At 42.7% G+C, this 144,179-nt stretch overlaps 6 protein-coding genes across 22 annotated transcripts in view; 4 read left to right on the plus strand and 2 right to left on the minus strand.

Annotated features, from left to right (window-relative positions):
• The first annotated feature begins 3,461 nt into the window (after positions 1-3,461).
• On the plus strand, positions 3,462-29,421 carry LOC306789198 (casein kinase I-like). Of its 4 annotated transcripts, XM_079285021.1 has the most exons (12): positions 3,462-3,568; positions 13,952-15,081; positions 15,344-15,413; positions 17,202-17,350; positions 17,451-17,685; positions 19,028-19,113; positions 19,219-19,303; positions 19,452-19,600; positions 23,460-23,540; positions 24,268-24,369; positions 26,118-26,224; positions 28,242-29,421. In XM_079285021.1, exons 2-12 carry the CDS (start codon positions 14,785-14,787, stop codon positions 28,294-28,296), a joined length of 1,416 nt encoding a protein of 471 aa, XP_079141147.1. In that variant the 5' UTR covers positions 3,462-3,568; positions 13,952-14,784; the 3' UTR covers positions 28,297-29,421. The 4 variants fall into 4 exon arrangements, with proteins under 4 accessions (XP_079141147.1, XP_079141148.1, XP_079141149.1 ...); XM_079285022.1 differs by lacking the exon at positions 24,268-24,369; XM_079285023.1 differs by lacking the exon at positions 3,462-3,568 and having other exon boundaries at positions 14,894-15,081; positions 19,455-19,600.
• A 1,169-nt stretch (positions 29,422-30,590) lies between these two features.
• LOC306788938 (major facilitator superfamily domain-containing protein 12-like) lies at positions 30,591-45,023 on the plus strand. Of its 2 annotated transcripts, XM_079284671.1 has the most exons (11): positions 30,591-31,331; positions 31,715-31,834; positions 37,224-37,434; positions 37,536-37,665; positions 39,806-40,003; positions 40,189-40,281; positions 40,400-40,492; positions 42,289-42,459; positions 42,548-42,642; positions 43,938-44,068; positions 44,173-45,023. In XM_079284671.1, exons 1-11 carry the CDS (start codon positions 31,184-31,186, stop codon positions 44,214-44,216), a joined length of 1,434 nt encoding a protein of 477 aa, XP_079140797.1. In that variant the 5' UTR covers positions 30,591-31,183; the 3' UTR covers positions 44,217-45,023. The 2 variants fall into 2 exon arrangements, with proteins under 2 accessions (XP_079140797.1, XP_079140798.1); XM_079284672.1 differs by lacking the exons at positions 30,591-31,331; positions 31,715-31,834 and adding an exon at positions 35,779-35,835.
• A 13,487-nt stretch (positions 45,024-58,510) lies between these two features.
• depdc5 (DEP domain containing 5, GATOR1 subcomplex subunit) lies at positions 58,511-100,051 on the minus strand. Of its 11 annotated transcripts, none has more exons than XM_079285496.1 (43): positions 99,797-100,051; positions 99,312-99,379; positions 99,126-99,213; positions 98,998-99,044; positions 98,042-98,127; positions 97,878-97,961; positions 97,742-97,791; positions 97,403-97,472; positions 96,295-96,373; positions 96,139-96,200; positions 95,978-96,047; positions 95,822-95,894; positions 95,392-95,495; positions 95,214-95,288; positions 94,511-94,645; positions 94,335-94,396; positions 94,183-94,256; positions 93,308-93,377; positions 93,163-93,199; positions 90,438-90,558; positions 89,410-89,618; positions 88,711-88,911; positions 87,927-88,062; positions 87,735-87,826; positions 87,403-87,462; positions 86,198-86,354; positions 85,181-85,341; positions 84,802-84,922; positions 82,187-82,354; positions 81,845-82,055; positions 81,007-81,143; positions 80,823-80,919; positions 80,514-80,576; positions 77,457-77,569; positions 77,130-77,210; positions 75,453-75,585; positions 67,334-67,433; positions 66,222-66,476; positions 64,692-64,861; positions 62,654-62,825; positions 62,510-62,570; positions 60,922-61,004; positions 58,511-60,838 (listed from the first exon to the last, which is right to left on the minus strand). In XM_079285496.1, exons 2-43 carry the CDS (start codon positions 99,367-99,369, stop codon positions 60,540-60,542), a joined length of 4,725 nt encoding a protein of 1,574 aa, XP_079141622.1. In that variant the 5' UTR covers positions 99,370-99,379; positions 99,797-100,051; the 3' UTR covers positions 58,511-60,539. The 11 variants fall into 11 exon arrangements, 10 of the variants coding, with proteins under 10 accessions (XP_079141622.1, XP_079141620.1, XP_079141621.1 ...); XM_079285494.1 differs by having other exon boundaries at positions 81,007-81,140; positions 86,198-86,381; XM_079285495.1 differs by having other exon boundaries at positions 66,222-66,461; positions 86,198-86,381.
• A 1,244-nt stretch (positions 100,052-101,295) lies between these two features.
• rab36 (RAB36, member RAS oncogene family) lies at positions 101,296-104,969 on the minus strand (the record flags this gene model as incomplete). The annotated part of the gene is made up of 10 exons (XM_079284705.1): positions 101,296-101,357; positions 101,454-101,567; positions 101,662-101,752; positions 101,838-101,919; positions 102,504-102,555; positions 102,679-102,743; positions 102,827-102,928; positions 103,270-103,344; positions 103,449-103,540; positions 104,892-104,969. The coding sequence occupies 10 exons, from the start codon at positions 104,967-104,969 to the stop codon at positions 101,296-101,298; spliced, it is 813 nt and encodes a 270-aa protein (XP_079140831.1).
• Positions 104,970-114,255: 9,286 nt separating this feature from the next.
• Positions 114,256-119,835, plus strand: LOC306788739 (phosducin-like; the record flags this gene model as incomplete). Its single annotated transcript, XM_079284356.1, has 5 exons — positions 114,256-114,304; positions 114,548-114,684; positions 115,994-116,213; positions 116,369-116,481; positions 119,647-119,835. 5 exons carry the CDS (start codon positions 114,256-114,258, stop codon positions 119,833-119,835), a joined length of 708 nt encoding a protein of 235 aa, XP_079140482.1.
• Positions 119,836-141,108: 21,273 nt separating this feature from the next.
• The window catches only part of LOC306789454 (kinesin-associated protein 3-like), a 26,490-nt gene continuing 23,419 nt past the window's right edge, over positions 141,109-144,179 (plus strand). For 2 of the 3 annotated variants that reach the window (XM_079285409.1, XM_079285410.1), the window contains exons 1-3: positions 141,109-141,247; positions 142,472-142,603; positions 143,080-143,237. In XM_079285409.1, coding sequence (XP_079141535.1) covers positions 141,219-141,247; positions 142,472-142,603; positions 143,080-143,237 — 319 coding nt within the window. In that variant the 5' untranslated portion in view covers positions 141,109-141,218. The remainder of the gene's footprint in view (positions 141,248-142,471; positions 142,604-143,079; positions 143,238-144,179) is intronic. The other variant, XM_079285411.1, reaches the window with a different exon arrangement.

Raw genomic sequence — 144,179 nt, forward strand, 5'->3', positions numbered from 1 at the left:
CTGCGTTGTCGACAGACCTATTGGCTCTGTAAGTGAACTTCAGGGGGTCCAGGAGTGGGTCAGTGAGGGTTTTTAGGTGGGACAGTACTCCCAGCTGTTAGGATAGCAGCTTGTGGAAGACTGATGATGTGGTGATCATTTAATTCGAGCCAAATTAAATGATACCAAATTGTTTTCCCTTTTTCTTCAGAACATTTTACTTCTAAATATCGTCGGGATTTAATGAAAATTTCAACAAATATTACAAAAATGTTTTTGAAGGAGATTACAAACTTTAGCTTTAAAGTCTTAGTCAGTAAAGCATAACTATGTGTTCTAAGTTTGTCAAGTTTGTCACAGGCTCCAGATCCTGAACAGGAAGCCGAATAGAAAATTATTAAATGGACATATCAATATTTGTCTGTATTTGAGATATATAATATGAGATAAAATATAATATTCTGCCATAGCTCACAGTTCAGAGAAGCCATATCCCTTCTGAGACACTGCACCACATGGCTGTGACCTGCTGTCACAGCGTGGGGTGCTGGATGTGGTCAGGGTGGACGTTGTCAGGTTATCTGCAGAGGGGACGTTTAATCATTAATTATAGAGCCACAAAGAGTTCAATATTAATAAATCGTGTAGCCTGCCAGACTGCAGACCCTGGATCCGCTGCAGTTTACCTGCAGAGCCAACAGGCCCGTAGACACACAGTCAACATGGCCCCTCACTTCATCCTGCAGCAGCTGCACTCAGCAGGAAATTGGATCCTGTTTGTGGACTTCAGCTCTGCCTTCAACAATCTCGACTCTGATGCATGCCAAGCTCTCAAGCTGCACGTGTCTCAGAGACTTCCTGTCCGACAGGAAGCAGCAGGTGAACCTGGGGAAACACACCTTTGACTCTTACCATCAGCACTGGTTTTTCTCAAGGCTGAGTCCTCTACCCTCTGCTCTTGTCCCTGGACACCAGCTGCACTTCCACTCACCAGTTCACAGACAACACAATCTTCATTGGACTAATCTTTGGTGGGGATGAGTGCACTTTTATTAAAAGGGACATTATGAAATAAAATGTGACATTATGAAAAGTTTTACATGATGTAAAAGTGTCATGGGGAAAATAACTTTAAACGGGTTATTTTCAAAAACAAATGTAAATAGAACAGTTCATAATAATTTCTTCAATAATATCACAAATTACTCATTTATATCTTTTACACGATGTGTTAATATGATTATGTTTTCATGTCTTTACCAAACATCACATGCAGTAAATGGTAGGCTTCTGTTACTATGTATTAAAATATGAATTTGTTTAAATTATATTGTATCTGTGAATTATACAATTACAATCCCGATAATTGAATGGTGAATTTGTAATTGACATACATTTACTGTTTATTCAGTTTCTTGTGTTTGTACAGTAAATATTAAGGTGACCACCAATAACAAACACACATAGAAACAACTAACAAGAGTCAATGGTTTTTATTAGTATGGCTGTTTCATCATTTTATGAATCACCAAATCAAAAACAAAATAGACACAATAATAAGTAATACTACCACGGATGATAACACTGATATGTTTTCATTTACAGTGACTAAAAAGCTCTCCTTCAGCCTGACTCCAGTACAGCAAACCCATCACCAGAAACAACACGTCCGAATCTTTTCTCATCCGATGTGTGTGTGTGTCTGTCACCTGCCTGACTGAGGACGTCTCTGGTCACACTGACATGTACCTATAAGTACTGACAGAAGCTGACACACATTGAAGGTAATGGTAAAAAATCCGCACATGAGCCGCAGTGTTGAAAAGTAGATGGTAGAAAGTACACCAAAACAAACAATAACGCTGATGTTAAAACAATAATAGGACATTTTTTGTTGTCTACCCAATCAAAAAAGACAAATGATACTTTGTAACAGAACTAGGCCCAACAACTTAATAACAATGCATATCATGTAGTTTATCATAGCTTTATTGTACTTTGTACTACCTCACATGTACAATAATGTGTATCCAACCACTCAATCTGATAATATTGTATTTTTAGCTTTTGTTGTTTTTTTGCAGTTTCTTTATCATATCGTTACTGTGTGACTATTTAATGTACTTGTTTCTTTGTTTCGTTTTCTACTGATGTCTCTTGTTGCACTATCCACTTTGCTGCTGTAATCCTGCAAATGTCCCCACTGTGGGACTAATAAAGGATTGTCTTATTTTATCTTATGGTGTTTTTAATGTCCATGGTAAACCCCCCATCATACCACTCCTATAACATATAATATTCCTAGGAGTTATCATGTTGACTTTATCATCTCTCATGACAGTTTAGTCAAACATTTACATCAATAACAATAAAGTAGCAAATGATGAGTTCAAAATGAACCTTCATTTGAATGAACCTAGCCTTCAATAATGTAGCTCATTTGGCTTCTGACTTACATAGCGCAGAAAATATGCAGTCCATAAACTGACACTTTTCAAAAAATTGCTCTGTATGAAACACATTTGAAATCAAACATTAAACGATGTAGTGACCTTGAGTCTAAATAGTGTTTGAGGGTGTTCACAACTTGTCTGGATTAACCTTTTAGGGGGCCACCATGCAATCATTCTTGGTGCTGGACCCCTAGTCCATCCTAGCCCTTATTATTTATTTTTATTTAAAGTCTCATCATATGCCGATCCAACCAGTAGTCCTAAACTGGCACATTGACGATTTGGAAAGAATATGCACCTCGTAAGCGCAGTAAAAATGTTTGTCTTAAAACTATTGTAGATTGTGACACAGTGCCCCTAAAAAAGATGCAGTGCATCAAAGTACAAACCACCAGCCTTGGGGCAGTTGCCCCCTTTGCCCGGTTACTAATCCAGCCTTGGTTCACATCGATATTAGGTGGCCAAGTCTTTACCCCGTGCCACTCCAAAAGAGCATGTGATTCACTTGCTTACGACCAATCTGAAGGCAAAACAAAACAAAAAACAAGCAAGAAGTGAAGGCAGCCTATAGGCCTGCAGAGCACAAGCACGGGGAATTTCAATCTGCTTGATGTTTGTGGGTAACAGACTTCAACAAGTCTAAAAGATTAGGAACCAAATGTTATTATTATTATTATTATTATCTTAATTCTTATTATTATGATCTTTATTATTATTATATTATATGATGAAATGTAAATAATGTACTGCTGTCCAGATTGCATCCAATAATAAAAAATTCAAAAAAAACTCTCTCACACACAGAAAATATGAAAAGTAAGAGCTGGTGAAAGTAAAAACAACTCTTCTCCACAAATCAAAGTGTGCGTGACCCCCTCTCACGTACACTCACACAGACGCACATCCGCGCACACAGATTTTCTGTCGATATTCTTCAAAGCAGTTTACGCTCGCCCCTGCCGTTTGCCGTGCCGTGCACATCCTCATCTACGCAAATTCCGCTATAGTCACTGGCGAGGCTTTTCAGCTGGTTAGCCAAACATCCACAGAAAAAGATATCAGGAAAACGAGACGAAGAAAATAAGAACAGTTTATTCCAAGCCAGACAAATAGCGACAGAAATAGAATCTCTTTAGGTACGTAATCTCTTTTTTCAACTTTGCACAAATGTATTTGTTGAATTAGCTTACGTTTGCTACGTTTATGAATGGCTATATGTATGGGCAATAATTCAGCGTTAGCCAACATTGGCTAGTTAGCGGGTTTGCTAACATGTTAGCCAACGTTTGTGTCTATTATCGGACTACGTCTCGTTACGACCACAGAGGCTAGTGGACGATAGCTGGGTAGCGAGTTGTTGATATGGTTCACAAGCTACCGCGTACACTGCTGCTCGTTACTATCGTCGTCGTTGTTTTATTCTCCGACATTACTTCGTTTCGTTTGCTATTGCATTCTCTCCATTCACTATTTCACGTTTGTTTCAATGAAGCTAAGGTTGTCAAGCTACACCGAGGCCAAACACTCACACTAACTACTGTGGCCTCAGCCTAACTTCCTGCGTTAACTAGCTCGATTGATTATTTGATGTGTAATAACGCCACATTGTTATATTTTCCACATAGGCTACCAGCCAACGTCGGGTAGCGATTGCAGACGTATAGTGAAAGGATCTGAGGAGGAAATGTGCTGCAGTCGTATCTGCTAACGTTAGCTCCATTAGCAAACTCCTGCTCCTTGGCTCAAATAGCTCATCCCTTTCACAGCTCTCTGTTCCACATTGAAACACATGAAATGGTGACAGCTTGACCAAAGCCGCGGTGTGCAGTCTCTCAGGTTGACTTGATATTCTCAGGTATCTAGAGCCATTCATAGAAACGAGTACGAGGTGGTGCAGCTAAGTGGATCATTGGAGTGTGGGTGGTGAGACCAGGCCATGTTGGTACAGCTAGATTGTGTTTCCTTTAAAAATCCATCAAGGACTCTGTGCTGTCTGGCGAGAACAGTTTGAAAATAACACATTGAATATTAGGATACACACATCAGTCCTAACTAACATGTACTCATGAGCTAGTTACACTGTAAGGGGCCATTGATGCATAAAATGGAAAACCTTCAACAGGAATATACATTACAAAAATTGTAATACCGTACTTAATACCAATGAATATAGGGCAATTTAGAGACGGCATTAAAAGTAGTCATTCAGTCACCATAGAGGAAAGGGTAGAGAGTCAATTGTGAATGGTCATAAAAAAACCGTAGAGAGTAAAGCTAGAATTGAGGCGAATTGTAAATACAGTAACCATAGACCTGCACATTTATGTCCCCCTTGTTACCATTCATTGCTGTGTGTATTTGCATTGTCAATCGATTACTGGATGAAACACACTTTTTGTGACATATGAACACAATTTATACACCAAGCAAATTGTGTATTTGGACTGATACAGAGGCTTTGCACAGATTTCTGATTTCAAGTCTCTAAATTGGAATATTTAAGAAACAGTTCATGTGAGTCAGATTTGTCTTTGTGGAGAAACTGTTGAATCTGTTGTCCCAGTTGCTTGGTAATTGGGCTCAGGTTTGTAGCCCATGGACATGCTGTGTAGTGGATACTATTGGGTGTGAGGCTGCATGCAGGTTAGTGGGAGGAGTAAACTACTTTGCTTTCACTGCTCAGCTTGATGTGGTCAGATAGGAACCAGAACATTGCTGACGAGGACTCTATGGGATACCAGGGTTAGTGTCTTGATATCAATGCCTAACAAATACTATTGTCATCACCAATACAGCTTCAATTTTTTTTTTAATTAAACAAGGAATATTTGCCAGTATAGTTACCAGTGAATATAAACTAATATGATAACAAGAGATGTAATCAGTAATATGCATTCTATATAACCCACAATGCTCCATCTCCAGTGTATAGTAGTTTTCAGAGAAGTTCGGCTATCCAAGGAGTCCTAAAAAGTCTTTAAAGTCTTAAAAAACCCTGAAAGCATATGTTAAGACATCAGTGTGAGGAAAGAGATGAAGTGCTCTGGTCAAAGATAAGTTTAAAGGCTTCCTGGTGGTATTTTATGTGTACTTTAAAATAAATAGTTTTTCATACCAAGCTATTTCATAACATTTCCCAATTAAATGCATGGTTTGATTTTAAAGGAGGCTATAGTAGAGAAATTCTAACTTTGGCAATAATTTGTCTAGAGAGTTTGTTGAAAGATGTAAATATCATATATCCGTATCATTTGCTCTGCTGAGAGAATGATTGGCTGCAATCTGCCGTCCCACACATCCACGACTTGTTCGCCTCCAAGACCCTGAGGGGGGCAAGAAAGATTGTATCCGACCCCTCTCACCTGGACATAGACTGTTTGAGTCGCTTCCCTCTGGCAGGAGGCTGCGGTCCATCAGGACCAAGACCTCACGCCATAAGAACAGTTTCTTTCCTTCTGCAGTTGGGCTCATCAACAAAGCCCAGGACCCCCTCTGACTCTGACACCCCCAGGACAATTTCCTACCATTACACACCCTTGCACATCCTTTCTATATTATTATACACTTTCTACTTTAATAATAAACTTGTTTTAATGGACTGTTATTTGTTTACCATATTTTATTGTAAATGTTAATATTTTTCTATTTTAAAATGATGTCTCATACTATTGCACTGAGTTTATTGTTATGCACCATTCACCAAGTCAAATTCCTTGTATGTGTAACATACTTGGCAATAAACAGGTCAGATTCTATCAGGCACAGGTGAAAGCGTAACATTTGTATCAGCTTAACAACCAGCTTTGGTACAGTAAGTCCATTTTGACTAAAGACAACTAGCTCAAAACAAAGGCCTCTGCCTTTTAGATTGTGTTCTTGTTTTAGCTGAGGCCAAAGATAGTGTGTGGGAGTGATGTTGCCTCTTGCTTTGAGCAGGCCTAACCCATTCTCTTATATGCCCTATACAGTAGCATTGCTTTTTGCTGTCAGTTGCTCAATCTGACAGAGGCCTCTGGGAGGGGAGAAAGCCAGTGTTTGACCTGCTGCAGTGGATGTAATTACAGGAATCCGACTGACTTCAGTCAGGGCACAATGCTGTTTGTTTTTATGGAACCTGATTTTAGCAAGTCTTACAAACCTGTTTGCTAAATTCCGAGCAAACAAATTTCCTTAATTGTTAAACTTAGCTGAGCAGCGTTCCCACATAATTAACGGATTCAAGTTCTCAGGTGTCAAGTCAGAGTTGCAGCTGCACATGAGGTGAAGTTTTTGTTGCACATAGCTCAGAAGTCTGCTTGAATCAATGTTTTCATAGAATGGAATCGCCATCAGCCTTTATGTTAACATGCATTTAGCAACTGTTATTACCTACAAATGTCCATTGTAGTGCACCTCTCGTAAAATCAGTTTGATGAATTCAGAACGTCAATATCTGAATAGACTGTCATAGTTGTTTGTAAGACCACAGTGGTACATTACATGCCGTATGCTGTAATTGTGGTATTCTGCAAAAATTCAGCCAACACAATAGAACCCCACCTAAAAGCATGGGTTCACATGGTCATGTTATTCCCCTTAATGACTTCAGAGGAGATGCTTTGACACACTGCACATTGTCCGCTATCTCAGACATTTCCTCCTCACTGTGTCCTCCATGCTATTATCACCAGTAAAGAAGTGGTCAAGAAACCCTTGGGCACTGAACTATTACTGTGAAGTTGAACGGCCTGAACTTGCCTCCATAAAAAGAAAATACAGATTCCCATTGACGGTCTGTTTTGTGATAAGAGGAGAGGCTGTCTGCCTCGACTCTTCTGACTCATGTAGATGCAATGAGGGGGTATCATGTAACTCCTAACAGATAACTTCTGGTTTCTGGTTTCAAAGCGAGTAACGGGAATAAATAAAAAAAGGGCGTCTCACAAAAGTTCAGCTCAAAACAGCTGAACAGTGCTGCGTCGCTCACGACCGGTTAGCACACGGTGCTATGGACATAACGCACAAATATACATATTCTAATAGTTCAAACTCATGTGTTTTTCAAAATAATGCATATTAGCATTTTTGGCCAATTGTGACAGCCCTAATGGACAAGCTGATGATTGTGTCACTTGAGATGCCCATACTCCAACAGTTCAAATCTGAAGGGCCAATGGATCTGTGTTGAGAATCAGCACAGATACCAAAATTGTAAAGAGAGAACGGATGACGAAGCTCGCAGTGACTGAAAGCAACAGGTGCACTAATATACCCGAAACAGAGGACACGTTACCTGATAACACTTTAGATTCAAATTTGGTAAAGTATCAGATAAAATACAAACTACAAAATGTTGTTTGGTTACTGTAATATAACTTATTCTTTCTTACCTTTTCATTATTGAACTGCATAGTATCTTAATTAGGGTTGGGTATCGTTTGGGTTTTTTCCGATACCGGTGCCTCAACGGTGCCTGAACCGATACTTTTTTCTTCAAATTGAACAATATATTAACTGTTAAAGTATACTATGAATATAAATAAATACAAAACACTTGGCTTCAAACTACAGCTTCAAACTTTTTAACTATGAACAATATGTTAACTGTTAACAGTTTACAGTATACTTAAATAAATATAAATACAAAACACACACACTCTGTACACACACTGCTGTTAATTCCGAACAAATTGTCCTGCAACAAAGTATTCTGAGGCTGAACAAATCCAACAGCAAAGCCATGATGTGAAGCTCAATAAGAGGTGAAGAATGCTTCACTTGTTACGGGGCAGCTGTGGCTCAGGGCTGGAGTGGCTCATCTGAATGTCCGTTAGTTTATATACCTGGTGGGCAGGTGGCACCTTGCATGGTAGCCTCTGTCATCAGTGTATGAATGTGTGTTTGAATGGGTGAATGATGGCATGAAGTGTCAAGAAATTTTACTGGTCGGCAGACTAGTCCATTAACCGCTGACCATTGATCTCCTCTAAAGCAGTGGTTCTCAACTGGTCTGGCTGCGGGACCCACCATCACCCCTTAATGACAAGCCGGGACCCACGACCCTAATTATATATATATATATATATGTATAATATTTGGGTATATCTATATTCAAGAAGTCTAGTAGTAGTAACGTCTCTGTGTAGTAAACAACTGTCAAATCAAATAAAGAAAGTACACATCAATTATATTTTAACAAATATTCTCATTTTTCAAATTTAACTGAATGGATTATAAATAATACATAGAAATACATCAATAAATGTTCTTCTCATTTCAAGTAAAATAACAGCTGGATTATAAAATAAATTATTTAACGAAATTCATTTTAGTAAAATAATTTTCACTGAATTGCCCTGCAGCTTTAAATTCAGTTCATTCAGGGTGAAGTGAAAAAGCCACAATATTATATTTTTCTCACCTTCTAAAAAGAGGAATTAGTGTTTGACTGGACAGACTCATATAGGTGAATTCTTCAGAGTCTAATGGTCTCTCTGGCCAGTTCTCTCTTTTGGAGATCGTCCTATGATTTGACTTTCACGACTCACACCTCAATAAATAGTCCTGCTCTGCTCATATATCCTCGTCTCTCCCCGTGTGTCACGGTGTGTGTACATCTCACTCAAGTCAGGAAACTTCATCACGTGATGTGATTCACAACGCATTGGTCGGTGTTTTTCCTGCACCGCTGAACAATTGCCGTAAATGCTGGAATAATTCCACTGCATAAAAAATGCCCTTCAAAATAAAATCACATTTTATTTTTAGATTTTTTTGTCAGGCAAAGGCCCCGCGACCCACTGAAAACGGGTCCGTGACCCACTTTTGGGTCGCGACCCACCAGTTGAGAATCACTGCTCTAAAGTTCATTTAGAAGGCAGAGAACAGGACCCAACCAATTGTAGATCAAATTCTTACTTTGAGTGGCAGTTAAGGATTCCATTTTTTCTGCAGCAATTACAGTTTCGGTAATCGCCCTGCAGTTATGTGTCATGTATATCCAGCACAAAAAGCTGCAGTTAAGAACCCGGCATGTGCATGTAATACTGACGTAATGTATCTGACTTGTTGACTCAAATAAGATATGTTTTTAGAAAGAATCGAAGTTGGGAAGTAGGGCTGGGCGGTATTCCCCTACGATATGAATTTTTCATACACCGTCATACCGGTGATACCGGTGCATAGCCGAAACAACTTCTGTTGCTCTTCAACAGGCAGCAAAATATATTGTTCACCGCTAGGAGTGCTACGGACGGAGCGAGTTGTCTTACCTGTATTGAGAGGGAACCCTAGTCATGGTTTACTTTATAACAACAATTATTATAACAACAATTAACAACCCACAACTAATGCTCTTTAACAGGGCAAACCACCACGACACAACAGTTTGTGACAGCTGAACAATTTGTAGCACTAATAATTGTACATTTATCAAATTTCTCCGCCGAACTGCATGCTGGGTAAAGCTTGCTAACAGTCTGCTAACCGCTGGGAGCTAACAGCTCTGTTACGCCAGTAACGTTACATTAAAGAACAGAAAAGAGCGATGCAGGATGAACAAAGACTGAACAACAACAGGTATTTAGGTCAGACACATATGCAACGCTGATTACAGTAATATGTGTGGTATTTGTTATGAATGTACGTTGATACATGGAGGGATTTAGGACCCAGGAGGTGAAGGAAACAGGAAGTGACGGAAGACACGCCACACAAACAGCTGTTCACCGCCGGTTGACCGGCCGTTCTTGTGTTAGTTTACGCCATTAATTAATTAATGCATTAAGCCAGTGGCGGGCTGTCCTATAATGACGTCAGCATTACATGCTGCTCAGTGTCCCTGTACAGGCTCTGCCGCAAGGTGCAGAGTGTGCTGTGATTGGTCAGTGGGCGAGCACGTGACTATCGTGAAACGAAACTTAACAGCCAGCAGAGGCTGATGGGTAGTGAATCACATCACGTGATGCAGCTCAGCCAATCAAATATAGACATTCTGACCAGAGTAAGCTGTACCAGACACCATGACAGAGGAGACTGAGACAAGGAACGACACTGCAGAGCAGTACGTTCAACTTTCAAGTTGTGAAAGTAAAGTCCTATGATAATCTCTTTGGGTTGCGGCTTGTCATTAAGGAATGACTGTGGATCCCACAGCCAGACCAGCTGAGAACATTATATTTTCCTGAATTTAGGCTTTTGCATTTTCTAAATGCTCTAGCATTATTCAAACGACTTATACATAGTTACAGCCTTAAAAACGAATAGAAGCTGTGGCGCCATAAGGTGGTATTTCAGCTGCAGTACAGCAGTGAAGGCCCAGGTATAAACTGCACGGCCCGTCACTGTATTAAGGCGGAATAAAATACTGTGATATACCGTGAAACCGGTAGAGTCTTAAAAAATACCGTGATATGGATTTTTGGTCATACCGCCCAGCCCTATTGGGAAGTTATATTCTACGTATAAAGCAAGAACATGCATGTCTCATCTTCTACCTGCATAGTTAGAGAGATCCAAATAAATGATAAACACATGCATTGCCGTTTACCAGCTAGTTATAGCATGGAGAGCAGCGAGAGGAAGACGAGGGTTTGAGCAGAGGAGAAGGGATTCATTGGACGTAAAAGGAAAATGGAGTGCAGAGGAAAAGCGGGAGGAGAGAAGGAAGGAATGAGAGAAGCTAGGATGAGTGTTATTATTAGAAGAGGAAATCAGAAACACGAGAGACCATGTCCTGTCCTCCTTGGCCTGGTTTTTAGGAGAGGTCAAAATGTTGTCACTTGGGTTCTCTTACAGATTTTTAAATACAAATACCGTCATACTAAAATGCAAAATGTTTGTTGAATGCAAGAAATATATTTAGTCAGGGAATCAGTTCACTCACAACTTGTTGACTCTGGTCTCCCCTAATATCCCTGAATTGCTTATTGCCTCCATGAAGTTTTAGCGCTTCTGCAATTTTAATTGCTGTACATTATCTGATGTAGACATCTATTTCTACACAATCTAAGGTCAGCACTTACAGTAAAATGTGATGTTGATACGAAGATCTGCGGCTTGCAGAATCAGAAACGTCTTTTAAATCCCTTCTTGAAGCTGTTTAAAAGGTGCTGTATGGATAAGGTTTACCCTTAGTATTACTATTAAAATGCATATGTCTGAATCTATTAAAAGATGTTTCCTCAAGTACAATGGGATTCCTTTCTAAGGGGTTCTGCACAACACCAGAATATTTAGGTAGTTTGTTTGGTATCTAACATATTTTCCTCTAAAAGGATTTGTTATGGTGTCCTTTTAAATAGGCTAGTTTACAGGCTATACAAGCCACTTGTCATTTTACCTTTTAAGCTGAAATACTTCAGAAAGCCCAACAATGATGGCTCTGTGTTGTCTCAATGTACTAGGGGTGTCACGAAAACTGATACTTTGGTACCAAGTGAAAATTCTGAAAGCCCGATGCTGGTACTGGTTCTTCTACAGTACGGCAGTACCGGCGTCAGGGTTTGAGTCATGGCTAACATCGCCCTGTCGTCCCGGGGACAATAGAACGTTTCCCTGATAAGTCAACATTGTGACTAACAGATCTGTGTTGTAATCAGTGGTGTCTAAAGTACCCAAAAGCCATACTTGAGTAAAAGTAAAGATACCTTACTGGAAAACTACTCTAGTAAAAGTCACCTATTAGAATACTACTTGAGTAAAAGTCTTAAAATATCTGATATTTATTGTACTTAAGTATCAAGAGTAATTTTTTGATATGAAATGTACTTTAAGTATTGAAAGTAAAAGTACAAGTAAATGCTGTTAATAAAAAAGCAAAGGGTCAGAATTTTGAGAATTATGAAGTTTATTCTTTTAAGTGCTGTGGCACCATGACCAAGGACATGGAGCTGTGGTAAAAATAATTGGGTTGGCTGTGATCCATCCAGGAGCAACAATGTTCAACATAATGTATTGTACATAAGTATACTTTTGCATCTACTATGAACTTATCATCATAATTCTCCGAAAAGCAATATGACACTATGAAGGAGTTGTAACAGTGCGTTTATAAGTATGCTCATTAGACTAGAGGATGTAGAGGACAAATGCATAATATTATGTTCAGCAAAACATATCCACTTGATGCATCAGGTCAGTGTTTAGAGAAAGGACACCTGCCTTGTAAACTATGGGCCTGATTTGAACACAATAGACAAAGGTTTTGCTCATGCTGAATCTGCAATTGGGCGACTGCTACCATCATAACTCCATCTGATCATCCACAACATGACTCAAATATCAAAACATGATCAACACTAAAGCAGCACCGAAAGTAACAACCCAGTCATTACTTGAAACTGAAAAATGTCCTGTTCATCTTCAAAAGAAGTTGGTTTTCAAAATTGCGAGAATTCAGTCTCGCTCTTCTTGGGCTGAAGACTAGTCCTGCGATGCTAAATAGCCTTTCACAGGCCGCTGAGGCAGGTAGACGTGTGTTCAGCGTCACACACAGCTTGCGCACAGCTGGGAAGGATTTCCCTAATGCTGCGCTCTTGCGGCTCCTGTCAATCCTATGGTGTGGTGGCTAGCTAACGTTAAGTTAGCTAACTAGAGCTGCAATGATTATAGCTAAGATGACTCAAATCAACAAAATCTCACAACTGTCAACACTTCCTCAGCTCACTAACTCGCTAGCGATCCACTGGTGTTGGTCTTCGTCACCACCGTAGTTTGTTGCGGGAGTAGCAGGTGCTTCCATTTCTGCTCCCGTCATGAAATCAGTCATCGTAGAGTGGAATTCTGCTCATGTAGTTGCTCGCTAGCTAGCATCCTGGGCATCACTGAGAGCACTTGTTTGCAATTGCGCATTAACGTGATTAACCAATGATTTAACTTGCAAGCTAGGACCACTGATTCACCAAACCTGCTTGCTTGCAGTCTGTGTTCCACCACAGTCCCCGACGCTGCTCTCATGATTCATTTTGTTTCTAAAGATAGATTTGATTTTGTAGCGAGTAACGAAGGTTTCAGGGGAAATGTATCGGAGTAAAAGTATCAGTTTTCTTTGCAAAATGTAGTGAAGTAAAAGTAAAAGTAGTAAAGTACAGATATCCAAAACAACGACTTAAGTACAGTAACGAAGTATTTCTACTTCGTTGCTATACACCACTGGTTGTAATCAGCAGAAGGAGAAACGATTAACGTTAGCTGTTAGCTGTTAGCTATTAGCAGCCAATGAGCATCACAGTGTTGCTTGGCCAAATAGCGGAGCTAACATACGGAGGTTGCATTGAGTTACATGATGATGCGTTCAAGCTCTTTTCAATATGAAATTGTACTGAGCAAAGGTAAATTATAACGTTATCATGATGTTATGTGTTGAAATGTAACAGTAGATTGTATGTTGTTTTTTCACCGTGGTATTGAATTGGGTATCAATAATTTACCTGGTATTGGTATCGACTACAAAATGTCTGGTGTCGTGATGTACAAAGTACTGTGCTACACATTAAGTATTCAAATATATCATCATTTCATGTTTTTTCTGTGTCTTTCAGGTGGTACGTTGAAACTTCGGCACTTTCCAAACACCTCGGGGCCAAAGCTTCACCTGGTGTTCTGACAGTGGACAAGTACAGAGGTCCAACATTTACACGATCACATGCTCTAAAGCCAACTAAGACTTATGGCAAGAAATCACACGCCTACAGTTTTTAGTCGTACCTAAATATCAGATGCAAGAAAGGGTAACCTCTGAAATACTTTTCTACCTCTGAACACTTTCTGCTGTTAAAGTCTGTTCTGAGGTTGGGTGCATGGGTGTTGTGTTGACAGCAGGCTGTTGTCATGGTGGACTGGTTTGTCTGAGCCTGAAGCTAGCGTGGCCTCCCAGTTTCATATAGCATGTTAGCATATGGCTAGCCGCGTATGGTGACTGATCAGGCTATTATACTCTTTCCCTCCATCACCATCTCTGGCCCCCTTCAAGGGGGTATAAACTAGTTGGTAGTGGTGCCCCCTCACCCCGTCATCTTTTCATTTCTCTTTCATTTAGTCATCTATCCACCCCACCCCAAAATCATCAGCTTTTGCTTTCTTTCACTCTCATCAGCACTCATCACTTTTTCTTGGTTCTAGCTTTTTCTAACTCGGCTCCAGTTCTTTTTGATAGCCACTTCTTTTCTTTGAATTCATCTCACATCTGTCCCACTTCAGCTTAAGGCCCCCCCCAGCTCAAGTTCATCTAAACCCTGCCCAGTTTAAGTTGCATTTTGGCCCAGCCTAGACCACCCTCACGTCTAACAGCAGAGCTGCTAGGCAATTGTTTTGGTAGTTGTTTTGGTTGCATGGAATCGGCTTAACCGTGGAGAGACCAGGCTACCACAAACTGATGGACTTTGATAAGCGAGGAGTAGGGGGAGGAGGTGGAGGAGGAGGAGGAGGAGGAGGTGGTGGTGGAGGAGGAGGAGGAGGAGGAGGTGGTGGAGGGAAGGCGGAGACAGAGGAGGGGAAAAGGATGCCTGGGAAGACGGGGAGTCGATCAGGTGGCCGGGGGGCCAGCTCCAACTCCGGGGTTCTGATGGTCGGACCAAACTTCCGCGTCGGAAAGAAGATCGGCTGTGGGAACTTTGGAGAGCTGCGACTTGGAAAGAACCTGTATACCAATGAATACGTGGCTATCAAACTGGTAAAATAGTTTGTACCTAGTTTATAGTATTGTAGGGCAACACACTTAATATGTTTAATAGTGAGAAGAACAATTATTAATCCATATTTCAGAATAAAATGATTCTCACTTGAAAGGGACAGAAAATTGTTTCATTCCATTATATTCTTAGAACTTAAAATTTAGGTTTGATTGCCCTGAAGAAAGGGTGTATTATGAATTGTATACTATGAATTGTGTGACAAAAGAATGATTCTAATTTAAACATTATCTTCTTTTGTAGGAGCCTATCAAGTCGCGGGCGCCACAGCTCCACCTAGAATATCGCTTCTACAAACAGCTGGGAAGTTCAGGTGAGGAGGTTTTCTACTGTGAGAATCAGCATTTTGATTAAAGCTTTGCATATGAGCAAATTTTATAATGAAGGTGGCTGTCCGTAGCATCAACACGAATGTCAACTAGCAAATAAGACTTTTTAAGTTGTGTTTTTTAGCATAATTCTCAAAGAGTAGCGTCATTTTTGTCTCTTCATTTTCTGCTTATTATAACCTGTTTTTGCCCAATTTGGAATCCCTGTTTCCCTATGCAATGCAGACTTTGGGAGGATGTCGGCAGCCATTTCCTATTTCACACTTTCTTTCCACTGTAACACGTGGGAGGTTCATGCTATCCCCCCATTGTGCCGACACAAACCAGTATGTTTTGTTCGTGCCGCAACAAACTTAAGACCACTGGATGGGTTTCCAACCTGACATATTTATTTCTTTGGAACTCATGACTAGGGCTGCACAATTAATCGAATTTTAATCGCGATCACGATTTTGGCTGCCATGATTAAATGAGCATGATCGTCTGCGATATTGACGTTTAAAATGCATGCTCTGCTACATATCAAATCAAGCTCTTCCTCAACTAATGGGAGGTGTCATGCGCGCACCCTGCAGACTCCGGTAGAAGTAGAGAGACAGACAACAACAGAGAGCAGACGGTCACGGGTGTCGTGTGAAAGCTAAATCAAATATCAGGAGCAGAAGGGGAGGAGCTAGCCCCTCGAAAAGGATCATCATTCGTTGTCTGGAAGTTTTTTGGATTTAGGGCAAGTGATGTTAACCAAGAACAAATCATATGCACAGAGTGCGTTCGAGTTGTGTCTGCGCCGCATAGCGATGCAGAGACGCGTACATTAGCTGGAATGTAGCACAACATGGAAGTGGAAGCAGTGCTCTGTTGATTTAATTTTGGGTAAAAAGTGTTGATACTATTTTATTTATATTTTTCTTCTACGAGATGCACTGTGATCAGGACCAGTCTGATGCAAAGAGTTGTACATTAGCCTGAATGTAGCACAACAATGGAAGTGGAAGCAGTGCTCTTGGTCATTTAAAAGTGAAAGTGCAATAAAAAGATGTTGTCCCTAAAATTAATGAATAATCGTGATAAATAATCGTGATCGCAATATTGATCAAAATAATCGCGATTATGATTTTGGCCATAATCGTGCATGACCTAGCTAGAAGAATTGCTACTTGATTGCTACTTGATAACCCTGGGTCTCTTGTGCACCACATAAAGTAGAATACAACAGAAATCTCCTATTTGGCGAGTCACGTCACGTGCGTGTCCACCTGGACTCAGGAATAAACAGATTAGATGTTGAAGGTCAAAGGTCAAGGTCACGTTCTGTACCATTCTTGTAATATCTTGAGTGCCTCAGGCGAATTTCTTCAAAGCTGGTGCAAACGTCCACCTGGACTCAAGGATTAACTGAGTAGATTTTGGTATTGATCACTGTGACCTCACAAAACAAAAACAAAATGATTCAGTTATGATATTTTGGACATACATGGATGTAAACTGGAACTTGACAGGTTGGCCGATGCATATACCCGTGAGGCGGTAATTTTAGTTTTATCGTGGAGGATGAATTTAGGAGTTTCGCAGCCTAAGAAAAGCTGCTCTGTGGTTTGGTGGTATGGCAGCACATCTGTATTTCTTGCCAGATGGTAACAGGGGTCGAGGCGGCTATTAACTTTTAATATCTTATGGACTCTGCGCAGGCACCTCCCCATACCGATATCATTGATCAATGTATGCCATTTATACATAAATGTGTTCTGACTTTCCTTTATCTGTTCATCCAGAGGGCGTACCACAGGTGTTTTACTTTGGACCATGTGGTAAATACAATGCTATGGTTCTGGAGCTACTGGGACCAAGCTTAGAAGATCTGTTCGACCTCTGTGACCGGACCTTCTCTCTAAAGACTGTACTTATGATAGCCATACAACTGGTAAACACATAACATTTTTTATTATTCTAAATCTCAAAAACACTTTTAGTTTCGTGTTGGATTTCTTAGCTCTGCATCTTCGCTCTGTCCTTTCCCTTAGATAACCCGTATGGAGTTTGTCCACACCAGAAGCCTGATCTATCGAGACGTGAAGCCTGAAAACTTCCTGGTGGGCCGACCTGGCTCCAAACGGCAACACACCATCCACATCATAGACTTTGGCCTGGCAAAAGAATACATAGACTCAGAGACCAAGAAACACATCCCATACAGAGAACACAAGAGTCTGACTGGAACTGCAAGATATATGAGCATCAATACACATCTGGGGAAAGGTGAGCTGCTCCGTCATGATGCATGTGCACACGTATACAACTCTTAACGCAATCACAGTAACATCAGCTTGTTCATTGATGTAACTTTAGCCGTGTTTGGCTTCTGCAGCAGCAGCGATCTACTGAAAGTAGTGTCACAAAGTTTGACCTAATTAATTTGCTTTTCAAGGCATTGTAGCCAACAGAGTGCAATGAGCGTCAATTCACCCATATGTATGTTCTTCTCTTTGTAAAATCCCGCCACCGACAACATGTTGATGCACGTCATGGCAAGTGGCAAGAAAGAGGCACATGGCAAAGGCCAAAGAGAGAAAATTATAAGGGCTGCAACGAATTTATTGTCATTATTGTAGAGTAATATGTCAATTACTGTTTGATTAATCTATAACATATTGGATAATTGTGAGAAACCCCCTCCATAATTGACCCTTTGCTAAATCCAGTCCCTTGAACGCAGACTGGCCAATCACAGCGTAGCATCGTCCAGCTCCGACCAGGGCCCAACATCTATCCCGCTCTGCTCCACAGACTCTCATCAGTGGTTTCAGATGTTCTTCATCTTCAGGCTGGTTTAGTGGGTTTGGAGCTCGTCGTGGTTAACGTGTGACCTCAAGGTCTGAGAAGTGAAGACAATGGAGAAGTGTCTGAAACTTGCATTTTTTCAAATGTCCATCAGGGGGCGACTCCTCTGGTTGTATAGAAGTCTGTGAGAAAATTACTCTACCTCTCTCTTGATTTATTACCTCAGTAAACATGAGTTTGTTGTTTCAAGTCTTCTTCAATACACCATGATATTAATTTAGTCACAAACCAATGGGTAACGTCATGACGACTACGTCCACTTACATTCTATGGACACAACGTGCTCAACTCACTATTAGACCTTAAAGACTAGGTGATGGATGTAGATATTAATAACAGGAAAGACTTTTTAATATTGTCTCACGGACATGGATTCATACACGCTCAAGAAGGGCATTTTGCATTTTTTTTTATCGTGGCTAGATAATTAGTTCACCGAGGTCTGTCAGTCATTTATTCAGTCAGTCATTTATTTAATAGAAAGGAAAGCCGCAAATCCTCAAATTTAAAGGGCCGAAACAGAAAATGTTTGACGCATTTGGTGAATAAACAGCTGAAAACATCAATAGATGGTCAAAATTGTAGGTTATTAATTTATTCTATGAAAAAAAGGGGGGGGGGGGTGTCAGAGCTGTCATGTTGTCATCCCACTTGAGTATGCAGGCCTGCTATGCACATACTTGGGCTTGACAGCTCCTTTCAATCAATCATGTTGTGATTGAGAATAATTTAAGCCTTTTGTTGTGCTTCTGTGTTTCAGAGCAAAGCAGGCGGGATGACCTGGAAGCTCTGGGCCACATGTTCATGTACTTCCTGCGAGGCAGCCTACCCTGGCAGGGACTCAAGGTGAGGAGGCCGTTGACCAACCGTCCAGTGTGTGAATCAGTTCAACCATCTTTGTTTCATTTCACCTTCATTACTGTTACGATTAAATGTCCCTTCCTTCACTAGGCTGACACTCTGAAAGAACGTTATCAGAAGATAGGAGACACGAAGAGAGACACACCCATAGAGGTCCTCTGTGAAAGCTTCCCAGGTTTGTACTCACACACACCTCCACAAAGAAAAAGTCTGCGTTTCTGTGCAAGTGTGATTTATGATCAGGTTAGCATATGTTGATCAAATCGTGTGTCTGTGTGTGAATGTGTGCGTGTGTGGGTTCGGTGCCTGTGCGTATGTAACAGAAGAGATGGCCACCTACCTGCGGTACGTGCGTCGGCTGGACTTCTTCGAGAAGCCAGATTACGACTATCTGAGGAAACTCTTCACGGACCTCTTTGACAGAAACGGATACATCTTCGACTACCAGTACGACTGGACTGGAAAGCCACTGGTGAGTGTGGTCTGGGTTTAGGGCCAGGGTCAGTGTTGAGAGGTCGGTTCAAACATTGAAGCATAATCATTTGGACAGTGGTGGGCCGTCAGGGCCAGCTAAGCCTTCTCTGCTGGCCTAAACAGAATCACAAAGTTAGAGCTATTTTATAATTTAATCATTTTTCACAAATACACTACATGTATAATAATTTTTTCCCCCCATTAGCTTATTTTCTCATTGCACAGCTCCTGTGTTCCTCTGTTGATCTGCTTCCAGCACAGCTTGCTTTAAGTAGAGCTCTCATCCAATCAGATTCAGCCTCTATGTCTCTATGTAGAACAGAGGCCTGAGGTCCTCTCGGTAGACTTTGCAGTTTAAGTGAATGGGGATATTGTTGATTGTCATAGTCTTCAACCAATCAGATCTTTAGTTTGACATGTTGGGCGTATTCTTTGACGTGCCAGTGGCACCGAGGTAGGCTGCTAAGTACGTCTGCATTAAGGTGCGCCGTGATTGGTCAGTGGGCCAGCGTGACTTTTTTCAAACAGAATGCTAGCTAGCAGAGCTCAGTGTTTAGTAAGAGCTCTGGTTGAAACATATGAAAGAGAAGTTATGACATTTTTAGAGTTTTGCTTGGTGTAGATTCTTTTTTTTTACCTAGCTGTGTTTTTTTAACACTCAATGGCTGAAAGAGGAGGAGAAACCGATTTTGGTGGCGGAGTTACTGACAAAGCCTTTCTCGCGGAGGACATTTCAGGAAAAGCGGGAAATCATAACAAAGGGACGGCCAACCCCGCAGCTAGCAGCCTTGACCCAGCTAGTAAAAGGATTTGTGCATCACTTTCAGTCCACCAACTACGAACGTTATTCCTGGCTGACGGCATCGGAAAAGAGTTGCAAATTGTATTGCTGGGAATGCCTTTTATTTGCGACTGAGCGTCTTGGTGTTTGGAGCCATGTTGGATTTGCTAACCTGGGTCGCCTTACCAAGGCTGCAACAAGACACAAAAGAACGGCAGGACACTTGCAAGCTACAGTGCTCTTGAAAACGTTTGGAGAGACTCGCGTGGATCTACAGATCAATGAACAAGTTCGCAGGGAAATGGAGCTCCACAACGAAAAAGTTAAGAAGAATAGGGAAATACTGAAAAGACTGATAGTGTGTCATCTTTTTGGGTAAACAGGAGCTCTCATTCAGAGGACACGATGAACGTAAGGAGTCCACAAATAAGGGAAACTATGTCGAGCTACTTTCCTTTGTGGCTGAGCACAACACAGACTTACACTACCACCTTTCCACGAACAAAGTGTTCACCGGGACATCAGGCAAAATACAGAACGACCTGATCAGTGCAATAGCTGAAGTGATGGGAGAGGAGATCAGACGTGAGATAAATCAAGCGCCCTTTGTCGCTGTTGTGGTGGACGAAGCGACTGACGTGAGTAATATAGAGCGCAGCTGGCACTGATGGTCCGTTATGTGACGGATACCGGTGTCAAGGAAAGGATTGTCAGATTTGACGACGTTACCGTGACATTGCTGATCTTCTCATCCGATTTGTGGAGGACCACGGTTGTCTGGACAAAGTCGTGGCTCAGTGTTTTGAAGGCGCAGCGGTCATGGCATCTGGACTTAATGGAGTGCAGGCTAAAGTTAAAAAGAAGGCTCCTCTGGCTTTATTTATACACTGCTATGCCCATCAGCTGAATTTAGTGCTGACTCAAGGAGTCTCAAAGCTGAGAGAATGTAAAATCTTTTTTTCACATCTCAACGGCCTCGCTGCGTATTTTTCCAGGTCCCCAAAGCTCACGCAGCTGCTCAACGACATCTGCCAGCGGCGTCTTCCTCGTGTGGCACCAACACGGTGGCAATCTGGACCAAGCCCATCTGGAGAACTTTGAGTTTTGTTTTTTGCTGTCCAGTTTCCATGGGATTTTTGAGTCTTCGGATGTGCTGTTTGGAGTACTACAGAACAATAAACTGGGCGTACAGTTCTGTCTGAAAAGAGTGGATGAGTTTTGTGACACTATTGAGAGAGAAAAGGGACGGTTTGCTGACATCTTTGAGTCCACTGTGCGTGAAACAGGTGCCCCAAGCGCACGGAGAGGCCAAGCAGAGGGAAACATTTGTGCACGGTACCAGAAACTCCACAGCGATATCTTGGACAACATTCTTGCCCGGGTACGAAATCGGTTCAAAGTTTCTCTCCCTCCTCGACCCCCAGCAGTTTCAGGCACATCAGAAGAAATTCCCGGATTCGGCCTTCTCCAGCCTAACGCAGAGTCATGGATCCCTGTTTGATGATCTGGCACGGCTTAAAACAGAACTGACTGTAATGTATGCCATGACTGGCTTTGAAGGAAAAAGCCCTGCTGATCTACTGGCTTTCCTTCAGCAGAAAGATCTGGTGGAGAGCATGCGTCAACATTACGCACTGGCATATTTGGCGGTGACGATCCCGATATCGACTGCCTCTGTCGAGCGGACATTTTGAGCCCTAAAACGGATCAAAACCTATTCCAGAAACGCAACTGGGGAGGCTCGGCTGTCATCACTGGGGTCTATGGCAATCGAGAAGGACCTCTTACTGGAACTGAAACGCAGGGATGTTCTGCACAACCTCGTCATTGAACTGTTTGGAAACAAAGACAGGAGGATGGACTTTGTCTGTAAATAGTGAGAAGCATTTGCTAAGTAAATTGCTTTTGTGTTTTTACATCTGCAGTAGCGTTGTGTTAAGTTGTCTAGAGTGTTTTTATTATATAGTTAATATCGTTCCCTCTGATGTGAATAATATTTGAATGGCCCGTGCTCCTGAGTGTGCGGTGTTTTAGTGCCGCAGTTTTGATGGATTGTTGTGTCATGCTTTGTTGTAAATAAATGTGACTGGTTCTTGTGAGTTTGCTCTTGTCATTGTGTTAATTACATTGATTTTACTACATGCATTCTCCGTTAATGACGCAGCATCCCGTCATGCGCGTATTCATGTTCTGCACTCTGCAGTTGAAGGTGTTGAGCTTCATGTAACATTTTATTTCACTTGTCAAATATTGCAGTGTTATGTGAATATGAGGTGTTTACACGAAACAAACAATAACCCGTAGCTGTGGTGGTTCAACTGTAGTAAGACAAGACAGTACAGACGGCCCAGGTAGAAAATTCACGGCCCGCCACTGCATTTGGAGCATCTACTGTGTAAAAAGGAACCGTTGAAGTAGTCACAGGGTGCATCCCAAGTCTCTTATTTGATACTTCCTCGTACCTTGTTTGAACCGGAAGTCGTTCGGGTGTGTCATCTTGAAGGCCGTCTGTCTCAAAGCTCTTCTTTCTGCTCTGAGGAGCAGCCTTTTAGTGACCGACACACCTCCTCACTGGATCAGTTATTGATTGGATGCTGCAGCTGCTATGATGGATCTGATGCATCTCAGCATCATACCACATTCAACTCAAGTGTATCACGTGACGCTTCAGAGAAAAGGAACGTCTCATCTCTCTAAAAACACATTTCCTCATTTCCTCCCTCCTCGCATGGTTTCCTTGCGTCTCTCCATGCACCGCAGATGGGAGGAACTAAGACACAAGTTTAAGAGACTTGTGATGCACCCAAGTTATTAATGTCTCTACTCCAGAAAGACACTTCCTCCTTTAAGCTCCTTTGTGAACTGTAATCTGAATGGACTCGAGTTGAGTGGCAAATAACGTGATCTTTGAGTTCAGCGGTGCAACATTCAGCGCCATCGCTCTCATGCCTCTAAGCTAGTTTTAAATGGCTGAATATGTAATCTATAAGATTAATAATGGTGAATAAGTCCACATAAAGAAGTGTCTTGTTTCCTTACTCTGATCCTATGTTGACCTGACTTCCTGTGTGTTTAGCCCACTCCTATTGGTCCGGTGGCCAGTGAGACGCCACTTCAGACGAGCAACCGAGAGAAAGTGCCGCAGACCAAAAACCAGGTACACACACTCACTCTGAACAAATTAGGAGACGGTCGTGTTGGTGTTTTCATTCACATACCGAGGATGAACCCACAAAGTCCTGAATCCTGATTCAGGGACAGCCCTAATATTATCCTTTTTGCTCAAATGTGTCGATGTTATGTGAGCACATAATTCTAACCCGTTCTGTAGCGGAACAAATGAGTTTCCCAATCAATATCTTTGCATATTCTACGGTGAGCGGTTTGTTGTGGTTATACCCCGCTTCTTCTACATTCACAAACACAAATGCATGTCAGTCCAGGTTCACAAAGGTTGCTCTGTGGGTCTGAGACAGGTGAGGTTGAGGAAACAGTGAAAATAGACCTCCTCCTTCCCCTTTTGCATGGGGCTTCCACTTGTGCACAGCCTTCTGTGCACTTCACTGTAATGCACACTTGAGTGCTCACCCGCCTGTTGCTCCTCCACCAAATACTGACTCTGAACTCACTATTTCTTTTCTCTTTCCTCATTCTTTTCTCTGCTCACCGTACTGCTCCTCTTTTCCATCGGCCCTGTCTTCTCACTCCTCCCTCGCCTCACTGCTTTTTCATTTTTTCTTTATTCCATCCCGTCTCCGCCCCTTTACATGGCGTGCCTCCTCTTCCATCTTATCTGTCCTTTTCACCTTTTCCCCTCCACCACCACCACCTCCTCCCTCCCTCCCTTCTCGTTCCTCCTGCGATCGGCTTCCTGTCTCCTCTAGTCTCCAGAGGGGAAAGGCAGTGAGTCGCAGCCCACTCCAGTGACCAATCGAGAGCTGCTGGGCTCCCATCTCACTGCTGATAGGCTGGGCGGGTCCGTCCAGGTACTGAGAGGAAGGGTTAGCTCTGCTGGCTTCTTGTCTGTCTGCCTACCTGTCTATCTGTCTGCCTGCATGACCTTCTCCGAGACGGAGCAGAGCCGACCTCTAGTCTGTTTCCTCAGAACCTCAGTCATCCCCTCTCGTGGGGCTATTGTAATAGAGACTCTAAATGAATGCATCCACCGTAGCGCATTTTGGGGATTTTTTTCAAACTAGCACCTCACATTGAAATGATGGAGACTCTACAAGGGACAGAAGGTTGTGTCTTGGCCTCTCTATTGACAGAACAGATACGTTGATAGTTATTGCTGAGATCATACGAGTTGGTGTATGAACTCTGTGTGTAACATAGGAGTTTGGTAAAGAAAGGTTCAGCTTGCATTTGGCTTTTTGTTCTGTTATATCTAGGCTTGTGCCGGGCACTCTAGACCCAGAACTCCAAATGTAGCTCAGTACCTGCCATTGCTCTTATTTGATTCTATGGTTTTCAGTTAGTGGTGACCTGTTATATCATCAAACCACGGTTCAGAGGGAAATGTGGTGAGTTGGTGTTTATTGAGAATTTGCAAATGACAGAATCCATGTCTAAACATATTGGGATTCAATGCATTCTGAGGCACTAGCTGACACAGTTTTCCTGTGTCAGCTGACGTTGGCTGCACACAGCTGTTTCCTTGTAGGCTTACTTTTCTAGAGGTAGTGTTCATGCCTCATATATGGTCTCTCGTCACTGACTATGTTAACATGCACAAAGTATTCTGTCTTTTTTGCCCTTATTCCGAAAATGACTAAATGACTACTAAGCTGTTAACATGGTTAAAGGAAATGAACTGTCCACTAATGTTCCTTATTCCATGCAGCCGTGCATAACCTTCTCTGATTAACAATCTCAATATGGAACAGTGGAACGACTGCCCTTTTGCTTCTTTGTATCAAAATCAGAAGTTTCCCAGCGGTGGCGGACGATTCGACCGTGTGAACACAGCCTCCCTCTGTCATTCCCTCAACTTGCATTTAGAATACGTCTGTGTTGCGATATTTGCGCAGATCTTAAAATGTTTCAGGTGATAACACATTAATAGTTATGAATAATAGATTTCTGCCAATAAATCCCCCTAAATCTACACATTGGCCATTTAAGCAGGGAGTGGGCAAACCTGATATTTTGGCAAAAACCAAAACACATTTCAGGAATGTCAGGTGCACTGAAGGGAAGGGAAATATTTAAAAGCATGCATGTGATGTCAGAACAGCTGTTCAGAGTGAAGTTAAAACATTTCAAGGCCAAAAAGTAGTTGTTGCTTTTTGTTATATGTCATAAAGCAGAGGTGTCGCTTTTTTTGCATGGCAACAAAATGAATGTTGACAATGCTTGTGTCTGTAGAGTTGTGACGCTTCCCTGGAGGTCACAGCTCTTATGGACTGTTAAGTCCACGTTAAGCCGGCTACATTTGAAAACAATCTTTTCCTTGTGTGAGGGTGCAGAGCCGGACACAGATGGACGTTTGACCAGCTGAGACTCGGCACAGTAACAGAAGTGAAGAAGAACATGTCTGCTTTTCTATTGTTTCGGTGCTACAAAAAACTTCTGAAAAAAGTGTAGAAGCATGTTGTTCTCACTCATGAGCAACGTTTTCAAATGTATCCGTCTTAGTGTGGACGTAGTACAAGTCTTTTTTAGTTTTGCCCCACCAAGATAGGACGCTGGTACGCCTGTACTCATCCCCCTCCCCTCCATTTGTCACCTCCAGGTGATGAGTTCCACCAATGGGGAGCTGAATACAGACGACCCCACTGCAGGACACTCCAACGCACCAATCACAGCCAATGCAGAGGTGGAGGTGGCTGACGATACCAAGTAAGGACACGCACACAGGGCGAGGCCAGTGTGGCTCAGGAGTAGAGCGGGTCGATCCCCGGCTCCACTAGTCCATGTCGATGTGTCCTTAGGCGAGACAAATGGCTCCCAGAGCTGTGCCTACGGTGTGTGATGGTGTGTAAGTGGTTAGTTAGTTCTGATGACAGCTTGCATGGTGGGCCCTGTCATCAGTGAATGAATGGGTGTGAATGGGTGAATGACAGTCGGAAGACTAGAAAGGTGCTACACAAGTCCATTTAACATTTATGCACACACAAGTTCTACTAGAATATATGTGTAGAGTATGTCAACACCTGCAACTCTTCTTTTATTCGTTTTGCCATTACAGGTAAAATATCATTTTGATTCAGACTAACTTATGCAGCAAAAACAAACCAGGTATTAACAACCCTAGGCAAATTTGCTCATGTGACCGGTAGCGTGACTTCCTGTGGCTTTCTACTCTCAAAAGCAGTGCTTCAGGAAGTGTTGACCTTGCACTAACAGGATGCTGACAGCGCAAGTCTCATTCTACAGAAGTGCTTATTATTAGTGCCGTGCTCGCTTCTCTGGAAATCGCGGCACTTCCACTTCTAATGCAAACCCGACATTACAGACAAAAGCTCTGCTTATTTGGTGGCGTGTGGGAGGAGTCTGATTACAACTGGAACCGAAACTACCATCACATTTTGATTTAAGTATTGCTAAAAAAGATTGGTGGATGGAAGTGATGAGACATCATATTTTTCCAACTCAGCCAGTTCAAGTAATTCAGTGACCACAGAAGAAGAAGAAAAGTGTCACTGCAGAAATTTGAGATAAGTAGAGATGAGACTGATCCGATCCTATATTGGTATCGGCTTCAGATACTGAGGTAATCGCTGAGGTTAACACTCCATATGAATATGTAATAATGGTGGAGATGTCCCTCTGTGTTACGGCTGATAAGAAGCTTGTTAGCTACGCTAGCGTCTTTAGCACGGAGGTCGAGTTTCCTCACAGTGACGCTGTTTTGGCTCTTTAACCAGAAGGTCTCAATAAGCGCTTCAGCACCCAGGCTACTGCTACAGGCTGCTGAAGTCTAGCTTGTTGTACCTGTACCGCTTTCCTACTCTACATGGTAACCATATCAACCTTTCACCACTTTTATTTCAACTGTTCACTTTTCTTAAACGTTATGAAGGAGTTGTCGGTTTGCCGTTGCACTCTTTAAAATGATCGTATTACTTTTGGAACTCATGCATAGAAATCTTCTCACCAGTTGTTGCTGTGCGTTGAGTGGTTCACGTTATTCAAAACATTAAAGGAGTTGCAATCCTACACTTGTTTGTCTGTGAATCCGACCTGACACTTCAAAGGAATAGCGTTGGAATATTTCTATATGTATTAGGTACTGCTCTGATATCAGAGGTATATCTGTATGGGCAGATATCCAGGTATCAGTGCATCTCTAGAAAGAACCCAAACGGTTCTAACTTTGGCTGTAAGGTTTGTGTTCATGTAACACCCCATCACCCACAGTATACAAAGCTAGTAACACTAGTGTACTTGTTAATGTTTTCATTCTGATCTTATTTTATAGTGTGTCTTATTTTCACTGCTGCACTTCTTTTGAAATGTTGTATTTTCCTTGATTTGATGCTCTAAGTGTGGGTACTGATTTGAATTTGGACACAAAGACTGGTGTGTGTGTCCTGAGATCCCCACAGTGCCACAGGGTCAGTGTTCAGATAAGAGCTGTGGTGAGGTTACACCCTCGGCAAGACAAAGAAGCTGGTTACCTCCGCTGAAGTTTTTTTTAATGTTCATTCCATCTCTACCTTCATTTATGTTTCAGCACTCTGTGCTGCATTTCTTGTATGAGAGGTGCTATACAAATAAAGTTGTATTGTCATCCTTATTGTTATTGATTGGCTTCATGAGAGGTCTTACTAGAGTTTCCACGTTTAATTCACAAAATTCATTGTTACTTCAAATGCATGATAACAAATGACAGACAGTTTGACGTGTGTTGCAGGTGCTGCTGTTTCTTCAAGAGGAGGAAGAGGAAAGCTCTCCAGAGACACAAATGAAAAGGAGAGAGGAGAGGGAAGCCCTGGTCTCTCTGTGGTTTCTCTCCGTCTCTTCCTCGAGCCCTCTTCATGTAACCCTCTCTTCCCCCCCCCCCCCTTCCCCCTCCCCCAGTCCCCCTCTGACCCTCCTACCCTGCTGTTGGACGTCCTGTAGTTTACCTTGAGTCGGCTGGACTGGCTGGGCCACCGGGCAGCAGGATATGTTTGCAAAGCTGATCTACTGGTTTCTACTGGTCTGGAATGACCGGACAGGCGGAGTGTCTGCTGTTCCACCTGGGAGCTTTAACTGTAGACCAGCTGCACCAGGAGTCTTCTTGTATTTATGGTCACAAACTGAACTGAAACTGGATCAACACAAACTGCTGGGGAGAAACAAGTGACCACAAATAAAAACAGTTGCTAGACTGTAAAAGGCAAGCTGATTGTCTGACAGACTGGATTCAGCAGGCTTATTGGCAGACTGGCTAGTTCTCTATTTTTGGGGGTTTTGGTTTATTTCTTCCTGATTGGCTGGTTCAGATGAGAGCGAAAAGTGTATTTCTGAGGAAATGCAGAAGAGAGGACAACAAAAAAGATTGGAAGCAATGAGACTGTCGGACCACACGTGCACACAAAACAAACACACACACACACACATATGTACAAACACGCTGCACACATTCTCGAGCTCATCATAAAGAGACTTCATGGACAAAAAGATGCAGCTCTCGCATATAGTCGATACAGTTTTTATTCTCTAGGGTCAAAGGAAGACACCGTGAGCGGCTTGGTCTATTTCCTTCAACAGACTGGGCTCAGTGTACTTCTCAGACACATTCACCCTCAGAGGAAAACCCTCACAACCACAAGAATCAAAAGTTAAAAAGATGTTTATGTGAAAGCAATGCTTTTTCCTGTTTTAATTTGTAACTAAAAAACTGTCTACAATTTGAATCCTGTGTTTTTTTTTTCTGTCTTTATGCGTTGGAACCGTTTGTGTTTTGTAGCTTGGAGTGTGTACCTCAAAATGTTTTTTTTTTTTTTTTAATAACTTGTAATTTTAATTTTCTGTTTTATTTTATCCTCTTTCTCTCTGGGTTGGAGGATGGAAAGTCGGATAACTCCATTAAAAAACAACCAAACAAAATAAAAGCTGATCTTTATTTAAGGGAATCGTGAATAATATTTGTTTCAGTGTTTGATACTTGTGCCTATGTTGGAGTACATCATTTAACTTGGTCTTAACAAAGGATACAGTATGATCATACAGGCGGGTCTGGAGAATCTTAACTGAAGGATAATTGTAAAGCTTTACCAGAGAAGTCTTGTCGGTCCCTTCGTGTTAGATTGCAGTTGCCCTGCTAAGGGCAAATTGCCACACCAGAAATAACTGGTGCAGGATAAAACCAGGTACAGATCTAGCTGGAGAGTGTCATGCTCAAAGTTGAAGTAATATTAAACTTAAGAAGTTTATTTACGACTATTAGTGAGTGCTTTACCCAAATACATAATGAAACATCAATTTATGAGAAAGCATGAAGGCCTTGAACTGACGGAAAAGGGCTAAGCAGGCTAAATAGAATACTAAGCGCCTACAGCCAGGATTGTGAGGCGCTACCAGTCACTGTAAAGAGAAGCACATTGTAAACTGGATTTTGATTCTCATTGGTCGTAGTCTTGTTCAGAACTCTGAAGTTTTCTGTCTACATCTCCAGTTTGTTGAACAATTCAATGAAATGAAGTGGCAATTCAGTCTGATGATCTGATGAAGGGTATTGGGGGTTGCTCTGCTAGCATGCACATGCTGATGTTACACAGATTCCCCTCTTAGTTTAGCGTGTCAAAATAACTCAAGTGCCCCTGAGCAAGGCACTGGATGTCAAACTGCTGAAAAGGAACTGGAACTGTGGGTGAACTTCTGCTTTGACATCTATGACATACCAATATGTAACATAATTTGACTAATACAAAATATGTAGACGAATAACATAGCAACTACTTTTATAATATTTCCTAATGGTGGCCAAATTGACAGTGATTTATAGTTTTGACACTTTTAATATGTAACATCTTTACGCAACGGCGAAAGTGACCTGGAGATGTCGCTCACACTTTTTCAATTTCCATACACGATCTTTGGCTGTCACGTGAGGAAGTTTAGCCCAGGGCTTCCGCTATTGGCTGAGCGGAGCAACAGGGGTTCCCTTTTGGTCAATTCCTCTGGATTGTCATGCTTTCGTCATCGTCATTGCCCGTTCCGCTTTGTTGTTTACATCTGTTTATGTTTGTGTCGCCAGATGTGCTTTACCAGTATAGCTAGTTAGCTAAAGGTTAATGGTGTTTTCCGGACCGAGGTGGATTTACATTTCCCGCTGCTGCCATTGAACGAAATGTACGAAGAAAAGGCGCACGAGGGGTTTAAATGTGGGGTCAACGTTAATGGGACCAACCTGACAGAAAGCTGAGGCACAACAGCTCTAATACGTGTAATTGTTCAAGCTAGTTAGGTGTCGAAATGTAAGGGGAGAAGTTCCGCGATGAAAGCCGCTTTTAGTCCTCTGGTGTGAATCGGTTTCGCTTCACATGTCTCCTCCTCAGACGCGCCTCCTGGCTTTGACACAGCTCTCCACTGTCACCTGATTACAAGGAAACCGAGATAGAGGGGAACGTCTTTGTGTCCTACCAAAGTATATATACCAAAGTAGAACCTGCTGAACGGACTGACACGATGAGGAGTGTGTGTAAAATGCTGGTGACATGTGAAAAGGGGAACTGAGAAATGGTCTGTAGTCATTCAGCTCTGTCGACCAACTTCAGCTAGTTTATTGAACTTGGTTTAGCCCTGTCAATGTAGCCGGTGAAGGCGGTGTTGAGCTTTTCCTCAGTGTTTCATCTCTCACGAGCCAGCATGCCGGACACGGAGAGGTCTCTGCCAGCTCTCAAGAGACTCAGCTATGCGGTGGGACACTTTCTGAACGACCTGTGTGCCTCCATGTGGTTCACATACCTACTGGTGTTCTACCACTCAGTCCTGGGATTCGGGAACACATATGCAGGTAGTCTGTCTGTCTATCCATATATATCTGTCTATCCATCTGTCTGTCTGCCTCTTTACATATTGTATCTGTATGTCATCACATTCTCAGTTATACATGTGTTGTATGTGATATTTATTGACATCTGGACAATGCATGTAGTCCTCTACAATAACCCATTAATACATCTTTTAGAAGAGACTCCACCGTTCAGTTTACGCTGGTGTTTTTAAAGGAAGGCTATGCATTCTTAGTTATTTTAAAGCCATTCCTTTATATGGATATTTGTACTGAATTAATACAGTGACTATTTAGTCTTGGCATACATTTTTCTTCTCTGTCTGTTGTCGCACGTTCATTTTTATTGTACATAACTGATTGGTGAATGTGTACCCGCGGTGCAGGTGTGTTGCTGCTGGTTGGCCAGGTAGCTGATGGCATCTGTACGCCTCTCATTGGCTATGAGTCAGACCGAACGCCTGGCTGTGGCAACTACGGCAAGAGGAAGACATGGCATTTAGTTGGTAAGTCAGATAGATATACAAACCCTTCAGCAGTAAAGTGTACATTCAGAGAATTTGTAATCCACATACAGCTGTTTTTCACATAGTACCTCCAAATAAACTTAAAGGTCCAAGGTAGGGAGACAACATAATATATTATACATTTTTATATTTATTGTTGGAATGCTGTTAAGCATTCCAACTATTGTTATCCTGTTTCTTTATTGTTGGAATGCTGTTAAGCATTCCAACTATTGTTCTTCGAATCTTTATTCAACTTCTTCTATTTCTTCCGTCGCACCGCTTCTCCTCCTTCATTTTTTAAGCTACAGAAACCGTTCAACTATTAAAATGTTCAGCTCTTTCACCAGAGGGGTGCTATGACTTTTCATATTTCTAACCTTTAAACTTTTTGAATTATTAAGCTTTTTATTTTCAATGGGATCTCTATGGAGAATATTTTCAAATGGCTTCAGGCACACAGGTGTTTGCGATTGAGCCAATTAGTGATGTTATAGACTCACAGACACACGCGCACATACACTCCTCTCCCTCTCTCTCTCGGTGTCTCTCATACAGTCATTCAGGTCTCAGGGATCTTTAGAGGTCTTTCCCCCCTCCTCCCCTCCCCCCCCCCCACACACACACACACACATACGCCATTTTAAAATAAAAGCCCCACAGAATGAATCCTAACTGAAATGCTTGTGATGAGCCTGTCATTTAATAACCGGTTTGTGTTTATCTAACATTATGATTCTGTCTCCTCTCCCCTTCTCCCCCACACCCCACACGCCATTTCAAAATAAAAGCCCCAGAGAGTGAATTCTAACTGAACTGCTTGTGATGAAGCCTGTCATTTAATAACCTCTGTTTACGTGTCAAACATGATGATTATGTCTCCTCTCCCCCTCCCTCCCCCACCCAGTCCCACCCTTTCAAAATAAAAGCCTCATGGATTAACTGTATTTAAACGTTTAGCTCAAAATTAGGCTAATAGTGAATGCTCTTACTAATACTGCGACAACTACTACTATTGCTAATATTTCTGGTGTTACTACTACTACTACTAATTCAACTTTTGCTGTTGCTACTATTCCTGCTACTGCTATTACTGCTACCATAAATAGTATTACTACCACTACTGCTATTACTACCACTACTATTATTACTTATACCACAACTGCTAATACTGCTATTCCTGCTACTACCAGTACTAATACTACTACAGCTATTAGTATGACTGCTACGAGTACTACTACTACTGCTACTTCAAAAACTGACTTTACTATTACTATTACTACTTATTATACTACTACTACTGTTCTATAAAATACTACGACCACTACTACAGCTATTACTACGACTACTGATACTACTACTTCTACTACTACTGCTACTACAAATATCACTCCTGCTACAACTAGTACTTATTGAAATGCTACTAATACTGATACTGCTAATAATACTTCTCCTACAACTACAACTTCTACTACTACTACAACAAATATCACTCCCGCTGGAATTCTTTTAAGCTACAGAAACCGTTCGAAGATCAAAATGTTCAGCTCTTTCAGGAGAGGGGTGATATAACTTCATATTTGTAATCTTTCAACTTTTTGAATTATTCAGCTTTTTGCAATTTTTTAAAAATTGGATATCTATTTTCAGCAATGTTTTTGAGATTCATTTCAGCTTTCAGCATTCCAACGCATTTTCAGCAGGAAATGCATTTTCTAGCTCTGTGTATTCCCTGAGTTTTTTTGTCGAAACTATTGATATTATTATTGATACTAGGGGTATGCGTATTCGTATTGAACCGTTCGGTATGAGGCTCACGGTTCGGTACGCATGACAAACCGAATACGTTTGAATAAAAAAAAAAATAAAAAAAGTAAAAAATTTAAAACCTTAATTTAACCAGGTAGTCCCATTGAGATTAAAAATCTCTTTTGCAAGATGTAAGTAACAATACAAGATGTAAGCAAGATGTAAGTAACAATACTACATCACATTAAGGAGCAGTTTTTGTTTTTTATGCTTATGTGTTGCTAAGAAGACACCCCAGAAGATGGGTCACTCAGGTATAGTTCCATCATTGTTCAAAGTCAAAGAATAACTTAATGATGTTAGTTGTAATGAATAAATATATTTTAAAATAAAGTACATTTCTCTGGCATTTATAGTTTTCTACTGTACCGAAACGTACCGAACCTTGGCTCCACTGTATCGAACCCAACCGTGAATTTTGTGAACCGTTACACCCCGAATTGATACATATTACATAATGCTCACATTTATGTAAGTAGTACTCAGTGAATGTTCTTCTTCTGTGCTGGTATCCTGCAGCGCAACAACACCAGCCCTGTGTATGTACATGCTCCCATAAAGGGTATTCATGTAACTTTGAATAAAAACTCCTGCATGGACGATGCTCTTATTGATCAAGTGCAGGTCAGATCATGTTTTACAAGACTCCGTAATGACAGATGTCACAGGACGGGGGGGGGGGGGGGGGTTATCCGTGCTTCACAGTGGAACGTCTTAAGAAGTGGAAGTATGTTAGTGACACACACACACACACATGGAAAGCTTCATCATAAACCTATACGAGGTCATATTGTGTTGAGCAGCTGGTCACAAGGTGTCTCCTACTTCAATGTAAAGTCCATTCACAGTGTGAGGTGCATAATTATGGAGCTTATTTCCTATCTTCTTTCAAGAGCATGTCATTAGATTTGAGAGCATGACACATTGATTTTGTAATGCTTTCCCTCAAAACACTGTCCTCACACTCTAATATCCCCTGCTTGTGCTTGGATTTGCTCTGCTTCTGCTCAAACTGTATGCGTCACTCGGATATATTGCCGCTTGCACAGATTTCCTGTGCTCGTGAAACGTCTGCTCTCAGATTTCTCCTCTGCTCTGATTTTTTTTGTGTAATAACCCTGTCAAAATGTCCCAACCAATAGAATGCCAGGTGTAGTGTTGACCAATGAAATGATCCCTGCCTCGTTGCGGGTGCGTTTGCTTAACTTCTTAGAGTGTCCCTGATGGGCAGAACCGGGTTCATCCACTTCCTCCCGCCGCGGCTCTATTATGTAGTCTACTGCCCATGCCAACCTGTTTTAATTTTGCCGTACACTGACAAGGATGCCCACAAAATGAAGGAGTAATGCTCTCAAATTAATACACCATGATCCTGAATAAAGGTAGGAAGACAGCTCCATACATACTGGACCATGATTGGCTTCAAACTAGTTACTAGTACTAGTACAGGTTACTGTATGAAGGACAATGTATGAAATGAACAGTGGTGGGCCGTTAGGGTCAGCAAGGCCGTCTCTGCTGGCCTAAACAGAATCACAAAGTTATAGCTATTTTATAATTTAATAATTTTTGTATTATAATTGATAAAAATATTTTTCAAATTATCTTATTTTCTCATTGCACAGCTCCTGTCTTCCTCAGTTGCTCTGCTTCCAGTGCAGCTTGTTTTAAGTAGATCTTTTATCCAATCAGATCTCACCTCTGTCTCTAGGTAGAACAGAGCCAGAGGCCTGCAGACTCACAAGTGAATCCATGTGCAGTTTAAGTGAATGGGGACGATATTGTTGATTGTCATAGTGTTCAACCAATCAGATCTTTAGTTTGACATATTGGGCGTATTCTTTGACGTGCCAGAGCTGCTAGATGGCCTACAAGTACGTCAGCATTAACACGCAGTTAACACTCTGTTTTCAGGTACAGCGCTTTAGCGTGTGCTGTGATTGGTCAGTGGGGGATCATGTGACTATTGGAAAACTATCGGAGTAGTAAGAGTTCGAATTGAAAGATATGGAAGAAATTATGACATTTTGCGTGGTGTAGATTATTTATTTATTTACCTCGCTTTGTTTTTTTTAACACTCGATGGCTGAAGGAGGAGAAATGGATTTGTGAGTTGGGATTTAACCGTGGGATTAAACTCTTTGTCAACAAAGAAAGGAGGATGGAGTTTGTCTTCAAGTGATCAGCATTTGGTAAGTCAACTGCGTTTATTTTTTTACATCTAATATCTGAATGGCCCTCGAGTGTGTAGCAGAATGCGTGTTCCGCTGCAGGTTTGCTGGATTGATTTGTCATGATCTGTTGTCATATGAATATATGTGACTGGTTCTTGTGAATTTGTTGTCATTGTGTTAATTATATCGATTTGGACTATATGAATTGTCATATGAATTGTCAGCATACCGTCATGCGCAGAGTTATTGTTTGTTAGCTTAGCCTCCTAGAACACACACGGTGGCCAAATCCCAATGTCCCCCCTTACGGACTCACAGACTTTGAGGCGCGCTCCCGCGAAGTCTGTGAGGGTTTAGGGATGTCCCACTGTCAAATCGTCAAGTGTTTGAGGGCTCTCTCGCAGACTTTTTGAGCCCTTTATGAACCCTTTGCATGGAGACGTAAACAAAGAGGACGGCTCACGTGTGTTCAGCCTGTCATAATAAATGTACTCAGAAACATTAAGGGTTAAAATGGAACAAAATATAAACATGAAATCAGAGGATATTTATTTATTTATTCATCAAATATTTCGTTTTGTCATTGAAGCTGTTTTGACAAAATGAGTAAATAGATTATATGAGTTACCTCTCATATAGTGAGGAAAGAGCCTGAAGACGTTCAAATCAGGGAGTACAAAGTATAAAATAAATACCCACAATTCATCATATTTTTTGTTGTTTTCATGGTAACTTAATAGATATTGATACTTGATATGTTGCAGCAAAGTGCTGTCCCGTTTTTGTTGTGGTTCTTTTTGTTCCGGGTTGAGAGGTCACAGCCTGTTGTCTCCTACGTGAGCGCAGTGGCTCCACCGAAAACATTATATTTCCCACAATTTAAGCTTCTGCATTTTCCAAATGCACTAGTATTATTCAAACGAATTGTTCGGTTCGTAAGCCTCGTACCGAACGGTTTAATACGAATACGTGATGTTACACCCCTAGAAACAAATAACCATAGCTGTGGTGCCATCATGAGGTTATTAGGTAGTGTTTTAGCTGCAGGACAGCACTGAAGGACCAGGTATAAAATGCACGGCCCGCCACTGGAAATTAATGACGAGTACTAGTACAGGCTACTGTATGAAGGACGACGTATGTGATCTTTCTGCTGTTTTTGCCTGTTCCTGAAAGCTGCCTTCTCTGGGGTATCACTACAACAATATGTTGAAAGGTAATCATGGAGTTTTTGCCCAATGACGCTCCAAAAAGCCCACTTCCTACCGCAGCTTTAAGCTTCAGTTAGTCACTTTCATGTGTGTGGATATGATTGAGGTCATCTGATAAGAGTTCACTTGAGTGAATAAGAAAAAGGATATGTGTGTTTTTACAGCTGAACATCTTTGTGTGTGTGTGTGTGTCAGGTACACTGAGCGTGATGCTGTCCTTTGCCTTCATCTTCAACCAGTGTCTGGGCTGTGGCTCCCTCACCCCTCAGTGGGTCAGTTTGACCTACTTCATCCCGTTCATCATCGTCTTTCAGTTCGGCTGGGCCGCCACCCAGATCTCCCACCTGTCTCTCATTCCAGAGCTGGTCACCTGTGAGCACGCTAGAGTCGAACTCACTGCATACAGGTGCGTTTTATATGCAAAGATAGTGCACCTAACGGTACACGTGGCAAGGTAAGGTATAGATCCTGAATATGCAGTGTGTGTGTGTGTGTGTGTGTGTGCAGGTATGCGTTCACAGTGATGGCCAACATCACAGTGTATGCAGTGGCTTACCTGCTGTTCCACGTCCAGGCCAGAGAGGATGACGACCCGCTCAGTGATATGCTCGGACCACAAGATATCCACGTCTTCAGGGTAAGGAGGAGTTCTACTCAACTGACACATGACACTTTACAGTGTTGAAGAGTGGGCAGGGCTACAGAAAACCCACTAGACATTGAGAGTGAAAGATACACTCTTACAAATAAAGGTGCTAACTAGAACCATATAGGGTTCGTCTGCTTGTCCCCATAGAAGTCTTCTTCCTGGTAGAACATTTTATAAAGATTCCATCTGGAGCACTTTCAGAGGGTTCTGCCTAGAACCCAACATAAAGGGTTATACATAGAACCGTGTGGGAAAGGTTCCACCCCAAACCCCCCTGTGAGAGGTTCTACAGATGGTGTGATGGTTTGACCCAGAACCTTCTGTGGGGTTGTATCCTGAACGTTTCCCCTTTCTAACAATAACTCACCAGGGGGTCCCTTTTCATATTCCAAAAGATTCATCTAGAATCCACTCAGGGGGTTCTACAGAGAACTCTTTGATATTTCAAGTTTGGAGTATGTTACCCATCCTCAGGATGAGTCATGAGCTCCAATTTTCAGTAAAGTCCAAACTCCTTTTCCTCAGCGTTGACTCTCTCACTGGTTCATATCTTCTAGACCTTTTGAAGGGGATAAGAGGACTTTGATGTCCATCCATCCAAGCTTCCTTCTTTCCGACCAGCTTGTAGTGCCGCCACCCCATATATAAAGCAGATGATGTGGTAGAACCCGTTCGATAAGCACGAGTAATGCAAAAAGGTGCCATTTATTACCTCCGCCAGTCTGTGAGTGAGTGTGCACCTCTGCGTCTGTCCATGTATAATGTTGTATTCTGCCGCAGAAAACTGGGTGGGTAGTTGTATCTGCATGCTGAAGGAAAACACTGCCTGTTTTATACTGCCTGCTGACTCCTCAAGCACTACTCTTAAAGGGACAGTGTGTAGGATTTGGTGTCATCCAACCATGTGGTTGTAGATTGCGACCAACAGAGTACCCCTCCACTTTCCGAGACTGTGGTTACTTTAGCGAGTGCGTGCAAAACTGTTGTAATGCTGTTCCCCTCGCTCAGAGGCCATCCTCACAGTAATAACACTTCTTTAGGAGCAGCGGGAGTCAGACGGCAGCTAACCCCACTTTTACTGCAGTTTTGTGTCGGAAAACTACGGTGGACCTCAAATAACGTGGCGGACTCTGTGAAGAGGACCCGCTCCCTATACAGATATTAACAATTCTTAGTTTCAGGTGATTATACACTAATGACATAGTTATTAATATGATATTCTATTTGTGTGAGGATCCCCTGAAGGGTTTACGTTGTACCCTTTAACCGGTCCCCGGCCTGTAGATAACAGCTGAGTGCATCGCTGCCTCTCAGCCGCTACTCTGTGCCCACACTTTGCTCACTTCTCGTGTTTTGGACGATGTGTTTGGCTAACGGAGCTAACAGTACACACACTGCTGAACTAAGATTGGTGAGCTAAAGAAGCGGGAGGAACAGTGCAGTGGAGGAGGAGAGCAGCGATGGAAGCTAAGCTAACCCAGCTAGGACCTAAGGCTTCTCCACGACCCAGCCTACTGCTGGCTGTCGGATGCCCGGTCGCACAAGAATCAGATAGATGAAAGCAGCGGGAAGTAGGTGACTGTTGAGCACACGTCTTCACAGAGACCTGGCTCCATTGTTCGTCCTGAATAAAGCTGCACTGCTCTGAGTAGTGCTCCGATACAACAACAGTGGGAGAGGGAGGGAGGGGGGGGGGGGGGCAACGTAAGACTGATAGTCGTTGGTGGCTCCTTATGGATGTCATACTGTAGTGTTCTAATCGAAGCTGAGTCTACGGTCCAGTGTTTTGAAACGGTTTGATTATTGATCAGGATGGAAGGCTGAGACGAGAGGGGATCCATCACTTCTTTGGTTTAGGTGACATGCAGGTGAATATGGTGATCCTTGTGTAACTGTGTTGTGATACCACATACTAATCAAACAATTTCCCTTCTAACTCCATCCAAGATAGTATTGTTGTCATGTGTTTTTTTATTTTACTTAACTTATTTTCACTGTACAATAGAGTCGTAGTATGTTTTATAAAACCTCACACACTTTGGGGGAAGTGAAGGAACAATGAAGAACAGCTGGCGATCGACTGGTTTAAATGAACCCATGACCATGTTGCCATGTTGTTTGATCACAGAATCTGGCCTTGATCGTGCTGGGCATCGGCGCTCTCTTCTCCCTCCTCTTCCACCTGGGAATCACCGAGAGGAGCCCTGGAGCAGATGGGGAGGCTGGAGGAGAGGAGGGGAGGAAGAGGATGGAGGAAGATGAGGAGGATAAGCCGAGGCCACTTCTGCAGTGGAAATGTTGGCTGCAGCAGCCTTCTTTTTATCAGGTGGGACGATTCTACAAACACAGCGGAGCCGGAGCTAAACTTCACCTGAAGCGGCTCTGTGTTCGGACTCTTGGCAATGATTCTCATTCCAGCAGCTTGACAGTCTGCGTTGTCTTTAATCAAATGTTTTCCACTGCCTGCAGCACACAGGCTGACAGACCTGTGTTACTGTGTGTCTCTTGTAGGTGGCCTTACTCTACATGTCCACCAGGTTAATGGTCAATCTGTCTCAGACGTACATCTCCATGTATCTCATCAACACTCTGGGGCTGCCCAAGGTAACCACAGTCGTCCTTTTTCATGTCTACACTATGCGTTCATAATGACATTCTGTATGACAGCGACCTGCACCAGTCTGTCCTCAGCGTTCCTTCCTTCTCTTTCTCCCGCCAACAGAAGTTCATCGCAACGATCCCACTAGTGATGTACCTGAGTGGCTTCCTGTCCTCCTTCATCATGAAGACTGTCAGTAGACTCATTGGAAAGTGTGTAAGTAGAACCTCACACCACAGCATGACTCCAGACTTCTGAATGGATTTACTTTTTGACCCTTTCTTTTTTTTCTTTTGAAACATACGTTTTTTTACACTTAAATTTAGTCTATCAGGCTATTTTCAACTTTAAAGGTAAAATATGTAACTTTTCTTCATTCAGATGTCTAAAAATGACTCGACTTATGTTATGTCATTTGTTCGCCTGTCATCATATCCCTGTTGTGCAGCGTTGTGGTCGTCTGCCATAAATTGACTGATCTAGCTTTAAGCCAACTCTACTCTCTTTCAGTGTCAATCAACACGTATTACCATCAACCCTTTGACACCCACTGACTGTTGTACTTCACAATCAAACCCTTCCTTCTCAGCGGCGTATCCCTGAGAGGTGGAGCGCGTAGCTGTGTCAGTAACATGGTTGTTATTCCTGGAACAGATTCAGATACAGATACTTACGATGTGTTGAAAACTTGTGGACAGAATTGTGGCAAATTACGTTCGCTGCTGTCAATCAAATCTGATCAAAACACAAACCGTCCTGATGAAGCAGGCTTTCACATGTACATTTTTACATTTAATCCTACAAAGAAATACTTAAAATCCAAAATCAGGGGCTTTAAATATGGAGTGAAAATAAGTAAGAGAGAGATTGTTAATAGCTCAATCCCTTCTTATATCAGATCATGTCCTATTGGCCTTATTGAAATTGTGAGGGTTTTTATTTACTTTTTCAGATTTTTATTTTTACACTTTGGGAGCATTTTTGGGGGACTTGCCATCCACGAAAACTCACCAAATTTTGCACACTGAAAATAGCCATCTGATAGAGGTTGCATATTTATTACTGCTGGGCAACGATTACAATTTTTAATCGTGATTAATCACATGATTCTTTTGCGATTATTCGCATTGTTATGGCAAAGTTTAACAATTAATTCAAAAGTAGTGTATTATGCACTTTTATTTTAAAAGTACTGCTCTATGAACAAAAGGTCTAACACTTGGTTTGTAAACACATAAGGTTATTTTTAACAGCAGTATTCCCTTTACACAGCAGCAGTTCTATCTCTTCACTAGCTGTGCTCAGTGTGTGACTGTATGTGAAACGATCCACTGCTGTGCAACAGGAACAACATGTTTCAGCAAAAATGTCTTCATGACAGTCAGAGCATGTGAATGCAGCTCTACTGTTCATCACTATAATGCTGTAACTCCGAGGTGATGATGGTGACCCAGCGATGTCCAGTAGTCTCCAGTGAGAGCAACAGCTGGTGCACGTTGTAACGCCGTCGCTTTCGTAGTCCTCTCCTTTTCATACAACTCGTGTATTCTTCTTGTGACGGTGCATCTTCAGGCTCATACGTGCCGTCATTCGTTGTGATCCTAAAGGTGCGTTCACACCAAACGTGCCGCGAACGCACCGTGAGAACGTTCCTCAGACCGACATCTTCCACAACACGAACCGGCTGCAGTCATCGGTGTGACATCATGCAGCTTCATTATTATACTCCACATTTACCTAAATTCAGCAACACCTTTCGCTGTTTTCTACATTCACCTTGAGACGCAAAATGATGAGAGAAAAACAAAACTTTTATTTTTATTATTCAAAGTAACACGGGGTGAGCAATTAATACATAACTGATCATTTTGGGGGGTGAGGTATCTGATTCTGAATCTACACTAATAAGAAGAGGAGGCGTTTAAGCCAGAGCTAAGTGTTGGCTCTCACTGGGGCTGGATTTGAACCAGCAACTCACCTGTCGCTGTGTGTCTCTCTCCTGATTGGTGCAGCTCACCTACTTCGTAGGCCTGCTGCTGATCATGGCATTCTCCTACTGGGTGCTTTTGGACGAGAAGATGGGCGAGCGGGTGTACGGGGCCGCTGTGCTGCTGGGGGCGGGGTCAGCCACCGTCCTGGTCATATCGCTCGCCATGACGGCCGAGCTCATCGCCAATCAGACGGTAAGATGTGTTTGTGTGTGTGTGTGTGTGTGTGTGAGAGAGAGAGTCCTTTCACATCATTCTCTATCTTTATCTTCTCTCTGTGCAGCAAAGCGGAGCCTTTGTGTACGGAGCCATGAGCTTCACTGATAAGCTGGCTAACGGAGCAGCCGTGATGATCATTCAGGCTCTGCACCCCTGCCAGTTAGTACACACTCACACACGCACATCTTATATGAACCTTTATTCTAGGACCTCCTCTTAAGTTCAATGACAAACTACTCTACACAACTACTAAAATGTCAAAGAATATTTATGGTTCGATAAGAAATCAAAAGGGAAATGTTAGAAAAAAACAGATCAAAAAGAGTACTGACATTTTGAATGAGCTCAGCTATATATATATATATATATATATATATATATTATATATATATATATATATATATATTATATATATATATTATATATATATTATATTACCTCATATAATGAAAGTGAGGCCCCATCCAGGCCACACGACAGACAGTTGTGTCTGCCCCATGGTCAGGAGGAGGTCTGAGGATCTCCGGGGATTCACATCTCCTTTTCCCCCAAAGTCTCTGAAAAGTCTCACATTACATATCGATCAGCTCAATGATTGGCGTTGACCTGTTGTTCGGATCTTAACACCTCAAGCAGCCACTTTCACACAACCCCCCCCACTCCAGCACATTCCTCAAAACCCCCCTCTTTCACTCAATGCATGACTCAAAACTTCCTTCAAATAAATATACTGTGACACATAATATCCATAATTAGGAGCGCTTTAAAACTTAAATTCCTCACAATTCTCCCCTTACTCACTTTTCAAAGTGAGTATATTAAACAGTTGTATCTATCAATGCATCATCTACTCATAACTGGTTGTCCTGTATATTTGTCTCACTAAGTGTCAATTAAAGTTGAGGCGTGTTTCGGGTCCTATGCACATGGCTCACACCGGCACCGCTCGTAGGTGAAAGCAATATGTGATTTATTGATCCAATTTCTCTCCTACAAGTTCGTGAAACAACTTCCTTTCTTCCTAAAGGTACGCCGATTACCTCAACATACTTTAAGGATCCACAGGTTATCCACGAATTGTTCCACAACATAATCCACACAGCACATTCCATATAACACGGTCGGAAAACTGTGCGGCTCCATCCTGCTCTAGATATTACTAACAACCGTAACTAACTGTCGCAAAGTGTCCTTAAAGTGACGGAAGTCTGTCACTTACTGGTATGTGTATTTCATACCATAACAAATGATAACACCATCCCTGTAACATTCAAAGTAGAAACAGATGTGATGAAAGTTAAACATGTAAATATTTAAATGCAAATTGAAGTTTTTTCAAGTAAATTCACGACTTAAATCTTGGACATTCTTCGTTTCGTTAGTTTGTTTTTACCGATATTGTCCTAACACGCTGTTGTACATCTCAGTCGAACACATTTTGTCGTCTCCCTCAGTACCGTAGTGTGCTGTCCAGCCTGTGTATGGTTCTATCATTACATCATGGTCATCGTAACGGGAGGCGTGGCAGTGGTCGCTGCTTTGGCGCTCTGCTCCATCCTTATCTGGCCAATCAGGATCAGACCACGTGAGTCTCTCTGCTGATGTATTGGAGCTGTAGCTGTTCCTAATGGCTTAGTTCTGGTTCACATCTTAGTTTTCCTGTGTGTGTGTGTGTGTGTGTGTGTCTAGGTGGTCTGCCACTCATCTCTGAGGATGAATCCACAGTCAACTAACAGCACCCTCCCCCAAATTTCCCTACAACTGACACCTCATCAGCACAACAGGGAAACAACTCTGGAGCGTTCAGCTGGAAGAACTCTCCCTTTAGTTTCTCTCTAAGATTCTTCTTCTTTGGTTTTAGAGGTACCAGGGTAACGCCTGACTGACTGGTGCACTTTGACCCTGATGATATTACAGGAGTAAACGGGGAATCCACAGGAGCTGAGAAGGGACATTTTACTTCTAGCCATTTTCAACATAGGTCGTTTTCCCAAAAAACGTTTTATCTCAGTCTGGTAATTAAAATAAATCTCTAAAAAGCTGAACTGGGATAACTTGTGCTTGTGCCTCATTGTGTTGGATCAGTCAGACTAGCACTTGTATTCGGGAGGCTTCTCACTCATGGATCAAATGTTTATGATGTGATATTATTTCTATTTCTATTCTTTTTCTTGGTACATTGTTTTACTTACTTACAGACCAAATGGAATATGGTTTTAAAGAATATTTTTATAATCAAAAGAAACTTGAATAGCAGAATTGTATTCGATATAAAATCACTTTAAAAGGGATAAACTCTAAAATATGTGTATTCATATAATATAATGTGAGGGAATTCTACTGGTAAATGATCCGAACTGGCACTGGTGTTGAAGTCTTGTTCGACCGATGGTGCCAAAGCGCTCTGTGACCTGCGTGATAATCAGTCATCTCAGCGATAACTTTATGTTTTTATTTCCTTTTTATGTCTTTGTTGCTGCTGTGACTTCTCTGATTCGCTGGTGTTTTGTGAAGAGATGCTCATTAAACAGATTTCATGAGGTGCAGCAGGAAATGTGTCCGTGTTTGACTTGAATTCCTAATTGTTAGTCGTTTACTGAGCTTTAGAGGAAAGTGAAGCACCTAATAACCACATGGTCGTATCGTGAGAAAAAAAAATGAACTAGAATTCCGCCTGGTGTGCCTCAGACAATGTCGGGCCGTGCATTTGATACCTGGGCCTTCAGTGCTGTCCTACAGTTGAACTACCTCATTATGACGCTACAGGTTATTTGTTTCTAGGGCTGTAACAATACACGTATTCATATTAAACTGTTTGGTACGAGGTTTACGAACCGAACAATACGTTTGAATAATACTAGTGCATTTGGAAAATACAGAACCTTAAATATTATGTTTTTTCGGTGGACTTCGCTCAACCTGGCAACCAGTAAGAGACACTCTGACCCTGGTGAGGCAGTTAATTTACCAAAGCTGCTGTTCACTTAAAGACAAAGTCCGTCCTCCTTTCTTCGATTACAAAGAGTTCAATGACGAGGTTGCAGGGTCCCCAATTGGTGGACCACGGTCCGGTTCCGGACCCAGATGCAGTTGTATCCGGACCCGGACAGCGGAACCGAAAGACAATTTGGAATTAAACATATTAGGCAGTGAGTTGGACTTTAACCGGTGCAGTTTATTCAGCCGTTACGGTACTTGTTCAGCGGTGCAGGAAACACACCGACCAATGCGTTGTAAATCACATGTCACGTGATGCAGCTCAGCCAAACAAATATGGGTATTCTGACAATTTTCCTGACTCGAGCGAGGTTTACACACACCGTGACACACTGGGGAGAGATGAGGAAATAGAAAGAAGAGCAGGAATATTGCACTAATCGAAGAAGTTATCTCACATGATGTTGTTCAGAGAGAATATAATTTATAAGCAATTATGAACAGACTATGTTAATTCTTCCCACAGGCAGTTATATGCATATGTTCAGAAACCGTAACTATTGATAAAAGCGGCAAATGAAGCGCACTACGAGGCAAAGCACACCTCCTTTGAACAAACGTACCCACTCACATCTGAAATGAAGACACAGAAAATAAACATAAGAGCCCAAAATGATCAGAATCCTAACACATGAATTCACTGTCCAACAATGATGTTACCAGCGACGATAGAGCTGAAACAAGTGTTAATAACCACAGATAAAGCCCATGCTCACTGATTTATCTTGTTAGAAGATGAGAATAATATATCGTGGCTTTTTTTATTGACATCACTTCACACCTGAATGAACTGAATTTAAAGCTGCAGTGAAATACATTTTTCTAAAATGAAGTACTTTATTTTAAGATGCACATTTTTGAAAAGCTTTCTGTTGTCAGTTATTCTTTAATCCAGCTCTTATTTTACTTGAAATGAGGAGAACATGTATTTATGTATTTATATGTATTATTTATACATCCAGTTAAATTTGAAAACTGAGAATAATAATTGTTAAAATATAATTGATGTGTACTTTCTTTATTTGAGCCTCAGGTTAGCATAGATTGAAGATTGAAGACTTTTCTGTTTGTGTAGGAGAAAATCTGCATTATAACTGAACTGAACTGGACTTGAACTAAAAACAAGTTACGTAACGTGTTATTGTGAATTCGAAGGAGATATCGGGAAATTGTTCTGTCTCTGTTAGCTTTCGGGAAATGCCTCCCTCAGACAGATAGTGTGATTAATCTCTCAAAAGGACGAAAACAACACCATACATAGAGTTGTTCTCTGTAAAAACGAAATGGAACCCTCCCCGATGAGAAGCCCAGATGTGTCCTGTTTGGATTGAACAGACAGGTTTGACTGATGAACCACAGCTGAAAAAGGCGTGTGTCAGGTTTATAAAAGAGTTGGTCAGACAGTTAGATTTGGAATCTGTCTCCATATGCCACCTCGCATGTTCGACTGTGCATTAAACGATTCCCGCTGGATTGCAAACTCCGATTCGTCCTGACTCCATCCTCATTTACGCTTCCACATAATTGGCGCCTCAACGTGGTTCGGGTCGAGACCTTCGACATCTCCTCTACGCCAGCCAACCGACAATCACGCTTCAGGCGCCGACAGGTGAGATCTTCATATCTCACCATAGTATATTTCTGTACAGCGTGATTCTCGCTTGAGTGATAGAGAGGGAGTGTTTGGGGTCCCCTCGACAGGATCCGCGCTGTTTAGCGGGAGGAGGAGAGAGGCGGATTGGTGTGTGCTGGAAAAATGCAAAAAAAAGATGTTGATATGATTCAATTTGATCTCCAGCTGTAAAAAGAGAGCTCTCTCGTGTGCAGGCGTACGCAGCATTCTGTTGGCGTGACGCCTGGTTGTGGCCAAGATAAACTCAAATGCGGAGCGCTCCGTGATCTCTCAAGCTCAAGAGACTTTTTGTACGCTGATGACAAAGCGACTGGGTGCTATTGATAAAGCAATTTCTGCAAATAAGTGTAAGGCACTCCTGTGTGAGTTCCAGTGTGAGATACGTAGGTCTGGAAACATATCCTTTCTCGAGAAGGAAGAGACGAAAAGACTGGCTTAGATTTAAATAATAATCCTATAATGTGGGTCTGTCACGAGTGAGCGCTGTTTAAGGCAGGACACTGCGCTGACGAGACTCAGAAATTTTGTGCAGAAATCTAAATGAGCAGGAAAAGTAATATCTAACTAGACAATAAGATTAATAGTACGGTTTGAAAAGGTGTGCACACGACTGTAACTTATTGACATTACTGATAAAGTAATACTATAAAGGAGTGATTCATAGACGAATAAAGGGAAGAGACAACACTCCCTGTTAAACCCCCAAGAAGATAAAACAATATGAGCCTCTGGTGAAATAAAGAGGACATTTGTAAACTGTGAAACAGCCCAACAATAAGAATCTCTCCTTAACAAAGCCTTGAGTACAAGCAATACTGTTAAAAAACTCCCACATAGTCAAAGTCTGACATTAGAAAGAGAAATAAAAATACCTGGACAAAAAACGGACTGACAGACTGTGACCGCTGACTTTTGATGTGATAAACACCTGGGTGGCTTTGCATGTATATGAAATATTGGCTTTGTATGTTTTTTTGGCATGCTCTCCCAGTGATAACGCTTTTGCAAATGTTCAATCGAGCCTCTGTGAAACCCCTCATAAGAAATATACATCATTGGATAAGTGCGTATAGCAAATAAGTGAGTTGTGATTTTGGCAGTTTCTTTGTGAGTTTATTAATTTGTTCTAGTACAAAGAGAATCTTGGCAGTACACAAGCGTCTAAACATTGTAGTTAAATTTGTCACTTAAAGCGTATAAAGTTTATAGTATTAGTGTCATAGTGTTGTGTAGTTGTATAGATTAAGGCTATTCCTCTCTATTCTTCCTTTTTTCTCTCTGTGTCGAAAATAGCCCTCCCTTTCTCGCTCCGTTTGCTGTGTCTTGGCAGGACTGCCAAACAGTTTGGCTCCGTAGTGATAGCCTTGGCCGAACGCCCAGAAATTGTTGAGTGAGAGCCTTGGCCAAACGCCCAGAAATTGTTGAGTGACACAGGCTGCAAGAGGAGAAGTAACTGTATGATACAAACATTGATCAGAGTATGTGTCTAAATAACCTAAAGTAAAGAATCTTAATATTCTACAGTATCGAACAATAATATTTCGAGTTAATAAAAGCAATCTTATTATTTGTCACAATAAACATTACAAGTGTAACCGGTATAAATGTATCAGTAGCATAATCATTTAAACCAGAACTAGTTTTGACTTCTTGATTTGAAATTTTGCGAGGTTGTGAGTTTAAATAAAATAAACTAAACATGAGTGTGACACCAGTAGCTCTCGTGGCGATCAAAAACTTAGAGCATGCAAAGGATGTCCAGAGACTTTCAGAGAAATGGGCAAAACGCACTAAAGGACTCGATCCATCTTGGCCTAAAGAGGGCACATTTGATGTGGGTTTGTGTGAGGATATGGAACTGAGAATCAAGGATTACAAACCAAAAGATAAAAGCAAGAAACGTTTGACGAAAAGAGAACTAGAACTAGAAACAATTAAATTGTTTAAAGTTGAAGGTCATCGCTACAGGAAAAATGTAAGAGACGGGTTCGTTGAACTGAAAGAAAGAAAAGCAAAAGCAGGTCAAAAGGAACAGCTGCAGGACTTTTCGAAAACTGCAGGAATCTATCCATCAATTGCAGGAACTGTTAACATTAAAGGAGACTTCGAAGTTGAAAACAACAACAGATCTTTAATGACGCACCAAACTCCCCCACAGGATGACCCGAGCAGGTCAACCAGCCCAAGACTCGATGCGACCCCAGCATCACAAATAGGAGATAAACCCCCAAAATACTGCAGCACTGGCCGAAAACAAAGAGAAGCGAAAGGATCAGAAATACTAGATTGCTATGCAGAACGAAATGAGACCGTAGGGAGAGACAGAGGAGAGTCTTACTGGCTGGGTGTGGAACAACATGTAAGAGGAAGAGAGAGAGACTCGAGAGGCGATGTAATTCGGACCGTAATTCAAGAAATGGAGGAGGACGCAGAGCACTGTCGCAAACAGGCACACGCCACGATTGGAGAACTAGAGAGAGAGATAGACAAAAGCCACAGGCTGATATGCGGGCAACAGGGGGAAGAAGAAGGAGTAGAAGGAGCGTTAAGAGGACAACCAGGGTTAAACAAAAGGGGAGGGGTAACAAAGGACAGACCTTATGATCTGAGATACAGACCTGGCATACACCCACCAGAAAGGTATGGGCAATGGCCAATTTTGATAAGAGGATCTCAGGGGCATTATACACCTTGGCAAACACTCGACCTTGCAGGACTGATTTCCAGGCTGCCTGACATTCATGAGGGGGCTGGTAAGTGGATCAAGGCTTTTGAGGAGGAAACAGTCGGTAAAATGTTAGCCTTGGGAGACATTAAGGCAGTGTGGGCACAAAGTCTTGGAGTATCCACGATGGAGAATATTTTGCGCAATAGCGGAAATACTTGGATGGCCAATCCGATGGCAGATGGAACTGAGCTCAATGCATACAGAGCTGAGTTATGGATGGCCCTGAGGGGGGAATACCCTACCAAAATAGATCCCAAATCATTAAAGGGGGAACCTCTGGCAGAGACTGAGAATGCAGCTGGATATATTAACAAACAGCTGAAGAGATGGAAGCAGGAGACAGAGGAAGAGGCTGAGAGCAGCCCCGTCCTAATGACTTTGTTCAGGAATGCAGTTATTGAAGCCCTGCCAACTCCGGTGCAGAGCAGACTGGAGGATGTGGTGGGACTGACTTCAATGCCTCACAGACAATTCCGTGACCACGTGGTACACGCGATTGAAAAATACAGGAAGGATGAGGAGAAAACTAAAGAACAAGAGAGGAATTTGCAGCGAAAGTTAACACAGCTGCAACTCACTGACTTGCAAAATAAAAGTAAAATAAAGACGCAAGCTCCAATGGTAAATGACACTACTAACCATGCAATGCCAACTGCACCTGAGGCACAACCATCACCTGTGCAGCCACCCGCTGTTGTCAATGTTTATTCACAACAGCCAAATCCACAACAACGAAATGGAGCAATGAGACCTCCGTTCACTCGCCCTCGCTGGGAAGGTCAAAGAGGACCACCTTCTTTCCAGAATGGACAACGACGTCCGCCACAGAGGGAGTGCTGGGGGTGTGGAGACACAGGCCATTTCCGAGCCAACTGTCCGAGACCACAGCCAGGCACAGAGTGGAGAGAGGGGGGTCGCGGGTCTCAGTCCATGCAACGTGGAGGTAGAGGTCCTGTCAATCCATGGGCAGGTCCGAAATATGGTTACTAGGGGTGCCCAGAGAATCCTAACGGGGAGGGTCAGCATCCAATTATCACCATAGGAGCTGATAAAGAACCCATGCTACAGGTTCAATTAGAAGGCAAGCCAACACCGATGATGGTTGACACTGGAGCTACTTATACATGTGTAAGTCCAGAATATGCCACACACCTCCCCTTGTCAGGAAAATTTGTTAAAACAGTAGGATTCTCGGGAATGACACAAATGATTCCAATAACAGCTCCAGTGAGATTAACAACTGAAGGTGGTGAAACTAAAATTCCAATTTTAGTATCTGATCAAACTCCAATCAACTTGTTAGGAAGGGATGCACTGTGTAAATTACAAATAAAAGTCTGGTGTTCACCTGATGGAGTATTTGTTGATAGATCCGGATTGGATTTTCAAATGTACACACAATCTGAATGTGCAAAAGTTTATTGGCTAGGTGATGTTATGGAACCTATAACAAAGGTATTCAGCCAATGGGAAAAACTAATTCGAGCCCAAATCCCAGAAGCAAAGCAACCATTATCTGACTATCATTGCACAATGTTCTATGATGCATCATGCAGTTCGGTATTTGAGAAGAAATGGGATGAGAAAACGAAAAATGTGACTGTTGAGTTGGTAACACAGGATATTGTAGTAGGCCAACAGGGAGCAGCACTGAGCGTGCAACCAAATTCATTCATTTCAGAGTGGTACGCTGTACCAGAGTCGGTTCCACATATCACCCTATTGGTGAATGAACCGTTTGAATCAAAAGACCTCGGTCCAATGATGCATGTTGCTACACAGATTGAGTGGCAAGAAACAGACAACCCACTAATTTTTTCATCACAAGATAAAAAGATGATCAAAATCCTTTGTGGAACATCAATGATGGCAAAACCGCAGGTAGTAACGATACCAACGCGAAAAATACTAAAAACAGCAACTAAAAGTGAAGAAAGCAGAAACACTTTTATGGAAGACATGTTGACGCACGTGCCAGATCAAGTGTGGTCAAAACATGACAGTGATGTAGGGTTGGTAAAGTCTGCCAATCCTGTAAAAATTGAATTAAAACCAAACGTGAAACTGCCGTATCGCCCACAATATCCTTTAAAGCCTGAAGCTGAAGAAGGGATAAGTAAGACAATTGAAGGTCTGATAAACGCAGGAGTGTTGGTTGAGACATACAGCAACTGCAACACTCCCATACTACCAGTGCCAAAAAACGACAAATCAAAATATCGACTTGTGCATGACTTGCGAGCAGTAAATGATGTAGTACAAGATTGGCCAGCAGAGGTGCCAAATCCACATACACTCCTCACGAATGTGCCACATAATGCTAAATTTTTTACAGTAATTGATTTGTGCTCAGCATTCTTCAGCATTCCATTGGCTGAAGACTCTCGACATCTGTTTGCCTTTACATACAGAGGACGAAAACTCAGTTACACACGTATTCCACAGGGCTTCAAGCATAGCCCTCACGTGTTTAATCAGATTTTGAGACAGGATCTTGAAAATATTGTTATTAATAGCACATTAATACAGTATGTTGATGATTTGTTGATCTGCTCATCTACAATCGATGATTGTCATCGAGACTCAATCAAAGTACTCCAGAGTTTAGCAGAAGGAGGACATAAAGCCTCTCAGACAAAACTACAGTACTGCCAACCGCAAGTGGAGTATCTGGGGAGAATGATCTCCCATGGAGCCATTGCAATGTCACCCTCCCAGCTAGAGGGAGTGAGTAAAGCGCCACGTCCTCGAACAGTGGGCCAGTTAATGACATTTCTAGGAATGACTGGATTTTGTTCCGAGTGGATTGAAAGCTATGCTGAAAAAACTGCTCCACTAAGGGAAATCATGAAGGAGGCAGGAACCCAGACGTTAAGAGCTCCGTTACAATGGACAGACAAGTCCTTGGTAGCATTTGAAACAATCAAACAAGAGATGCAGAGAGCTCCGGCTCTTGCAACACCTGATTATGACAAACCATTTCTGCTTTATGTATCTAATCGACAGGACATGTACGTTTCAGCAGTATTGATGCAGGAGACGTGTAGTGGTCGTCCAAAACAACCGATTGCATATTACAGTACAAAACTGGACAATGTAGCACAAGGGTGGCCTCCATGTTATCAAGGGCTGGCAGCAGTGCATTATGCATATGAGAAAGCAGCAACGGTAACGATGGGGTATCCTGTAGTCATACACACACATCACAAAATCACTGAGTTGATAAACCAAGGAAAGTTTGTGGTGACACAAGCAAGGTGTTTGCAGTACATGCCGCTCTTGACATATCCAGATGTGACAATAAAGAAATGTATAACTACAAATCCAGCAAATGTTATTCCATTTGAATTTGAAGGAGAGCCACATGAGTGTGTGGCAGAGACAATGAAGTATACCAAGTTGCGACCTGACCTAGAGTCTACTCCGTTAGTAAACGCAGATGTGACGTACTTTGTGGATGGGTCCTGCTACAGGGACTACTTAGGTAATCATGCCGGATTTGCCGTGATTGAGCAAATAGGCAGTGACTTTGTGACAGTGAAAGCTGAAGGTTGTGATCAGCCATGTTCAGCACAGCTAGCCGAATTAAAAGCATTGACTGAGGCGTGCAGACTCGCTAAAGGCAGAGTCGCAAACATTTACACTGACAGCCAGTATGCACTAGGCGTCACACAACTCTTTGGAGCATTGTGGAAACAGAGAGGTTTCAGAAAAACAGATGGAAGTCCAATACAGCATGAAAAACAGATAATGGACCTGATATCAGCAATGATGGGCCCGACGAGGCTTGCGATCATTAAATGTCAGGCACACCGGAAAGGGAATGATGACATTATAACAGGAAATAATGCTGCAGATGAGGCTGCAAAAGCAGCTTCCAAGTGTAAAGTAGCTATTCTATCACCAGTGGTGTCACTAGAGCCTGTAGTCACGCCCGAAGACATTATCCAGATACAACAAAAAGCAGACCAAAGTGAACATAACATGTGGATGCAAAGGGGGGCAACAATTGATGATAAGGGGTTGTGGAGAACACATCAAGGATTGTTGGTAGCACCTGTTGCATTGTTGACCATTCTCATTTCAGAATCGCACAGTGATGATCACTGTTCGAGGGGGGAAGTCCTGAAAAGATTGAGGAGACAAGGATATTGGTCACCATTTATGCAAGCAATGGTGGATGAAGTGTTGAACCAATGTGAAATATGTGCCCAAAATAATGTGCGCAAAAGCATAAAAACACCTGTGGGACACATTCCTGTCCCAGAAGGGCCATTTAAACACTTAGTCATAGACTATGTGGACATGATAAAATCAGCATATGGAAAGAGATATATGCTAGTGGTAATTGACCGATTCAGTCGCTGGGTGGAAGCAACTCCATCAAAGAACCTAGGAGCTGACACAGTTATTAAATTTCTGACTAAGGAAGTCATACCACGATTTGGCATACCATCAGAAATAAGCTCAGATAATGGTTCTGCATTTGTGCAGAAAATAGCCAAGGGGATTTTACAACAGTTGAGAATCAAACAGAGATTGGGCGCCGTGTATCATCCACAAAGCCAAGGGTTAGTGGAACGGATTAACGGAACGCTAAAGGCAAAGTTGAATAAGATCTGTGCTAGTACTACGCTAAACTGGGTAGATGCATTGCCACTTGCGCTAATGAGCTATCGCATGCAAACTCACAGAAGCACGCACTTAACGCCGCATGAAATGCTAACAGGCAGACCTATGCCAGCACCTCAACTGAGGGGGCCCTACAAGGGGCCCCCACTTGAGCAACTGCAAATAGAGTTAAAGGACTATATGAAGCAACTAACTGCCATACATAGATCCATCTATTTACAGGAGAAAGGAAAGGAGCCGGGGGCTGACCAGAAACCAGAGAAACCAGTGGTTCCAGGGGACCACGTGTACATTAAAGTCTTCAGACGAAAGTGGCACGAGCCAAGACGAGAAGGTCCCTACAGAGTGGTGCGAGCGACGCCAACAGCTGTCCAAGTCGAGGGAAGTACAACGTGGTATCACCTGAGTCATTGCACGAAAGTCCAAGACAAAAATAAGGACGGTGTAAAGTCAGAAGAAAATGACAAACAAGGTGAGCCTGGAACAAATGTTGAAACTAATCAGCTTTCTGATATGGATGCTGTCGGGAAGCATGGGACAGGAGACGCTGACGATGGAGAAACCTGCGATGACGTCAAAGAGCATGCAGGACAACGGCCAAATGATGACTCAGCCATCCTGGAAGAGAGCCAGATACCATGAATCAGTTGAGTACGATGCAACCACATATATTCCATCCCATGTTAGACCGAGACCTATGCCAGCATTGTCATTAAAGCTCAAACCAGCACATCAAGTGTTTAGACAGTTGCATGCTAAAATACGTAGAAAGAGACAACTTCACCCCATGTGGGGATGGGAAGAGGTGATAGAAGACCAAAATGTAACTGCCAAATTGATAAATAAGGAAACAAAGGGTACAACTCCATCTGCTAAAATAACCAAAACCAATCCAACAGTTATACCATTGATGAACCCTATCGACAATAATGACAACCATACAGTTACCCCCAAGCCAGTTAAGTCTGAGAGTGAGATAAAGGTAACAACCGTTATCACTACAACCTTAAGAGTTAATTTGAGCAGCGGTACAACCGCCGTTACAACTACTCCAAAACCATGGCCAATCAAAGTTCCAAGCACTCCTGTGCACGTGACAGTGCCAAGTGAGGTTAGCACAAAACCAAGCCATTCGTTAGTAACAACAACTGGAAAACAAGTAGACACGAGGAACACGACAGTAATTCCTAATGTAGTGGTAACGAACTCGACTATCGTTCCAACGGTAAAGAAAGCCGAAGGAGCTACAAAAATAGGTAAAAACATGAGTTATGATTATGATAATTATGACAGTCATGACCCAGAGGAGGGATGGAACAGAATGGTAGATGATGTAGAAGACTCAGGGAGAAAATTCAAGCCAATGCAGAGAAGTGTTAGAATAACAGAAGATGAAGACTGGGAGCATGCTAATCAGAATGGGTGGTATAGATGGGCATGGTACTCAGTAAAAGAGATGACCTCTATTGAATGCATAATGTGCTCAGAAGCTCCAACAACATTGCCTGTAGTAGTCGCGGAAAAGCATACTTTCAAAGAGTGCGCAAAGACACAACAGCATGAATGCAGAGAGGGAAGATTCATCCCCAGAGAAGGGTTGGCTTCAATCTTCAGACTTCCTATGTGTGGTGTTCAATGTAGACTCTTGTATGGATCCCAAAAGAAGCACAACTATTTAGATCTGTATCCTGAATATCAACTACGAAATGCATGTGCAGAATTTATGATTTCCACAACGCAGAACGAGCCTCCCACTAATTATAAAGTAGATCAATTACAAGAATATGAATGTTTTGCCAGTGGTGGATTTGCGTCAGACAAAAGAAGGGTTGACTTAGGTAATACTACCGTGTACTGTAAAGTTACTTGGGTGGTGTCCTGGTTCCCACAGGCTAATATGACTTCTTTGTTCATCAGGAGACCAGTATGGTATGAGAACCCAATACCACTTGACCAAAACTGTGATAACATAACTATGACCATTCCCACTCTTCATTTGTTGAGTGAACAGACAACAGGAATAGCCGACAGCTATTGGATGTGTGGTGAAAATGTTTTACTAAATATTCTGCCGCCCAGATGGGTAGGGCTGTGCGCGTTAGTTCGAATGAGATTACCGGTAGTAGTAATATATAACGGGGCAGGGGAAACAATTAAAATGATGGAAGTGCCCGACGAGAAGCGTAGGTATAAGAGACAATCCACGCTGGACCAAAGTATCCAGTTAGACGCTATAGGACAGCCTAAAGGGATTCCAAAGGAATTTAAAGCACAAGATGAGATTAAGGCAGGATTTGAATCTATATTACCCTGGATTACTATCAACAAAAACGTTAACTGGATCAATTATATCTACTACAATCAGCAGAGGTACCTGAATTACAGTAATGAGGCCTTTAAGGGGTTGGGTGAGCAGCTACACCAGACCAGTACAATGGCATGGCAAAACAGACAAGCATTAGATTGGATTCTAGCTGAAAAAGGTGGGGTATGTCAAATGTTTGGGAAACAGTGTTGTACATTCATTCCCAATAACACTGCACCTGATGGGACATTTGCTGTTGCAATGGGGAAAATTCGGGGTTTGAGACAGGAAGTTAAGGACAACGCTGGCAAGGGGGGGTGGTCATGGGATTGGTTAGACCAAATTTTGGGACAATGGGGGTCTGTGTTGGTAAAAGCAGGAATTGGCGCACTAATAGTTTTAATTGTGGCTTTTCTATTGGCATGTTGCATCGTACCCATCCTGAGGAGACAGTGCCAGAGGAGCATGGACAAACAGATGGGTGTCATGGCAAATCTCCAACTGGCTCAGATGATGAACATGATGACGATGGAGCAAGGGACAAAGGCCCAGTTCGCTCAAATGGTGGTTGGACGACCGGACCTGTTTCCGGACCTGTTTCCCATTCCGGATTATCTGGAGGACTCAGAGGACATGGGGGAAACAGGACTTGGGGGCAACTCACCATAAGAACGAGAGCCCGAACTTTGTTGAAAGTACACACGTCCAAGAAACACCACGTCACATGTTTTATCATCTGTTCAAACTGTTTCACTATAAATTTGAATGTATTGTAATCAGATATTTCTATATTCACGTATATTCATAGTCATGATTTATATAATCAGTGCACAAGTATTATAGCATATAGGTTTATCACAGACGTTGCATCTAATGAATACTGATATATTGTTCAATAGTTAGCAGAAATTAAATGTGTGATGTATCTGTTAATACATGGTTGTAAGCAAGAACAGATTCACTTCATACCAAAAAGGTGGTCGCTTGGCGGGAAAGGACCATAAGGGAGTTTTTCCTGCATTGCAATCTGCTGGTTTTTTCGCCCTTATATGAAGGTGAATCTGAGCATTGAATGATGTTATTTGAATTATCTTACGAACTCAAATGTTCTGTATTGTATTGTTACTGTATTGGTATATAATCAATCACATATAATTTACAAAAATCACTTGTGTTGTTGCAATGAAGGCAGGGATCAAAATTTTAGGTTTCGCAAAATTGACAAAAGTTATAAAAAGTTAGGATGAGGGTTAAGAAACCCTCAGAGGAGGGATGTGTAGGAGAAAATCTGCATTATAACTGAACTGAACTGGACTTGAACTAAAAACAAGTTACGTAACGTGTTATTGTGAATTCGAAGGAGATATCGGGAAATTGTTCTGTCTCTGTTAGCTTTCGGGAAATGCCTCCCTCAGACAGATAGTGTGATTAATCTCTCAAAAGGACGAAAACAACACCATACATAGAGTTGTTCTCTGTAAAAACGAAATGGAACCCTCCCCGATGAGAAGCCCAGATGTGTCCTGTTTGGATTGAACAGACAGGTTTGACTGATGAACCACAGCTGAAAAAGGCGTGTGTCAGGTTTATAAAAGAGTTGGTCAGACAGTTAGATTTGGAATCTGTCTCCATATGCCACCTCGCATGTTCGACTGTGCATTAAACGATTCCCGCTGGATTGCAAACTCCGATTCGTCCTGACTCCATCCTCATTTACGCTTCCACATTTGCTGCTGCCTTTAATTGAACCACATTCAATTCATATATTAATCAATTTCCTGCATTTCTGCATTTTATTTCTTGCACTGTTTTTTTATGTTTTAATGAATGTTCTTAATTGTTTTTAAATCTCCTTTTCTTTTGCCTTATGTTTTGATGCTTTTAATGGTTTTATGTGAAGCACTTTGAATTACCTTGTTGTTGAAATGTGCTATACAAATAAACTTGCCTTGCCTTACGTCGGTAGCTCTGGCACGTCAAAGAATACACATGTCAAACTAAAGATCTGATTGGTTGAACACTGACAATCAACGACATCGTCCCCATTCACTTTAATCTGCAAAGGCTTCCTAGACTAGAGGACCTCAGGCCTCTGTCCTTACATAGAGACACAGAGGTGAGATCTGATTGGATAAAAGCTCTCCTTCAAACAAGCTGCACTGGAAGCAGAGCAACTGAGGAAGACAGGAGCTGTGCAATGAGAAAATAAGATAATGGGAAAAATAATTAGAATACATCGTGTATTTGTGAAAAATTATTAAATTATAAAATTGCTATAACTTTGTGATTCTGTTTGTGAAATTGGCATATACATTCTTGAGTTATGGACAAAACATGGGTTTGGGCATATGTTGTGAGGTCACAGTGACATGTTTTAGTGACCTGAAAACAAACTCACACTGAGGCATATTTCAGAAGAAATATGTGAAAAATGATTGTGAGCAAACATGGACGAGAAGTTAAGAAAACTGGGAAATTTGCATTTCCTTGACAACCGGGCCAACTTGTTCTGTTGAGGAAGACGTGATCTTAAAATGATCTTGTGAGATTGTCTGTTAGGGTTTGTCTGTTAGAGATTGTCTGATGAGTCAGCAGTCTGCTGGGACATTAAAAAACACATTACTCTTATTTTTGTTCATATCCACGATTTGTTTTTATTTTGTTAGTACCCATTCTTTTCTGGGATTCACCGATGTTTTCTTATCTTTACCCGTCTCTTTGGTAAGAGAACATTTTACGAGCTCTTACCAAAATATTTTTAAAGTCTTGTTTATCCAGCGCAAGGAAACATAAATTTGGAATTTGAAGCTCATTGAAGAAATGCTTGAACATCTAACAAACACATTTAGATTATTATATGTTTTAGAGTAATTATAGGATCATTAAAAAAATTGTATTTATCCGGTAATCGACTATAAAAATCTCGGATAATGGGGGACTTAAGCTTCTGAATGGCTTAAATACTGCTCTTAGATTTTCATGTAACATCAGTACTGAAAACCACACGTTTACTTTAAGTTTGTTTCACAGAACCTCGACCTCACTCCTGCTGAACTTTTTCTTCTCACGGCACATTTGTGGTGGCATCTCTCCAATTCTCAGAGTATCTGCACAGGGCACAACACCTGTCCTTATATGGTGTTTAGGGGGCGTTACCGATACTCATGTAATCAGTGAAGAACCTGATCAGATCAGATTTAGATGGTTATGGACTGGATGCATCCGGAGTTGACTTCTCTTAGTTTTGCTCTTTATAGAAAATGAATTGTTTCATCAGTGACACAACTGGTGATTTTCAACAATCTACTCAGATCTGCTTTGTCAAACACTGCTCGTGACTCTGGCTGAAATCGACAGGAGGTGCTTGTTTATTGGAGGTTTCGACAGGTGGAGGGTATCATGAAACCTAGTGAAAGTCTAAAAGTGTCTGGTACTAAACTGGGCAGCAGAGTTCCTGGTTTCACTGGTTAAAAAAAAAAAAGTGTCTGTTACAGTGTTTACAGTGTGAGAATAAACAAAGAATTAACAGAACACATCATTTCAGCAGAATCTCTGCTCTTAAGACATGAATATGATGTTTAAAGTGTCGAGAGAATCAAACATTTAATACTGGAAAACGGCCAAGGACTTGATTGTAATCACTGGAGCAGCAGGTCTGTCACCGTGTGAAACTCGGAGTCCAAACTTGAGCTGGATAAATAAAGACTAAAGAGAGTTTCCACGGTCTACGTTTTGTTGTCCTGCGGTCGTCTCTCCTCCCGTCAGGGAGCGCTGGCGTTCATTTTCTCCTGGCAGCCGTCCCACAGGTGGAGCAGTCTGTTGTCCTTGTTGGCGCAGAAGTCGGAGAAGTCCCTGAGCAGGCGGTCGGCCAGCCTCTCGTCCCCCAGCACGCCTGTCCTCCAGGCCTTGGTGAGCATGGTGTTGTAGGCCCAGTAGTAACCGATGCACTCCTCGCCGCCGTACGGGCCCTGGCTGTTGGACGTGGTGGAGTTTCTGCGTCGGCGCTGCTGCCCACTCGAGTACTTCCTCTTTGAGTACGGCAGCTGCAGGAACACGGTGCCTGACAGAGGAGAAGGCAGATTGAAGCTCGTCGGCCTCCAGGAAACAGACGTTTGTTGTTGTTTTTGATGTGATGTGACAAACCTGTTACGTGGATGTACTGGGGCTTGTTCTCAGAGGGGAAATTAAAAGCAGAAGCAGAAACCTTGTCGTGCACGAAGCCAAATCTGGTAGAAAGAGCACAACATTTACACACGTTTGCATGATGCAACTCTGACACACTGTAATTCACTGTAACATAGCATGGTGCTGTATTTGTGCCTCATTCTGGAGCACAAAAACAAACTGCATGGAAATACATTATATTTTACAGAGAATGCATTATCACGCAAAATGTTAAGTTTAATTTGAGCTGGTTAGATAACTTGATTCAAGCGACCGAGATACGACAATATAATCATCAATGGAGTTCCTTTAAAAACAAAAGTTGAGATAAGATATCATTTTGTTGAATAGAGCGCATTACATCTCATTTTAAAGCCTGCTATGAAATGGTTAATAGTCATTATTATGCCAGTCAGCTGTTACTAACATTTTCACAGGCGCTACAGTTACATTTTAGTTACACTATGCAGCAATTATCACATACCGTTGGTAAACAACATCCAAGTACACTCTTGGTGTACAGTTACAAAGTACCAAGGCGTATTCGTACACCTGCCGCTAGGTCTCGGCATACAAAAGCATGTTGATAGAGAGGTGGCATATAAATTCTCTGTTACACACTTCTAATATTCATATTCATAAGTGATGAAAAAGGTTTATACATTATGGGATTAAACATTCTATGTTTTTTTACCATTTCAATTTTATACCTTTAAACTGATTATAATGCCATGGCTGTGTAACTGGCAATTGACCCTTTGATAAGCCCCGCCCCTTGCTGCTACTCAGTCAAGCTGTCAGAGCTACCATGGAGCCCACACTGTCACTAACTGCATCCACTGAACAGCAAAAGCAGCTTGTGTATACCTTCAGTGGCCAGCGTAGGATAGAAGTGCTAACGCTAGTTAACGATGTGCTAACGTACTCTGCTAATGTTTGGTCAGCTTTTTACTTAGAAAATGGAACGTTTTAAAAACGTATAAATCTCCTTCAACCTCTCCGAGTAACGAGTATCACTATCACACGTTAACCACGACGAGCTCCAAACCCACTGAACCAGCCTGAAGATGAAGAACATCTGGAACCACTGCTGAGAGTCTGTGGAGCAGAGCGGGATAGATGTTGGGCCCTGGTCGGAGCTGGACGATGCTACGCTGTGATTGGCCAGTCTGCGTTCTGAGGGCGGGACTTAGCAAAGGGTAGGTCAATTATCATGTTAGACAACTGAAAGATAGCTCGGCTACTGCGTATCCAGCAGGAGTTAGCGAGCTACCTACCAAGATAGCTGGCTTTACTTACAAATGGAATGTCATGAAGGTTCATTAAACCGGTTATGCATCCAAAACTATTGAGAATATGAGGTGTGGCTGTGATCTGTAACACAGTGATCGAGATGAAAATAAAACTTTTGCTCACTCAAAAGAAATAATCCTTTGAGTGATTATAACGTCTCTACAAAACGTAATTCCTGTGTTTACAAAGTTAATTTGCTGTTATCAAAATGCCCCATTGTGTCCTTGGGATTGAGACACACACATAAATATACCATGAAATGTAAAACAACAACCTGTAGAGTATGGCCTCCTGAAAGAGCTGCATCCTGTCCCAGTACGTCTCAGGTTCAAAACCTGTTGGATGAGTCCAAACAGACGACAACATGTGACTGAGCTGCTGTACACATCACAGACAGGAAGTCAGACGGCTTCTGTACCTTCGAACAGGTTGTCGCCGGCGTTCTTCAGCAGACAGTGGATGTTCAGAGGGATGAAGAGCTGGGCTCTCAGTGGATCTCCGTACAGGTACGACGTCATTGCGAAGGGAACCTCCAGCACAGGGACCAACAGGAAGCCGCAGGAGGCCGCTTTCCTGTGCCACCCTTGAACCTGACGGTAACGGATGAGAAAAGGGCAGTTCAGTGTGAAACTGGACCCGTTTTATTACATTACAGTCATTTAGCAGACGCTTTTATCCAAAGCGACTTACAATTCTATCACATTTCTACACCGTCGGCACAGCTACGGGAGCAATTTTGGGGATAAGTGTCTTGCTCAAGGACACATCGACATGCGAGCGAGAGCCGGGGATCGAACTGCCGATCCCCGGATTGAAGGACGACCCTGCTACCCACTTAGCCACAGTTGCCCATTATGATTAAGATATTCTCCATCTCTGCTGTAGTAACAAGTTAGAAACAAACACAATTAGCATCAAATCACTGAACTGTTCAGCAGCAGCTGACTAGAAAGTTCCTACACTTTAAAGAGTTGCTCTGATGTCCTTAAGAGCGTTGAACAGCATTCAACTATATATTATGAGTACTTTCAAGTTAAATCTTTTAACCAACATCTGTCCTAATCATGAATAACACATTTTCACAAGTAGAACCCTTTAAATCTTAAATGTTATTTTATAAAGGAAAAATAAAATGGATTATTTTCTGGATGCTCGGGGGATTTTTTTCACAGTCTGGGATACGTCAATGATTACCAACAACCTTGATTTTGATGCACTGCATCAAACACAGCAATGTCCCGACTGGAAACCAGGAAACTAACAAGTGTTTGCACATCGGGCGAATCTCAATCTGGTGGGAAATAGTAAAAACTACAACTTGATGGTGATGGTGCACTTCTACACTGCATCATTGAGTCCATCCTCCATCCTTCCTGCTGATACTTGAATACATTTGTAATTTCCTCAATGCTTATGTGTCACTAGCTGCCAGACAACCAAAAGAGTTTGTGTTGTTGCTCCGTGTTGATACTGAGCATTTAGGGTGCGATTGAAAAGATTTTGTTGATAGCAAGTGATCAGGAAGTATTATGGTGTCAGTGCTCATCTGGTTTTACACATCTTTTCAAGGTGTGTCAAAACAACAGATGTATAAAGTCTTCTGTGTCTCCACGCGGAGCAGCATTAGAACTAAGAGAAGTGGGTCTTACACCCTTAGAGGTGACTGGAAGACCCTTCTGCTATCAGAAGACAGACTAGAAAAAAAAGAAAAGAAAAATACCTCTCAGCGAAAGCTGACTGTTAACTCTTCCAGCCTCAGAGACTGGACTACGCTTCTGCCAAAAGAAGACAAGCTTAAAGGCAGCGAAAGCTGATTGAGGAAATCCTGTTCAATTAGGATTGCTAGAATTAGCCTTTGAACCACTGAGACCGTTTCATTGAGTTGAAATTGTTGTACGTGGCTGTTATGAGAAAACTTTGCTAAAACCACAGCCTTACCATGTGTAAGTGTCTGGGATCCAAACTAAAGACTCTGGTCCTTCAGACTAGTCGAACCCTCTTCCCCTGTCCCTGAAACGTGTGATACAAAGGTGACGAGCGACTCTACCAGAGGAACTTAAGGTAAGTTCCCTGGGTGAAGACTTGGCAGTGTTAGTCAAAATGGTGAGAAACATGAAACATAAAATAGGCAACAGTAAGGTATAGACGATCTACATCACTACTCATACTGGGTGTTAGGGTTACATCATAAGAGAGCGCAGCCGTGCTAGACTCTCAGAAAGACAAGAATTCCGAAATCCTAACGACTGAGCTACGGGGAGAGATAAAAGGCCGAAGGTATTGTTCTGACACCTCTGTGGGACACTAAAACCCACGAAGGTTGGTCGGAGTACTAACGGAGTTACCGGCGTGTTAGGTGCGAGAGCAGGACCCGTTCACGCTACAGTCTCTTGACATGTGAAGAATTTCACCCCCTGACAATTAACCAAAAGAAAAAGACAAAGACATCTAGATACCATCTCAAAAAGCACTGCAGCCGTGACGGCCATCCAGTGCAGCTTGATCTCAAAGGCAGAGTTGAGTGAGAAGTTTCCGTGGTAATAACAGCTGCACCATTCGCTTCGGTCACTGCGGTTGTTAACGTCCACATCCAGAGTGACCGTCTTCTGCTCCGGGACCGTAGCAGCTGGGGGACAGACAGAGGGAGGGAGAGAGAGGGAGACAGGTGGAGAGACAGGAAGACAGGAGGCAAAGGAAGCACAAGAAGGAGAGATGGGTGGCATGATGGGCAGGCAGGAGGAGGAGTGAGAGCAGGTGGTGAGCGAGGACTACATCAAGTTGAAACAGCATGAATGTCTGCATTATCCCAGGTTTAATAAAGAGCAATTAGAACAAATAAGCTATGAATGCAGCCAGTGAACAACTTCAGCATCACATTATTCCAGGACACCAGTGGTCAGATCACAAATTGGAAAGCATTCATCTTGCAAAGTTGTTGCTTTAAAGAACGCAAGCATTTCCAAATATGCCGAGGTCAAAAGTGACAAATGAAGCTTTGAGCAGTCGCATGAAGCAAGAATGGAGCCGAAGAAGAAACACCGTTCCAACGCGCCGCGCTGCAACGGTGTTTCTGAGCGCGACAGCTGAGGACATTGCACACCACAGCACTACTGAACCACAGCATGTACTCAAACACCACACCAACCAATTACTGCTCCTGGATCAGCTACACACTAATGCATGCACTGCACGCTGCGTGCACTGATTGGAAGGGGCGGGGATCACACCGATCAGGGATGTGGACAGCTCGAGGTAGGAGACTCTCGTCATGCGCTACACGCTGGAGAACACAATGCAGATCTACGGCCCACCCTCAGGAGAGCTGGGTCCAGTATCTCTGTCCCACCACAAGGAGATGACGTGGGTGATGGACGGTGACAAATATGATGTCATGAAATGTTATATGAAGTCACAGAAGCAGTTCTGTGGTGATAGTAGGAATCCCACCGTGTGAGTTGGAAAATGATGAATTTGTTGGAGGTAGTCTGCCAAAAGCCTCATTATATTTACTGGCTAATTTTGTCATAGCCATTTTACATTGTATCTAATTAATTGTAACTCAAGTGTAAAGGCTAACATGTCCAGCTGATGAGAAACATTTGAGACAGCCTATTTAAAATGTAAAAACTGAATCCAGTAATTTTGCATTTTCACTACGTAACATTCGCAACCAAAAACAGAGAAGCGCAGGTCGATGTGGATGAATGTTGTATGGAAGATCGAGGGCTCATTTGAGCATGCTTAGCTCGTTCCTGGATCAGGTGAGGGGTGGATATTGGGCCGGGCCAACTGTGTAATGTGTGCATTAATAATCAGTTTCTGTAATAATCTGTTTGTATAGAACAGTAATCTATACAAACAGTCAGGTCTATCTGAACAAATGCACCCTCTGTGCTTTGTGTGATGTAAAAACTGGACCCAGACAACTCTCTGAAGTACAGACTTGTGATCTGCATTGGACTGGATCAGGTGTGGGCTGGGTGTACCTAGCAGTGCGGCGGCCTGGCTGCGTCCTCCAAAGCTGCGGCTGAAGGAGCTGTGCCTACTTGCGTAGGAGGCCGGCCGGCTGGGCAGCCAGGGCAGGAGGAAGGCAGGGAGGTCGCAGGGTCGCCACTCCTCCAGCACAAAGGCCACCTCGAACCACTTCCTCTGGAACAGAGCAAAGTCCTCCAGGGCTGCAGCAGACCAGCCTCCAGCTGCCGTGGAGGGAAGCTGGGAGCTCGGGCCTGCAGAAGAGAGGACTGCCAAGAATGTCACAACACACGATGGTTTGCATCGTATAAATTATAGATGTTGTGGCAAACCAGGGGAAAGCCAATCCAACACAAGAGGCCGATCCCCAAGCTCAGGTTGGGGGAGATCATATAGGGGCGCACTGAGCACATGGGATTGGTCACACCAGCAACCCATCAGGTAATCTGTTCACCCAGCATCAAAGCAGCAGCAGTTTGAACAGGTTTGAGGTTTAAGCTCAGACTAAAGCGTAGTGAATCCAGCGCGTGCCAGGAAATGACGTAATCAGGGCCAGTGCACACGTGCACCTCTGAATGTTTGTAATGGCACGCACGATCACGTGACAAGTTCAAGTTCACAGATAAAAGGCCTATTTATATGACTGCAAATTGTATACAAGGAAGGCCATTTTGTTTTTAGATGTTTTAGAAACAGGAGGCATATATATTTATATAGTATATATTTTGCCAGCCAAATCTAATTGTTTACAGGATATTCACAGATTTTGACAGATAATCACAATTCCTCCGCGGCATTGTGGAGGTTGGTTCATGGCTTTTGGCCGGTTACACCTACAGTCTATGGGTCACACTCGTTGACCTTTGGATTCTTCACAGTAGAGTAGCAACGCCAAGAGGCTGGAGAGAAGACCACCGGTGCAGGCAAACCAAACAAATCTCCTTTACCACTGGGGACCCTCTGTCACTGGATAGTGGAACCCCACCACCTTGAGAGAAGGCTAAAGGCCCTGACCGGAGGATTCTTCAGTTTAAGCTCCCCACCGTTTCCCCGAATTCTTTTGGTGTGAATCTTGCCTCCAAGACCCCTGGGTTGCCACAATATATACAAGTACGAGCATGTGTACCATCCTTCTCTCCCACGATCCTGTAGAAGTAGAATCCGTAGACGAAGGTGCGCATTCCATCTCCAGAAGCGTGGGCCACCACACCTTCATCCAGCATTTTCTACACAAACCAAACACAGCTCAGCAGATGCATGAAAGTAGGAAAAAAAAGCCCTGTGGAGTTTTCCTGTTTACCAAACAAGTTATTCACCTTAAGGCACTGTGTGTATCCTTCAACTTTAACAAATGATTGGAATGTGTTTCCATTATTTTCAGCAGGCCAAAGAACATCCTAACGGCATGGGACAAAATTTGAGTAAAAAACTGTAGTTAGTAGATATAATAAAAGTGTTTAATAATTCATAATTAATAATTCATAGTTAGTCATAATCATAAGGGTTTTGAGAATGCATAATTAAGATAAACATAAGCATGAAACTTCTGCCAAGTGCAGAAGTATAACTTTTATTTTGAAGGATTATTATAGAAGGGTTTAAAACGTAACTGACAGTCATTGAATGTGATGATGAACTCAGAGCCAGACAGTAGAATACACTCCTGGAGGATAGCCAATAGGAATCGGGATAAACGGAGGAGGAGGTGTTTCGAACAAATGTGGGAGGTTTATTTTGAAGCCTTTTTCTCTCTCACCTGGATGCTCGCAGAGAACAGACGTGTTTTTTATATCTGAGGAGCTGAGTAGAGTTTTTTGCAAATGGGGTTTTATTGTTTTAATATGTCATAGGAGTGTACACTCCAATGTATAACTGTAATCGTGCTTACATCAGTGGAATTAAATTCCTTATAATTGTAAACCAGTTTTGGTAGCGTTATTATCGCAGCGTGTGTGTCGACGGCACAAAGCCGGCCACATGGCTGGCTCCGGCCTCCCCTTTGTTATGAGGTAAAAATACTATTCTAACAAATTTGGCGAACCCCAGATGGGACAGTCTTGCCGGCCTCGCTGTGTGTGCTGACGGCGACGTTAGTCAAGCAGACAATCCTGGGCCCACAATATCGGTCGGCAGAGCCGTTTCATGAAATCTGTGAGTTAGCTACTAGATCTTAGGGGAATCTCTGCTTGGCTAAGCGCTGCTAACGGCTAGCGCTGCGTTGCCGGTGGGTACGTTCCGACGAGGGAGGCCATGTTGTTCCACTGAGGTAAGTACGATTTGCAGTCTGAAGAGAGGGGACTAGTTCAGTGAATACTGAGATTCAGAGCGTTTGGTAAACTGCGAGGACTGGGAGCGCTGAATCGATAAGCGTTGATGGGCGGCAGCCCTGATAGGCCGAACTGCGTGTTCTTTGGGAGTGGCGGACCAACACTGCTCGGTATAGGTAAGAGCCCGATGTCCGCGGATTACCTCGCCGGCCTTACCTAGAGTTTGAGTTTTGGATGGTGTGGTTCAAAATGGAATAAATACACTGACAAGAAGGAGCTGGTGAGCCAGGACAGCTTCGGTAGCTTTGGAAGCAACCAGGCACTGCTGCCGGGAATCGAGTCTGCAAAAGGTAAGATTGCCGCGGGGTGCTGGGAGGCTTTTGAATGCAAGATATTAAAGGACGTTCGGGTGGGTAAAAGATAAATAAGTCCGGTAACAATTGTGTCTTGTCATGTGCGTGGTTGCCGTGTTGGCGATGCGATTGTGAGAACACACTGGGTGAAGGGTTATATACGACGATCGTAGGGTCTGGTTAAACCAGAGGGTTTAAGGAAAAAAACCGGACGATAAGTCCGATAATACGTGTGACTAGTCTGTGTTTTAGCAGCGTGGAAATACGTTTAAAATGATGACTAAATAAGTCCAATAATACGTGTGACTAGTCTGTGTTTTAGCAGCGTGGAAATACGTTTAAAATGATTGATATTGCATGACCGCGCTGTGAGGAGCTAACGCTAGCTACGTGTAGCTCCGGCGTTGCGGGACCCTGTATGTAAAATAAGTGCTTATAAAATAAAATAACGGCTGGATTGAGAGAGGAGACAGAAGGCGTATGAGTGGAATTAAAGTGTGGGATTTTGGTGATACTTGTGTGTGCGTACGCTTTATCAGAAGCTCCGTTTTTTCGTTAGCATTGCGGATAGCATATCTGTAAAAAAGCCGGTTTCATGACAACTTCCGGTTTGGCGCAGAACAACTTCCGGTTCGGCGCAGACGGCAAGGCAAGTTTATTTATATAGCACATTTCAAAGTGCTTCACATAAAACCATTAAAAGCATCAGAACATAAGGCAAAAGAAAAGGAGATTTAAAAACAATTAAACAGAAGAAGGACTAACTGCAGGTAACCGTAAAGAAGTGTTTAGAATCTGAATTTTCAGAGATTCATTGTCTAAGAGCTGTGAGCTCATATCCTGACCTTAGTTTTAATTAAGCATTATAACTTTAGTCGTTGACTTTGGTTTTAGTTCAGCATTTTAACAAAGATTAATGGTTTCAGTTGTGTTTCTTCAATTCTTGAACTTAATTGTGACTCAGTATTGTGCAGACCAGAGTGTAAGTGCAGTTCAACAGTTTGACTTACATTGGTATTTCTGATTGAATATCTTTGAACACAGTTATTGATTTTTAAAGTTGAATTTAATATTTAATTGATTAATTATTCATTGTTTTTTAATTTCATTTTACTTCCAATTTTAAACCTTTCAAATTCTGATTTGGAACTGGATTGTGATTGTGATTCTGATTTAGATGTTGAGTTTGATTTCGGAATTCTAGCTTCAATTTTGGATTTGAGATTCCTTCACATATCCAGTATTGACTAATTTTGGTACATTTACTAATTTACACAGTTCCTAAGAATCAATTTTGACACAGACGGCGCAACATATTTGAGAGATCGTTGACCTCTCTTACACTACAGACGTATGCTAACATTTACTGCTGAACTTTTGGCAGTTCTGTGTTTGTTTTAGTCAAGGTGCGTGGCTGAGTGGGTCCAGATCTGGGAAGTGGAGCAGCGGATCCCAGTTTTGGAGTCAACGGCCACACGCCATACAGCACAGAGGGTGAGTTGACTTTGATTCATGTGATGACAAGCGTGCACATTTAATACACACATTTGAATACTCCTAGGCTGCATAATGTTTACATTAAAGAAGCAGAGTAAGGAAGTAGGAGCACTGGTAAGAAGACTAAAATGTGAAGTAACAGAAGTAGAACGCATTAGAAAAGATTTGCAACAGCAGATAGAGGAAAGACGAGCAGAAAGTAAAGAAGACGAGGATATAAAGAGAATGCAGCGGCGACTGCTGAAACTGCAAGTAGCAGAGGTCGACAGAGAATTAAATAGAAAAGTTCAGGCCAAGAAACAGATGATAGCAGCAGAAGCCCAGCAGCAACAAAATCCAGCAGTACCAGCCCCCACGGTGGTGTACAATCAGCCCCCACCACGATGCAGAAGTGGTGCATCCAACAGAGGGAGAGGTAACGATAAAGGGGGGCGTGGGGGTCTTGTAAGTAAAGGAGTGTGCTACGTATGTGGGAGAGAAGGTCATTGGGTGAGGGATTGCCCTCATAAAAGAGCAGGCGGATATGGCCAACCAGGAAACAGAGAAAACCCTGACAGGTTTGGTGAGTGCTACGTATGTGGGAGATGGGGCCATTGGGCCCGAGACTGCCCAAGGCAAATGGGAAGAGGAAGACAGATCAATGCAGCACCACAACATGCTCCGTTCCCACCACAACATCAGCAGCACCTACGACCAGGTCCAGCTGGACCTCCTCCCATGAGACATCAACAGATGCCCATGCTGTCACCAGGACCATGGGGAGGTTCAGGGTATAGCCAAGATACATAGATGGTTGCCATGTGATCCCTTACAGCAGAGATATCGAGGTGAAGGGGAGATATGGTAAGGTGTCAAACATTTTCTGTAGATCCACATTTAGAATAGTTTTCAGTAAAGGTGCGACTCACAATTTTTGAGATTTAATGACGTCATGATAAACCACAACTAGACTTGCTAACTCTAGAAATTGAGAAATATACGGGAGCTCTAACTAACATGAGCCGAGTGTTGTTTTCTCAGGTGACAAACGCAGAAGCAGCAGCTGACGAAAGGAAGCAGGCTGATGTGTCACCAGGCAGTCTGGTGTGGATAAGAGTCCATGAGCGCAGGTGGAGTGAACCAAGGTGGACCGGTCCATGGGAGGTAGTATTGACAACCTCACATGCAGTAAAGGTGAAAGGTAAACCTGGAGCTACTTGACACCACCTCACTCACTGTGCAGCAGCGAAGGTAACGAGTGTGACACTCGCAGAGACAGGAGTGAACATCAGACAGGAAAATTTGAAGTTAAAGACACCTCAAAAGAGGGTTTAGACAGTACTGACAATGACGTTTCCCCCACAGTTTAAGCGAGGCCTTCCATTGGGAGACTCTAGCTTCAGTAGGTTATGGAAGTCTGTAATTACTTTCTTCCTGATTTCAGTAGCTTCCCTCTTAGTATGTGGAATTAACCACAGACAGGAACCAGATCACATGCATGACTACATCAGGATTCGACATTTAGCCTCAGTAGCTAATCAAACCGATCTTAGACCACGTAGAGAGGCTTATCTGACGACACTCACCTATGAAAATGTAACTCTCACTCTTACGTTCAAAGAAGGTACAACATCAACGGTCCAGTTCGACTTCTGTGAAGTCGTTTCCGGTCCCAGGTATGAACACATCTACGGGTGGATGTCCAAAACCTTGTGCATCATAACTGACGAGTGTGGGCCTGCCACACATAAGTATGGGAAGCTGTTATCATATTATGCCTGTGATGTGTACAAAGGGGGTGGGTAGATGTAATCCTTAAGACTTACCTAAATTGACTGACTGAGGACTTTACGTAATACAGGGAAAGGCTACTGATAGTCCTGCCCCACAAGGGCTCATTAGGATTATTGTTAAGCCTGTAAAAAGACCAGGTTCGACATACGACTGACGCAGAGAATGAGGTAAGGGGTGGAACCCGGAATGGCAGATGGGAATTTATGGTGGGTACAATATACGGCTTCAAGCCAGTAGTACAGATTGTATTGTGTGTTTAGGATCTAGACCCCTAGCAACACCAGTTCCTTCAAGATTCAGACTCCTAAGTCCTGAATTAGTTGTATTTTAACTCTGTTTACTGATGACACTTTGCCCCTCCAACACACTTGTCAGAGGCTACACTGGCATTACCCACCTGTAGAATATAATACCCCACCTCTGTTCAAGGTTTCAGAGGGTCCATTTGATTGTATAGCCTCAGATACAGCTATGGGGCCCAATGTAGGCAGTATTATTGAAGCAAATTGTAGCAACAGTCACAACGCTAGCGACTATCTATATAACAGTGTGTTAAGACAGACAGCACCTGGAGCTGATTTATGGTGATGGTGTGGAGGAAGAACCATACATCCAATCCTGCCTAAAGATTGGACAGGTGCGTTGGTGCAACTTATATTGTCATTCTATATCTTGCCTGTCACTGATGCAACTTATGGAGAACTCATCCCTCCACGCCCACATGCTAACAGAAGATCCAAAAGAGATGCCGGTGGCCCGAAGGGGGCCTTTGATGACCAAGTGTACATAAGATGTCATAAGACTGCCAAGGGGGGTGTCTAATGACTTTCAAGCCAGAAATCAAATAGCAGCAGATTTAGAATCTGTTTTCTCTCAGAGGGTGATGATTAATAAAAATGTCGATTGGATCAACTACATTTACTATAACCAACAGCGTTTAGTAAACTTCACCAGTGACGCCATATCAGGACTGCATGCACAGCTGGCGAAGACTAGTTTAATGACCTTGCAGAACAGAATGGCATTAGATATGATTTAGCAGAGAAAAGTGGCGTGTGCCAGAGGTTAGGGCCTGCGTGCTGTACTTTCATTCCAAATAACACAGCTCCTGATGGATCGGTGACCAGGGCTCTGGAGGGACTGACAGCACTCAGCCAAGAGCTAGCAGACAACTCTGGTGTCACGAATCCGTTCACCGACTGGTTGGGAAGTATGCTTAGCCAGTGAAAACATACATTTTTGGCAATCGTAATTATTCTGTGTGCTGTCATCATAGACCGCCTAGTTGTCTGTGGATGGGGGTTCCCGTGCATCCGTGGACCTCTACAGGGGTTTATTGTTTCACCGATGAGCCAGACACCAGTCCAGGCAACCAGTTATGTGACGAGGATGAGGACGAATTGGAGCTTCTGATGGCCACAGTCTAGATGAGGCCACCAGAGGGACTTCACGAGCGGTTCCTGACCATCCTCTCGGAGATCCAGAAGGACCTGATAGAGGCCCAGATGGACTTCTAACACATCCGGTGAGATATTGGAAATTTGGGAAATAGACTGATTGTTCTGGATGAGTAATTTGAGATTTTATCTTTGTTTAATGGATTATAATGGGATTTTAGGGTGTAAAGATTAAGAAATGTAATTTTGACAGGTGTAAAAGAACAGTCAAGGCTTCTCAGTATGTGTTCTCTAGCCTACAGGCTGTATCCTGATCCTGCCAGCCCCAAGACATGGAAGGCAGTGATTTTCAACGCAGTCGATCTTTTCCTTTGTTACGGATTCTATCTTTCCCTTTTTAAATTTTCCTTTTTGTCTTCCTTTTACGGACTCAATTTTTCCCTTTTTTACGGATTAAATTTTCCTTTTTCGTCTTCCTTCTACGGACTCAATTTTGAAACGAACTGAACAGAAATACTTGAAATGATATCTGTGTGCATGAATTGTTTGCCTCTGTTTAGATAGATAGGAAGCCTCTCCCTGGATTGAGTAGGGGGGAGGTCTCCAGGGACATTTGAAAAACTAACTACATTCGAGTAGCTAACTCACAGTGAACTGTGAGTTAGGGGGGAATTGTAAGAAATTTGAGTAAAAAACTGTAGTTAGTAGATATAATAAAAGTGTTTAATAATTCATAATTAATAATTCATAGTTAGTCATAATCATAAGGGTTTTGAGAATGCATAATTAAGATAAACATAAGCATGAAACTTCTGCCAAGTGCAGAAGTATAACTTTTATTTTGAAGGATTATTATAGAAGGGTTTAAAACGTAACTGACAGTCATTGAATGTGATGATGAACTCAGAGCCAGACAGTAGAATACACTCCTGGAGGATAGCCAATAGGAATCGGGATAAACGGAGGAGGAGGTGTTTCGAACAAATGTGGGAGGTTTATTTTGAAGCCTTTTTCTCTCTCACCTGGATGCTCGCAGAGAACAGACGTGTTTTTTTATATCTGAGGAGCTGAGTAGAGTTTTTTGCAAATGGGGTTTTATTGTTTTAATATGTCATAGGAGTGTACACTCCAATGTATAACTGTAATCGTGCTTACATCAGTGGAATTAAATTCCTTATAATTGTAAACCAGTTTTGGTAGCGTTATTATCGCAGCGTGTGTGTCGACGGCACAAAGCCGGCCACATGGCTGGCTCCGGCCTCCCCTTTGTTATGAGGTAAAAATACTATTCTAACAGCCACCACACCTTCATCCAGCATTTTCTACACAAACCAAACACAGCTCAGCAGATGCATGAAAGTAGGAAAAAAAAGCCCTGTGGAGTTTTCCTGTTTACCAAACAAGTTATTCACCTTAAGGCACTGTGTGTATCCTTCAACTTTAACAAATGATTGGAATGTGTTTCCATTATTTTCAGCAGGCCAAAGAACATCCTAACGGCATGGGACATTTTGAGTTGATAAAAGTAGCATTCTGGATTCTCTGAGCACCACAGCTGTCTCTGAAGAACACATGTCGTCTTGTTTCTTTAATCCAAACACAAACCAAACTGTAAAAACAAGTTGGCGTTCGGAGTGGGAACAGTTCCAAGACAGGAATAGTGACTTCCTGTCACTGCTGGTTGCCTGGCAACCACAAAGGATCTAACTGTTTGCCTTCGTTTTCTCTTCCAAAAACGCTAACCTGGAGGATTGTTTAAAACCTGTCTGTCCTGTTGCACTTCTTTTCAGTGATGTTGCTGCATTCCACCAACTAAGCCAGTGAGTACAATGTTATTGCATGTTAGCATAAGTTGTAATAAATCCTTAAACTCATTATGGAATCTTGCTCACATCTTTCCTTGTTCACATGACACCTTTCTTCAACTTCAATGGAAAGTTGGGACATACAACTCTTACCTGCATGATATCCACAGCCATCCCCTGTGTGGCCACGCCCTCCACATTGTTGACCAGCCAATGAACGACCTCTGCGCTAATAAAGCAGTTGAGTGGAAGGCCTTTCTGCTCCGGCAGCAGCTGTACACCTGTCCTGTGATACCAGAGGGCATAGATAACTATAATCTATCTCATACAAATGCAGAGGATATAACTTTGTTCAACCAAAGCCAAGACCCCGTTTTTCAATTCTACTCTGATTCGGAAAACCTGAGGTGTGCATTTTTAATACATATGTAACTAGAAAAGTGCCTTCAGAAGAGTTGAATCTCACTGTCCTTTCCGGCTCCCTGACAGTCAAGATAGAGGAGAAGATTAAAAAAACAAAACAGGCATTTATTCATCTCGTATTGTGCCAAACGTTTAGTGGGTCCCAACATTACCGGTATGGAATTAATCTGTTGTAAAATAAGCCAAAAGTTTTCAAAGGATGTCAGTTTTTGACCCACAACAAAGGTCAAATTGTGCCCTGCAGCAGACTATGAAAGGCCTGTTTTTAGACTTGCAGATTTCTGGAAATGTCTTTTGCTACTAAAGAATTTGTTGACTGCTACTGAGGACCAGTGGTGTACAGTAACGAAGTAGAAATACTTCGTTACTGTACTTAAGTCGTTTTTTCTGGATATCTGTACTTTACTTTACTATTTATATTTCTGTTGACTTTTACTTTACGACATTTTGCAAAGAAAACTGATACTTTTACTCCGATACATTTCAAACAAGTGCTCTCAAAGCCGCAGTGTTTTGATTGATGCCCATGATGCTACATGCTATAGCTAGCGGGTGACTACATGAGTAGCATTCCACTCTACGATGACCGATTTCATGATGGAAGCAGAAATGGAAGCACCTGCTACTCCCGCAACAAACGACGGTGGTGACGAAGACCAACACCAGTGGATCGCTAGCGAGTTAGTGAGCTGAGGAAGTGTTGACAGTTGTGAGATTTTGTTGATTTGAGTCATCTTAGCTATAATCATTGCAGCACTAGTTGGCTAACTTAACGTTAGCTAGCCACCACACCATAGGATTGACAGGAGCCGCGAGAGCGCAGCATTAGCATTAGCGTTAGCATTAGTGAAATCCTTCCCAGCTGTGTGCAAGCTGTCTGTGACGCTGAACACACCTCTACCTGCCTCAGCGGCCTGTGAAAGGCTATTTAGCATCGCAGGACTAGTCTTCAGCCCAAGAAGAGACGGAATTCTCACAATTTTGAAAACCAACTTCTTTTGAAGATGAACAGGACATGTTTCAGTTTCAAGTAATGACTGGGTTGCTGCTTTAGTATTGATCATGTTTTGATATTTGAGTCATTTTGTGGATGACCAGATGCAGTGGCAGCTGGTCAATAGAGGGCCATGGGGCATGGACCCACCATGAGCCACACAAAACAAAAAAAAATTATAATAATCATAAATTATACAAATTGTCAATATTTGTGTTTTTGAACTATGGACTGTACCCAGTAATGTGTGTAAAATATGATATCTAGCATTTATCTAGATTCTGATGGGTCAACTGGTTCAAACTGTGTCAAATCAGCAAAAGCCAGAATGTCTGAGTGGATGTGTAAATGATTTGTGAGCCACTGTAACTCAAACATACAGAGACCCAAACGCACACAATGACGACTCTTACGTGGGATGTTTGATGGCCTCCAGGATCTCCATGAGTGTTGAGGAAGAAGACAGAGAAAGGGCTCCCGCTGCAGACTGCCCACTATGGACAGATATCACCAGTCAGGTTACTGTTCAGGCAGATTCATCATCAAGTTATTATCAGACATTCTCATTGGTTCTCAGTTTCAGAGCATTTAACAGTACATTTTAAAAGAGTAAAACTTTATAATACAAATGTAAGATACTATTTAGCTTTGCTGTGGTGTGCATGTTTAAAGTGTCCTGTAATCCTTTATATTAGCATTTTTTCACAGCTGTCCCAGCAGTAGAAGAACTAAAAGGCCACCTGGTGTCTGAGGTGCTGCTGCTGGCGGCAGTCTCTCCTGCAGGCTGTGCTGCTACAGCTGTCACTGCTGGCTGGACTCCTTTATCTGCAACCTCGCTGGCTTCAGCAGGCAACTGCACAGTAAAAAGTACTTCACTCAATTTGCTGTTGCATTTCAGCAAAGAGCAGATGAAACGATGTGCTCTTCAGTCATGCCATGTGCATGGTTCTATTTGTCCAGGTTGAGATATCTGACTTGGAGATTTCAGCCGCCACACCAATACAGTGGAGGTGAACAGAGTTCTGCTTGTGCTGCATGGAAACATAACATTTAATCGTCGATCTTTTTCAACGGGTAGATCACAGTGGAAGGACGTGAAGTAAATGTGTCTGTTTGAAACAGACTTTTTTACCAAGTCCTCATATCATGGAAGGAAACTGGGTCCAGTTGTGTTACAGAACGTTCATAACACAAGGACCATTACATGTATTGATTTTAGGATTTAGGCCGCTCAGTCACTGAACGTTGTATAATGATGGCAGCGGGGACGTTGCTAGTCATGTTGGTGCCCCAGGCCAGACATCTAATCTGACAATCGCTATGATTTCTGTACTGAGGCAAAGGTATTATCAGTAGCCTACATGACTGGGTTTTTTGCTTTTTTGCTGAGGAAGGTTCCTAACTGAATGAATTGACCCTGAACACCCATCCGAGTGTCAGCCATGATTAGAGCCGATGGAATGCTTCAACCTTTCCTTTCTCATCTCCTTTAAAATAGATTACACCAGTGGTGGGCCGTCAGGACCAGCTAAGCCTTCTCTGCTGGCCTAAACAGAATCACAAAGTCAGAGCTATTTTATAATTTAATCATTTTTCACAAATACACTACATGTATAATCATTTTTTCCCCATTAGCTTATTTTCTCATTGCACAGCTCCTGTGTTCCTCTGTTGATCTGCTTCCAGCACAGCTTGCTTTAAGTAGAGCTCTCATCCAATCAGATTCAGCCTCTATGTCTCTATGTAGAACAGAGGCCTGAGGTCCTCCAGGTAGACTTTGCAGTTTAAGTGAATGGGGACGATATTGTTGATTGTCATCATCTTCAACCAATCAGATCTTGAGTTTGACATGTTGGGCGTATTCTTTGACGTGCCAGTGGCACCGAGGTAGGCTGCTAAGTACGTCTGCATTAAGGTGCGCCGTGATTGGTCAGTGGGCCAGCGTGACCTTTGTCAAACAGAAAGCTAGCTAGCAGATGTTAGTATTTACTAAGAGTTCCGGTTGAAACATATGTAAGAGAAGTTATGACATTTTTAGCGTTTTGCTTGGTGTAGATTCTTGTTGTTTTTTACCTAGCTGTGTTTTTTCACTCAATGGCAGAAGAAGGAGGAGAAACGGATTTCTGAAGGACATTTCCAGGAAAGCTGGACATCGTATCAAAGGGTCGGTCAACCCCACAGCTAGCAGCCCTGACCCAGCATGGAAAAGGATTTGTACGAACGGTATTTCTGGCTGACAGCGGCAGAGAAGTGTTGCACATTTTATGGCTAAGAATGCATTTTATTTGCAACTGAGCTCTTTGTGTTTGGAGCTAAGCTAGTTAGCTTAGCCTCCCTGAAGACACGTGCGGTGCTGCAGCCTCAGCTGTTTTTTGTTATTGTTCCGGGTTCAAAAGGTCACAGACTGTTACGTGAGCAGTCCACCGAAAACATTATATTTCCCTCAATTCAAGCTTCTGCATTTTCCAAATGCACTAGTATTATTCAAACGTATTGTTCAGTTTGTAAGACTTGTACCGAACGGTTTAATACGAATAGGTGATGTTACACCCCTAGAAACAAATAACCATAGCTTATAATGATGAATGAGATGGCTCAAGTGTAGTCGGACAGCACAGAAGGCCCAGGTATAAAATACACGGCCTGCCACTGGATTACACTCACCCGTCCTTTACCAAAGGAAAGGAGATAATGCTTTCCCATAATTCCTTGCGGCAGCAACATTTAAAGTGACGCATCATTTAGACGTCAGTCTCATCTGCAGCTGCGTGGTGTAAGTGCAGTCAGACTCTCTTAACATCGCGGTTGTCTTTTCCTAAGTCCTTCACGTCTTTCCTTGACCTCATGACGTTTTCCATCGAGCCAAAAATAATGAGGAAAACACATTGGACGGGACTATTTTCAACGTCAGCCCATATTCTATGATCCAATTTTTACTTAATTCCTATAAACTCCCCAATATACTGCATACAGTGCACACTTTGTCTACAGGAAGCTCAGATTTCAAATTTGAAAAGCTGTTTAGATCTGTTGACATCTGATAGCATTAAAAGGACAATTCAGTCCAAAATGAAAAATACATATTTGGCCTTTTACCTGTAGTGCTATTCATCAATCTAGATAGTTTTGGTGTTGCCGAGTGTCAAGAGATGTTGGCCGTAGAGATGTCTGCCTTCTCTCCACTATAATGGGACGAAATGACTCTCAGCTTGTGGGGCTCAAAACGAATGCCCAAAGAAATACTTTTGAAGAACTCAACAGCAAAGTCTCTTTCCAGAAATCATGAGCAGGTTACTCAAAATAATCCAAATCCCTTTGTTGTGAGCAGTTTCATATAGGAAGTATGGTGGGTTGTTATTGGAAAACTACAGAATTAAACATTAACTAAAATCTCTTCTGCAAATACAGATAATACCTAATCACAAAAGACAGTTTGTTGTCAGCTCACTGCGACTTTGCATGATGCTTTATCGGCCTTACTGGAAATGGAGATGTCAGTGCATCACACCTCACTGAATCAGTTGTATGCCTAAATTCTTCAAGCTGTGGGGAACTGCCAACAGCTTGAATCATCACAAATGTACAGATGCACGTGATCCCGGTGTGAGAGCTGACAGTGTCACTACCTACCAGCAGCTACTGGGGACAAAGTACAAACACACTACAAGTAAAAGCATCATGTGACTACCACACAGAGTGGTTATGCACACCATGCACATGCAGCAATGCAGAGTGAGTTAGAGGAGCAGAGGCACACACACACACACACACACACACACAGGGGCCGCGATACTGACCTGAGAGTGATAGATGTAGGAGGAGCGAGGGCTACGTATAAAATCCAAAATAAAGGCAGCGTCCTGTCAGCACACAGGAAGAACATAACCCAGGATCAAACACCCAAAAGCCAGCAACAGAACAGAACACAGGGGACAAATGCAGATGGAAGGAGACACAAGAGCAAAAGCACCACACCAAAGCACCAGCAAAGAACCATTTTATCCCAGTATTTGTTGCAGAGTAAACTACACTCAGATGCATCTGCAAAAGCTAAGTGCCTGAAGCAAAACTATTTATTCCGATCCACACACAGCACGGATGCTCACCTTGCGGGGGCTGTCCACATATGTGGGAGCTGTGGCAATGCTTGAGGGCTCACTGACAGCTGTTGATGGCTTCGCCTGCTGCTGCTCCTCCAGAGACCTGGAGCAGAAAGAGTGCAGTTCAAACTGATATTCGTGGCTCCATCGCTAACAACAAGATAGCCTGCGGTGCCAGAGGGACACTCACTTTTGGTTCTGCTCCATCTCCAGTAAGGCAGATAAAGCCGATGTGCCTTTTTTGCCCTGTGGGGGCACCACAGGCTCTGTGGGGTACGAGGGGAGAGGACTGGTGACCTGCAGTCCTTTCATCGGTGTGCCCTTCTGCTATGTGAAAGGAACAGAAGAGTGTGTCCATTTCAGCATCTTACGATACAGCAAATACAAACGTCAACAGAGCAAATGTTAAGAGATGCTTGCGGGTACCACGCTTTTGCAATCAGCAGCTCACGTTACCAAAGCTTCACAAGTGTGTTGGACAACTACGGTCTCCCTGAAACGAGTGTTTGCTTTGCCCGTTCTGGGCAATGATAGAAACATGGCAGACTCCCTCACAATTCCTAGTGAGAGATATATATCTCTCACTATATATATATATATATATATTATTTTTTTTTACATAAATATATATATATATATTTTTACATAAATGTGTGTAGATAAAGATAATCCCTGAGTAAAATAGCTCCTGTTAGTGTCACATTATCATTTATTATGTTATTGGGTTGTTGTTAGTCGTGCATTTTAATGGTACTCAGGATGGATATATTTTCTGTTCGGTAGTAAATACAGCTTAAAAAGTACAACAGTAGTAGAGTAGAAGTAAAAAGTAGCAAAAAAAAAAACTACAAGTCGAATCATAAAATGCATAACAGCTTAAAGACAAATAATGTATTCAATTTGCAAAATGATTACTACAGCACAAGTGTCTGGTGCATTGATATTAAATTATAGCAGTGACATGTAAGTTCAAACAGCAAACTGTAAAAAGTGTTTTCATGAAATGATGTCGACTAGGAGAGCCTCACTCTGATGATCCGGTCGGAGCGGTGGCGACGGCGAATGCGGTTCAGACCCTCCAGGAAACGGATGAAGCCATCCAGCAGGACCCAGTCCCCGCCGCCACCTGCTCCCTCCCCATAAACATCCCAGTGCCCCTCCCCGTCTGCCACCCGCCGAGCTCCTCCGGCTGGCAGCAGGAGGAAGCGAGTCCTCCAGAACTTCAGAGAGTCGATCAAACTGTGGAGGCAGAAGAAAGGCATAGGTGTCTAAGGATGCTCTGACAAAGTGTTTATGAGAGAGTTAACTGACTCAAACTCTCACAACTCAACAGCCGATCACATATTTGGCTTTGATGCGTTTGTGAGTACCTGAAGTCCTCCGAGCCTGCAGAGCAGATGTACTGGTCAAGGTAGTTCCACTTGTATTCCTCCAGTCTCTCATGGCCAAACTCCACCCAGCAGGACACAAAGTGAGCGTCAGAATGTGGTGGACACAGGCTGTAGCTGTACTGGATCTGTGCCGACTCGTACGGGTACCTATAACACACGCGTCATGATCAAACAGGAGTTCCTTTTCCTTGTCAGCATTTATTTTGGCCTTTCCTTTTAATTGTTCAAAGACAGAGGGGAGCTGACAGCGGCTGAGGGAAGACAGATGAGGGATGACATGCATGTGGAGAACACTTCTCTAAAACATGTGACTCAGGACTTAGGGCATCACTGACACTGGTTCTGCTTTTTTTATGTATATTCAGGAAGGTGCTTCCCGCCTAATACACACAATAGCCTGTAAGCAGCTCCAGCTGAGTTACAGCAGCTCTTCTGTTTGAGACTTTAGGTTTTTTGAATTGGAGATATTTATCCACAGTCAGTGTATTAACTACACTAGATGGCGGTCGGCCCGCCCACAGGTTGGAGAAACAGACAGGAGTACCAGCCTGTATCAGTCCTGATACCGATTGGGATACCTGGGCTTTGGTATCAGCCGAGACTGAGTACTGATAAGATACCAGTGTTTAATTAATAAGCTGTATGCCTCACTGTGTGGAAGGGATCATTTTTATCTGTAAGGTGACATCAGGCTGCTTTACCAACCTTGCAAAAACAAAATGTAATTAATACATAGAGAGATATCATTTACTGAATCATATTATTATTATAATAATAAATGGTACACCAGAAACTTGGTAAAAATCTTCTAAATAAACAGGAATTACAATTCAAGTGTAAACCTTTTTAATGGAGCAACCAATTGGTCAAAGTAGTATAAAATGTAAAAAGTGTATAAACATAGAGCTGAATTGAATAGATCGGCTCCATAATCCATCTATTTGAGTCAGTATCGGCCCAATATCCCATCTCTGTATCCATTGACACAGGAGTTGCTGCTGTTTTAAAGGCAGGGTAGGTATTTTTGATATTTTTGTTGAAATTCTCATTACATTCGAGCCTTTGTGTAATTATTGGACGGGTACTATGAGTACTAACAATAGCCATGTTTGTTCTTTGCGTTCATTGAGATCAGTTGGGGGGGGGGGGGGTCTTAGGAGGGTGGCCTAAAAGGACGGGCTGTCGATGTTGTCGACTTGGTGACTTTCTTACTAGATTTAACAATTTTAGGAGCTAGTGCTGCTGCTTTCATTGGAGATGATGTGTTTTTTTTTGGGGTTTTTTTCAATCCAGCGTCCTCTTGGTAGTTCTTCAAGATGACCAACCCTGCCTTTAATGCAGTGGTTCTCAAACTTTGTCACGCCCCACTTTGGAGGAAGAAAAATGTTCATGCCCCACCGCTCCAACACAACTGTAACAGAATGGTCCATGTTGAACTTTTATTGAAATAACAACATTTCCTCCATCTGTGCTTTTTCAAATAATAGAAGAAAGAAAATTGCAATCACTTTCAAATAAACCAGATTGCTCCATCAGACAAAAACAAACTATGTGCAATCACTTTGTTAGAACAATGCAAATAAAGTTCTCTGTGCAATAAATAGCTTATTGTGGCTGCAATTAACCTGTTTTGCACTGAATATCTTTTCAAGATAATAACTAACGTGCAACCTGTGCAAAAGAAAACGAAATGAGTGCAGATATGTGTGAGCTATCAAGCTGTATCAGTAGTAGTGGCTGCAATGAGCTGCTTTCCACTACAGATCTTTTTAAAACGGGGTTGCAGACTAGATACGGTCACTCTCACTTCATGCTCAATGTTGACTTTAGATCTGTATTTTGTTTTGAGAGAGGCAACAGCAGAAAAGCCGATCTCACAGAGGTAGGATGTGGTGAAGGGAAGCAGAATGCCCACAGCCCTCTGTCCCATGAGTGGATGCTCCCTCTGCACACCGAGGCAGAACTCACTCAGTGTTTGAGCTGTGAACCTCAGCCTCCGGGTAGAGTCGGACGTCATCTCGATAAACTGGTCCTCTTCATTTTGCACACTAAGCTACAAATGTGAGTCGCCAACGATCTTGGCCGTCGCGCATGCGCAAGCGTAACCTGTATACGGCGTAATGTAAACATTTACATGAAAGTACAGGCATTACGCCATGTATGTATCAATGACTTCGTTTTATGTCCGTGTACTTTGTAATATGTGAAGTTCTCAATAAAGTTCTTGAAATAAAACAATGCAGCATTTCCCCTGGCCCCACCTGTAATACCACTGCGCCCCACAGTTTGAGAAATACTGCTTTAAAAGAGTTAGTTCAGTTTCCCCAAAGTCCCACGATAGCACTAACAAAGTGCCTGGTCGAGGCAGCGGTACACCAGCAACTCCCCTGTTCTGCAAGGCAAAATTGCTGTTTTTGTAAAAGGAGTCTGGTCATAGATAAGAGTTTCAGTTCCCTGTTGGAAAGGGCTGAATGATATCAAGGTAAAGCGATGAAAATACTCTAAATATAACGTACACTTGAAGTGATCTTGAATTTTTGAGGTGTCTAGGAGAAGTTTCGCTGCCGTTTGTTGGGGCTACCAGGCGTACTCACTTGGGCAGGTAGCGAGTGACGGTGATGATCTTATCTTTCAGGCAAACCTTATGGAAGGTCCGGCCCATACTGAGCCAGTAAACTGTCTCCTCCTCCTCAGCTCGACGCAGAGAGACCAAGCCTGAAATCCCAAGAAGATTCAGTCACCATGGGTCTGTTGATGTTTTCTAACATGTCATTTAAAAGCTGCTGAAAGACGCAGTTTGAGAATCAGGGGCTACAACAATGAATAATTCGATTTCAGTCATACTTAATAATCACAAACTAACTCTAAGAAATAATGTATGATTACAATTTGATGTTAAAATACAGTGGACAATGACAAAATCTCAAGGATTATATTTAGAAACAAAACAAATGATATGAAACGTGAATTTACCTCTCGAGTAAAGAGGACTGCTGCCAAGTGGTGTAGCCACAGTGGGCTGTGGTTTCCTGTTGTTGGTTTGGACGATGATCTGGTAGCCCTGCATTAACCTCTGACAGATAAACTCCTCAAACACCTGGGACGCACTCATCACTGGGGCTTCGTCTTCCCGCCTTAGTAACAGATGAGCACATAGTCTGATCCTCTGATTCGCTCAATGCTGCTCAGGTAATTTTATACTCAACGGAATTTGTGATTTGAAATGTTTGATTGGTTTCACAGGACATCATTTCAGTGATTCTGCTCACGCAGAATCCCCCTTTAGCAAGGCACCACACCCATGACTCTAACATCTCTCCAACTGCATTTCTATGGGTCCTGTGTGTGTGCCTGTTTGTATTTCAGCCCTATGTGTGTGCGTATAAAATAAAAAGGAATTGGGATTAATGAAGTTATTGTTCTTCCTTTTAAATGTCTCACACATGGCATTTTGGGGTTTAGTATCTTGCCCAAGTACACAAGTCAACATGCAAACTTCAGCAGATGGGAATCGAACCGCCGACCTATGAGCCACAGCACCCTGTACTGTTCTAATTTATCAACAGGAGCTATTTGGGGAAATGATTACACTGTGTGTGTATATGTCAGATAGACAGATAGACAGATAGACAGAAATGGAATATCATTTTCATAACTATGTTTTAAATGTATTAACTGTAAATAAAAAGACCCAGGTACGTGACGGGCATATTTCAGCCCCAAGTTGTGCTTCTATTGTTGAGTGTCCCAACATTTTGATAATTTTTTCTCTAATCAAGACTATTATACTTTGTTCAGTAATTTTAGTAACAAAATCAGCCATAAACTGTAATAGTGAGGGGGACATGTCTCCCAGATGCTTAGTGTAAATGACGCTCTCGGGTATGTGAATTTATGGACAGCTGTTGAGTGTCTTAGCCGGTTCTGTTTTAGCGAGCACTAAGTGACCGACTATAGGCAGTTCCACTCTGAAGACAGGAAGCTGCCTACCTCTCCAGGTCGCTGTGCGGCAGCAGGTCGTAGCAGCCTTCCGTGTAGTCGTTCTGTAGCGCCTGGCGGTCGGGGAAGTAGTCGGTGGTGAGGGGCAGGCAGGCCGGGGTGGTCAGAGACTTCCAGTCCACACCCACTGTGCAGCAGAAGCTGGGCACTGTGGGGGGCGCAGACAGCAGCAGGGCTTCAGGAGCACCCACACCATACGCACGCACACGCACACGCACACACACACACACACAAAAAATCCCCACAACAAAGACAAATGCATGTACCCAGAGTGGAGAGGTACATGTGTGTGTGGGGGGATATACAGAGGAAGGGGAAGCACAGAGGGATGATAAGAAAAGAGAGGAAGGGAGAGGATGAAGACATGAAGATGGAAAAGAAGGAGTGAAAATGACGATACAAACAAACAGACAAAAAGAAAGTAGAAGAGGGGAAGAAAAAACAGAACGTGTTACTTTTACTGGCCTTGTCGCCCCCTGCTGGTGATTCCCGAGGGCCTGTGGTTGTAGAGCAGTGATCAGACATGCAGATTGTGGCCCTGTGACAGTCTGTGACAGCCATCACTCACAAGGAAGAAGTGAAAAATGTGCCCTGAGCTCAGCAAAGGTGTGAACTGTGACTGTGAGTGAATTTAAGCAGAGAAATCACAACATGCAAACATACATAGAGAGTGCAAACTCTTAAATACTGTGTGCGAGAGACTTGTTTGATAGATGCACTAATTTACAGTCAATCAAGAGAAATGTACTTAGCATACCGCCATGCAGGAATGAGATATACAAGGCCTTTTGAGTGCAAACAGGTCATGGTGAAGGAAAATGATGGCAGGGCTAATTAATCGGAGGAATTTAATATTTCATCATGAGAATTAAGATCAACAGAAGGCCCAGAGAAATAGAAAGAAAAGAGTGGGACAGAGACAGTGAGGATACAGAGGGAGGAGGAGGGGTAACCCCAAACCACATGACCTGTAAGAATCCTTTATACCTGCGACCGCTGGAGACAGACGCCCAGAGAAACCTGCCTGCCAAAGCTGAATAAGCCCTCACAGGTCAAAGACACCTCTGAAGGTTTATTGGCATTATCAGTTAGGTGATTTAGACCATCAACCCGATCCTGAGGTATGGCTGCATGACAATATTTGACGACTTAGCGATCGACACGTTTTCGTTTTTGTGTGGGAAAGATGGACTCACTTGGATCGGCACCACTGACGGAAAAGTCTTGAAATGTGGCGCCGCGGTTGGTGAGAGTTCCTGTACAGACATTACAGTATCTTAATGTATTAAGATGTATTGTTGAAACCCAAAGATATTTCATTTACTATCATGTATGACAAAGGAAAGCAGCAAATCCTCATGTTTGAGAAGATGGAACCTGAACATTTCTGGCCTTTTTGCTTAAGAAATGACTGAAACAATTGATCTTCAATACTTCATTGGAAAAGCGACTAAGACGCTGATGTGCAACAAGGGTTAAAATACTCAGTATGTTTCAGGAGAACAGTGTTTTTGAGTGGACTTATCACCACTGTTGTTGCTCCCTGGACTTCCAGTCAACTCTTCCATCCCTCCTCCAACGTAAAGGCCATTCTCTCCTGCATGCCTAGAGGCTGTTCGCCTGAAACAAAGAGACAAATAACGAGCATTCATCTCATCGTCTGTGCTTCAAGATACATTTCTTTACAAGGAAAACTTTTGTTTAGTGGTAGGTGTCTGACCTTCCAGTGGCCTCATGATAGGCCAGCTCCAGCAGCTCAGCGGAGGTGTGGACGGGATCTCTCTGCTGGCTGCCCTGCAGTTCGGCAATGTTCTGTCTGGTCTGGTGATGGATCTGGATTGCTTCTCCAGAAGGACCTGAAGAACAACAGTGCACCTACAGTCTGATGCTAGGATAACCGCCAGCATTGCAGTGTTCATTTGATTCACAGATTTCCATTAGCTTTTGATCGTTCTTGTGTGGCAGTGTTAAGTTGTGATGGTGGCACTCAAGAGATCGGGTTAGGGTTAGGTCTGTCAAGTCTGAAGGCTTGGAAAAATCTGCAATTTGATGAAATGTCAAACACATTCTCATTAACGTATAAATGTATGAATCTAAATGCTCTACAAAACTATCATATAATATAGTGATATAGTACTTTTTCGAGAGATTCAATTAAGAAATAATATGAAGTAGATCAAACACTTAGATATTAATTAGGAATTAGAACTGTGATATTCGTATTCCAGTATGAACAGGAGGAACGGTTTTAATGTACATATGGGCATGCGAGCATTGTTTTAAGACAGACTTAAAAAATTGTGAACCCAAGTTTTGTGTTTCCAAGGTCACTGAACTTTACCCACCTATATCAATGAGTATAAGTTAAATATCACCTCTCTGTCTAATGCAATACAGTTCAACGCCACAAACTACATCATTCAAAGTGATCATAAATACAAGAATACCAACTCACACATTTACTAGGTTCACCAAATTACTAAAAAAGCTGTGTGTCCCCTCACCGACAGGGAAGGTGTGCATCCACCGCCGCCGGTTGGAGGTGAGCTTCATGGGCATTCTGGACGGGGTGAAGGGGTTTATGAGGGCTCTCTGAGGGGTGTAACCTCCTGGACGGATGTGCAAAGTGGACTCAGCGCTTCCCACTGTGAACCTGCCTGGGGCACTGGAGTCCCGCTGAGAGTCCATCATCTTCTCCAACAACTCTGAACATCAGAAAAACAAAATAAGACGAGACGAATGGAATGGAGAAAGTGTTAGCATTTTTCTTTAAAAGCCACAAGAATCCTTTGACAAAAACTGTATTTTATATTCACAGAATAACACAGACAAACTAACCAACCGTGGCAGCAGCAGACCAGCAACTCATATGTAAAACTCCTGTTTTTGTCAAAGGAGTCTAGTGGCTTCGAAGAAAGCATAGATAACGACTTCAGTTCCCAGTTGGAAATGGCTGTCTGAAGGCACGATAAAGAGGCGAAGACATTCTCAATATAGCGTACACTTAAACTGACTTTGATTTTCTAGGTGGCTAAAATACGTTTTGCTGCTGCCCCTGTCCACAGCAGAACATTGCTTTTCTCCAATGCTGGTACTCCTGTCTGTTTCTACAAACTGGGGCGAGCCAACTGACTGTGGATAAGTACCTCATTCAATCACACTCCAAACATCCTAACTATCCCTTTAAGATCTGGAGGAGGTACCTCTGGTGCTGGTGTATCCGAGGGAGCTGCTGACTTCATACTGGGCGGGAGGCATGCGGGGTATGAGCAGCATGTTGGACACGGGGCCCAGACTATCATCAGAGGCCAGGCTGCCTCCAGAGCGTACGGGAGGGGACACGCCTATGCCTGCACTGACGTCCACAGAGCCCCAGCTGTTCCTCACACTCGTCTCTTTGTCTCGACCCATCCTGAAAGACACACAGTCAATAGTCAAGTCAAGTAACTTTGAGTTGTATCTCGCCAAATCACAACAGCAGGTCTAGACCGTACTCGTTCATTTACGGTGACCCAACATTCTCACACAAGCAAGCACTTTGGTGCGACGGCAGCAAGGAAAAACTCCCCTTTAACAGGAAGAACCCTCGGGCAGGACCAGGCTCCCGGCCCATGTGCCTCAACAGGTTCAACGGACTACTGTTCAACGGGGAGGAAGGCCCACAAGGTCTACTAGAAAGGATAGCTCTGTCCTCCGTGTTTAATGGAGCATAGTTTTTCTCATCTACGTGTGAGCTACAGAGACATTTAAAGTAAGCATGCAAGATTTTCAACAGGATTGAGGATTATTTGAGCCCTTAATGTACTTGTCCTGGCCCTGAATCTTTAACATTTTGCTGCTTTGTTTTTCTAAGTGTGCTATTTGTGTTTTATGTGATGCTTGTGTGAAACATTTAAGCTAGGAACCCATTAGAAATGACATTCAAATTCTCAATGGAGTTATTCTGGTTGTTGAGGATGAATACATTTTTCAAGTAGTTTGGTTCAATTCAATTCAATTCATTTTTGTATAGCCCAAAATCACAAATTTGCCTCAGAGGGCTTTAAAATCTGTACACATACGACATCCTCTGTCTCAGGATCCTCACATTGGAACAGGAAAAATCCTTTTAACTTTCATAAGGAAGAGACCTTAGGGAGAGCAACAGAGGAGGGATCATTCTACCAGGATGGACAGAAGTGCAATAGATGTCATGTGTACAGAATGTAGTGTTGTGCAAGCAGTTAGCTACCTGAAGTTGGTGCTCCTCTGAATCAATGAAGGACCAGGCAGTCTGAACACCTGAGCATCATAGGCGTCGTAGTCCACCTGAATAGGCAGGCTGTTGTCAGAGTCCTTTGGCGCACAGAGAGCTGGAAGAGGATTAGGATTATTAGGATTCATCCTCTGGGCTCCATAAATATCTGTACCATGTTGCATTCCAAATGTTGTGAAGACATTTCACGAAAATCCAAGAATGTCACACAACAACAAAAACAAACTAACAAGGCAGCAGTCGACCAGCAACTCCTGTGTTCTACGGGGCCAAATGACTGTCAAATCGAGTCTTGTGGCTTTGAAGAGAGCATAGATGGAAATAAAAAATTCAGCTGGAAATGTATGTCTGACAGCAAGGTAAAGCGGTGAAAATATTCTAAATATAGCATACACGTAAATTCATTTTTTAATTCCTTTAGATATCTAAAATTTGTTTCGCTGCGGCCCCCGCCCACAGCAGAACATTGCTTTGCTCCCGTGCTGGTACACCGGTCTGGTTTTTCACGCTGGGGGTGTGCAGACCTCCAGCTGCTGTCGTGATATCTTTGGCATATTTCATGGCAATCCTTACAAATGTTGTAAAGCCATTCCACTAAAATCAACGCTTACATTCATTTATGTCTGTGCAAAGTCTTATTCAATCCAGTGGTTGCTGTAGTCTACACCAAAGTGGTCAAACGACTGACTGACAAACCGAAATTGCCCTCCATCGCATGCTTAAAAATAAAGTCATTGTCGAATTCATGATTCAAGAAATTAGACGGCGCTCTGGTACCCCTTATTCAACCAAAATGGAAGGGTCCGTTCTGGCCTGCACACCTAATGCACACCAAATTTTGAACAGTTCGAAGAATTTCGACCCAATAAATAAATGAATTGGTTCGAAACCTGAAACGTTGGTTCACAGTATACAGTGCCTTGCATAAGTATTCACCTCCTTGGATGTTTCACCCTTTTGTTGCTTTTATACATGAAATCATAGTCAGTATGATTTGGCTTTTTTGACAAGAATTTGCAAAAAAAAGCTCTTTAATATCAAAGTGAAAACTGATTTTTACAAAATAATGTAAATTAATAAAAAATATACACGGTAAAGTAAATGATTGCATAAGTATTCACCCCCTTCAGGTCAGTATTTAGTAGATGCACCTTTGGCTGCAATCACAGCACTGAGTGAGTGTGTGAGTGTGTGTGTGTGTGTCTCACTCAGGCTGGCACATCTGGACACTGAGATTTTTCTCTATTCTTCTTCAAAACAGCTCACGCTCTGTCAGGTTGCTCAGGGATCGGGCGTGAACAGCTCTTTTCAAGTCCAGCCACAGATTCTGGATTGGATTGAGGTCTGGGCTTTGACTTCCACTCCAGAACATTCACCTTGTGGTCTTTGAACCATTCTGTGGAGCTTTTGCTGTGTGCTTGGGCTCGTTGTCTTGCTGGAGAATAAACCTTCTCCCAAGTCGTAGTTCTCTTGCAGACTGAGTCAGATCATCCTCCAGGATTTGGGGATATTTTTCTGCATTCATGTTCCGCTCTACCTTTACAAGCCTTCCAGGGCTGCTGCTGAGAAGCATCCCCAGAGCACGATGCTGCCACCACCATGCTGCACGTGGACATGGTGTGTTTGTGCTGATGTGCAGTGTTTGGTGTTCATCAAACATAGCGTCTAGTCTGATGGCCAAAAGGCTACATTTTTGTCTCATCAGACCAAAGAACCTTCTTCCAGTTGACCTTGGAGTCTCCCACATGCCTTTGGGCAAATTGTTTGAACAGTGGCTTTCTCTTTGCCACTCTCCCATAAAGGCCAGATTTGTGGAGTACACGACTAATAGTTGTCCTGTGGACAGATTCTCCCACCTCAGCTGTGGATCTTTGCAGCTCCTCCAGAGTTACCATGGGCCTCTTGGTTCAGAATCAGAATCAGAACCGTTTATTGCCAATTTCCAATTGCCGTTTGTTGCTCCTCTGATTCATTTTCTCCTTGTCGGGTTGTCAGTTTGGGTGAACGGCCTTCTCTTGGTAGGTTTGTGGTTGTGCCATATTCTTTCCATTTTCTGATGATGGATTTTATGGTGCTCCGTGAGATGTTCAAAGCTTGGGATGTTTTTTATAACCTAACCCTACTTCATACTTCTCCATATTTATACGGAGATTCAATTTCAGACAGGTGGACCCTATCTACTAATTATGTGACTTGTAAAGGCAATTGGTCGCACCAGATCTTTGTTCGGGGTTATAGTGTAAAGGGTTGAATACATATGCACTCAACACTTTTCAGATTTTTATTTGTAAATCATTTTGAAATCCATGTAAACTTTCCCCCGACTTCCAAATGATGGACTATTTTGTGTTGGTCCATTACACAAAATCCCAATGAAATGAATTAGAATCTGTGGTTATACCATGACAAAATGTAGAAACGTACAAGGGGGGTGAATACTTGTGTAAGGCACTATATCTGTCACAGAACAAAAGCTTGCAGGTACTCAATGCCATTCGCAATCTTGCTACTACTGTTTACTTCCGTTGCATTGTACAACACCCTCCTTGATTACAATGGTTCTGCTCAAAACTGGTAGAAACAAACGCGGGCTGGTTCTCTAGATATCACAAAGGTTCCAAAAACCCTGAACGGAACCTCGTCAAGAACCAAAGCTAACTTGGTGGAAAAGGGGTGAGAGAGATAAAGGGTCACAACTTACTGTGTTCCTTGCTGCTCTTGAATTTTTCAGCATGAAGCTAGAAGAAAAGTCATTGTGATGAGATGTTAAAACGTACAAAAAAAATTCCTTTCAATTTTAAGTCAAACTGTTGATCGTTTGTGCTACAGTAAAAATGTGAATGCACCTTGCGGCCAGCCAGTTTGATTCGAGGGGTGAAGGAACTGCAAGAGTTCTGACTTTTGGAGGTGTAGAAGCTGGAGGCATGAAAGACAAAGAAGCAAGCAAGATATAAAATCCATCAATTTCACCGTTGCAGAAAAATGTAATTATATTCATCATTCTTGTTGTTATCTCTGCCAGCAGAATCATGAGATCGGGCATGTGTGTGTGTGTGCGCATCGCTGTGTCTGTCCACGGCTTATCTCGCTTTCTGCTGCAGCAAACTATAATATTTTGGGTCCCCAGTTATGGCTGCATGCTCAAGGGTCACTCGTAATTGCGTTGACTTCCACTTTCTCAAAAGAAACTGGATTACCTGTGTGATACAGTCATTGACTGCCTGCTGACTACTCACTCACTACCCGATGGTGATGGCTGAGTGCATCATAGCAAGTGGAAAACTGTTTGCGGTGTGTTTGGCTAACTGCTAACTCAACTAGCATCTACACAGTGCTGCGTGCCTCTCGGATGCTGCTCTTCGATTGTTTTGGATGGTGTTTTTGGCGAATAGCTAACAGAACTACCAGTACACACACTGCAGTTCCCCCGACGCAAATCAGCGGCTGCTATGCAGGCAGACAGCTTGGTGAATTTAATTTTGGGCAAGATTGTATGACGTGCCTTATTTGACGACTTTGAACCGATTGCCTGCATACACCACCACCTGTTTCTGAATTTGAATGAAGTGTGTTTTACAACGCCTTACAGCTCATTGGTGTCCAGACGGAGAGTTATCCAATTGTGGTTTGTATTTATTCAATTACACAAAACAGCATTGGTTGTTACAGAACACACCTGGCGGAGATCTGCCTTCTCCTGAGTGCAACATTCTAGTTTTACCTGTGGTTGATCCAGTGAGGAAGGTTGTAGTCGTCTCCCACACGAGAGTCTCCAGGTGTCACCCTGTTGTGCAGCTACAGAGAGTAATGACCATCAGAAAGCAGGTCTATGGCCTAATGCACCCACAGAGACTGACACTCTGAATGTGTTACCTTGAATAAGGGTACTGCGTGCAATGGCTGCTCCCCCATGCACACCAAGTCTACCCCAATACCTAAAGAGAGAAACAATATGTGTCAACACACCAACAGTGTTAACGTCATGCAATGAACCTTTAATTCTCGGTCAAACAGATCTGGTCAGTTTGAAGTTCCATTTTCACACTGACCGTTGTCAATCATACGCTGTTTGGTGAGAATCATAAGCAGACGGTCGACTTCAAACACTCCCACCCCGGGTGTGATGACCACTGACATCTGGCCGGTGCGGTCAAAGTTACGGTTGATGTAGTGCTTGTCAAACACTGTGGGAGACAAAGGGATTGACAGCTTCTCTTCTTGTGTTTTTTAGTGCGTGACCTGCGAAAGACTAACTTTTGATATGAAAGGACAGGTTGACAATTTCACAAACCAATATGTTCCACTGCATAATCCCCTCTATCTGAGACTAACCATCCACTGCAGATCAACAAGGAAGCACTGACTGGGCAAAAGTATTCAATGTCTGTTTCTGTTGTTTGGTCACAGCTTCCCATTCATCATCATCCAACTCCACAACATAACCTAAACACTGTGGTCCATAAACGACCATTTGAAGGTTGATATGATCTTAAACATAACTTAACCCTTTCAGATGGTAATGCTATCCGTTTTGGGGAGCTCTGATGGCAAGAAAATAGGTTGTTGAATGTTGAAATAATTGATCAGGACACAAAAAGATTTTCCAGGTCATTCTACTTTTCTCTCATTTTCCATGTGTTTTCAATGACAACAAATTCTACATTTATTTAACTTTCGGTACCTAAATAAACCTGCTTTCATTCAAATCTTTTTTTTTCTTTCTGAGAGCAGTTCCGGTATTAGTCGACTTACCATTGAAGGAAAGGTTAATGGCCTCCAGGTAGTTTCCTTGAGCAGCAGTTGAGTTGTAACCAATAGGAAAACCATCTGGCATAAATAAACACCAGACACAACAGGCAAGATTTGAATTTACAAAACACACCTGACCAAGAGATCTATTCATCAGCCAACCACTCGACTCCTTCACTACCTGCTTCTTTCAGCCGCACCAGGACAGGATACTGAATGAAGAGCTTCTTGATCGTGACCAGTAATGATGTCCACTCATCCCGTCTCTCATTCTGAGCCACAACCCTGATCACAAAACAGTTAAAGGGATAGTTTGGATAGGTGCATATAACAGCTTCTGTTCCCCGTCAGAAAGGAAAAGTGGTGAAAATATTTTCATGTAGCGTACACTGATCTAGATATTTTCTAGGCGTCTAAAAAACGTCCACAGCAGTATATTACTTTGCCTCCGTGCTGCTGGTACTCCTGTCTGTTTCTATAAGTTGAGGGAGAGCCGACCGCCACCTACTGTCGGTAAGTACCGTCGAAAGACCTCTGTCCTCCAGACAGTCATTCAGATGAACCTACGGCTAGATATCAAATCAAAAGCTACGAACAGCAACTACAGTTACCTGTAAAAGTCTTCATAGAAACGTCCCTCGTGATCCTGTCTGATGGACCCTCTCAGAATCTCAGGAAATTCATCTGAGGAAAATGATTTTTGTATTAATGATAAATGGATCAATTTGCATCACAACTCACTGTGAAAACATAGGAAACAGACTCACCAATAGTTTTGGCATTGTAGAATGTACGGGAGAAAAGTACAACTGTCACCTCATGACTGCAGTTCTTCTCCTGTTTTAACATTAAAAACACTGTTTTTGTTTTATATCTTTTACAGCAAAAGCCCCCCCCCCCCCCCCCCCAAACAAAAGAACTCACAAACCTTCCACTTGGTGAAAAGGTCAGACAGGAAACAATTTACAGCCTTCTCAAAGTAGAGATCACCTGAGAGCAAAACATTCACAGAAGACATTCTCAAGAGAGCAAACACAAACATGCTCACAAAGTGGGAGGAACAAATCAGAGAGCGCCAACTCACCATAGATGTCAAAGTCCCACATCTCACAGCTCATCTGGATAAAGATGTACACCATTGCAGATGTGGATCTGAACACCACCTGTGTCACAAGGTCACAAGAAATGAATGATGGATGACATGAATAAATACTAGAGTGACCATTTGATAGCAACCTTTAAAAGCCAAAGGGAGACAGGTCCACATGCTCATGGGAAAAGTTCACATATGATCCTTGAATATCGGTAATATATGTACTTGTGGTAAAAAGGAGGTATGCAGTTCAAACACACATGATGTGATGAATGCAGCAGAAGTTGTGCTGCACGCCACTATATGGACAAAAAAGAGAAATACTGCGTGTCCGGATTATTATGTGTCATTGTATTTCAAGTTGTGGTTATAATTAGGGATGCAGCGATACTGATATCAGGGCAATACTGACTCTGAATGTGGAGTTGAACTATATACTATACTATATATACGATATACATTCATTAGTGGACTGTCAATTCCGGTTCAAGTTTTGCTTCATTTGTTGCTGCATTGAAACGTTTACACTTGATCTGCAATTCCTGTTCATTTGAAAGATTAAAGTCCCTGCTACGCTCACACTGTAAGCCTTAGTGCTCAATTCAGATTTTTCAGATCCAATTTTTTTGCTTGGCTGTTCATATTATTTTTTTAAGATGTGGCCAATATCAGATTCCTGAACTGACCCGCGTGCACAAAAGAACAACAAAGACTTGGATCAACAGCTGCTACTCTTGTGAGTGGATGTGAAGCCAGAAGATGGTGTCCATGTTTGTATTCACAGAGTGAATTCTGATCTAGAGTGCCGGAAAGCTCGCACGGTTCAGACTTCTCCTTGCATAGAATCAGACCTGTATCTGATTTAGGACCACATAGAAGTGTCCCATATCAGAGGTGAATAGATCAGATTCCATGTGACATGCACAAAAACAAATCTGATTCAAGCCTTCAGTCTGAATGTAGCCTAGTAACAATACAATTCTGTGGTCAACTTTTAAATAACACTATGGTCCAATAGCATTGTTGCATGAAAACTTCAATTACATGTGTTGCTGCACTGTCGGTTCATTTCAGCATCTGCTTCCAACACTGCTCTTACCCTGGTTTCTTCACTGATGTACCCACAGGTCACTTTCTCTCCCTTCACCCAGAGTTCACTGGCCTGGGCTCTGGAGAATGAAAAAAACAACATTGTGAGTATGCAAAAAGCAAAGGACAGCTGACATTTAAACAACATCCTCATCTATGGAAATGTACACTTTATTTTCTAAGTTCCAGCAGCATAACTGGGCCCTTTGTGTGCTTTCTTAACCTTTCCACATCATGTATGTTGCTGCGCAGTCATAGAAAAACGTGCGTGTTGATTTATTCCACATTCAAGTAATTCTAAATGCATTTCTGCAAATGGAGTGTAGAGAATAGACTGTATGCGTAGTACCTGATTCCTGCAAACTCCACTTTCTGCGTCACATAAGCACATGTGCTCACCTGGAATAAAGATTGTAACAGTTGAATCCTCAACAACTGTATTGTTACACATTATACGCAGACACATAAACCACCACATATCCTACCAGACTCTTATTTAGTCTCCACATGTCTCCTCTGCCGATGTACTGGTCCTTGAACGTCAGCTCCACCAGGTCCAGAGTTACATCCTGCAAGGAAAAATGAAGCTATGAGAGATTCTGTTCAACTGTCAAATGCTGAAGACGCAAAAGGGTCACAGCGAACACACCTTTGGGTCGACAATGGTAACAATGACATCCTGGTAGGCACGCAGCTTGAAGGCTTGTGCTACAGTCTGGTCCACACTGATTGTCTCTAGATAAGAACAAAATATCCATGATGAGTAGTGAACAGGCAAGGCAACATCACAAACCTTTGCATTAAGTAGTGAAAGGACCTCATATAGTAACAGAACACTTGCAATCAATGGATATTTGTCGATTAAGCTATATATTATCAGAGAATGACCAATGACCATTATTGACCAATCTGCTAATTATATTCTATTCTATATATATATATATATATATATATATATATATATATATATATATATATATATATATATATATATATATATATATATATATATCTCCTTTAATCGCCAATCAAAAGTCGCTTCATTCTCTGCAAAACCCATGGACTCACAGTCTGTCAACAGGGAAGCTTCTGGGGACTACAGTCTATTTCAGGGCTTCCAGTGTAGCCAGCGCATATCCAGGTCAAGACTTCCTTTTCCATGTGCTGCTCGTTGTTTACAGTCGGATTAGCAACTGGAGATGAAGTTGGGGCATGATGTGTATGGTCGGATTGTTTCACAAGTAGCCAGTGTACAAGCAAATAAAAAGCTGAATCGTCATCAGACGATAGCCGGTGGGTTCAGAGTTTACATTTTGGGCCAATGCTTTCTTCCTCTTTTGCTCTCCACACAGGCTGTTTGCCTGTATTTAACGTGATTGGTCAATACAACTTTGACTATAATGTAAACCAGATGCTTCTGATACCTAAATCATGTCCCGTTGCCTGTTTGTAGAGATCTAATTTTCTGTACTGTGTTTATTGTTTCAGCTCTATACTCTATTATTGTTATATTAATTCTTAACGTTTGAATGAATTCATTTTTGTTAGATTAATTATAACTAGCCTAATTTAATTCCTGGAATACAGCTAACATAATGAATTTACCTTTCTGAAGGTCCTCTTTCAGGCTCTTCACCTGCAGCAGGAGAGGACTGGGGATTTCACAGAGACAATAGCAGATTATAGGCTCAGCAGGTAACAGTATGTGATGGACAGAAGGCTCCGAAGCTCACCTGTATTCATCGGTGGGGTGTGCGATCTCGATTATATCCCTCAGACTGACTTGAGGGAAAACTTTTGGGTTGACAACCAACTCATCATCTGCTCCAAGGAGAAGTTAATTTGTAAGACAATCTCATTGAAATGAACGCTTTCATAAGAGAAACAATAATGTGCATGAATTCCAAGATATTGCTTACCACTTCCACCAAAACCTTTCTTGTGCAGCACGAGCTTGTATGACTTATTGGTCTTCATCGTGAACCAGCTGCGGATTCACATCGGTAGTTAATGTGGGACTTCTCAAAGTGGCAAACTTGCACGTGAGCTTTGGTACGTATTTGTTCTCTATTATCGTCATGCCATTCCTACACTACAGGCTGCGATACAATCCACGTGATTCATTTAATACACTAGTCTTCTACACAGCGGTGTAGGTAACTTTGGATGTTTAAGTAGAAAGTAGTGAGCTAGGCTAACTAATCCGAAAGTTACATTTCGACTGAAAGTAAGTTGTGAAACTGAAGTAACGTTCCTTCCTGTTGAGCCAGACTAATAATGAACGTGCTCTGTCACACAGACCTACAATACATTCAAGAGGCATGACGCTTTACTTATTACAAACGTAATACTAAATAATAGATGGGTAGGAACAGGTGAACACACAGAATAAATACATCAGTACCTTATCAGTCTGTCCTCAACAACTCAAACTCCTAGCAGCTCTCACTGTCATGGGACGTTGACATAATGCTAGCCTCGCATGTGTCGAATTTGGGGACAATTTACAGCTACTGGAATAAATGAACTAACACCAGACCCAAAGGTTCAATAACTACTTGCAATGAAAATACATCCATATCGTTGAAATAAGCTCGAGCCACCGTTTTTGAGGAGGAAAATAGAAAGCGGTTTGCTAGCCAGCGTTAACTAACCTAGATCACACCGGCCCCGTACTTCCGCCAAAACATGGACATGTGTGATGTGATTGGTTAGATGCAGGTCAGAGAGTATTTGCGAAGTAAGAGGCTTCACTCCTCTTATTTCTATCTTCACTTATTTTGAAAGACTAAATATTAAAACGCATGTTTTATTTCAGTTTTATCCAGAATACCTACGAATTCCCCCAAATTCCTCACAATTTATTTAAATTGTATATATGTACTTGAATTCCTGGTCATACTTCAGTTGAGATCAAGCATGAACCACTACAATGTGATGCAAATATTTCATTCAAGCCTTTGTACACATTCAGTGTTTTTCAGTAGATAAGAAAGTCCTAATCATTAAGGATACATTATGTATTTTGCTTGTAAATCTTGCATAACCAATAGTTATCTCGAATTTTATCATGAGAAGAAGAACAGTTCAGACAGCTGATAAACCACTTTATTGGGCTTTGACAGTAATACTGGTTTCATAAAAGCACAGCTGCTATTACTTTAAGAAATGACATGATAATGCCGTGACCATTATATATGTAGAGTTAAGAGTAGAGTCATTTACTCTGTTATTACTTGAAAGTAAATATTAAGATTTGGTTTCCTTGGTCACAGAGCCGATAAACATATTCATATATGAGACATATTCCACAACAATACTGTATTTAAAAAAACAAACAGCAGCAAAAAAGAATCAAAAGCATCCACAAGGGTTTCACCAGGGTCCATATTGGCCTGTCCCAAATGAGTCTGGTCCAGGCAATACTGTCAACCGCTGAAATGATGGACATAGCAGCGTATACTTCACAGATATTGCAGAAGTGACCAATAATACATGAGAAGACAGTAAACTGAATCGATTTTAATGAGACACACTGATTTGTCTGATTTGTTATTGGCATGGTAAAGTATTTGATCTTGGGTTTCCCATGGTCTAAATTCTGTATTAAATAGTGACAGCTATTCCATGAAAATGGTCAAATTCATAATATTTTGTATCAGCAAAAATAGCTCATTTTTGTCAGCTTCAATCCTAAAACAGCTGTCTTTCATGAGCATATACTGCTTGAACCCTTTGCAATAGAATGCATGGAAGTTTTGATGACTCTGACGGTGAGAAACCAAGTGAAACATGTCCTAAGGCACATTGGAACACGATCAGTCACTTTCATTCTGCAGCTGAAGCTCAAACAGAGCCTCTGTCTGGTTCCGCTCTCCTTAACTTTGAGAGTTCCTCTTTTCATCAGCAGCAGCCTCTCTTCATATCTTGGGGCGAGGCCTTCTCTAGGTTTGCACAATCTGATCCTGTTGAGACAAAGATCGACGGTAGATTTATATGCCCTCGCCTCGAGGCTTTCATTATTAACATATCTGCTTGTTGGGAGTCAAGTCATTACTTACTGATACTACCTCCATGTCCGATGCTCGCAGGAAGCCCATTCTCCATGGCCTTCAGTACACACTTCTCAAAGGCCAAAGCTGCCACCCTGAAGAAAAACCCCTGCACATTCTCCCCTGGAAATAAGAACAATTAACAGTTTCTCATTGTATTCATGTTGTCTTTATCTACCACACAGCACTGACAAGTCTGAGCTCTTGTGTTTCGTACCCGTTTTAGCCGAAACAGCCCAAAACTCTGCATGCATTTCTGTTGCTATCCTGATGGCATCCTTTTCTGTCCTCTGTCTTTCATCTAAAGGCTTAAGAACAAGATAATTGGGTACTAGAAGAAAATTGTGTTTGTTAAAATCTGCAAAATATACATATAATATCAAATGTATTTACCAGCAGGTCATTCTTAGTTCCAACCAAGAAGATGAAACAGGAGTCAGGCTCATTTTCTCTCATGGCCTCCTCCAACCATTGGCTATGAAAACAAAACAAGGTTGGGTAACACGTTCTATGATGGCCATGTCTATAATGCATTCTAAACACACGTATAATGTGTTAGTCTGCTTATAGCACTGAATAATTATGGTGTCCGGGAAAAGACATGGTTTTCCAGGACATTTGACTCTTCTTTTCCATGAATGAAAAATTGGTCAACTGTTTTCCAGGTTTTCCAGGAGGCGTGACAACCCTGTCCAATTGTTAATATAAAAATATTAATATTAATATTAATAAAATTCGCAAGACACTTATTCTATCCATCCATCTGCTGTCTTTTCCTGACTCGTCCTGTTGAGTGTTACGGTACAGTTACATTCGGCTGTTGTCCAGCAAAAATGCTCCACATCTGATCTGAAAAAAGTTGTGACGTCACAGCTCAGATGTGGGTAATAAATAAGAGTGATCACAAACTGTACATGTGATGTTGCAGTCTGTAGTCTGGTAAGGAAGTATTGGACTAAACAGGGTGATCCCACATGAATAAGATATTTCATTCCCAAACACAGGGCATTCATGTTTTTACAACTGTAGAATAAGCCCAATGATTATATATAGACGTACCGTGTATGATCCAGGGACTTAATGTCTGCCATGTCAAAGACTGTGATAATGACTGGAAAAGAAACAGGAAGTTTCAACATTATTAGTTTACACCAGTTAAAATGTCAGCTGGTCTCACCTAGCATCAGACCCACAACCATTTATTGTAACTTCAGTTATTACAGAAACTTCTTACCCTGAGCACCTCTGTAGTATGCAGAAGCAATGCACTTGAATTTTTCTTGCCCAGCAGTATCCCAGCTATTAAGAAAAGTCCAAATGAATGGCAGTACTCTAGAAATACATGTTTAGGGGAAAAAAATCTTATTTAAAATCTTACTTACATCTGAAGGGAGAAAGGTACTCCAGATACCTCAAACCTCTCAATTTCAAAGTCTACGCCTATGGTGGCCTTGTAGTCTCTTTCAAATACATCTTTACAAAACCTGAAAACAGCATAAACAAAGCAAGTTTTTATTTCTTCCTTTTGTTCATGGTTTTCAGAACTCAGACACTCATACATATGTCTATAATCGGTTCCTTTTTCTTCTTAATACCTTAGTGTCTTATTCATGCAACCAGTCAGTTCCAAGAAAGAAGTGTGATAGGGCTGGGCATCATTTAACAAGTTGCTTCAGTTAAGGGGTCACTTGGGAACCCCTCACCTGAAGAAGTCGTCTGCTTTGTACAACTATATGCAGACAGTGTAACAGATCTGATTTTGACATCGTAGTCTCGGGTGTGCATGTTTTATCTTGATCGGCTAATTGTTGATAAAGTACGGTACCTGTTAATGAGGCAGGTCTTCCCCACATTAAGGTCTCCAACAACAACCACTTTTGACATTCTCTGCCGGTCCCACCTTTGAAGAAGACAACAGATTTTTAACACAAGTAAGATGTAATTGGTTTTTCTGTGATGGTAAATGTTCAAGCTAAGAATGACGACTCAAAGCTGGAGACTCACGGCTGACGCCTAGCGGCTCCGTCTTTACGGGCCGCTTTAGCCTGAATGTCCCAATCTTTCTTCAGCTGCAGAGAGGCATTGGGCGTGTAGCACTGAATAGAACAGGACCATATATCAGTCACATTTATTCAGCAAAAAGCCACTGAATACATGTTATAACAAGATTAAGTCACATATAAAGTTCTTCAGCTTGTCCTCATAGAATTACCCTTATTAGTTCATGGTAAAACCTTTTATAAATGTTCCACATGGAACCCTGTCAGAGGATTCTACCTGGAACCATACTTAAAGGGTTATAACCCTTTAACTGATGGTTCTATGTATAAATACATAGAACCATCAGTGAAAGGTTACACCCAGAACCCCCTATGGGAGGTTCCACAGAGAAGCCATCTTTGGTGCAATGGTTCCACCCAGAACCCTCTCTGGAGGTTTTATCCAGAAACTTTCCACCTTTTGAGGGTGCAAACAAGAACCCACGAGTCGGTCCTGGTGTGGGCTGGTTTGTGGGCGTTCCCTTTTAACACCCATGCTTTCAACAATGATTCAGGAACCCTCTCTTTTGAAAAGGTTCTTTGGATGAAAAAGGTTCTTACAAAGAACCCTTGGAAAACCCTTCCTTCAAAGGTCTTGCTGAACCTTTCATAATTCCACACTAAGGCAAAAAAATACAATCTTCTTGACAGTGCTAAGCCCTGAATGGAACTGTTTGTTCTATGTCTGCAAACTAACTTCTGCAAAAATAGGGGCAAGCATTTCTATATCCTATTACAGTAATACCTTGTGTTTCAAGATTCAGTATCTTTGATTTTAGACTTCATGACCTTTTTAATGCCAGTTAAGATGAAGATAAGATCATGTTCATCATTACAAAATCCAAAAGACAGCAATTCTTACCTATTAGAACATGAGTATGGGCAAAAGAACTGCAAAAACAAGTAGCCATGACATTTTTAAGGACTTCTAAAACAGAGTCTATGATTATATATTGAACTTGTTCAAAACCATTCGAGACATGAATCTTAACAACACAATTGAGGACATTCAGGAATAGACCTGAATGTTAATTCTATAATCTATAATCGAAAATATTGGACAGAACCACGAGCAGGGTTTCTCAGACAAACAAGAATTGACATTTGCAGAGAGAACCTGTGAACTGACCCCATTAGAAGAAGTTATTGAACATTCCTAATGTCTCATTTTGAGAAGATTTACAGGGCAGAAGGATGTGCTGACCGAGTCTGTGATTGGGTAGCTGACTGCAACAGCCTGTACTTTCTGAGTGCTGTGATCTGACACGAACTTCACTCTCAGAGAAAGTAAAAAGTCACACGTTTCCAATCAAATGAACATCTAGACTGCCGCTTTTACCGTTTAACCACAGTGATCCCACAGTAAAAGACTGGAGCAGACATTATTGGAAATAAAAACAGGACATACCTTTGGGAATTCCCAGATGACCCTGTCTCTGCTGATGGGTGGTGGGAAGGGAATCATCCCATTCCTGTTACCCTGCATGACAACCTGTGAGGGAATGTGGAACAGAAGTTAGCCTTATGTAATTAACCCCAACAACTCAAATTGCTGGTGAAAGGAATGTTTAATCCCTTACCCATCAACGACATGCCACGGTCTGGTGATATTATAGGTTAATCATTGGTTCTTCATTAATTAATTACCGAGCACTCCGTCAATGTGTGTGTGAATTTTTACTAAGTGTCAAATGTTCTCTGAACCAGATTAAAGCATCAGGTCCCAAATTGTGATTCTTATTTAGCTTCATTGCATGACATAACATCCATATAGAGCGATCTCGTGTGACGTCACAGTTTAGCTGTCGGCCATGTTGGAGTACACACAAAGCCACTGGCATGCACGGCTGAGTCGCATAAGCTATCAGTGGTGAACTTTTGTGCTCTTTGGTTGTGGCAGCAGAGCTGATAGACAAGAAATCATTCTTTCGTTTGCCAGCGGTCATTACACATCAAGGAAATGACACGAAGGAGCTATCCAAGCGACGTCGCGAGAAATGGCTGTCACGCATCTCTCGAGATATAAAGGAATGGAATTTGGCGTACACTAGAGTATGTGCGGATCACTTTATAAGTACTCAGTGATTTTATTTACAAATTCGTTTGTGAACAGTATTTAATAAAGGAAATATAAATTAATCCGATAAGACTACTTTGGTAAACTTGTATTTCAATGTTTATTACAAACTGTTTCAGGTAAACCCTCTACTCTCCAAGATGCCGATAATCCAGACTGGTCTCCGTCTCTAAAACTTGGACATGAGAAGGTTACCGAAGCTTCATCGGCCCGTGACAGCAGTCGGGTGCCAGAGACGTGTCGAGCGTGTACAACAGGCGAAACACAGAGATGCAGCCTCAGCATTGCTTGATATGAGTTTAACGTCAGATCATATATATATATATATATATATATATATATATATATATATATATATATATGTGTGTGGGGGGGGGGGGGATGAAGTTAGGGGTTAGTTTAAAGTTAATTCCTACACACGCACACAATGACATGCATGTACAATGTATCTGACCAGATCTGTATATATTTGATATATATATATTTCACCCTGCGTCACTCTCTGGCACTCTGCGTCACTCTGTGTCACCCTGCATCACTCTGCGTCACTCTCTGGCACTCTCTGGCAGCTTGTGGCACCTACTGACGACATATACATATAAGCAGAGGAAGAGTGAAGATATTTTCAAACATGTATTTTTGGATTGGACATTTTATGGGTTTTAATTAAAACAAATTCTATATATATATATATATATATATTTAAATGATAATAAAACGGATGATTTATTTTCATGATTTTAGCCGATTGTTGTAAATGACTATAAAAGTAATAATTTGGAAAGAGTGTATTATGTTCCATTTTGTTGTAAAACCAGCAAAATCATACTTAAATAAAATGAATGAGAAACAAAAAAGTACAACGTACTTGTTCTAAGGATGCATACAGAGAACAGGGGGCTCCGGTGACTCAACTAAAATCATAAAACTGATTTATGGAAGCTGTCGTAACAACAATGGGTGTTCTCAGGAAATGTCTCAGTAAATGTGGCTCCGCCCCCTCAGCTTCTTGACGGGTCCGAACTATGCTCGCCTGCCACAGCTGACTCTTTCCGCTGAACTGACACAGACTGCCGCTGAGTGCCACAGACTGACGCTGAGTGACGTAGAGGTGCCAGTGCCACAAGAAGGATCTCGGCCCTGCACAAGGACTGTTCACGAGATACGTGTAACGTTAGATGTTGGCGTAGTTTACCGATGGAAGATAAGTAGGATCGGCACTGAAACGATCTGCACTCATGTATAGGGATCCAAGTTACCAATAACCTTCAATTTGGCCAGGTAGCGAACCTTTGATGCACTATCCAGTGATTCAAAGTATGGTATTTTCGCCGCACTTCCTTGTTTACTCGCCGCCATGTAGGATCAGTATGTACTCCAACATGGCGGACAGACCTCGTAACTAAGGAGATCGTGACGTCGGTGAGACCACTCTATTAAACCTTTCACTGTGTGTGTTACAGACTGGGACGTCAAACGCACTACTATTCAGGCTGTTTAACAAAGATGCTAGTGCTGCATCGTGAAATTATCCACTATAAGGCCGGAAGTAAGGTGACTTTGCCTTCAAAATAAAAGCCCACTGACAAAATTCGCATTATTATTTGGTAAATATTTACTCACCATATAAGTGCATTCTTTATTAGCAATTATGTTTTGCTTTGTATTGATTTTATGTGTTTTATATTCCCTCCTCCTGCCCCGCAAACTGCTAACGGTTTTAGTTTGAATGTCCTGAACGGAAGTCACATTTCGTTTAGGCTCACTGTGACGACAGGCAGATCCCACAACCAACTCTAAAAACACGGTACCTATTATTTCACAGGTGTCGTCTTTTTTCTTCTCTAGCTGGCACTATGTTACACCGGGGTTCAAACTACGAAGACTGGGAATGGCTTGTACTCACCACAGATTAAATATCGGTAAATTTGTACTCTATTTCTTAGACGTTGCCGCTTGCAGTTGCCAGGCTGGACGCTGTTTGATGAGGGGCTCGTTTCCGTGACAACCGTAGTGTAGCGCCTGTGTCACGTGATAATTGGACCTCTATGGCATGTGATGTGGGGGCCATTACGGGGGCCGAAGATTGCCATCAAAGCACATTTTAGTTTGTTTTCACTGTACGTCCATTCCATTCAAAGTAACCCATTTGCTAAGGCAATAATTACGTGATGACATGTAATGCGCAAAATATGATTACTGAGCCATATCTGGTACAGCTGTAAACATGCCAACCTGTGTTAGTAATAATTACAACATAAATATACTACTGCATACACAAGCACGGTATTGGGTCCTAAAGCATCATTTTTGGCATCCTGGAGAAGATAGGTGAAGAAGCACCATTTATTCATGTGTGGATCAAATCCTGTGCAGCGACACACACACACACATGCACACACTATTTTGGCGATTTTGTAAGAAATACAAACTAAATGCATTAAACAACACCTCTTATTACTGCATCAAATGTTAAATCCGTGTAATTATTACCGCTTACACCACTAATGCATTAACGTTGCATCTAACTGTTGAATTGGACAACGTGGATGTGATTTATCTCATTTTTATACTGTTGGGACATTTTAATCTGCAAATAACCCAAATATGTTTGTGAAGCTTCATAAAGCAACGTAGTGCAGTGTTTTTAAATGTATCTGCTTCTTTAAAGAATGTTGTAGAAATGTTCTGAAAAATGAAATGATAAGGAAGATCACTTTAGAATTACTAAAAAGGTGACATGATTTAAAACAAATATACATAAAACAAGTTGATCAATTGTATAATATTTCCATCTGAAATGTATTGTAGTGGAATAATAAAGTAGTATTAAATGGAAATACTTAGTAACCTATACTCCAGAATTAAGTACAGGGCTTGAGTAAATGTAGTTGCATTGCACCACAACTTGTGGTTATCACATTTACTCTGTCAAAGTCCAGTTTTAGTTAACTTTATTCCCAATATACGTGCACGTGGAGAAAAAAGTCGTTAGCTCCTCTGCTCCAAAGTTTAATACACAGTCATATTTGAGAATAGAGGTAGACTAATTGCACCACCTTGTGGTGTAACATCTAGATAATGTACAATTGAAAAATCCCAGTTAAATGATCCAGTTAAAAAAATACTCCATTCAATTTACATTTTCTTCTCTTTAATTTAACAATTTGTCAAAAAACATAACCACTTATGTATTTATGTGTGCGTTCCAAATTTCAAATAATTTCCAAATATCTTATAATCACTTTTACAACTAAGTAATACTTATTTTCTCTTTATAATAGGAAGACTAACGATTTGCATTAATGCCAGTGAGTGAGATGTCAGTACTATCATTCTAAAAATGTTAGTATTGTACAATGTGTGAAATTAACATATCTGGTCAGCAACAAAGTGGCTGGGTTGTATCCATACCAGAAGGCCCTCAGTTTAGTAAAAAATGGATTAATAATACTGTTAGTAATGTACACTAATTTAAATTGCAAAAATGTCACATCAACAGTACCTGAACGCACCAGGTCATGTGTCGAAGTCGATGCTGTTGGGGCATGCTGGGAACTGGCGAGCAGCGCAGTGACCGAGCACGAGGTGCGTGGAGACCACATACAGTCTATGGTCGAGATTAACCAAATTTTACACTTGTTCAACTGTCTTCAGACTGTGTTGTTTTATTAATATTTTACAGTAAGCAGTGTTAAATACCCTTTACACCAGTTCATTTGGGTTTGAGACGACTTGGGAAAGAAGAGAACATATTATGCTAATGCTAATGTTTCATTACCTTTTGCTTGCTAGGCTAACATCAGTGATCACGATCTACGCTGCAGAGCAGAGCAAACCTCAGCTAACGTTAATGCGTCATGCTAGCTAACAGAAGATGTCCTTAATAGCTTTGCTTTAATGTTAAAAAGATTGACCAGTTAATTAATTAATCGGACTCATTTAAATTTGGCACTTATTAAAACATCTCAATTTGTCCGCAGTCCACCTGCCTGAAAACGTCATGACGTTAATTTCACATTAATGCTAATGGTAAACGTGTAGAAAGCGTCAATACTTACGCAGGGCTCATTTGCGATAGAAAGTGACCTTTGTACTAGAATGAATAGTTAAAGTGTCCAGATACGTAGACGCCTGTGTAAAACGCGAAATGTGTGTGTGTTACCCTGTGCAGCCCACTGCATGTTGTTTACTGAGTATAAATACCAGAGACTCGGAGACAGATCTTCGAGCGGTCTTGATGTACATTCTGTATGTGAATCAACCCTGTCTCCTTCTCTGCAAAGAATAAATGTCCAATGATGAATGATTGTTACACCAGTCTCGAGTGAATTTTTCTAACATAGTCACTGTATGAAACTGGACACTAGCGTACCCTGGCTGAACCTAGAGAGGGTTGGATATTTCCCGACTACTCAAAAAGCAAGCTTCTAACGTGTGGGTAACTCGTCTGGGGTCAGGTTTAATATTAAACACACGCACTATTTTTAGGCCTCTGCTCGAAAATGGCATACTAAAGAGACTTCAATTCAATTCTGTAACTATAAGGTCTATTTTAATAATTTGTGATGCTATAATTCAGATAACACTTGTGAGATTGTTCAGATGGGTGAATATTGTGTATATGTTGCTGGTTAATATAGTATATGAAGATATTACCCAGCTCAAATTGAAAATGTTCAGGTTCACCTGAAAAAAACTCTCCCAAATCATAGCACAACCGATCAGTAGTCCTAGAATGAAGTTTGGCTGGGATAAAGTGAAGAATAAGAAAATTATAGAGGCTTTTAGTACAGAGAGGTCATGCGAGGTTGTCATTTTGGAACCAGCTGTTGCAGCTCTTACATTGTACTTTTATATACTATATAACTATATATTTCACTTTTTTTATCACTCATATTATTCAATACATCAACATACAGCCGTTTGGCATACAGCCGTTTGGCTCTGAGGGCCAGGGTCCTCTCAGAGCCTGTTTCTGGCTCTCATCCATGGGATTATCTCATCTGAATTCCAGTTGCTGTGGGAGTGTATGGGAGTCTAGCTCAGCCTATCATCGGTCGATTTCAGTCAATGAGCCCGCCTTCGACGCGTCAGAGTCTCAGGAAGGCGGTCGTCTGTAGATTGTAGATTGACAGAACTTTCAGCGAGTAAAGACGCAAAAGGTTCGGTGCATCCCGAGCGTAAAATTCCATTCGCCAAAAGTCTGACCACCCACCCACAGGTCCAGCAAGTTAGATTGACCCCCCTTCTACAGGAAACAGATGAGAAACAGACAGGATGTAGTTGCCAACAATGATTCTAGCTTTGAACCGGATAATTATCGCCGTTATTTTTGTGATTCTTCATGAAAGGTAAGCAGATGGCGATGATTTTTTCCGGTGAAGGGAACTGTTGTGTTGGCGTTGTTGGCTCACAGCTTTGTACTGGTTTCACGGAGAGAAAAACCGAAGGCATTTCTGGGTTCTGCGTCAAATGCTAATGCTCGCGAATGTATTGATTAGCCGTGTAGCTGTTAGCTTGGTGTTCCAATATCGAGGCGCAGTAAATAAGACGCAGATTCTTGGCCAGAAATACGTGGTATTATGCCACATTTTCTAGTTGCTTCTATTAGTAGTGTATAGTTGTGTTTGGAGTGTGTAAAAAGTCACTTATATGATAGTGTTGCCCATACGTTGCTATTTAATCCGGTATATAAAATGTACACATGCACAATATTCGCTATCAATATGACAATTTTTGGACGATATTTGCTACCCCCCCCTAAGCCAGAGAGCCCCCAAATTGGGGGGCGTCGTCTGCAAGAGGTGTTCTTTCTTTGACATTTAAAATGTTGTCTAAAAGGGTTTGCTTTCCTGATGTGTTGGCATTAGGATGGTGTCATAGTGAGGGTGTGTTTGCTGTCTCGCTGGTCCAGTGCTGTCTGTTCTAGGCTTTGATTTGGTAAATGAATGATTGCTTAAGAAAGTTGTTCATCACTGACACTACTGGTCCTGGGGCTGTAAGTGCTCGTGCTACTACTACAGTGAGTGTCACTACTTTTATTGCTACGGTCACTATATTACCGTTCACATCATTAAAGCACCACTTTCTGTGATGCTTTAATGATGTGATTGATGCTAGGGCTGGGCAATAATTCAATATGATAATCATGTTTCAATGGAATCATATTGAGATGAAATTATATATTAAGATACAGGATACACAATTACATTGTCTAAATTGATAATAACAAGCACATACTTGTTATATATTTTTCCGAAAATCTGTTAATTGTGCACTTGAGTTTTTAATTAAGTGATAAAATACTCTGTGCTTTTCATTTGTCAAGTATTTAATTCCACGGGGTAAACAAAAATCGGCTTCATGATGTGGTTATATTATTTTGACTATTAATCCATTGAATTACCAGAAAATTATTGTGACAGGTCTCGGTTTGGAGCTATCCACGGAATCATTATGTATACAAATTTGAGGAAGGTCACTGTGGAAATGGCTAATAGGATACCAAAATGTAAAACTGGCAACTGGATAGTTATATCCCCAGTACATCGCTTACTTGTGTCTACTCTGCCGTCATTAGTCCATAACACTGAGCCTGGTATCACACCTAATCATATTAGACAACATCATATTACAGTGACGATGGAGATGACTGTGAAGATAAAGCTTATTCCCTCATATCTCTCTCCACCCTTTACTAAACTTGTGTTCCCCTTCCTCCTGTCCATCTACATGTGGACACGCTACTCAGTGAAAGCCTCGATTGACAGATGAAAACAAATAGAAACAACTGGCAAAGGTTGAATAAAAGAACAAGCTGTAAGAAACCGAGAGACATCTGTTCTCACTCAAAGACGCAAAGGTAAGAATTTCTGGCTGTTTTAGTGACATACAATGCAGATATACCATGTCTAAGTCTCATCATCTTCTGAATTCTGAAGCTACACGTTTAGTTTCTCCACACTAAAGTGCAAGTGTTAGAGATTTGAGTTTTATTTTATACACAAATTCCATCCATTTGAATATGCTTACAGAAGCGTTGCTTTAGTCAAATCATTTGTTCATGCATATGCATATATTATGAAGTGTTTTTGTTTTGATGTCATGTTATGCAATTTTGACATCTGTGTTAAAGTCCACTGGCTGAACTGCATTTGAATTAATGAAAAACCAACCAGGTAAGAAATGTATTGCTTTGATGTCATGAAGGAGTTGCTGCCTCAGACTAAAGGGCATTATCAGTTTTACCACTGACGCAGTGTTGACCAGGACCCTGTTGTCATCGAGCTCTATCAGCACACCGGCTTTCATGTGGCCTCTACCAGTGTATCCAGGGTAGATGTGCCCCATGAATGTATTCCTCGATACTCAGAGCATCAGTACACACTCGGCATCTAATCGCAACATCGTAACTGCTGTTGGTTTATTTGATATTTAAAGGAAGCGTTCATGTCACCTTTCGGTTACTTTGACAAAAAAAAGAAAAGAGAGGTCAAGTGTTTGACATTACAGAATTACATTTTATAATTCCTTGAATTCCAGCATAATCACTGATTAAAGGGATAGTTTGGATTATTTGAAGTGGGGTTATATTAGGTACTTATCCAGTCAGTGTATGGAGTAACAGACAGGAGTACCAGCAGGGGAGCAAAGCAACGTGCTGCAGTGGACGAGGGCAGCAACTAAACGTGTTTTAGACACCGAAATAAAAGATAAGATAATCCTTTATTAGTCCCACAGCGGGGAAATTAGCAGGATTACAGCAGCAAAGTAGATGCAACAAGAGACATCCGTTAAAAACAAAACAAGTGTAATAAATGTTATCAAACAGTGAATATAATAAATAACTAAACCATAAAAAACAACAAAAACTAAGATATGATACAATCAAACTGAGTTGTTGAGTTTACATTATTGCATATATGAAGTAGGAAATATGAAGTGTTGGTATTGCACAGTGGTGTACATTGATATTGATATTGCACATGAATGAATAAATGAATGGGTAATTTGCCAGTTATTTTGGTGTTTGACCCACCTAATACCTGACCGCTGTCTACTGTGCATAAAACACTGACTATAAATGATTACTACATACAACCCAAAATCAAATAATCCTAACTATCCTTTATAGATTATTAAGTAATATTCTTTCCTTTTTTTCCTCTAAAAATTGAGTCTGTCAGCAGAGATTCATCTTACATTTTTAGGTTCGCAACAATAGAATAATACTTTATTTGGGTTACGAAAAGGTGAACAGAATGACAGATAGCAGATAATCTCATATCACACACACACACACATGTTATGGTGTCCTAGGCATGTGTACACGTCAGACTCCCGGTAATCTCAACGTAATCTGATTCGTAAACCTCAGCCCGGCTCACAGTAAGTGGTCGTGATAACAGTGTGTCCAACATTTACACATGGATGTGGCAAAGTGTTGGATACTGCTGTTATGTTCACACGAACACAGCATTTTTTTCACCCCAATAACAATGTGTATTCTTTGGTGTATTTTGCTGTCTGAATTAGTTCTTAGTCCAGCTCAACTTTTATTTAGCAAATACCAGGGACACATACATGATCCATAAATCATATATGCATCGATGCAGTTGAGCGAGAACAATGGATCAATATACAGTCAGGTTATGCAGTTTGTGTGTTCTCTGTATTGCAGACTGCTAGCAGGATGTCTGGCTCTACCCAGGAAGAGCAGGAGTTGCCTGCCAACCACACAGGTCAGAGGCACGAATCAGGAAGATGCAGTGGGCATAAATTGCTTAAATCACTCTGCATAGTGTAGCTCTGGGAAATCATCAGATGTACAAATCTGACTCAAAACCAATGAATTCTGTCTCTATACAAAGTATTACTGAGTCATCACCCGACGTGCACTTAATGGTGCGACTCATTTCAATGCAGTTTCAACCGTACGTTGTATTTAAGTATGTCTTCATGAAGTCATGTCTTCGTATCTGCAGGTCCAAAAGGTGTAATTAATGACTGGAGAAGGTTTAAGTTGGACAGCGTGCATCAGACTGTCCCCCAAAGCAAGAGAGAGCTGCTCAGACAAATGTCCAAACCACGGGAGGACGACAAGGAGAGACTCAACAGAAAGGTGGACGGAAAGACTCACCGACCCTTACGCACATAAACACGCCATCGCCCTGTTTTAGAGTTAATCAGAGGATGACAAGCGACTCGGCCACAATTGCACAGATATTTGCCAACAAAATCAAAAAGATATGTACAGAGGAACAGAATAAAAATCTGGGACATTCAAGCACTTACAGGAAGATAGACACGATCAAACAAAAACATACAGTACACCAGTGGCGGGCCGTCAGGGCCTGCAAGGCCTTCTCTGCTGGCCTAAACAGAATCACAACGCTATATCTATTTTATAATTTAATAATTTTTCTTAAATACACTACATGTATGATAATTTACAAAAATATTTTTCCCATTATCTTATTTTCTCATTGCACAGCTACTATCTTCCTCAGTTGCTCTGCTTCCAGTGCAGCTTGTTTTAAGTAGAGCTTTTATCCAATCAGATCTCACCTCTGTGTCTCTAGGTAAGAACAGAGGCAGAGGCCTGCAGAGTCTCAGGTGCAGCCAGTGCAGATTAAAGTAAATGGAGACGATATTGTTGATTGTCATATTCTTCAACCAACCAGATCTTTAGTTTGACATGTTGGGCGTATTCTTCGACGTGTCAGCGCCTGCTAGCCGGCCTATAATGAGGTCAGCATTAGTGCAGCTCAGTGTCCATGCAGCTCTGCGGCGAGTGCAGAGTGTGCTGTGATTGGTCAGTGGGCGAGCATGTGACTATCGTGAAACGAAACAGCAGAGGCTGTCGGGTAGTGAATCACATCACGTGATGCAGCTCAGCCAATGAAATATGGGCATTCTGACTGAGTGAGATGCACCATGACACAGGGGGCTGACGAGGAAAGACACTGCAGAGCAGTACGTTCAATGTTCAAGTTGTGAAAGTAAAATCATAAGATGATCTCTTTGGGCCTCGGCTTGTCATTAAGGGATGATGGTGGGTCCCACAGCCAGCGCAGAAAACATTATATTTTCCTGAATATAAGCTTCTGCATTTTCCAGATGCTCTAGTACTATTCAAACGTATTGCAAGTCTCGTAACATTCGTACGTACATGTAATACGTACATTTAACAGTACATAGTTACAGCCTTAGAAACTGATAATATCTGTGGCGCCATCATGTGATTATAAGGTGGTATTTCAGCTGTAGGACAACACTGAAGGCCTAGGTATAAAATGCCCGGCCCGCCACTGCAGTACACACAACAACAATCTACTGTATGTTGCGTTGGACACAAACGTCTGCCAAGAGAATACATTGAATATTAACAAAAAACGCGAAGGAGTAACATGTTTTTCCTCCACCTCCAGATGAGCGTTCAGGAGTACGAAATGATCCAAGAAGAGGACGAACGCGGCCTGAAACGATACAGAAAACATTGCATGCAGGAAATGCACGAGCGCCTGAGCTGCGGCCCCACGTTTGAAGAAGTGTACGAGCTTGAAACCGGAGACGCCTTCCTGGAAGTCATAGAGAAGGAACACCGGCTGACCCTAGTGGTAGTCCACATCTACCAGCACGGTGTTAAAGGTTTCTTTTGTTTAAGTCTTAGCTCATTGAATCACGATACCACTCCTGTACAGAATAGTCTCATTGCTTCAACCCAAACTCCAGAAATGTCCAGTGAGATGGTTCACTACAGTGCTGTCGGCTAATGGTTGTGCTTGTTCCATTTGTCCTGTCAGGCTGTGAACATCTGAACTTCTGTCTGGACTGTCTGGCTTCAGAGTACCCAAGCATTAAATTCTGTCGTATTGATGCCGTGGCAACAGGCGCTGCTGAGTGCTTCTCGCCTGAGGTTAGTAAACCAAGAGCAAAGAAAATGATGACGGTAATCTTAGTAACAGTGGCGGGCCGTAAGGGCGTACCGTAAGGCGTAGAGATTCTGGGCAGAGTTAGAGAGTTCATTTGTGTTTATTTTATCTTGTTTACGTGCTTAAAGTACTGTTCATTTTTATAACGTGGCGTATGCTTAATAATCGCCGACACTAACGGTCGCTGAGATCGTTGGGGTGGTGTAGAAGTAGCGTGTATTCCATGCTACTGTGATCTGTGTTGGGCGAGCCGCAGTGAGGTCGAAGTTGCTTCTCATCAGTTCAGGAGGTCAGAACCGCCGGCTGAGACAAAGAGTCGCTGTTCTCTCCCCTGGCTGAGAGAGCAATCTTCCGTACTCCCGCGCGGCGCAGAGGATCGTAATCGCTTGTTTTATTTCATTTTGTTTTGTTCCTTTCTCTTTTACTAACTCACACACACATATAGTTTTGAGCTAACCTAGCTACGTGCTTAACGGCTACCGGCACGTGTAGACGCCGGGTCTCCTGTTGGCTCTCCGCCATTTTGTGTCTCGCGCATGAGAGACGTCACCGCGTCCCAACTACGTCACACATCACTGAGCTGTTCCCTCGCTCCTCCCCCTACGTACACACACGTACAACACTCCCCCCCCCCCCCCTTTTGCTCACACACACACACACCCACCCACACACACACACCCCTCTTTTCAATAGTCTGAACTACAGGGGTCCTGGGGTGTCTTGGCTCTCGGCCAATGAGATTGCAGCGGTGCTTTCAGGTGACTTCATGAACGCATATTTTTTGGGGGGGAGGAAACTCACACCCTCATGTGAAATTCCTTCAGAGGGGGTTTGGTGCTCATCAAACCACAATCAGGATGAAACCTTTGCTTGCAAAAGGGAAGACCTGACTCTTTGTTCCACAGCACATGTTGAAGCCATATAGTCAGATCCCAACAATTATATATACAAAACTATAGTTTGTTGTATTTATGAAATTATAGAACAAGAATAAAGACAATTCTTGACATTTTATTGCTATTTTACCTGTGTAATTGTTCTGGAAGTGTCTTTCAACATTACATTTCTTGTTGTTTGCTAATTTCTCGCCACATTTCAAGCATACAGGTAAGCCAGCATCGTTGGCAGTAAAAGCAAATGAATACACAGAATTAAACTCTCTATTTTCCTCCATGACTTTTCTTTTTTTGGATTTATCCATTGATAGTGCAGCCGAGCGTTAATGTTGCGCCTATAATTTATGATAATAATGAAAAAATAAACACAGGGCTCCGTAATCTGCGCCAAGACGGCAGCAACTTTATTCACTTCTCGCACACTTCACCAGAACCTCTTTTTCACTTTCCGTCTCATCCTCCACAATAAAAGCACCAAACACATACACAGGAACGCTGCTTCCTAGAGATCTCTTAAAACATGCACAATAGTTTACAATAGTTTACCGAGGGCGGAGGTCTGCAAATCATAATTAGCCACCTGCAGAGAAAGGCGCTTGACAGTGACGTAATAGGATGTGACACACATTTTAGTTGACAAACTATTACATTTTTTTTATTTTGGTGGCGTGTCCAGCGGTTTACAAGCCATACGGAGTGGACGTCTGAAGTCACGGTTAGCGGCTTTGAGGAGGACGGACACAAAACGGAGGATGTTCCTTTTCTTATTAATGCTTATTTTGTTCTACACAACTATTGTGAAGTCCACACACATAAACTATAAAGGAACTAAACATTGATTGCTCTCCAGTAGGACAGAGACTTCAGTCACCAGCAGAGCTACGAGTGAGAGACATGTGTTGACCTCATTTATTGATCCATAATCTAGTAAACTTTTATTTGTAAGTGTTCATTTTAAAGTAAATATAATGTGAGAGAGCAAAACCCGCAGCGTTGTAACTAAGTCTGAAAAATAAAACTTTACAGGAAATGAGTCTGTTTGAGTTTACAGAGGAATATTTTACAGGAAGCTCTTACGTCATTCTTAAAGACTACTTCATATGAAGGCAAATCACTGTCAAAATTCGAGAGCGCAAATGAGATCCATGCGCGCGTGAAAATCAAACAGCCGCGCACGTATTTTACTTTGACGAGCGCTTTTACATCACTCCTCGAGCAAAATTCTGTCTCGCGCGAGCAAAAGTCGCTCGCTAAGCTTAAACCTGCTCGCTCGCGAGTAGTTTTTCATTTTGACAGTAAGTGGGCGGACCCAGTCTCCATTGTATCTCTACGTCTAATTGGTTCCAAAACCATGAGCCTAATCAATAAAATATGGGTACCGTGAGAGAGATAAGATTCTGGCAAACGCGGAGATGTGTTTTTTATGTTTGTGGTCTTAAAAATGTGAGCTCAAGCGCAATATGCAAAACTGGTACCGTCTGCTTTCTTTGAGAAATGAGTGGTCAGATTTAACATGGAGTCCAATGGAGCAGTTGGTTGGAGTTCATGTCGCTCTGTGGCTCTTTGAGCCAAATGTGTCAGTCCGTTGGATTCCACAGACATCTGTGTGCAACAGCACAACATTTCCAAGCTTTTAGGCCAAAAATGGTGTATAAAGAGTAGAAATTGTGGGAGCTAGAGCAATAACTCTCACGGTTATGCTCTCACTCTAGCTCTTAACGAGCTGCGCAATACACACCCATTATAAAGTACACACCCATTATAAAATCTGAAACAGACACAAAATTTTCCTGAAAGTTAATCTGTGACTTCATGAAAACTGTGCTAGCTATCAAAATGTCCCTTTGGCTCAATAAAGTGCAGCGTTTTGTCTACGTTTTAAACTTTGAATCATGTTTCTACGTTAATGTACGGCTCGTCAATATGGGCCCAAAGTTAAGTGTTTTTTTAGCTCTCTTCATGCCGATAGTGTGATCCACTGTGTCCACAAAGCCACACTGAATTAACTGACTTTTCAGTTTCACTTAGAGGCTGTAAAAACAAAATAACAAATTGTTGATTCAGCATTTGCAATGGTATAACTGAAACCGGACTAGCATTGAATTAAACACCTTGCTATTAAATAAAAAAACATGAAATATGATTGTGATGAGATGCTGAGTACTGACTATATTAAAACCAGTCTCACTGTCCCTTAACTGAACTCAGAGACAGCCTGCAGCTGCTTTTATCTTCCTGTTCATCTCCCTCCAGGTTCTTCCTGCTCTGCTGGTCTACAAAGCTGGTGAGTTACTGGGTAATTTCCTGGCTGTTACCAAACACTTCAATGAAGACTTCTTCGCGACGGACGTGGAGGGGTTTCTCAACGAATATGGCCTGCTATCCGAGAAGGACTTCACAGCATGTGCTGATGATGAGGCCGAGGGAGGGGACGTGGAATAGTGAGAGGGGAAGGAGAAAATGATGATGTTGAGAGAAGGGGGAGAAATGGTTTACATGTGGAGGAGAGTGGATGAAGGCAGAGGGAGAGGAAACAGGAAGAAGCAGTGTAAGAGTTAAGAAAGTCTTTACATTGCATGTGCAGATACACACACAATAGTAAACATTCACCAGCACACACAGGATGCTGAGTGCATATAGAAGCAGTTAGGTGCAAACCATTTGGTGTGAGGAAGTCTGCAGAAATACTGCTTTGCAGTCATATCACAGCTCTCCAATAAAAGCTGATATCACCAAGGTGCTGTCTGTGTCTGTCTGTGTTACATTGTACATTGGACTGATCTCTCTGGCAGTATTTCTGTGGCAATATATTACACTATATTTATGTGGGCGCAATATGGGCCATACATTGTAAAAACATGTCTGTCGATTTTACAGTGAAAAACTGTCAAATCACTACAGTAAGAGACCGTTAATTCCAAATAGGTTAAATTCATTTTCTATGACAGTGAAACTCCGTAAATATATACAGTACTGTGCAAAAGTTTTAGGCAGTTGTGAAGAAAATGCTGTAAACTAAGAATGCTTTTGAAAAATATGAATAATAATTGTTTATTTTTATCAATTTACAAAATGCAAAGTGAGCAAACAAAAGAAAAATCAAATCAATATTTGGTGTTACTACCCTTTGCCTTCAAACCAGCATCAATTCCTATAGGTACACTTGCACAAAGTCAGGGTTTTGTAGGATTATAGTCAGGTGTATGATCAGCCAATTATACCAAACAGGCGCTAATGATCATCAATTTGATGATGTAGGTTGAAACACAGTAACTGAAACAGAAACAGCTGTGTAGGAGGCTTAAAACTGGGTGAGGAACAGCCAATCTCTGCTACCAAGGTGAGGTTGTGGAAGACCGTTTCATGTCACAGCAGGTCATATACCATGGCAAGACTGAGCACAGCAACAAGACACAAGAAAGTTATACTGCATCAGCAAGGTCTCTCAGACAAAGATTTCAAAGCAGACTGGGGTTTCAAGATGTGCTGTTCAAGCTCTTTTGAAGAAGCACAAAGAAACGGGCACCGTTGAGGATCGTAGACACAGTGGTCAGCCAAGGAAACTTAGTGCAGCAGATGAAAAATACATTAAGCTTATTTCCCTTCGAAATCGGGAGATGTCCAGCAGTGCCATCAGCTCAGAACTGGCAGAAACCAGTGGGACCCAGGTACACCCATCTACTGTCCGGAGAAGTCTGGCCAGAAGTGGTCTTCGTGGAAGAGTTGCAGCCAAAAAGCCATACCTCCGACTGGGGCTGCATTTCTGCAAATGGAGTTGGATATTTGGTGAGGATTAATGGTGTCCTCAATGCTGAGAAATACAGGCAGATACTTATCCATCATGCAATACCATCGGGGAGGCGTATGATTGGCACCAAATTTATTCTGCAGCAGGACAACAACCCCAAACATACAGCCAATGTAATTAAGAACTATCTTTAATGTAAAGAAGAACAAGAAGTCCTGAAAGTGATGGTATGGCCCCCGCAGAGCCCTGATCTCAACATCAGTGAGTCTGTCTGGGATTACATGAAGAGGCAAGGATTTGAGGAAGCCTACATCCACAGGAGATCTGTGGTTAGTTCTCCAAGATGTATGGAACAACCTACCAGCCGAGTTCGTTAAAAAACTGTGCAAGTGTACCGAGAAGAATTTATGCTGTTTTGAAGGCAAAGGGTTGTCACACCAAATATTGATTTGATTTAGATTTCTCTTCTGTTCATTCACTGCATTTTGTTAATTGACGAAAATAAACTGTTAACACTTCCATTTTTCAAAGCATTCTTAGTTTACAGCATTTTTTCACACCTGCCTAAAACTTTTGCACAGTATTGTATATTAGTCCAAACAATATTTTGTGCATTTATTTCTTGTAAAAATACATTTAGTCACTGTTAATTGCAGTGGTGTATAGTAACGAAGTAGAAATACTTCGTTACTGTACTTAAGTAGTTTTTTTGGGTATCTGTACTTTACTTTACTACTTATATTTCTGTTTACTTTTTACTTTTACTTCACTACATTTTGCAAAGAAAACTGATACTTTTACTCCGATACATTTCCCCTGAAACCTTCGTTACTCGCTACAAAATCAAATCTATCTTCAGAAACAAAATGAATCATGAGAGCAGCGTCGGGGACTGTGGTGGAACACAGACTGCAAGCAGGTTTGGTGAATCAGTGGTCCTAGCAGCAAGTTAAATCATTGGTTAATCACGTTAATGCGCAATTGCAAACAAGTGCTCTCAAAGCCGCGGTGTGTTGATTCCCAGTGATGCCCAGGATGCTACATGCTATAAGCTAGCGGGCGACTACATGAGTATAATTCCACTCTACGATGACTGATTTCATGATGGAAGCAGAAATGGAAGCACCTGCTACTCCCGCAACAAACGACGGTGGTGACGAAGACCAACACCCGTGGATCGCTAGCGAGTTAGTGAGCTGAGGAAGTGTTGACAGTTGTGCAGCACTAGTTGGCTAACGTTAGCTGTAGCTATATACACGAATTGACAGGAGCCGCGAGAGCGCAGCATTCGGGGAATTCTTCGCAGCTGTGTGCAAGCTGTCTGTGACGCTGAACACACCTCTACCTGCCTCAGCGGCCTGTGAAAGGATATTTAGCATCGCAGGACGAGTCTTCACCCAAGAAGAGCGAGGCTGAATTCTCGCAATTTTGAAAACCAACTTCTTTTGAAGATGAACAGGACATGTTTCAGTTTCAAGTAATGACTGGGTTGTTACTTTAGTATTGATCATGTTTTGATATTTGAGTCATGTTGTGGATGATCAGATGGAGTTATGATGGTAGCAGTCGCCCAATTGCAGATTCAGCTTGAGCAAAACCTTTGTATTCAAATCAGGCCCATAGGAGTTTACAAGGCAGGCGTCCTTTCTCAAACCACTGACCTGATGCATCAAGTGGATATGTTTTGCTGAACATAATATTATGCATTTGTCCTCTATATCCTCTAGTCTAATGAGCAGACTTATAAACGCACTGTTACAACTCCTTCATAGTGTCATATTGCTTTACGGAGAATTATGATGATAAGTTCATAGTAGATGCAAAAGTATACTTATGTACAATATATTATGTTGAACATTGTTGCTCCTGGATGGATCACAGCCAACCCAATTATGTTCAACACAGCTCCATGTCCTTGGTCATGGTGCCACAGCACTTAAAAGAATAAACTTCATAATTCTCACAATTCTGACCCTTTGCTTTTTTATTAACAGCATTTACTTGTACTTTTACTTTCAATGAACAGGTTATGATGTTCATTTAATGTTCAGGTTATGATGTTCATTTAATGTTCAGGTTATGATGTACATTTAATATCAGAAAATTACTTTTGATACTTAAGTACTTTTGTACTTAAGTACAATAAATATCAGATACTTTAAGACTTTTACTCAAGTAGTATTCTAAGAGGTGACTTTTTACTTTTACTTGAGTAGTTTTCCAGTAAGGTATCTTTACTTTTACTCAAGTATGGCTTTTGAGTACTTTATACACCACTGGTTAATTGTACTAAATATTGTATTGATCATGGAAATACACCGTAATCCAGGGGTCAGCAACCTTTTTGAAACAGAGAGCTACTTCAAGGGCACTGAGTAGTACGAAGGGCTACTTGTTTGATACAAATTCCTGAATAACAAAGTTGCACAGATCACTTTTTAATAATAATAATAATATATGTGAAGAGACTGCCTGATCACATGTTACTTATTCCTCACAATAATTATTAACTGATTGTGTATTTTGTTCAAAATCATACCTGTTATATTTTTGTACAAATGATCACTTCTAACATTTTTTAGGAAATCATTAACTGTCATATCTTCACATGATGTCTCGTTTGTACTAACCAAACGAGACATTGTGACATTTCTAACATTTTTGAACAAATCATGAACTGTCGTCCCATGTTTATGCAAATTATCAGTTATGTAAGATTGATATTCGAGGGATATCCGGCCAATCCAAAGACGAGGATTGTAACCAATTAAATGTAGTTATACTATGGTGACTGGGTCCGCCCACTCAGTGTTACAAAGAAAAACTACTCGCGAGCGAGCAGGTGAAAGTTTTGCGAGCAGAAGAGCAGTGAAGTAGTCCCGCGCTAGGGGACGCCCCTCGCACGCAAACCATGGTTTTCTCCTCGCAGGCTGCAATTTTGCTCGCACGAGCAGAGATACAGTATTCTGCGCGGAGTGATGTGAAAGCACTCGTCAAAATAATATACATGCGCTGCTGTTTAATTTGCACACGCGGGACCTCTACACACGCACGCGCGTGGATCTTATTTGCACTCTCGGATTTGCCTTCATCCTAGTGTTATTTTTAGAACATGCCTTGCGGGCGACTCACGTGGTCCCTGCAGGCACCGTATTGGCTGCCTCTAAACTAAAGTTCATACCGTAAAAAAATACCGTAAAATGTATCACTTTTAAATACTACATGTTATTAATGTTAAATATATGGACCATTGTGCTACCAATGGAGATATAATGTATTATTCATTTAACAGCCAGCCCCGTATTTTTTTCATTTATTTTTCATTAAAAACTATTGTACTGTTTACAGAAATACACCAACATATATATATAACAGCCAACACTGCACTTTTTGCAAATATTATCTATAAAAACAAATACCACACATATTACGGTAATCAGCGTTGCATATATGTCAAACCAAAATACCTTTTGTTGTTCAGTCTTTGTTGATCCTGCATCGCTCTTTTCTGTTCTTTAATGTAACGTTACTGGAGCGACAGAGTCTCTCCCAGCTGTTAGCAGGCTGTTGTTAGCGAGCTGTACCCAGCATTCAGTTCGCCGGTGAAATTTTATAAATGTACAATTATTAGTGTTACAAATTATTAGTGTTACAAATTATTTATGCGTCACAAACTGTTGTGTCGTGGTGTTTTGCCCTGTTAAAGAGCGTTAGTTGTGGGTTGTTAATTGTTGTTATAAAGTTATAACCATGACTCGGGTTCTCTCTCAATACAATTAAGTCAACTAGCTCCGACAGTAGCGCTTACAGTCTGTTGTCTGATCCACACTCCGAAGCAAAAGGTGGCGGTAATGCACCAATAAGATGGATGCCAACCGCCGTAAAACTGGAAGAAGAAGAAGAAGTAGCACTCACAGCGGCTAACAATATATTTTGCTGCCTGTTGAAGAGTGACAGAAGTTGTTTTGGCTGTGAAAAATTCATATCATACGGGAAATTAAAACTGGTATACCGGTTGAACCGGTATATCGCCCAGCCCTAATACAAGCACTTAAAAAATGCACCGGACGTCCTATGCTTTCTTTGGAGGCTCATGACGATAGTGTGGCAGAAACAAATAATACCCAAGCCATGGAGAAGGGCTGGAGGTGTGCTAATACCAAAAGAGAAAGATGCATCAGACATTGGTCAATTCCGGCCAATCTGCCTTCTGAACGTGGAGGGGAAAATCTTTTTCAGCATAATATCACAGAGGCTGTTCACTTAGCTAGAAAGAAACAAGTACATTGATACATCTGTACAGAAAGCAGGGATTTCAGGATTCTCTGGTTGCTTGGAGCATACAAGCATGATCTGGCACCAGATCCAAGCAGTTAAGAAGGACAAAAGAGACCTCCATGTTGTATTCCTTGAACTGGCATGTTCCCCATGAAGTTCCCCATGAACTTCTCTGGGAATCTTTCAACTTTTTCCATGTACCAGAGCCCATCACCACACTGGTTAAAACCTATTTCCAAGACCTGCAACTGTGCTTCGCCACAGCTGACTTTACTATAACATGGCAGCGCTTGGAGGTAGGCATTATGGCAGGCTGCACATTGTCACCCTTGGCTTTTACATTGGCCATGGAAGTCATCATCAGAGCCTCAAAATGGGTGGTGGGTGGTGAACGAACAACGGCTGGGCTCCGTATACCACCCATTCGCGCATATATGGACGATATGACAACATTGACCAATACTGCAGCATGCACCAAGCGGCTACTTGGAAAGCTACAGGAGAACATCAAGTGGGCCCGCATGAAAATCAATCCAACCAAACAATCAATCCAACCAAGTCGTGAAGTATCTCTATTGTTAAGGGAATGCTGTAAGACACGAGGTTCTGTATTGGCGATGACCCAATACCAACAGTATCTGAGCAGCCTGTCAAAAGCCTGGGCAGATGGTACAATGCAAGCCTCAAGGACAAAGAGCAGGACTAAGGCAAGAAATTATCAACAACCTGGAGAACATCAACAAGACTGTACTGCCTGGAAAACTGAAGCTCTGGTGCCTACAATTTGGACTCCTTCCTCCGACAGTCTGGCCACTCACTGTCTATGAGGTCCCGATAACAACTGTGGAGAAGATGGAGCGAACCATCACCTCGTACGTGAAAAAGTGGCTTGGTGTCCCACGATGTCTAACTAACATCAGCCTCTATGGCAAAGGGGTCCTGGAACTACCTCTCACTCGTTTGACAGAAGAATACAAGTGTTCTAAAGTCAGACTGCAGATGACGCTGAGGAATTCCAGAGACAAGACTGTCAGTAATGCTGCACTGCCCCTAGCAACTGGAAACCATCCAATGCTGTGCAGCAAGCAACATCAACCCTGAGGCACAAAGATATCGTGGGGCATCGTGCGCCGACAGGAGGAGGTCGCAAGAAGTGCGAAGGCTGTCTCTCTCGTGAAACAGGGACAATGGATACGGTGGGAAGGTGTGGAGAGGAGAAAGATCAGCTGGAGGGAACTATGGGAAATGGAAGCAACAAAAATTAGCTTTCTCGTCAGAGCTTCTCATGACGTGCTTCCATCACCAAAGAATCTCCATCAGTGATATGGCGAAGACCCAACCTGTGCCCTCTGCCCAACTCCAGCGACTCTCAAACACATCATGGTAAGCTGCAAGACCAGCCTCACGCAAGGCAGATATACCTGGCAGCACAACCAGGTCCAAAAGCCTGGCATCAGTGATTGCCATCAAGCGGTGTGCGACCAACTCCTTGCCCCCGAGAGTAGCCAATCCCCTGAAGGCAACAGCATTTGTCAGAGAACAAAAAAAAGCCCCAAACATCCTTCCACCAAGCGAGAAACGGGACACTTAATCATGGCCCGCGACTGGAAGATGCTGTTAGACATAGGCCAGCAATTGATCTTTCCTCCAGAGATTGCTTCCACCAACCTCAGGCCAGACCTGGTACTCTGGTCCCCTTCACTGAAGACTGTGTACATCATAGAGCTCACAGTCCCATGGGAGAACGCACTTGAAGAGGCCTATGAACGTAAGAAGCTACGCTATGCAGAGCTTGCAGCAGAAGCAAAGCAGCGCGGCTGGAACACAAAAAACTGTCCAGTGGAAGTGGGATGCAGAGAATTTGTGGCTTCTTCGACCATCATACTGCTGAAAGAGCTGGGAAGCCACGGTCAGGCTCTGCGGCAGACCATCAAGGCAATCTTAGAGGCGGCTGAAAGAAGCAGCCAGTGGATTTGGATCAAGCGGAATGACCCAAGCTGGGCTCCAAATATGTCAGCATAACCCACTTGAGAATCCCCACCTGTTAACCATTCAAGCGTCTACCATTCTCACGGTTGTCAATTTCAAAGACAGTTGGGCACGGCACACAAGCTGAGGGCTGATCATCCTGCAGCTGGCCGCCCTTGGGGAGGGTGTATAGTGTTGAAAGGCCAAAACACTCAATGACATAAGGGAACAGTACTGATGATGTGTTCTGGGCGCAACTGTCCCAAAATTCTACAACCTAAACCAAACCAAAATACACCCCACACAAGCTGGAAAACCACTTGTCGATCTTCAACCACTCAAAACAAGGTTAATTTCCTGGAAATGCTCACCACCTTGGCACAAAGGACAGACAAACATCATGTCCTGTGTTTTTTAATAATAATAATGCATTTTATTTGTAAGGCACTTTATTCAGAAATCTCAGAGTGCCACAGAGCCAGTACATAGTAAAAACATAGTTAAAACATAATTAAAACAAACTATAATAAAATAACGAGTAAACATAAGCATAATAATAAACTGAATGAACAGAAACACAAAAGAAATAACTGACAGTGATTTAGCACAGGGTCAGAAACACCTTCCTAAAATAAAAAGGTTTTTAGGCCAGTCTTAAAAGACACCAGTGTCTGTGTTGCCCTTAGGTGGTCAGGGAGACTGTTCCATAGGCACGGCGCTGCCGAGCCAAAGGCCCGGTCGCCCATGGTGTGGAGCTTGGTGTTGCGGACCTGGAGGAACGAGCTGTTTGAAGATCTGAGGGTGCGGGTGGAGATTTGGGGAGTAATGAGTTCTTGTAGGTAGGGAGGTGCATGTCCATTTAGCATTCATGTGTGAATAGTAGGACTTTGTAGTCAATCCGGAATGAGACAGGGAGCCAGTGTAGTGAGTGTAGAGTGGATGTTATGTGCTCATACTTCCGGACTCTCATCAGGATCCTGGCAGCGCTGTTTTGGATGTATTGCAGCTTCTGGATGTTCTTGCCAGTGATCCCAGTGAAGAGTGAGTTACAGTAGTCCAGTCTTGAGGAGATAAAGGCGTGGATGAGCTTCTCTGCATCTGACAGGGTTAAAGTGGGGCGGAGTTTGGAGATGTTTTTTCTTTTTGGAGATGGGCTTCGGTTTTGCTACTGTTTAACTGGTGAAAATTGTTGCTCATCTACGCCTTTATCTCCCCAAGACAGGCGGTGAGACATGACAATGGCTGCAGAAGGGCTTGGGGCAGCTTTGATGTAGCGCTGTGTATCGTCTGCATAACAATGGAAAGACATCCTATGTCTGCCGACGACACGACCGAGGGGGAGCATGTAAATAATGAAGAGGATGGGGCCGAGGACCGACCCTTGCGGAACACCACAGGAGACAGGGAGCAGTCTGGACTTGCATCTTCCCAGTGACACATATTCAGTTCTGCCTGAAAGGTAGGACTGAAACCACTTGAGTGCAGAGTCTGACAGTCCAATTGTGGTGTGGAGGCGCTCTAGGAGGATAGTGTGATCCACTGTGTCAAATGTAGCAGTTAGGTCCAGGAGGATGAGGAGTGAGGGTGATCCTGCATTGGCCGTCATCAGCAGGTCATTCGTCACCCTGAGCAAAGCTGTTTCAGTGCTGTGGGCTGAATGAAATCCTGACTGAAATGTTTCAAACAAGTTGTGTTTGAGGTGGTCCTGAAGTTGAGAAGGAACTACCTTCTCTAACACTTTGGACAGGAAGGCGAGGTTGGAGATAGGCCTGTAGTTGGCTAGAGCCTCCGGGTCCAGGGTGGGCTTCTTGAGAAGGGTACGGATGACAGCAACCTTGAGAGCAGGTGGGACGCAGCCAGACTGAAGGGAAAGGTTAACAACTTTGGTGATGAAAGGACTGAGAGTGGGGATATGTGATTTGAGCAGATCAGTAGGAATGGTCCATGGTACAGGATTTCATTTTTCTGAGGATTTCCTCAACATGGCTCTCCTGAACCTCAGCGAGATGTAGAGGAGACAGCACACTCGCAGACAAGGTGTTGGTGTCAGAGATGGAGAGCTGGACATCAGAGAGCGAATGTTGTTGACCTTGGATCTGAAAAAGTCAACGAAACTGTTGCATTGCTCCTCTGTAGCCTCAGTTGAAGAGGATGGTTGTGGTTTCAGGAGATGGTTTATGGTTGAAAAAAGTTGTTTCGAGTTGCCAGGGTTTTTATTGATTAAGCTGGAATAGTACTGTGAGCGGGCATCTTTAAGGGAGTTGGAGTATGCCCTTTGATGCTCACGGAAAGCCTGTTGATGGACAGTGCGCCCAGAGTGTCCGCAGCGTCGTTCCAGAACACGTCCAGCTGTTTTTATTTTCCGCAGCTCATGTGTGAACCAGGGAGCGGAGCGTGAGAAATTGACCTCACGTGACTTGACACGTGAGGTCCATGAATTAGAGTTCCACTAATTCATCCATTGATGCAGAGGCTGGGCAGGTGATGAGCTGGAGATCCATGGTCATAGTGGCTGAGTCAATGCTTTTCCAGTTCCGGAAAGACATTTGACGCTTATGTATAATAGTAGGCAGCACAAAAGTCAAGGCCATTGAGACCACCTTGTGGTCGGACACACCGAGATCATAAACCTGTAGGTTACTGATGGAAGCAGAGTCAGCGATAACCAGATCCAGAGTGTGCCCCTTGGTGTGAGTAGGAACCTCAACATGCTGCTGCAGGCCAAGACACTCAAGCATACTCAGGAAATCTGCTGCAAACTGACAGGAGGGGTTGTCGACATGGACATTTAAATCACCAACAATGACAATGTTAGTTGACATAGTGCAGAGTGAGGTAAGCAGATCACTTATCTCAGGTAGAAAAGATGGGTTTGATTTTTGAGGACGGTATATGAGAAGCACTGTCATGGAGTATGGAGGTTGTAAATAAAATATATTCATTCACTGTTAAATAATATGCGCTATACTTGTAAAGCTTATATTGCGGAGTTGTGAGGTCACTGTAAGTAGGTCAAAAACGCCGAATGGGGCATTCCGTCACCCGTTCGTACGATAGGAACAGATACAGTGGCCCTGAAAGTAACGCTTGCTTAAACCACCAGATTAGGGCAGAAACTGCCATCTTAGAGTAGGAGAAGAGCTCTTTTTATCTATTCACACAGAGACTTCGAAATAGTTTAGAACTGCACTCCTTTCATTTTCTTCACCTTAAGTGTTAACAATATGCTGTAGATCAACATTTCACACACACTGACGTTCCAGAGAAGGCAGGTTTCGGACGTGAGCCAGTGTGGATGAAGCTGTCCAGAGCTCCATCAGGCCATTTGAATGCTAGAAACAAATCCGCCTCTGCTTTGATTTTGACCAATGGCTCCACAAGGAGAACCAGATGGACACGCCTGCGCACTCTGCTATAAGCGCTCTTTGGTTTCACTTTTGGCACTCTTTGCTTTTGCTAGGGTCCGTGCACGTTTAACTGCTGGACATAATACTTCTGTCACAAATAAATCTTATTGCTTGAATTGAGCTAAATGCCTCGATCTCAGTCTGTTAACTCGATCTTCATTCTTAACATGGTAGCAGAGAATGGTTATAACGATCCAAGACTATTTTTTCATCGAGTAACAGACTTTCTTCTGTCGACAGAAAGAAAAATCAGGGCGTTTCCCCGAGAGGCTGGGGATTCCAGCTGCCGACCGGAGCAATTCTTATCAACTCTGAGAAACTGATCAAACAGCGCGCTGAATCAAAAGGTAAAGCAGAGCCTATTTAAATGAATTCTGCAGATTGTATATAGGAAAAAACCAAATTGAATTGATCGGAAGTACTGGAGTGTGAGTATGAATTGCCTTGACTAAATTTTTAAAGATAAATTGCCGAGCATTGTGACAGAGTTGTTATGACAGCAGTGGGGGTTTTTACTATAGCATGTACATGTGTGTGAGTGGATCTAACAGAAATTGATGGTTGTTAACATTGTATAAGCTGCCATTGTGTTCACCGCGTAAGCTTTGATTGACTGTTCAGAGGTTACACAGCCGTGGCGAAAGCTTCGGTTCGCTGACCAATGACGGTCTGAAAGACTGAATTCCGGGCCACACTGTTGATTTATGCGAAGTTGCAAGCTGAGATTTGGATCAAGTATATAGAAAGTGTTGTTGAAATACGCTGATGTGAAAGTAGTGTGTCTGGAGACTGCACAGCGCCATTTCCTAAAGGGACCACGTTCATGCATGTTGTACACTGTAAAACGAAGATCCATCCAGAGAATTTTAATTGAGAAAAATAAATTGATGAGGTTAAATAGGAGGTTGAATTGATGGTTTGTGTACCAGTATTGCAGAAGTGGCAGTGTATGGTTTTGCATGCAGCATAGATGTGCTCAGGGAGACATCGATTCAATTGTAGCACAAGATATCGCCACTTTCTTCGGAACCGTGTTCACACAAGGCGTACACTGTAAACAAAAAGGTCAATAGACCTTTCCTGACGAGGTCTGTGTGCGATTATTTGTGGGATCACGGCTGTGTGTGGTCGATTGAGTGCTGGGCAATGTCTCAGGGAGACACAGGTCAGAATTCAGAGAATGCACAAGAATTCGCCATTTCCTTCGGGACCGTATTGGCACAAGGCGTACACTGTAAACAATAAGGTCAATAGATCTTCCCTGACGAGGTCTGTGTGCGATTATTTGTGGAATCACGGCAGTGTATGGTCGTTTGAGTGTTGAGTAATGCCTCAGGGAGGTATCCATTTCCTTCGGGGACCGGGCTCGTGAAAACGCTATAAGAACAAATCCATATGTGATTTGTGCGTATTTCAGTGACGGCAGTGTATGGTTTCAATTTGGTAAGGATGAGAGTGACTGCGTGAAGCGTACATGTGTGAGACACAGCTGAGATTTGGAGTTGAGGTGTGCAGAGGCTCGTGTGTGTTTGCCAGTGATTGACGGTCAGTGGAGCAGAGCACACTCATGAGACACAAACTTTGCATTCAACACAGGCACACGAACACGAGGATAGAAGAGGAAAGCTGAGGGTTAATATACGTGTCAGTTTTACTGGTGTAGTTACAAAGATTACAGATTTATTGGAAATTGTGTTCCATAGGGACCGTCAACAAATTTAGAAGCGAAGACAGAGCAGGCATTCATTCAGTCAGAGAGACACTGGGGAAAAAAAGGGAGTGAAAATTTCAGATAAGAAACCAGGTGCAGGGAGTGTAGGAAGAAGGCCAAGGTCAGAGGGCACAAGAAAATTTGGGAGAAGCTTTGGCTCCCTCTGGTAGCACTACAGGAACTGTAGAAGAAAATTTGGGAGAAGCTTTGGCTCCCTCTGTTGGTACTTCAGGAACTGCAAGAAGAACATTTGACAGGAGTTTTGGCTCCCTCTGTGGGTACTTCAGGAACTGCAAGAAGAACATTCGACAGGAGCTTTGGCTCCATCTGGTGGACATTCGGGAGTACTGCATCCAAACATTTTATATTGAGAAATTTGAAATTTGAAATTTGAAATTTGAAATTTGAAATTTGAAAAAAAAAAAAAAAAAGAATTTTGAAAAAAAAAAGAAGATTGGAATTGATTTAAAAAAAAAAAAAAAAAACTTGATTTGAAAAAAAAAGAAAAAAAAAAAGAGAAAGAAGACGAAGAACACAAGAAGACATGGCTGGAGCTGTGGCTCCATCTGGTGGCTACTCAGAAGTACTGCGTGCAAAACTGGAAAAAACAGTAACAGAGACTGGAGGCAGGACTGCATGGAAAAGAGACAAGACACATTGGGATAAATGCATGAAACGATGGCAAGAGGAGGGATGGTGGAAGGCGGCCAGTCCACTACCTCCATCAGTCAACAACCTTCGGCTCTTCACCAACGATTTGACAAAACGAGTGGCTCAAGCACAGACTGCAGAGAGAAATCAAATGACAAATCAAACCAAGCGATGGGGGTTCGCTAACCCACTGAAGCAAGCCCGCAAAGACAGAGAAGAGGAACAGCGAGTGGCAATGATGGCACTAGGGATGGCCATGACAGATCGGATGCAGGTGGACATGCCAACCGGAAAAGAAAAAACCTGGTCCCGTCTGTCACTCAACATCAACCCCCTGGACGTCACCCCTACCACTCAAGCCCCGGTAGGTCTGGAAAAGGCTGCACAGGAAACGAGCCAAACATCTCTGGCCCCGGTTCCTCCCCCACCCTCAACTAGCCTGTATCCAGCACTTCCTCCGGTTCCTCCCCCACCCTCAACTAGCCCATATCCCAGACTACACCAACAACACCACCATTCTCAGAGAGATGTTGAAGGAAGTGGGCACAAGAAATCTTACTGCCACCCTCACATGGACAAAAGAGGCTGAAGCAGCCTTCTCCCACTTGAAGCAAGCACTTGCACATGCCGCCGCACTCATGTCCCCAGACTACTCCCTACCGTTCCACCTTGATGTTTCTGAAAGAGACAGCCTACTCAATGCTGTACTCTTCCAGAAAAAGGGGGGTGAAAGACAGGTACTGATGTATCATTCATCAAAACTGGACGCTGTGGAAAATGGTCAATCCACGTGCGCACGATATGTTGCAGCAGTGGCAAAAGCAATTGAAAAAACTTCTCATATTGTCATGGGCCATCCACTGGAAGTACACACGCACCATGGCGTGGCAGCGTTTCTGATGAGTAAAGAATTCACGTTCAGTGCCGCAAGGAAAACAAAGATTCAACACACTTGCACCATGCCACACATCACCTTTGTGCCAGCCACAAGAAATATGTCGGCTAACTTTACGGATGGACAACCACATGTGTGCGAGGAAGTTGCAGTACAAGAAAACAAATTGAGACCGGATCTCCAAAACACTCCCCACCTCACAGCTGAGGCCTGGCTCTACACGGATGGTTGCTGCTACAAAGGAGAAGAAGGGAACATTGCATCCTATGCCGTGGTCGAACAGAAGAGTGATGGCTATCACCAAACAGTGGAGTCAGGGATTCTGCCACAACCCGCTTCAGCACAACTAGCGGAAGTGGAAGCACTGATTCAGGCTCTGAAGTGGAGCACGGACAAAATTGTAAATATCTTCACAGATTCGGCTTACGCCCATGGAGCGGCCCACATCGATGGCCCTGTATGGCGAAGACGCAACTTCACCACTTCAAATGACCACCCCATAAAACACGAAGCAGCTATGAGAAGGCTGGTAGAAGCAATCCAACTACCAAAGGGGGTGGCCATCATGAAATGCAAAGGACATGACACAATCAGATCACGAATCAGCGCCGGTAATGACGCGGCAGACAGAGCAGCCAAGAAAACTGGAGGCTACACACCTCGCCAAATGGTTAGGAAGCCAACATCCGGCCCACCTGAGCTTACCATCGAACACATCAAAGATCATCAAAAGAAAGCAGGACCTTATGAATGGTCCGAATGGACACGGAAAGGAGCCTCAAAAGACAAAGAAGGTCTGTGGAGAGCCCACGACGGCAGAGTGGTTGCCTCAGCAGAACTGTGTGCAGCACTCCTACCAGGGGCCCACGGACCTACACACGAGGGAAAGAAACGGACATTGGACAATTTAAAACAACTATGGTGGCATCCGCACATGGAAGTGATATCTTTCCTCTTCTGCGATGAATGTCAAATTTGTGGAAAATACAACCCAAGAAAACCATTCAAGACACCGATGGGATCTTATCCCGTGCCCTCTGCCTGTTTCCAAGACATCAGCATAGATTATACAGATATGGGACCAGAGAACAGAGTGCAGGGAAAGAGGTACATCTTGGTAATGGTAGACAGATTTTCAAGATGGGTGGAAGCAATTCCCACTAGGAGAGAAGACGCGCAGACAGTTGTAAAGTGGCTGCAGACAGAACTGATTCCCCGTTACGGAGTGCCGAGATGCATCCGCTCTGATAACGGATCACACTTTAGCAACACCATGCTCGCACAGGTAGAGCAATTTCTGGGAATCACACACCGATTCGGGTCAGTCTATCACCCGCAATCTCAGGGCCTGGTGGAACGAGCGAATCAGACCCTTAAGGCCAAAATTGCCAAAGTTTGCGCGGGCTCCAAATTAACATGGGTTGAGGCCCTGCCCCTGGCCCTTATGGCCATGAGGTCCGGAAAAGGGGGAGAAACACATCTCTCCCCACACGAGATCATGACTGGCCGGCCGATGCCAGGTCCACCCAGAGATGGAGGTCATATGCCACCTCTGGATGTACAGCAGATTGAAATGTCTGACTATATGAGTGCCCTAACTTCTCTTACTGAAGCTCTCTTCAAACAGATCGAGAGGACTCGAGCAGTACCTGAAGCAGCGGCAGCTGGAAAGCAGATACAAGTAGGTGATTGGGTCAGGGTCAAGGTTCACAAGCGCAAGTGGACTGACCCCAGGTGGACTGGGCCGTACGAGGTGAAGGAGGTTACTTCACACTCGGTCCAGGTCAAGGGCAAATCAGGCGCCCCTTGGCACCACCTGACACATTGTGTCCCAGCACCGGTACCAACCAGAACACTGGGAGAAATTCGCACTAATTTGGAAAATGCATCGGGAACTTAGACGCTGTCTAGGGGACCCTCATGCAAACCCCGCCGACCGAGGTCGGCAGCGCTTCACCTGGAAAGGGGTGGGATGTGGGAAGAAAACTATAATGGGGGTGGGTATGGGCATACTAGTTGCCTTACTGATCTGGGGATTAGAAACCAAGTATCAGACACACCAGCACCCATCTAATTCAACTGCCCCTCTTCCCTCTCCATCCCCGAATCAGACACACACCCGAACTAGACATAGCACACCACCAACTTCTGATCCAGACGATTCAGATGATAGGGACCTAAACCTCGAGTTACAGCCATTGAATGAGTAGTCCCAAAACATAGAAGTTCACACCTAGCAGGTGTGAAAAGGGGGATTTGTAAATAAAATATATTCATTCACTGTTAAATAATATGCGCTATACTTGTAAAGCTTATATTGCGGAGTTGTGAGGTCACTGTAAGTAGGTCAAAAATGCCGAATGGGGCATTCCGTCACCCGTTCGTACGATAGGAACAGATACAGTGGCCCTGAAAGTAACGCTTGCTTAAACCACCAGATTAGGGCAGAAACTGCCATCTTAGAGTAGGAGAAGAGCTCTTTTTATCTATTCACACAGAGACTTCGAAATAGTTTAGAACTGCACTCCTTTCATTTTCTTCACCTTAAGTGTTAACAATATGCTGTAGATCAACATTTCACACACACTGACGTTCCAGAGAAGGCAGGTTTCGGACGTGAGCCAGTGTGGATGAAGCTGTCCAGAGCTCCATCAGGCCATTTGAATGCTAGAAACAAATCCGCCTCTGCTTTGATTTTGACCAATGGCTCCACAAGGAGAACCAGATGGACACGCCTGCGCACTCTGCTATAAGCGCTCTTTGGTTTCACTTTTGGCACTCTTTGCTTTTGCTAGGGTCCGTGCACGTTTAACTGCTGGACATAATACTTCTGTCACAAATAAATCTTATTGCTTGAATTGAGCTAAATGCCTCGATCTCAGTCTGTTAACTCGATCTTCATTCTTAACAAGGTTTGCATTTGAAGGCCAGGCATTCCATAGAGCAGCGGTTCCCAAACCTTTTAGGCCACGCACCCCCTTCTACATCCCGACCGGGTTCACGCACCCCCAATCCCCCACACCTTAAAAAAAAGCAACAGAGCCTATTTATAGCCGCATAAAAATCGGACCAATGCGAGAACAGTTTGCTCGCGCGTGGCATTTGTTTACATGGTAAAAAACCACAAAAAAGACAAAAAAAACTTCCTGCACCGTGCCTTTGAAAAGGTAACGGACGTACACCAGAAGATTGGCCAGATTGGCCAGATCAGGCTTGTCTACTTGCAGAGAGTAAAACTCACTCTTCTTCACGCGACGACTAATGTAGCCAGGATGTCTTCGGACAAAGCATCGATGCGGCGTGACACAGTGTTGTTGGACACCGGGATCATGTTCAACTTGTTTGCTTCTCTCTCCAATCATACATTCCACCATCTCTCTGGCAGCTGGCAAGCACACGTCTTCGGCGATTGCGTGAGGTAGCCCCTTTCTTGCTATTCTGTAACCAGATATGAAGCCCGTAGTGCGTTTTTTGTAGACCCAACACATGAATGAGACTGCAGTTGTTTTGGGCTGTTTTGTAACTCCTCCAATTTCGATATAAAAAATGTAAGGGGCTTTTGACTTGCACTGGCATGCTTGGTGTTCAGGTGGCGACGTAAATAAGAGGGCTTCAGACAGCTGTTAGCCAGAACCTCACTGCACCGACTGCACTGCAGACTGCAAACCCTGTCTCCTAAAAATTACGTTCCCCCAAAACTAAAATGCATTCTCAATTACGTTTGACCAAAAACGTATTTTCTCCCTGATTACATTGGTGTTTGACTTATTACATTGACTTATTACAAATACGTTTCTAATCAACATTTTAACACTTTAACCTAAATAAAATATACCTCCATAACACTCCGCCACTCTCGGCTCATACCTCCCCAGCAACGAGGCACATCACCCGGCCACAATACCTCCAGAATGTCCCCCGGGTGAAATCAGGGACTTGGTTTTATGGTTCTGAGTGGCGGGGCGCTCACCCGTTGGCGCAGGATGCGAGGTCTCCAGCCGCCCCCGCCGTGAGGCACCCCATCGTCAGGTCTGTCAGCCCTCGGAACAGGCCGCAGGGCAACAACTTGTGGGTGGCGGGGTAGAGGCGAGGCAGATCACAGAAAAATAATAAAGACTAGAGTATGGCAAAGATATGTTGATGAGAAACGTATTTGTAATACATCAAACACAAACGTAATCAGGGAGAAAATACGTTTATGGTCAAAAGTAATTGAGAATGCATTTTAGTTTTGGGGGAACGTAATTTTTAGGAGACAGGACTGCACCATTAGACCACCATTACATCTTTCCTCTCGCGCACCCCCTAGGCAGCTCCACACTTTGGGAATCCCTGCCATAGAGGAAAGATCAGGCATTGGCAGAGGAGACAGTTTTAGTTCAGCCCGGTGCATGATGGCTAGTCCACCACCACCAGAGCTGTGGGCTTTCTCCATGTAGTTATAGCCAGGGGGTAGGGGTGTAACGGTACGCGTATTCGTATTGAACCGTTCGGTACGAGGCTCACGGTTCGGTACGCATGACGAACCGAATACGTTTGAATAATACATTTTTTCATTTTTTATTTTTTAAACCTTTATTTAACCAGGTAGTCCCATTGAGATTAAAAATCTCTTTTACAAGATGTAAGTAACAATACAAGATGTAAGCAAGATGTAAGTAACAATACTACATCACATTAAGGAGCAGTTTTTGTTTTTTATGCTTATGTGTTGCTAAGAAGACACCCCAGAAGATGGGTCACTCAGGTCCACCACCTCTTCCAGATAATAATAATAATAATAACTTTAATTTATATAGCGCCTTTCAGGGGACCCAAGGCCGCTTTACAGGAGTAACAGTTTAGACAAAAACAGTTTAGACAAACAGTCAGAAAAACAGAACAAGTAAACTAGGGGCCGAAAGCCTTGGCGAACAGATGGGACTTGAGGGCCCTTTTGAAGGCGTCCAGAGTGGAGATGTTGCGGATCACCGCAGGGAGAGAGTTCCAGAGGGTGGGGGCTGCCACACTGAAAGCTGTGTCCCCGAAGGTTCGCAGTTTGGTGCGGGTGGTGGCAAGCAGGCCAGAGTCTGAAGACCGCAGGTTCCGGGGAGGGGCATGTGGGCGGAGGAGGTCCGATAGGTAATGGGGGGCATGGGCATGGAGGGACTTGTAGGTGAGGAGGAGGATCTTGTATGAGATGCGGGACTTGACCGGGAGCCAGTGGAGGTTGATGAGGGTGGGGGTGATGTGCTGCCAGGGCTTTGTGTGCATGAGAACCCTGGCGGCAGAGTTTTGTACATACTGGAGCCTGTCCAGGGTTTTGTTGGGTACCCCGAACAGGACACCATTGCAGTAGTCCAAGCGGGAGGTGACAAATGCATGGACCAGGGTTTCAGCAACAGACTCCGGGAGTGACGGTCGGAGTCTGGCAATGTTCCGGAGATGGAAAAAGGCAGTTTTGGTGACGGACTTGATGTGGGACTCGAAGGAAAGGGTGGAGTCCAGGATGACACCCAGGTTGCGGACTTCAGGAGATGGGGAGATGGAGCAGCCGTCAACCTCGAGGATGAAGTCACCAACCTTCCGGAGCAGCGCCTTGGGTGCCACAACCATGAGCTCTGTCTTCTTGGTGTTGAGTTTGAGGAGATTTGATGACATCCAGGTTTTTATTTCATGCAGGCAGTTGACAAGGGACTGAGGGGGGAACTGGGAGGATGGAGTAGTACTGAGATAGATTTGAGTGTCATCAGCATAGCAGTGGAAGTTCAGTCCGTGATGGCGGATGATCTTGCCGAGGGGGAGCATGTAGATGGTGAAGAGGAGGGGGCCAAGCACAGAGCCTTGGGGCACGCCATGATTGACTGGTGCTAGGGGGGAAATAGAGCCGTTGATGGAAACAAACTGTTCCCTGTTATGGAGGTAGGATGAAAACCAGGAGAGGGCGGTGCCAGTGACCCCTAGAAGGTCAGATAGGCGGTTGAGGAGGATGGTATGGGAGACAGTGTCAAATGCTGCAGAGAGGTCCAGGAGGATGAGGATGCTGAGGCGGCCAGAGTCAGCAGCAATGAGGAGATCGTTGATGATCTTAATGAGGGCGGTCTCCGTGCTGTGTTGGAGTCTGAAGCTGGATTGGAGGGGCTCATAGAGCTCATGGTTGGACATGTGGAGATGGAGTTGGCCGGCGACTACTCTTTCCAGAGTCTTACTGAGGAAGGGGAGGTTGGAGATCGGCCGGTGGTTGTGGAGGTCATCAATGTCCAGGCCAGGCTTTTTGAGGATGGGGGTGACTGAGGCAGTTTTGAAGCTGGTAGGGACAATACCAGATGCCAAAGATAGTCTCGTTTGCAGCCAATGATGGAGCCGGCCTTCTTAACCAGTTTGTTAAGTCTGTTGGTGTCTCCGGCTCCAATGCTGCTCCCCCAGCAGACTACGGAGCAGTATAGTGCACTGGCCACAACAGACTGGTAGAACATCTCCAGCATCTTGCTGCACACGTTGAAGGATCAAAGTTTCCTCAAGAAAAATAGTCGACTCCTCCCCTTCTTGTACACAGCGTTGATGTTGGTCTTCCAGTTCAGTCTGTTGTCAATGACACCCAGGTACGTGTACTCCTCCTCCATGTCCACATCCTCTCCCAGAACTTTCCAAATTTTGTTATTCAACACAAGTCTTCTGTTTTCATAAATAATGAAATTCCATCCGAGAGCAATACAACCAGGGCCATTATATGGTTCATGTGTGATGAGTTAACGAGGTGAAACGACTTGAAATCCTGAAAGTTAAATCTGAAAGAAAATGATTCAACCTAGTGGTTTCGCCGAGTAGTGAACCCCGAGATTAGCCTTACAGGCAGCTGCTGCCACACATCGTGCTCTGCAATGCGAACGGTGTTGATTTGTAGATGCAAAAGTGTTGTGGTGAAGCGTGGTTCACATTAAGGTTATTACATAATGCCAACTGTTTTACCAGAGGCAGTATTTGTACGCTGCACGAATATAAACGCTGCCTGATAGTCTCTACTTTGGGAATATTAAACGACGGCGGACCCCATGTTTGTAGTCCACTCCTGCTGTTTTGACAGTGGTGCTAGCGATTAGCACGCGGATTTCTATGATCGTTATTTGAAGGGTCCGTTCAATGTAACATTAAATTCATTCAAAATCTGAAAGATTACATTTGGAGAAGATGCAGGATGACGCGCGCTACCTCAAACGGTGAGAGCAAACAAAGCTAACATGATTGTTATTTCAAGATGTTTTTGGTAAACGGTATATGTTGTTGTCGCGATGACTGTACAATACCGCTTGTATATTAATATAATTAAGATATGGCAGCACATTGTGTCAGCTCTAATTCTAGACGTTTAATTAGCACCCAGGTTAGATGAGACTAAGAAGTGTTTGGTAAGTATAGCCTTGATGGCTGCGGGTCTATGCCATGGAGATCACCAATTGTCAAACTTTGGGCAGTTTCATATTTACTTGCTCGCTGGGTAAAGCTCGTATCAAGTGTACGATGTCTTAAGGGCATTTGTAAACCACTATGACACACCAATCAATTCGGCATGTTATGTAATCCACAGATAAAATACATACGTGAAAAAAATCTTGCAAGTCTCTCCCAAACCATAGCGGTAGCTCATAGCTAGCGTAGTGTATCTGTGTGTATCAGTACAATTCAACAAACTACGAGGGGAATTTCAACAATACCGAATCGACCACAATACTTCAAAAACCATAAGGAACGTATTTCATTTGCCTACTGACCTATATTTTCGTCGGTAAACACAACGCCATTAAAGCGACAGATTGTTAAACGGGGTTTGGCATTACATCCCCTCAATGAAGGGGGCTGGGATACCTGGGTGACAGCTAACACAGCTAGCAAGCTAACGTGAAACGGTGACCGATCAAATGCCTTGCTAATTAGCTGTCTGATGTTGAATTGGGTCAATGTCTAAGAGTTAACACGTGTGTGCTGAGCTAATCTTTCTTATTATCCAGCCCTTTATGGAAACATGTTAAGCAGCCAGTAACGTATGTCGCTGTCTGGGCGTGTCTTCCCATATATCGGTATTGTTTGGGTGGATGGTTAAAACTTAATGACGTTATCTCCACTTGTGTATTTTTCTTCTTCTTATTTGCTTTATGACCCTTTAAAAGTCAGTCATCAACATTCAGTGAAAGATGTATGATATAAACCTCCGTTTTGGGGCAACGTTACGTTCCGAAAGTGGAAAAAGGAGACATTTGTTGGCTGGTCATTCAGCGTGACCTCATGAGGTCACGCTGAATGACCCCACTGATTTGAGACTTAAGTCCAATGCGAGGGCTATGAAATATGTATTTAAAATTAGTTAACTGGAGTCTTAGACAGTTACGGGAAAACATCAGTTTGAGGTCTTGTTTACTTATCTGTCTGTACATTATCACCCAAAGCAAAGTGACTGCGGGCAGTCTGGATGTCCATCCCACAGAGAAGGCCCTTGTGGTCCACTATGAAGTGGAGGCGTCCATACTGGGAGAGGGTGGAGGTCATATGCTGGGCGAACGAAAGGAGGGACAAAAAATGTGAGTGTACTTTATGAGAATTTTAAGAACTCCAATGATCTTTCTTTAATTGAATTCTAATGGAATGATACAAGTTTGTCATTGAACTTTTTTCATGGTTACCATTTATTTTCTATTTGTATTATCGTCCTTCTTTCGCCATCCACTCCAGATTCCATCATTCTCTACCTCTTTTAATTCATATTTATTTTTTCTCATTGGAACTGACTTAGGGAAGGTTTTATACAGGCATGTTCTTGAAATCACCATTGGGTTACTCTTACCGCTCTAGGAGTAGCTTGCCATATAATTGTCATTTGCTTGGTATGCTTAAGGTATGAACTCATTTTTCTTTGCAATGAAGGTTACTAAGTTTTGAATTTCACATATTGCCTGCATTCTTCTGTTGAAAGCTTTAAGATAAATACATGAATGAAGTTCGACCAGTGTCAGATCAACCTTTTCTTGATCTGTCACCATGCTCTTTTTCCCTTCAGTATCCGAGTGAAAAGTCTTTCTCCGAGCACAGATGTGGGAGCCTTGGCCAAGAAAGTGGTGGAGGAGTGTAAACTCATCCCTCCTTCCCGGTTGCCCCAGGTGGAGCAGCTCCTCTACTACTTGCAGAACAGGAAGTCGTCACCCGTGGAGGGCAAAAGTCAGTCATGTCACCATTTTTACCCCCTTGCTGTAGAGCAGCGGTTCCCAAACTTTTTAGGCCACGCACCCCCTTCTACATCCCGACCGGGTTCACGCACCCCCAACCCCCCCCCCACACACACACACAACTTTAAAAAAAAAACGCAACAGAGCCGCATAAAAATCGGACGAATGAGAGAACAGTTTGCTCGCGCGTGGCGTTTGTTTACAAGATAAAAAACACAAAAACTCTTCCTGCACCGTGCCTTCGAAAAGGTAACGGACGTAACGTTACGAAGGTAACGGACGATTGGCCAGATTGGCCACATCTGTAGGCTCGTCTACTTGCAGAGAGTAAAACTCACTCTTCTTCACGCGACCGACCAATGTAGCCAGGATGTCTTCGGACAAAGCATCGATGCGCGCGACAGTGTTGTTGGACACCGGGATCACGTCCAACTTTTTCGCTTCTCTCTCTCCAATCATACATTCCACCATCTCTTTAACATCTTGTTCCCTCTCCACCACCGCCTCTCCTTCTCCCTATTACGCGGTCAGAATACTACAACACGCCGCCTGTCTCCGGCAGAAATGCACTCATCCACGCACGGGAATAACACAGAGTTGTAATATATACCTCCATAACACCCCGCCACTCTCGGCTCATACCTCCCCAGCAACGAGGCACATCACCCGGTCACAATACCTCCAGAATGTCCCCCGGGTGAAATCCGGGACTTGGTGTTATGGTTCCGAGTGGCGGGCGCTCACCCGTTGGCGCCAGGACGCGAGGTCTCCAGCCGTCCCCGCCGTGAGGCACCCGATCGTCGGGTCTGTCAGCCCTCGGAACAGGCCGCGGGTCAATAACTTGTGGGTGGCGGGGTAGAGGCGAGGCAGATCACAGAAAAATGATAAAGACTAGAGTACAGCAAAGATATGTTGATGAGAAGCGTATTTGTAC

The sequence above is a fragment of the Melanostigma gelatinosum genome, assembly GCF_949748355.1.
Source record: "Melanostigma gelatinosum genome assembly, chromosome: 15".
Lineage (NCBI taxonomy): Eukaryota > Metazoa > Chordata > Actinopteri > Perciformes > Zoarcidae > Melanostigma > Melanostigma gelatinosum.

Coding starts and splice junctions, on each gene's coding strand:
- LOC306788938 (XM_079284671.1), top strand. CDS start 31,184: ATGCCGGACACGGAGAGGTCTCTGCCAGCTCTCAAGAGACTCAGCTAT. Junction 40,004..40,188: donor AGCAGCCTTCTTTTTATCAG/GTGGGACGATTC, acceptor TGTCTCTTGTAG/GTGGCCTTACTCTACATGTC. Junction 42,643..43,937: donor CAGGCTCTGCACCCCTGCCA/GTTAGTACACAC, acceptor CGTCTCCCTCAG/TACCGTAGTGTGCTGTCCAG.
- depdc5 (XM_079285491.1), bottom strand. CDS start 99,369: ATGAAGACCAATAAGTCATACAAGCTCGTGCTGCACAAGAAAGGTTTT. Junction 95,289..95,391: donor GGTGCGGCTGAAAGAAGCAG/GTAGTGAAGGAG, acceptor TATTTATGCCAG/ATGGTTTTCCTATTGGTTAC. Junction 80,577..80,822: donor ATGTGGACAGCCCCCGCAAG/GTGAGCATCCGT, acceptor GTGTGCTGACAG/GACGCTGCCTTTATTTTGGA.
- LOC306789198 (XM_079285021.1), top strand. CDS start 14,785: ATGGACTTTGATAAGCGAGGAGTAGGGGGAGGAGGTGGAGGAGGAGGA. Junction 15,414..17,201: donor CAAACAGCTGGGAAGTTCAG/GTGAGGAGGTTT, acceptor CTGTTCATCCAG/AGGGCGTACCACAGGTGTTT. Junction 19,114..19,218: donor TACCCTGGCAGGGACTCAAG/GTGAGGAGGCCG, acceptor TTCCTTCACTAG/GCTGACACTCTGAAAGAACG.